Source organism: Talpa europaea (assembly GCF_964194135.1).
Source record: "Talpa europaea genome assembly, chromosome: X".
Taxonomy (NCBI): Eukaryota; Metazoa; Chordata; class Mammalia; order Eulipotyphla; family Talpidae; genus Talpa; species Talpa europaea.
In genome coordinates this window covers 55,023,222-55,167,400 of record NC_140081.1, presented here as the reverse complement: position 1 = coordinate 55,167,400, position 144,179 = coordinate 55,023,222, and the positions used below count along the sequence as shown (strand labels likewise).

General features: G+C 35.9%; 1 protein-coding gene and 1 pseudogene across 2 annotated transcripts; both read left to right on the top strand.

Moving 5' to 3' along the window:
• Nucleotides 1-68,399: 68,399 nt before the first annotated feature.
• Nucleotides 68,400-143,075, top strand: POF1B (POF1B actin binding protein; the record flags this gene model as incomplete). Its single annotated transcript, XM_084258708.1, has 15 exons — nucleotides 68,400-68,678; nucleotides 88,467-88,541; nucleotides 92,229-92,309; nucleotides 101,939-102,040; nucleotides 109,102-109,284; nucleotides 123,258-123,388; nucleotides 128,765-128,792; nucleotides 129,918-129,992; nucleotides 137,411-137,503; nucleotides 138,705-138,818; nucleotides 139,633-139,785; nucleotides 140,133-140,252; nucleotides 140,923-141,051; nucleotides 142,181-142,263; nucleotides 142,937-143,075. 15 exons carry the CDS (start codon nucleotides 68,400-68,402, stop codon nucleotides 143,073-143,075), a joined length of 1,785 nt encoding a protein of 594 aa, XP_084114834.1.
• LOC311186946 (large ribosomal subunit protein eL20-like) lies at nucleotides 85,893-86,612 on the top strand (annotated as a pseudogene). The gene is made up of 2 exons: nucleotides 85,893-85,941; nucleotides 86,065-86,612. The product of its transcript is annotated as a large ribosomal subunit protein eL20-like (transcript).
• Nucleotides 143,076-144,179: the final 1,104 nt, after the last annotated feature.

Sequence of the window (144,179 nt, the reverse complement as noted above, 5' to 3'; positions counted from 1 at the left end):
CAAACAAAAAAAAAAACAGTTGGTCAGAGAAGGTCTTTCTGAACAGGTGAGCAGAAACCTGAAAGAAGAGGGAGGCAAGTTAAGCAAAAGTCTGAGGTGGGAGTCTTCACAACATAAAGAGAACTTAAAATATTTGAGTCAGTGAATGAGTTTTTGTGTTCTTGGAACAATAAGAACACCAGTGTGGTTGAAGAGAAGAGAAAAATGACAGAAATGGGTCAGAAAATTTAGAGTCTTGTAAGCCATGCTAAAGGAGTTTTGAATTTATTCTCAGTGCAGTGGGAAGCCTTTGTAAGAAGACTAGTAACATGATCAGTTACATGTTTTTAAAAGATCAATCTAATTATTGTGTGGTATATAGAATGTAGGGGGTCAAGAGTAGAAGTAGGGAGACTAGCTGTCGATCACTGCAAGCACATTGGCAAGTCTAGGCAAGAGTTGATAGTAATTTGGAATAAGGCTATAGTGTTGGTGTTGATAAATGATTTTGGATAAAAATTGAAGGTATAATGTGCATGTTTTGCTGAATTGGATTAAGAGTGTTAAGAGAAAAAGAGGGTCAAACATGACTCCTAGATGTTTGACTCTAGCACTTTGGTAAATGGTAGTGACATCAAATTAGATGGGAAATATTGAGGGAGGATTCTGTTTGGGATGGGGTGAATCAAAAGTTCTATTTTGGTCATATTGTTTGAATCGCCTCTAAGCAGAGTTTTTATCGGCACAGGGGGTGAGGCCAGGGATGGAGAAGCATTAATTAAGCAACTACTTTGTGATAAACACTAGATTTAAAACCATGAGATAAATGCTAACAAATGTAAAAATAAAAGACATGTCAATCAGGAATCCTACAATGGAATTCATGATTTACAATTTATGTCTGTAGGACAAACTTAAGGATGTTTGCAAATGGAAAAGTTTGTACAGGTGATTATAAATTAACATATTGCCAAAATCCCCAAGGAGTTACCTCCAGATAAAGCAATGAATCTTTATCTGAGGGCAAGGTGGGACTGAAAGAGAGGTCACTGAATGTTATGGAAAGTACAAATTCATGAAAGGGCAAGATTCATTTTCCTCTTGGTAAAAACCTTATAACTGGATTGTATTGTGTAGACTTAATTTAAATATTTACCAATTCATATTCTTAAAGAAAGGAAGTGAGTGGTACCTTTAGCATTGTGTTGTTATTTAATGTACTTGCCATTCTGGTTTCACTGCCTTTGTTAAAGGGAAAAACAATTAGAAAACAGATAACTCATACACTCCTATTGCAATTATCCATATTCACCATAAGCTAGCCAGGAAATTGGAACAATAGAACCCGTCACTCATTCAGTCAAATGCATGAGAACATGGAACCAAAAGAGTAACACAACTTTATCAAGGGGTTAGGGATAATACCAATTAGCTAGAACAGGCTTTATTTGAAGTACTGTTTCATAGTATTGATTCAAAGTGGATTAAGCTGCAACTTAAATGTTTCTTAACATATAAGAAACTTGGTACTTTAACATTTATTTAACTTGGTCCTTTAACTTTGCTTCCAATTATGTCATGGTTCAGAGACATATGGACATACACAAAGATATTTATAGCACACATAACAAAAATTAATATTTATTATATTAGAAAGTACTTTATAATGTATTGAAACAAAAATATACTACCACAAAAGGTGGTCTGAGAAGGCTGTGTAGAAGATCCTGAACACTGCCTCTCATGGACACACCTAATGTACAGGTACATAAGAAACAATTTTCTGAAGAAAAAAAAAAACACAGCTTAAAACCAGTTAAAGGGCTTCTCCACAACAAAGGATTAGGGGATCACACCAAAACAGGTAGGTGAGGCAGAGACACATTCCTGATAAAAGCCCCACCCCCAGTGTATCAATTCAATATAGGGAGGGATTTCACAAGTCTTGAACTTCTTCCCAAGAAGTATAAGAACTTGTGTCCCCACATGAGGCACCCCAGTACTTAGGAGCTTCATCAGAGAAACCTTTCCACAAAATGTCTGGCTTTGAAAATCAATGGGACTTATGTCCAGGGGACCCAAAGGGCTATAGGGAGCTGAGGAACTTTTTAAAAGGCTCACACGCAATGTTCCTCACTCCAAGACTCAGTGAAGAGGCAGTAGTATAAAAAGTGACTGAATTGTGTGTGGAGATTATTTTGCTGATCTTGGGGTATCTGCTTACAGGGACTGTGGGCAGTTGAAACTCTGAGGTCACAGGCACTGGTAGGAGTCATTTTTGCATTCTTATGTGGCACTACTGGTGGAGGATAATGAGAGAAAAATAGAAAGAAGGAGCCACAAGACCAGAAACCTGACTCACACAATGCCAAGAGCTGGATGTGGGGGTAGAAGGGATTAACATAGCCAGCTATAGGACATTAACATTAAACCAGCTATAGGAGCTAAGATCCTTAAGGTCAATGCCTAGATCACAAAGCACAAAACCCAAGCAGATATCAGATGCTGTAGGGGGTGTCAGGAGCACAGACTGAAGGTGAATGTATGAAGATTGAAGGCCATTGAAGAATCTCTAGCTCCTTTAAAATTCTACATAGTTACTCCAAATCAACAAACAAACCACTCCAGGAAGGAAAGAGCCCCACCCAAAGAGAAGAAAACTATAGCCACGCAATCTCTGCACTGGCATGGGGCAGCAGGCCTTCTGCCCACCTGTGCCTATGCAGGTGCCCCTTTTCACCAACTCTCTGTCCCTCTGCAGGGCAGCACCCTTCCTGCCTGCCTGTGACCTGTACCTTGCTGGGACTTCTCTTCACTCACATTCCTCAGCAGAGGTAGTGCTCCTCAAGGCCGCCTGCCTGGGACCATGCAGGCCTCTTTCTTAGCAAACCTGTCCCTTTGGGGGCAGCCCTTTCTTCTCATTTGTGTCTATGCAAGTGTCCTTTATTCTTCTCTCCTTTTTATAATAAACCTGCCCTTTTGGATACAACTAACATCTCTGTGTCATGGAGAAACTTGCCTGGGAAACTTGTCACGGGCTGCCTAACGGGGAGCTCTGGTGAAACCTTTCCCAGAGTGAACCCAAGGACCCCACTCTCCAAACCCAGCAGCTCCAAAAACAACATCACTATCATGATGCCCTGCTGAAATCCACAAGAGTGAGAAGTTGTGAAGCAAGCAAATGTGAGGATCCAAAACTGGAAAGGAGGTGCAGGTGCGCCACAAGACCAGAAACCTGGCTCACACAAGGAGATGGGGGTAGAAGAGATTAGCATAGCCGTTGACCCAGTTATGGAAACTAAGATCCTTAGGCACAGACACAGTTGCGGAAACTAGGAAACTAGTATCCTTAGGCGCAGACTAGTATCCTTAGGCGCTGATGCCTAGATTACAAAACATAACATCCAAGCAGGTATCCGAGGGCACATCCAAAGGTAAAGATATGGAGATTGAGCCCATTGTAGAATCTCTGGTCCCTCTCAAATTATACATAGTTATCCAAAATTGGCAACCAACTGACAGCTCAGAAGGAGTGAGCCCCTCCCAAATAGAAGAAGACTGGGTTCAGTCTCTGCACAGGCGCAGGGCACCACTCCATCAGTCCACCTGTGACTATGCAGTTGCTTCTTTTCACCAGCTCTCTCCTGCAGGGCAGCAGCTTCCTGCCTGCCCATGCCCTGTACCATGCCGAGACTTCTCTTTACTGACCTCCCTCATTGGAAGCCGCTCTCCTCAAGGCTGCCCGCCTGTAACCATGCAGGCCTCTCTTAGCAAACCTGTTCCTTCGGGGAAGCTCTTCTGCCCGCTTGTGTCTATGCAAGTGTCCTTTATTCTTCTGTCCCTTTCCCTAATAAGCCTGTTATTTAAATATAACTAACGTCTCTGTCTTGTGGAGAAACTCGCCGGGGAAACTCGCCTCGTGTCGCTGAAATGGGAGCCCTGGTGAATCCTTTCCCACAGTGAACCCAAGGACCCGGCACTCCAAACCCAGACTCCAAAACTACAACACTTATCATGGATCTTTAGCCTGAGGCACAGGCTTCAGGTTAGCCTAAAGTGCTTTCAGGAAATGTAGGCAGGAATACACCAACTTTGTACTTTTCAATGGCCTCACCTTAGCTTGCTGCTACCTCCCAGAATATATTTTATATACTTATTAGGAGCCCCGATTTTTTCAACTGATAACCCAGGAGATACCACCAGATCTCCTGATCTGGGTACTAGCAGGATGTACCATTGCAACTTCACGAGACTATATATTGGCACACTTTAAAAACTTGCCTGAGAGTATAATTTTCAACTAAGCCTGAAACTAGATGCTGACTGAGATGTCTTCCTTTGGAACACTGAAGGGTCTAGGAACACTTAACAACTGGGATCTAGCAAGAACAAATCAGGCTGCTCAAATAATCACTAAAGTTTAAGAAACAACCAAGAGCAAGGACAAGGTTGAACAATATGGTTCATTTACTGCTCAAGGCCACTTCTTCAAAACAGAGAGGTAATTGGCTTTACCTAATACATAAAACAAATACATAGTCAAGCAAAAGGAAGAAGTAGAGGAATGTGTTCCAAATGAAAAACATTAAAAAGACTGTAATAGAGCAAAGATAAGTTAATATAATTGATAAAGAGTTCAAAGTAATAGTCAAAAGATGTTCATTGAACTTGGGAGAATGAAGATAGAACTTCAGCAAGGAGATAAAAAAATATATAAGAAAATACAAAAATTAAGTCACAGAACTGAAGATTATGATAACTGGAAAAAAAAAAACAAACAACTCACAGGTGTTCAATAGCAAGCTAGATGAGGCAGAAAAGCAGATTAGCAGGTTAGAAAATGGGCAGTAGAACTCACCCAAACAGAAATGCAAAAAGAAAAAAAAAATTTAAAAAGTGAAGATAGCTTCACAGACCTATAAAACATCAGGTGAAACAACATCTACAGTAGAGGGGCCCCAAAAGGAAAAGAGAGAGAGAAAGAAATGGGAAGAAAAATTAGTTGAAGAAATAATAGTTGAAACTTACCTAACTTGGGGAAGGAAACATATATCCAGATCCAGGTAGCACAGAGTGTTCCAAATAAGATGAACACACCGAGATCCATACCAAGATGCATTATAATTAACATGTCAATCATTAAAGATAAATAGAAAATCTTAAAAACAAGTTATTTGTACAAGAGAACTTCCATGAAACTATCAGCATATTTTTCAACAGAAATCTTATATACCAGAAACAAGGATATTCAATGCACTGAAAGGAAAATTGAAATTTACAATCAAAACCTCTATACAGCAAGGTTAACATTCAGAATTGATGGAAAGACAGTTTACCAGGTAGGCAAAAGCTAAAGGAGTTAATGATACCAAACCAGCTTTACAAGAAATGTTAAAGGAAATTATTTAAGTTAAAAGAAAAGACACTAATATGTTTTAAGAAAATATATGAAATAAGAAATCTCTCTGGTTAAAGGTAAATGGTAAAGGTAGTGTCATGGGGGGAGAATCAGGGGTAGTAAATCAAGGGCACCGAGGTGAATGAATTCTCCAGAGACAGAGTAGAAGACAGAACAGGCAGACTTATTGAAATAGACCTCAAGAGAAATAGCAAGCAAGACAGGAAAGGTCTGCTGAGCATAGAGTGAGGGTCCTGACGTTCTATTTATACTCCAGGCATCATTGACTAGTTAGGGTGACTAGTCTTGAGTGTGTTCCTGACTGATTATCTCAATTAGCATAGAGGATCATCAGCTTTTGGGATCATCAGCTTAATGTGCAGGTTCCCATGGCAGCCCATCCACTCCCTTTATCCATTCAAGCCTCCCAAACTTGCCGGCTGGGTAAGGAATGGGGCTCACTTTTAAATTTACTAATGATACCATAACGGGTAGTGAGCAATCACTTATAAATTTCTGAGGTTTAAAAGACAAAAGAGTAGAATTGTAACTGCACTAATTAATTAGGGGATACACAAAATAAAAAAAGATGTTATATGTGACAAAAACATAAAACATGAGGTACGGTAGAAAAGATGTAGTTTTAGAATGTGTTGAGACATAAGTTAATAAGCTACTACCAATTTAAAATAGAGTTGCACACATAAATATATAGGATGCACACACGTATATATAAGATATATAAGAACTATATATATAGGGCCGCCCCGGTGGCGCAGCATTTGAGCACTGGATTGCGAAGCTGCGGGCAACCACTGGCACGCAGACCTCTCCTGCCGTCCGCTGCTCCCCTCAGCAGTGTACTTCGGTCCTTCTGCCTGCTCTGCTCCCCGCTCTGGCTCTGGTGAATTCTCTCACACTCCCGTGCTTATGACTGTACCCAGTGCTTGTATAAATAAATAAATAAATAAATCTTAAAAAAACAAAAACCAAAAAACTATATATATAGCTATTTTATGCCTCATAGTAACCATAAGGCAAAAACATAGTAACATGTAGAGATATGCAAGGAATATATTTTCCCATCCCTTCCTTTCCATCTGTCTGTTTCCTTATATCTATGATGAGTCTCTTGTAGGTAGCATATAGAAATAATGTCATTTTTAAAAATCTACTTATCCCCTCTAGGTCTTTTGATAATACAGTTTAGTACATTTACATTCAAAGTAATTATTGCTAGGTATGTACTTATTGTTGTTTTGTTAATTATTTTTGGTTGTGTTTTTAGTTCCTTTCTCCCCCTTGCCCTCCTTCTCTCTCTCTCTCTCTCTCTCTCTCTCTCTCTCTGTCTCTCTCTCTTGTTCCTTGTGCAAGAAGATTGAAACCGTACCAAGCAAGCATCTTTTGCAACCACAGTGGTATGAAACTAGAAATATATTATGAGAAAAAATTGGAAAAATTCCAAAATATATGCACATTAGACAACATGCTACCAAACAACCACTTGGTCAACAAAGAAATCAAAGGGAGAAAAGACTGCAAAACCAAGCCAATGCTATGAGGGTTCTCACCCACACTGGAGATTTTGGAACCCAGGGACCAAATTCAGGGAGGTGGAATACTATTAGTGTGCATGAAGAACTATAGGAGTAGGAACATAGAGACCCACAGTACTATGACAGAGAAGTAGACCAACACCTACAAATGCAGCTGCTATACTGTCAAGTAGCAACTATGAATCCAGGACCAGAGAGTGAAAAACTCTAAACCCCTATATAGGGTACTTGAGTACAGAGGATAGCCCTAGCAACTGCCAGCATGGAGTCTGTACAGCCAGTACAGTCTATACAGTCTATACAGTCTGTATAGAGTTTCCTCAAAGAATTAAAAATAGAATTATCATATGCTCCAACCATTCCTTTCATGGGTACCTATGCAAAGAAAAGGAAAGCACTAATTCAAAATGATATATGAACCCTTATGTTCATTGCAGCATTATTTATAATAGCTCAGATATGGACACTATCTAAGTGTCCATGGATGGATGATTGGATAAGAATACACACACACGCACACACACACAATGTAACTACTATTCAGGCACAAAATAGAATGAAATATTGTCATCATGTTAAGTGAAATAAATCAGAGAGGGGAAGACAAATAATATATGATATACCTTATACATGGAATCTAAAACAAAACAGAACTCATAGATGCAGAGAACAAAAGGGCAGTTGCCAGATGGGGAGGGATAAGTGGGTGGGCAAAAGGGAAAAAGATGGTCAAAAGGTACATTGTTCCAGATACATAGTTAATATGTAATGTGCATGAAGTGTAAGGTGTGGCAATGATGATAATCAACAATATTGTACTGAATATTTGAAAAAGGTGTAAAGAGAGTAAATCTTAAATGTTTGTCATCAGAAAAAATCCATAACTTTATATTTATATATATAGCAATGGATGGGAATTAGAATTATTGTGGTGATCCGACTCAACAAAAACAAAATAAACAATCCAGTCAAGAAATGGGCAGAAGAACTTAAAAGACATTTCTCCAAAGAGGAAATGCAAATGACCAACAGGCATATGAAAAAATGTTCAACATCCCTGATAATCAGGGAAATGCAAATTAAAACCACATTGAGATACTACCTTACACCAGTAAGAATGGCACATATCAAAAAAAAAAAAAACAAAAACAAGCAACAACAAATGTTGATGAGGATGTGATGAAAAAGTAACTGTCCTACACTGCTGGTGGAAATGTAAACTGGTCCAAACACTATGGAAAGCTGTCTGGAGTTTCCGCAGTCTACTAAAAATGGAGCTACCATATGACCCAGCAATTCCACTCCTAGGGATCACCCAAAGGACACAAAAACATTGATTCAAAAGAATACCTGTACACCTATGTTTATTGTAGCACTGTTTATAATAGGTAAAACCTGGAAACAACCCAAATGCCCAAAAATAGATGACTGGATCAAGAAGATGTGGCATATATACACAATGGAATATTATTCAGCAATCAAAAAGATAAACTCATGACATTTGCAGCAATGTGGATGGAACTAGAAGGAATTATGCTCAGTGAAATAAGCCATAAGGAAAAAGAAAACTATCGGATTGTTTCACTTATAGCAGGAATATAGGGGAACCCAATAAGATATAAGTGTTAAAAAAGTAATAACAGTACAAAACACAACAAAACAAAATGGACAATTATAAATCAGAGAAATACTGCAGGGGAGGAGGAGGAAGAGGGATCAAAGGGAGGAAGGGAGGAGCACAGGGGACTGAGGTGATGGTGCATGGGTACATTGGTGAAGGAAACTATGGGAACTACAGCTGAGGGGGTGGGGGGAAGCAAATATTGTTTAAAAATGATCAATGATATAAAAAAATTAATACAAAAATTTGATAGAGTTAACTTACCCTAGAGCTGGATATTATGAACTGAAATGATATTTTACATCCTAAAACAAGATATTTTAAAAACTTCAAAATATATATATGTAGAGATTATAATCACCTACATTAATGTGTTATACATGCTACAATTTTATGTTTTAAAAAAAGAATTATTGTGGTGATCACTTTGCAGTGTTTATAAATACCAAACTATTATATTGTATACCTGAATTTAGTATAATGTTGTATGTTACCTTAATTCATTTTTTAGAAAGTATTCAACCTCTTGAACTTTACAGATTAACAGATACCTTAAATTAACAGATACATTTCAAGCACTCAACTTTGAGAAAGATGTTGCAATACTTTTTTGCACCAGGGGCTTATTTTTCTTTGGGGGGGGGTTATAAAAGACAGAACTGGAACTAAGAAAAAAAAACTCTGTAGAATAAAAAAGATTTAATGAAAATAAGAAATATTTTCCATAACTGCAAACACCTGCAATGAATTCCAGGCATTTTTTAAAGATTTATTTTCCTATCTTATTGCTCTGGCTCTGACTTTCAGTATTATGTTGAGGAGCAGTGGTTAGAGTTGACATCATTGTCTTGTTCCTGATCTTAAAGGGAAAGTTTTCAGCTTTTCACTATCAAGCATAATATTGACTGTGGGTTTGTCATATATGGCTTTTATCATCTTAAGGTATGTTCCTTCTATCCCGAGAATTTCAAGGGCCTTCATCATAAATGGATGCTGAACTTTGTCGAATGCCTTCTCAACATCTGTTGATATGATCATATGGTTTTTATTTTTCTTTTTGTTGATTTGTTGGATTACATTAATTGATTTTCAGATGTTGAACCATGCTGTGCCCCTGGAATAAATCCCACTTGATAGTGATGTATTATCCTTTTGATGCATTGTTGTATTCTGTTGGCAAGGATTTTAAGCTAGAAGGGATTATGCTCAGTGAAATAAGTCAGAAGGAAAAAGAAAAAAAAATATCTCATGTTTTCACTTATAGGAAGGAGGAATATAGGGGAGCCAAATAGGGATTAGAAAAAATAATAACAATGAAAAACACAACAAAAATAATCAGACAGCTATAAATCAGAGACATACTGCGGGGGGGGGGGGATAGGGATCAAAACGAGGGCACAAGGGACTAAGGTGATGGTGCATGGGAGAATTGCATGGAAATTCTATCGGGACTACACCTGATGTAAAATATATATTAGTAAATAAATTGAAAAAAAATAAAGATTTATTTTTATTTATTTGTGCATACAAGAAATGAGGTATAGGCTAGAGGTGTGTGGTAGGGGGTGCGAAGATTCACCTGAGACAGAGTGGGGAGGAGCAGAACAGGTGGATCTACTGAAATACACTGCTGAGGGGAGCAGTGGGCAAGACAGGAGAGGTTTGCTGTGCCCAGTGTGTTATCTCCCTGGCATGGATCGAACTCATGTTGCAGTGGCTGGTGACAGCTTGTTAGCACTGAGATTTTAACCCCTGTGCCACCAGGGAGGCCTAGGCATCTTTTTTAAACATTGAAAATCAGTGCTGATAAAAAAAAAAGAAAACAAACACTAAGAATGTGGGTATAATCTTTGGGGCAAAGATCTCAGAGAGGTTAAATGATTCTGTTAGTAACATTAAAGAAATCCTGTGCAAGGCATAATTCATTTGTTTGAAGAATATTTTTTTCAGCTTTAACTCCTTGAGGAAAGGTGATGTTTAAATAAAGTAGAAACTCATAAGCACTTCTTGTGATTATTTTCTGTATTTTTGAAATACTCCTGTCATCTGATTTTCCATACTGTTTTTCATTGTCTGTTGGTATTATTGAATACTAAGTTAACAGCCTAATCCATGGCCCAGTAGAAACCAGGATGTCAGATTTTATACCATTTTTGAGGGCAGAAAATGAGGCAAAAGGAAGACTTAAGAGTTAAAACTCCAATGTTTCTTTCCTTTTCTGCCATTCTCCAGGTGGTGTGCTAGGTTCTGTTCTCCTCTTGGTTCCTCAGTCTGGTGGTTGCTGCTGCTTATAAGGATGACAACCTATTTATCTTTTTTAGTTTTAGCACTTAGAACAGAACTTTGTCTTGAGCAAGTATTCTAGTGCTAGTCGAGTGATACTTTGTACAAAGAATTTTTCTGTGTGCTATTAGATAAAGCAGAGTATAAAAAATAAAATCATTACCCCCACAGAACATAAATTTCATTTGGAGGGTGAGACAGGAGGGAATAATCAGACTAATAAATATAAAATATCTCAGTGACATGTCATAAGAAAAATAATAGAGTATTGGGATATAAGCTTATGTTCTTTTTTTTTTAAGATTTATTTTATTTATACAAGAGCCGGGGGACAGGCCAGATGTGCGAGAGGGTAAGAGGATTCATCACCAGAGACAGAGCGGGGAACAGGCAGACAGACTGAAATACACTGCTGAGGGGAGCAGCAGGCTAGACAGGAGAGGTCTGCTCGCCATGTGGGTTGCTCTGAGGCCGATGGGGATCGAACTGGCACTGCAGAGGCTGCGGACGGCTTCACAGTGCTGTGCTCAACTGCCTGCGCCACCAGGGAGGCCCAGAAGCTTATGTTCTTGAGATGCTTAAGGAAAACTCTCTCTAAGGAGAAATTTGAGCACAGACTTGAAGTAAGGGGAGTAGACATGAAGAGACATGCAGATGTTGGGGAGTTAGCATTAGAGGAAGAGGGAATAACTCCAAGCGTCCAAAGGACCTATAAGACCATAAGACATGCTTACTGTGCTCTGAGAACTGCAAAGGGGAGCCCAGTATAACTGAATCACCATGAAGACAGGAAAAGTGATAGGTAGCAAGGTTGAAAAGTTTGGGGTTATATCATGTAAGGACTTATAGATAAGTGTAATGGGAAGCTAATGGAATATTAGACTTTGAGCAAAGGAGAGAGTGAGCATGATCTCATCTAATTTATATTCTGGCTATTGTCTAAGGAACTGTCTGGGGTGGAGGGTAGGAAGTGGGCATGAGGGGGAATCTTGAGATGGAGTTGCTGTGTCCAGAAAGCCCCTACCATAAATTTCTTTGACCCATTGTTTATCTCAATAACCTTACTCACAATGTATGCATTCTTGAACTAACTTTACAGTTGATCAAGTTCCTGGGCAGTTAGAAGAAAGAAACTGCAAACCCTAGACCCATACTGGCCAGAGCCAGATTATAAGGCATGAGCAGAAGCATTACATCAAAGGAGTATGTGCACCTTTACGTTCATTACAACATTATTTACAATGACTAAGCTGTGGAAACAATACATGTTCCATTGGATAAAGAAAATGTGGTATATATACTTCTCAGCTGTGAAGAAAATGACAAATTCCTTCCATTTGTGACAACATGGGTGGACGTGGAGAGGGTTATGTTAAGACAAATAAGTCAGGAGGAGAAAGATAAATACCAATGATTTCACTCAAGTGGAATATAAAAGCATAGCAAAGATCACAAACAAAAAACAAACAAACATGAGATCTGAGTGTACAACTGAGCATACCAGAGGGGTATGGTGGTGGTGGGGGGGTTAGAACAAATGGAGGAGGAGGGGACCCAATGGATTATGGTGTGTTGGAGACCTCTAAGGCATGAGGTGCTGAGACAAGGAGAATGTCAGGGTCGTGACTGGAAGACTGGTCAATATGGGCTGGAAGAGTGGCTGTGTCAAGGCCACGATATCCTCTCTTGCATCAGCAAAGCTAAGCCTGAGAAACAGGCAAGATTAGAAAGGGAGTAGAGTATACCTGATAACGCAGAGCCTTGACCATGAATGTGTGCCCAGACAAGGATGAATACTAAAAGAATAGTTCATTGTCTAGTAAGTAACAAGGAGGGGAGGGGGCCAGTTTGTATCAATATAAATGAGTTGCACTGGGAACTCGGGACCCTTGAGCTCGGACTGAGAAGCCTTGTGTCCCCTGGGCCCCGCTTCTCTTAATCTCTATTTTGTGTCTGTCATTTCTTTATTCCTTGGTTCTTTTGGACACCTCTCTCAACCCTGTTCACCGGAGCTGGACTCTGGCAATGATGGAGGATTATTGATGCTTTAGTGGTGAACATGATGTAATAGCATACATTTGTAGAGGTGTCAACCTGTACCCCTAAAATATACATAGCATTCTAAACCAATGTTATGTCAATAAACATAATTTTAAAAACAATACTTGAGGGGATAAATCCCATGCTTCTAAAACACAAACAACAATGTAAATCAATATTACCTCCATCAAAAAGAAGATAAATGTGTTTTTTTAAAAATATGATTAACATGTATTGATTGTCCATATGAATGATATGAATGATACAGAGATAAAATCCCTACACTCAGGAAATTTGCAATCTAGTTGGGAATATGAGACAGAATACATAAAGGAATAGAGTAAATACCCAAACTTTTGCATTCAGAGACCATGGGGGAAAAGGTTACAATATAGTCTTAAATTTAAAAGATACTTATCTAAAAAAAATAATTTTTTTAAAATAGCTTTTTGCTAATAGCATATTTTGTGAAATTATAAAATATGTTTACTATAGCACATTTGGGAAATACAGAAAATATAAAGAAGAAAAGAGAATCACTTATGATTCCACTATCTAGAGAAACCACTTAATATGTTGGTATGTTCACTTTCAGTTTTCTGTCCAGATAGTGCTTATCTCAACAATATTGTAGAGTGTCCATTTAACTACACTAACACCAATACAAGGTATTGTCATTCTTTTTCAGTTTTATTCACTTGATAGCTAAAAAGCAATATTGTGTTTTTGGTTTAATTTTCACCCCAGTTTCTAGTGGAATGAATTTTTTTCTGATATTCATTATCTACTTGTATTTTTGCAATTTGTTCAAGTATTTTAACTATTCAAAAAAAATTTTGAAGACGCTTTTAATTCTTTAAATGACTAGAATTAACCATTTTAATGAGTATTATCATATTCTTTGATGCTTTAAATCAAGACTCAATTAAAAAACTTTATGACAACTTTTCAAAATTCATAATCTATTACTGCAGTCTCTATGGATGGAGACACAGGAGACTGATCATCATACCATGTACAATTTTATAATCTTTTGCCCATTAACATTTCTTATCTCTTTTGGCCATGAAGCCGTGACTTATTATACTTCCTTGTTTGTTTGCCATTCACTAAAGGAGGCAAAGTTATTTCAGTTGTGCCACTCTAAAACAGGGCCTTCACAGTCCCTGAACAAGCTGTGGGGCATGGCGGCTTGCCTGGGGCACTGCCAGCTCAGGGCTCCATCTGTGAGCAGCACCCTCAGAACAGGCTGGTGAACCCTAATGGTGGAGGCGGAGGTGGTTTCCTTGCCCCACCCCAGAGTGAGCTAGCCCAGGCTCTGGGAGAGAGGCCCAAGAGCTGTGTGCAGGGTCACCGTGGCATGTTCTGAGTGGCAGCCTGTGATCTAACCAAGCAAACCACTCTCTCACCTCTATTATGGAGCACCCTGCATTACTACACCTGGCCCTGCTGAAGCATGCTGGGTGAAGCAAGCATATTGCTCTGCTGAAGTTGGCTTCTGTGGCAGGTCCCCTGAACTTACCGCCTGCCCTGACCTCAGTGTAGGTAGGGTCTGGATAGGCAGCCAGGGTTTCACTTTTGAATGTGGTACCAGGATTGGAAAGAGACCGATCAGGTTTGAGCTCTCAATGGACAAATCACCTTTAAATTCATATCCCATGCCATTCATTTTTGATACAATTGAAACTTAAAAGTAGAGTAATCTTACTTGTGTCCAGCACCAATCAAATAGCAGGGATTGGAAATAGTCCAGTCAGGCTTGAAAGGCAGGGACCCTGAAGAGGGAAAAAGGCAGCTTGAATTGATGGCTTCAGAAAAGCATTGAGAAGATGCCTACAGACCCTTTGAAGATAGATTCATTGAGACTTTGAAACCTCTGCAGACTTCCAGAACTCTGTATACCTTCACAGAGATTGGGCTGTTGCACCTGACTCCAGCCCTGCCTCTGGCACCAGCTGCAAAGAGCACTGCTGGCTTGGAACTGGCATCTCTAAATGAGCTGCTTGTTTTTGGCATATGCCAACAACTCACAAAATGCTGTAACACTGGTGCTGTAACACTGGCACAACCTCCCAGTGACTAGTGCTGACCAGCCCTGCTGACTAGTGCTGACCAGCATGATCCAGCCACCTCTGAGAGGTAGCCTCTGCTTCTAATGCTCCAGTATTGCCTCCTGGTGCTTTTGATTTGGCAACATCCAGTCTGGCATCCAGTGCTGTCCAGCCCAACCTTCAGACTATTGCTGTTGGCCGCTGTTGTATCCCCTTAGTAACCCCACCTGTGATCACCTGTGGCTGCCACCATGAGCTGGATCCTGGTGTACTGCTTACTGGTGTTCTGCCAGCTCCAGATTCTCATCAAAGGGACAGTGCCATCTTGGCACAAGAAGTTTTTGTTTTGAACTACTGGACACTATGGACAATATCTGGCATAGGATAGCTGATCATTTGTAGCCTTAGAAACACTTTCTTTTTCCCCAATAGCCTCTTTGTTAATAAACCCAGTTGTTGCTACACCCTGAGCATTCATATGGAATGACAAAAAACCCTGAATAGTCAAAACACTCCTAACTGAATGTATTGCAATTATGCACACATGGGTGAGAACCCACAGTGAACTGTTCCCCAGCTTGGCACTCTTTTAACATCACCAAAGATGGCTTTATTATATCATCCTAATAGTCCTCCTGAAACAGAATGATGGCATCAGTGGGTTCTTCATACAAAGGACAAAATGAGGGATGGTGTTAAGCTACCTAATTTTCTTTCATACTAGAAATTTGATTTCTTGAGTTATTGAAATACTTCTAAACTAATGACCTTTACACAGTGTCTCTTCTTCTAGAAATGTTGACATTACAGATGTTGCTAAATGGATATGAATGTATACATATTTTAAATATTTATAATTTTTATTTACTTGTTTTTTAAAATATCCTTATTTATTTTTTCACAATATAGGATTTCTCCCTGCAGGTGCAGTCACCATAGTTTTCCCACTGCAATGCAATCCCAATAAAAATCCCACTGGCATTCTTCAAAGAAATAGAACAAAGATTGGGGCCTCCCTGGTGGCTCAGGTGGTTAAGAGCCGCACTGTGAGGCTGTCCGCAGCCTCTGCAGCACGGGTTCAATCCTGGCTGGCTGGCGAGAATCCCACATGGCGCGGCAGACCTCTCCTGTCACGCCTGCTGCTCCCCTCAGCAGTATATTTCGCCAGTCTGCCTGTTCTGTTCCCTGCTCTGTGTCTGGTGAATCCTCTCACACTCCCGCACATCTGGTCTGTACCCCGGTTCTTGTATAAATAAATAAATCTTAAAAAAAAGAAATAGAGCAAAGATTACTGAAATTCATATGAAATGACAAAAAAATGGGGAAAATGAAGAGATCACACTTCTGGACCTCAAACTATACTGTAAAGCCTTAATAATTCAAACTGCATGTACAACACAAAAACAGCCATACAGACTGATGGGATAGAATTGAGAGCCCAGAAATAAACCACATATTTTTTTGGCCACTAATATATGAAAACAGCGAAGTATGTATTTGAAACAAGGAAAGCCTCTTAAATAAATGGTGCTGGGGAAATTGGACTGCTATGTGCAAAAGAATGAAACTAGACTACAATCTCATACATGAAAATCAACTCAAAATAGATAAAAGACTTGGATATAAGAACTGAAACCATAAGATACATAGAAGGAAACAGTCAAGACACTCCATAACACTGGTTTCAGTGTTGCTTTTGGGGACTCATCTCCAGCAGCAAGGAAAGCAAAGGATAAAATAAACAACTGGGACTATGTCAAACTAAAAATCTTCTGTATGCACAGTTTAAAAAAAAATTACAATAGTTTTACAAGTAGTCATCAGCTATGGTGAGGGATAACTTATTCCAGGCAAGTAGAGAAAAATAAGAATTGCTATTATTTTACTTATGTGTTTGTGCTGCATAGAAAAGAGTCTTGGGATGTGGTGGTAAGGGAAGGTGTGAGTTGTTGACAGTATTTTATATTGTTTTTAAAAATATTTTACACATTAAATTCTTGTTAAATTTATTACTTGCCTCCTTCTCAAAAAGAGTATGCAGCAACATTTTAACTGTTCTCAAGTCTCCCTTCTTCTTGGCAATAAGAAGTGTGTCCAGCTGTGTCTTACCCTTCCATTTCACTGACTAATTTTGTTAGTCTTCTCAGCTCTGTTCTATCCAGTTGCTACTAAGACATTTTTGTAGTTGATTGTAAGATGGTTTTACAGATCACCCAATGTCTTGTTCTCTCGTGTATTTGGGGCTTTGAGGGGGTTTATTTTGTTACTGTTGTTTGTTATGTTGGCTAGGACATCTTGGACAAGTGACTTGTTAATTCAAGTACTTTGCTGTTCTAGTCTTTTTTTTTTTATATCATTATGAAAGAGGCATGCTTTTTTTTTAACTACCAGAGGCTTGTTAAATGTGGAATGGAAGATTATATGGTTTATTCACTGAAGGTCAGGCTGAAACAGTTAGTGGATTTGGCAGCAAGTGTTGCTGATAGCAGCAGGGAGAGTACCTCATCTGAAACAGAGTGTGCGTATTGTTTATATGATTTCCTAGCTAGTTCTTCCTTTACAGAGAGTGAACTTCTTTGTTCTAACATTGTTTCAGAAAAAAGATTTCACCCAGCAGGCTAGGCATAGCTATTCTGGTACATTTGTTACACTAGAAATCTCACAAAATTTCTAAAAATGTTTACATTGAAAATAAAATGTCATTTATACATGAAGCATCACACAGCAGCAGCAAAATCTCAACTGGAAAGTAGGTATGACCCCTTTGGGTCAACTGGATTGGAAACAAATAGTCACACTGCTAAAGTGGCTAAGCCTTCAACATGATGTGATTTGTGAGGCATTGGTGTCTAGTTCAGACCACAGAATAGTTTGGCAGGTATTTACTCTGGCGTTAAGTGATGTTAGGGGCTGTTGGAGATGGAAAACAGAGGTAGTTATAACAAAAACAGACCCTACATGAAGTGTCCCTCTGTGAAAACTTAAGATATCCTGTTTCTTCAAAATCATATAATCATTGACTTAAAAGAAGCTTAGATCACCACAAGAACCTATCAGAGTACTATAACATAGTAGGAACTCCTTCACTATTTGTCCTTTGATGGATTTAATAGATGAACAAATGTAGATACACCATATGCAAGAATTCCTTCTACAGTGTTTCCAGCTGGTCATCATCCAGTCTCTGTCTGAATACCTCAAGTGATATAAAACTTACCACCACACAAGTAATTCATTCCAACTTTTAATAGCTCTGATTATTAGAAAGTTTGTCCTAATACAACTAAAAGAGTCTCCTTCAGGCTTCCTCTTGTTTTGCTTTTCTCTTGTGGGTAATGCTCAGAGTTATGAAGAGTAAATCTAATTATTCATTAGTAACCCGTAACATTTTGGAACACAACCATCATCTCATCTTTCCCACTCCAAGTTTTCATATTTATTACAATATTTCTATCATTCTAATCCTCTTTCACATAGCCACATAGCCATACTTTCCAAGAAGTGGTTTGACACACAAATTGGGACTATATTTCTTGTCAAGATTAATAAGTAATATATTGAATAATAGCTAGTGTTAACTGTTTTACATGGATTTTATCATTTAAATATTTGCAAAAGCCTTATGAGTAAGGAATTTTTATCATTACCATGATAATACAGATTTGTATGATGGGTTCTCCTCAGTGACAACTAAGATTGTTTTGGTATTTTTATTTTGTTTTATTTCGTTGTTCAAAAGATGTGTATGGTCAGTAAAATTTTAGAACTTTTCTCCAGAAATTGTTTCCAAGTTTCTCACTCAGTGTTCTGATTTTCTAAAATAAGTACATAACTTTACATGTGTACCTATTAAATTTCTTCTTAGCTGTTTCATAATATTTTCCTTTCTTTTTTTTCTACATGAGTGCACTTTTATATCACTTTTATAACATTTTATTTTGATATAAATAAACCTTAAACATCTTTTATAGTAGTGAGTTTGTCATTCAGAATGTTAACTACCCTTACAAATTTTGCTTCTTTTACATTCATGCAAAATTGCCCACATATTTACCCAAATAATAATTGAAGTACTAAAGAGAATCCAATCATGAACAGAGTTTTATAACACAAAATACAATTAATTATCTCAAGAATAACACAATCCACCAATGTATGGGTTTAGTTGCTCAATCCACCTAACTATTCAGCTTTGATTTTCGCATCTTTTTGAATACGGGTCATTATGAGACACTTTATCAATAACTTGTTCAGAATAAGATATACTATATCTGTGAAATTCTAATTTTTAACCTATATTACACCTCATCAATAAAGGAAATGAGCAATCCATAGGAAAGTTTCTTTGGAATTTTTCAAAGAAATAGAGCAAACTCTACTGAAATTTATATGGAACCACAAATGACCCTGAATAGCCAAAGCAATCTTGACAAAAATAAAGGAGGAAAGAGGAATAGAGGCATTACACTCCCAGACTGGCAACAATAGTACAAGACTATCCTAATCAGGGGCCTCCCTGGTGGCAGAGGCGGTTGAACACAGCGCTGTGAAGTTGTCTGTAGCCTCTGCAGTGCGGGTTTGAACCTGGCCGGCGGGTGAGAATACCACATGGCACGGCAGACCTCTCCTCTCTTGTAAGTCTGCCTGTTCTGTTCCCCACTCTGTCTCTGGTGAATCCTCTCACCCTCCTGCACATCTGGCCTGTACCCCAGTTCTTGTATAAATAAAATAAATCTTTTTTTAAAAAAGACTATCCTAATCAAAATGCATGGCATTGTAATAAAATAGACACACAGACCAACAGAATAGAATTTAGAATCCAAAAATAAACCTGCATTTATATGGATAGTTAATCTATGATAAAGGAGCCAAGAGTATACATTTGAGAAAGGAAAGTCTCTTCAACAAATGGTGTTGAGAAAACTGGAGACTCACATGAAGAAAAATGACACTAGACTCTCACACCACACAGAAAAGTTAATTCAAAATGACCTAAAGACTTGGATGTAAGATTAGAAGCCATAAAATACATAGAAGAAAACAAGCAAAACACTCCATGACATTGGCTTCAGTGTTGCCTTTGGGGACTCAACTCCAAGGGGAACAAAAGCAAATATAAACAAATGGGACTATATCAAACTAAAATGCTTCTTTACAGTGAAAGAAACTATCACTAAAGTGAAAAGACATCCTACCTAATGGGAGAAAATATTTGCACATCATGCATCTGCCAATGGACTGATGTCTGAGATCTGTGAGGAGCTTATATAGCTCAACAAAAGGAGGTCAGGGAACACAATAAAAAATCAACAGAAGAAGAGGGCCTCCCCTGGTGGTGCAGGCAGTTGAGTGCAGCCCTGCGAAGCTGTCCACAGCCTCTGCAGCGCCGGTTCGATCCCGGACGGCCGGGGAGGGTTCCACATGGCGCAGCAGACCTCTCCTGTCACGCCCACTGCTCCCCTCAGCAGTGTATTTCATCAGTCTGCCTGCTCTGTCTCTGGTGAATCCTCTCACCCTCTCGTGCATCTGGCCTGTACCCCAGTTCTTGTATAATAAAAATCTTTAGAAAAAAATCAACAGATGAGCAGAATAAACACCCCCCCCAAGAAAATATGCAGATGGACAACAGGCACATGAAAAAATATTCAATATCACTTATCATTAGGGAAATACAAATCAAACCACAATGAGATACCACTTCACTCCTGTGAAAATGATACACATCAAAAAAACAAACCCAGAAATGCTAGATATTTGGTGGGGAGAAAAGGAAACCCTCCTATAGTGTTGGTGGGAATGTAGAACAGTGCAGTCCTTATGGAAAAGAATGTGGAGCTTCTTCAAATTTTAAAAACAGATATACCATATGACCCACCTATTTCACTTCTGGGTGGGTATCCACTGAAGAATGCAGAAACACTAATTCAACAGGATATATGTACTCCTGTCTTCATTGCCATACTGAAACTGTGCAAATTGGGGGTGACAAAAATATTGTGGTTGGTGGGTTCTCACCCATAGGCTTACAACTGCAATTGCAGGACATGATTCAAGTTCAGGGTTCAACAACAATATGGTTTAGTTACAAAGGGGAAAGAGAGATAGAAAAGTTGGGAGAGAAGATACATCTAGAGGCAAGGCCAGAAGCAGTATCAACGGTCAGGTGGTGGTTTGAAACAGAAATCACAGTCTCAAAGGTTGACGGTCTCTGTAAAGGTCTCTGTGAATGTGTCTCCAGAGGTGGCACCACAGCAGTCAGCAAAACCAATCTGAAGGCAAGGCTGGGCAGCACTGAACACCAAAGCACCAATGGCAACAGGCACCAGGGGTTGGTGCTGAACATGTCAGAGGCAGGGACCAGTGCTATACCGCATAGAGATGCTGGGTATAAAATCAGTGGCAAACAGGTCTCTTAGAGACATCTAGCACAGGACTGATGGTGTCATTCAGTAGGTGATGTTGAAGGCAGAGTCAGAGGTAAGGTCTTCAAAGAATGGTACCAGAGGACAGGGATCAATGGTACAGTTCTATGAAAATCTTCCCAAGAGAGAAGATCTCTTGGGAATGATTCTGACTGGCTCGTTCACTTGAAGTGAGCTGGATTTATCAACTCTTCAATGTGTCCACCTTTCAAATCTGATTTGTCCATTTTCATTGATTTGCATCTGTTAGAGCTCCAATCAGATTGGTACATTTACAATTCCAGTTATTTGATTGGTGCCAGTTGAATTGCACCAGTGTGTCCAACCTGACCTATACTGTGGTTGGGCTTCAAAACTGAACACCAGGAGCAGTGAAGTGGGGGGTCATCAATTCCAGTCAAACTAGTCAATACCAAGCTGGTCCATTTTTAATCTCACACTGGTTTGTTTCAAAACTGAAACTATACCTGTGTGTACAACCTGAACTATTCTGAGGTTGGGCTTCAATACTGAACACCAGGAGTCCTTTTGGCACCAGTGCAAGCTCAGACTTTATGTTACACATAGGCCCTCCTATCAAATTGGTCCATTTTCAGCCTATTTTCAGTCCCATGCTGATTTCATGGGTTCCTCTGACAGTACTATTTACAATAGTGAAGTTATGAAAGCAACTTAAGTGCCCAACAACAGAGGAATAGATTAAGCACATGTAGTACATATACATGATGAAATATTACTGAGCTACATAAATTAACTCCCAGCATTTTCAACATGTACATAACTAAAGGGATTACATTGTGTGAGGAGAAAGACAAATATCAGATGATTTCATTCACATGTAGAACACAGAGAAACAAAACTAAACCAAAAAAACCTCTACAAATATAACTGCAGAATTGAGGCTACAAAAGGGAAAGTGGAGAAGGGCTGGAAGGGGAGAGGGGACCCAACGGTCAAAGGTGTAGGACTACGTGTGCTTTGGTAGTGGCCATAGTGACATACATCTAAGGAAGTGTGAATCTGTCCCCCTCAATCATATACAATATTGTAAGTTAAACAATCAATCAATTCAATTATAAAAAGTATACACACAAATCCATTTATGCCATGAAATTGAGAAAAGCCTGTAAAATCTAAATCTTCACATGTAGTTGGTGGGTGTATGGGACAAGGAAGTGGACAGTTGCTAAAACTAAAAAGATTGGTCTGTATAAGAATTTGGCACAGCCCTGGATTTCAATGCCACTCCTCATGGCCAGGAAATTTTTCTCCACTCTTCACTCCAAAAGGATCCACGTGTTTTATTATTTGGAGAAGTTGAAACAAAGGAGCTCATACTAAGGGAAGACAGGCTCGGATGGAGAGGGTGACTTACTGAGTGATGAAATAAGTGGATGTCTATATGATGAAAAGCAAGGTCTCCATTCTTTTTTCTCTATTGGGTTCTAAGATCGCTTGGTAACCTGGTCTGTGTTTCCTAGGCAATCAGTCCTAGTCATGAATGTGGAACATCAATTAGCTTTTTCAAGTCACCTTCTTCTCAAAGTTGAAAGGTTATTCAGGGATCACTAGAAATTGAGACAAACATCTAAACATAGAATAAACCAGAAACTGATCTTTTATATATTTTTTGTTGTATTTGCCACCTGTGTGGCCTCTTTGGTGAGGAATCTGTTCAGATGATTTGCCATTTTATGATAGGGTTGTTTCATTTGTAATTGCTGAATTTTATGAGTTCTTTGCACATTTTGGATACCAGTACTTTAACAAATATATGATTTTCAAAAATTTTATCTCAATTCATGGCTTGTATTTCATTCTCTTGTCTAGTCTTTCAGAGGGTAGATGTTTTCAATTTCAGTAAAGTCTGACATTAATTATTCCTTTCCTGGATTGTGCTTTGGCCTTAGCAGTGTTGATTTTACCTATCCATGAACATAAAATATATCTCCATATGTTTATTTTAGATTTTTCTTCATTTCTTTCATTTGAGTTTTATAGTTTTTTGCATAGCAACAGCATGCATACTTTGTGAGATGAATGCCTAAGTATTCCATTTGTTTTTTGGTGTTAATATATATAATATTGAATTTCTAACTTCAAATTCCAATTATTCTCTGCAGGTATATAAGAAAACAATTGGCTTTTGTGTATTATTCATGTATCCTGCAACACTGCATTGCACATATACAGTAATTGTTTTTTAGTTTCAGGAATTTTTTCTCAAAAGTTTTTGATTTTTTACATTGATAATCGTGTCTCTCTATAAAGAAATATGGTTTTATTTCTTCTTTCCAAAAAGGAAAAAAAAAGGAAATGAGAATTTTTTATATGATTTGTTACCAAAAGACCTTTGTCGTCAAATAGATTTCTTCCAAGTATGCATAAATTATCCACAACATTCTGTTCTTGCACTTTTTCCCCAAGAATTAAGGTTAAATCTATCTGTTGATAATTTAGAGAATGCAATTCCAGTCTTTGGAAATCTTTAAAGATTTTCATTATTTGCTCAAGATTACTGGCAGTGGTTCAGTAGCTCGATCAATAAATTCTTTCCATTAATTTTTTCTGAGTTGGAGAGTTGAATCTACAAATCAGTGAACTCTTACTATTGTTTCCCCTGACATAAGCTACTTTTTTCTTTATTTACTTCAAAAATATAGTCTGGTATTTGTTATTGTCCCCCATGCCCTTTAGTTCCTTTTCTGTCCTGTCTTATTTCTTACTGGAAAAGACAACAAATATGTCATTGGCAATTCTCTGAACAAAAGGATTCTAAAATGATAATGTTCTCAAGATAAGAACTATTTTGTTTAAACAGTTTCATAATCTCTCACTTTAATTTATAATCGAGGTAGAATAAAATAAATGTTACCAATTACTTAAATACATTAAACAAATTTGCTTCTATGACCATTGTAAATCAAAATCTCCTATGCTTACAATAGAGGAAAACATTGGAAAGGAATAAAGTCACCAATATAAAAAGTGAGCAATCAAAACTATATGACATAGTAAGTAATAGAAGAAGTCTCAAAGGTAAGCAAGAAAAAAAAGTGAGACAAAAAGGAGAAAAAAAATCTCTTACAGTTGATGAAATAACACTAGAAGGAATAACTGTCTAATTGAGTAAAATATAAAAATAAATTAAGAGTCAAGAACAATTGTGGTATTAGTTGAGAATTAAAATGATATATTTGAGGACAGTGGAGATAAAAGTTTATAGGAATTGAGGGAAAACCAGAAGTTACTTCTTGGACATGCAATTTCCCATAGTAGTAACACTAACAGTGCCTGTTCTTCTAACCCTTTCTCCAAATTCTAAAGTGATGAATGATGTTCTTTACTTGCAAATGATTTTATTTATCCTGTACTTAATATACCTGCAGGGCCTCCCCGGTGGCGCAGCGGTCGAGCACTGGTTTGTGAAGCTGCCCGCAGCCTCTGCAGCACCGGTTCGATCCCCGGCTGCTCCCCGGCCACCAAAGGAGAGTCCCACATGGCGCGCAGACCTCTCCTGCCTCCCGCTGCTCCCCTCAACAGTGTACTTCGGTCCTTCTGCCTGCTCTGCTCCCTGCTCTGGCTCTGGTGAATTCTCTCGCCCTCCCGTGCTTCTGACTGTACCCAGTGCTTGCATAAATAAATAAATAAATCTTAAAATAAATAAATAAATAAATTAAAAATATATACCTGCAAAAGAATCCAAATAGAGGATTAATGAGCATACCTAAGAATTAATACAGTGAGGAAAATTGCTAGGTAACAGAGAGTTCTATTCCATTTGACGTCAAACTACCAGTGAAATTTCAAACCATGGTGTCTTTTTTTTTTCCTAAATAATAACATATTTATTTAGCACTTCATAAATGCTTACATATAAAAATATTCAACAGTACCCAGGGTAAAGACACCAAAATATAGGGTGCAAAACCAGCTGTGTATTTTAAATTGAAGTTGTATTTTTTGTATTGTTTATAGTATTTTAAAAAACCCAGCTATGAATTGTAAATCATTTTAGAATTTTTTTTAATCTGAGGTAAAGATCTCCCAGTTTATTACTAGACAAAAACAGGAAGTGGCTAATACTTCTACAGAGAAGGCATCAACATGTTTTCTTTATATTGACAAGCTAAATTTTTGGAAGACTCTGTGCTCTCCAGTTTGACACCCCAAAACATCATCCTGAATTAAAGAGCATTCTATTCCTAATTTTGCTTATATCAGAGAGTAACTCTTGTCTTATCCTTTGGAAAATGTAGCTAATAATCCGACACTGTCTATAGTGTACACTGGTTCCTCACATGAGAAAAGAGTAAGTTTTGCCTGAGGGAGGTTGCTGCATTGAATATACCATCTTCACAAATGAACGTACTTCCAAAAGTTTAAAATCACACTTTGAGTTTTGGATCACTTCAAATTACACACTTCTGGGTTTAAAAGTCATTAAGTTTCCAGGGTAAATTTTATTCATGAGGCTGTTGTTGTAGTTGTTGTTCATTAGTTTTCATTTAGATTCCAATTAGCATTGTCACCTGAGTATACATATCTGTTTTTACTACATTATTTATTATCAACCAAACATCTATATATGTTTTTTTTTTCCCAAGGAGAAATTAACTTTAATTTCTTTCAATCCATATACCTCTATCTATTCACATTTCTTTTTTTTCTTTTTTTCTTTAAATTTTATTTTTATATTCCCCTTACAATTACAACCCCCTTATTTTGACCCCAAGCACTCCTTTCCCCGCCCCACAGCCCCCATAGAGTGTCTCTGGTTCATAGTTGTTTTTTGATTTTGATATTTTCTTTCATATAGTTATTCTTTTTCCTGGTCCCTTATTTAGGTTTTCTAGATTCCTGCTATGAGTGAGACCGTCCGGTATTTTTCTTTTTCTTTCTGGCTTATTTCGTTGAGCATGATTGCTTCCAGCTCCATCCATGTTGCTGCAAATTGCATATGTTTATCTTTTTTGAATGCTGAGTAATATTCCATGGTGTATATGCACCACATCTTCTTGATCCAGTCATCTATTTTTGGGCATTTGGGTTGTTTCCAAAGCTTAGCTATTGTAAATAGTGCTGCTATAAATATAGGGGTGCAGGTGCTCTTTGGAATTGATGTTTTTGTGTCCTTTGGGTAGATCCCTAGGAGTGGAATTGCTGGATCATATGGAAGCTCTATGTTTAGTAGGTCAAGAAATCTCCACACAGCTCTCCATAGTGGTTGGACCAGTTTGCACTCCCACCAAGAGTGCAGGAGAGCTCCTTTTTCTCCACAACCTCACCAACATTTGTTTTTGCTAGTTTTTTTTTAATATGTGCCATTCTCACTGGTGTGAGATAGTATCTCATGGTAGTTTTGATTTGCATTTCCCTGATTACAAGTGATGTTGGACATTTTTTTCATATGCCTGTTGGCCATTTGCATTTCCTCTTCTGCCCATTTTTTGACTGGATTATTTTCTTTGTTTTTGTTGAGTCTCATCAGCTCTTTGTAGATTTTTGTGATCAGTCCTTTATCATTAGTGTTGTGTGCAAAAATGTTCTCCCAGTCGGAGGGGTTTCTCTTTGTTTTGGTTATTGTCTCTTTTGCTGTGCAGAAGCTCTTTAATTTGATGTAGTCCCAGCTGTTTATCTTTGCCTTCACTATCACTGCTTTGGGTGATGTGTCTGTAAAGATGTCTTTGAGGTGCATGTCATGTAGTGTTTCGCCTATATTTTCTTCTATGTATTTTATGGTTTCAGGTCTTATGTCTAGTTCTTTAATCCATTTTGAGTTGGTTTTTGTGCATGGTGTGAGGTAGTGGTCAAGCTTCATTCTTTTGCATGTAGCGACCCAGTTTTCCCAGCACCATTTATTGAAAAAACTTTCTTTGCTCCAGTGCACATTCTTTGCTCCTTTGTCAAAGATTAGTTGACCATAAATCTGTGGGTTTATTTCTGGATTTTCTATTCAATTCCATTAGTCTGTGTGTCTGTTCTTGTTCCAATACCATGCAGTTTTGATGATTATGGCTTTCTAGTTTGGTTTGAAGTCTGGGAGTGTGATGCCTCCATTCCCTTCTTTTTTTTTTTTTCCAGGAGAGCTTGGCTATTTGGGGTCAAACCATGGTGTCTTAATCCTCCTAACACAGGAGTGCACATATACATACACACTAATTGTTCCCTGACTTCCAGGAACCCTATCACCCTTTGTTCTCAGATACAGGACCGCACATCCATTTGACCAAGTTTTACCCTCCTCATCCGTTTCTTAAGAGTCTTACACTAAGTTATTCACACTAATGGGTGAAATATATGATATTCTTCTATTATTTGAATATGTATCATTTTGCTTTATTAGATGTGAATATTTGAGAGCTGTCTGCACTTTTAAATACTAGCCCAGCTTTGTCTCCTCTTTCCACTATGCTTTCACAAGACCTCTTTGATGAGCCCTGAGACCTGATAATCTTTAAAAAGAGAAACTTCCATGATCTTTCATAAAATGCTTGACTGTGGTTGTACCTGTAAGATAAATATCAAATGTGTGATTGTTTGTAAGAACCTAGAAAAACAGTTGAGAACTTGTGTGGGTGTAGCATAACATCAGCTAATTACTAAATTTTGTCTGCAAATCTCCCTTAATGTTGTGGAACACACCATTTGAATACAAAATTTCAAATGAAGTGTTTATCAGGACAAAGCCAGTTCTTACATTTAGAAACTCACCCTAAAGAAGACTGCCCTGAATAATTTTTTACTAAAAGATTTATTTGCTATTTCATATGTAAGTTATGTGTTAGTCTTTTGACCAGTAAAATAATATGCCAATTTCTTTCAGTTTGATGAGCTATACTCCAGGAACTATTCTAAATATTAAAGAAACATTATGTCTAAGTTCAAAATTTGAGGAAATGAGAAAATACCTAAGCATATAGAAGACATTGAATAACCTTTGGTGTTAACTTCAAGAGTATCTAAATCAAAGATAATTTCTCAATGTTCAATTTTCAATATCCCTTTTGGAAAATCATGTCCTCAATCCATGTCATTGTAAAGGACAAGAATCATTCCAAAATCATCTCCCATCAGCTTATTTTTTCAAACCAAGTATAAGCATTAATTAAAATAAAACATCCTTCATCCATCTGTGAAGTTGAATTTTATTTTTTAGACTAGATTTCTTTCAAACCCTTTCGGCAAAAGCAAAACTTTTGATTACATTTGTGCCTATAATCTGTGTCAGTACTGAAAGAATGGAATAAACATTTGACCTCCTCAAAATAAATGTCTTTGCAGTGATTTTGAGAAGCTAATAAAACTATGCCAGAGATATGGCACTAAGACAATAAGGAATCTAGATAAATTACACTTTTAGAATTGAGTTATTTCGATGTTACTAAAAACAACAACTGCCATGATGAAGACAAAAATAAGTCACTTATTCCCTTTCTCATTAAGTGAAGTCCATGAAGCACTTATTGAAACAGCATGTGCCTCATGCGTACTTAGGTTAAAATGATGATAATAATGACTGCTACTTATGCGAGAAGCTGTACAGCAGTAACATTCTAAAACATCTTTCATCTTGGGCCATTTCTCCTAGTAAACTCATGTAAGTCACAAAAATTAATGTTTTTTTTTTACACATATTTTTGTATTACAATCTCATTGATTTATCTTCTGTACTTTAAGATTATAAAAATGAGAGACAAGAAATATGCTTTATATAAAACACACTCAATAGATGATAGCTATTATTAGTAGTATTTATATTTGATGGAGTAGCATCCAATTCAATCAATCTGTATGTTCTACTCAAGGAAAAAAATTCATGCTTCATTTCCTTTTGAAGATATAGTGACGTGAACACATCATAAACTGGTGGAAGGTATACAATTTTGTAATTAAAATAAGTAATTAAAGCTATTTCTAATGGAGAAGTAACAAGATGGAAGCAGAGTGAAGGTGTATGCTCTCCTCTTCCATGTACTCACAGCAAAACTGCAGCAGAACAAAGCCAATAACCCCTGAAGGAAAAACAGACAATGACAGTGAACTCAAGGAACAGTGTCCAGAGACAAAGAGGCTCAATGAGCAGCAAAACAGGCCCAGGCAAACAGCCCACAATGGCTGACCTTGGCAGTCCATAGGCAAGCAGCAGAGCAGGCCCCAGCCAGGGGCTCAGTATAGTAGGTCCTGCCAGACTGCAGCGACCAATGGAGCAGGCCTCAGCAAGCAGCACAAATATTGTAGTCCCTGGAAAGTGGTGAAGTAGGGCATGGGCAAGCAGTGTAAATGAGGCAGGCCCTGGAAACAGCACAGCCAGGTCCCTATTGACTGTAATGCTTAGAGTAGTACAGAATTCAAAACTGTCATAATATAATAAAAGCTTAAAGATAAGAAGGAATACAGAGAAAAAATCAGAATAAAATGAATTTCATGAGAAATAAAAGATAAGAAGGAATACAGAGAAAAAATCAGAATAAAATGAATTTCATGAGAAATAAAATCAGTGAAGAAAAGATCAAAATTGAAGCTCTAAATAAGAAAAATATGGAGATTCAAGATATTAAAAAAAGAATAGAGGAGATAAGTAATACAGGAGAAAGCTATGGAAATAGGAAAAAGCAAATGGAAGAACAAATAAGTACTTGAAGATGTGAAGTGAACAAAGAATCTGGGTAGAAAAGGAAAGATAAAAACAAAGTTAAAAAAATGAAGAAACACCCCCAAAATTATGAAAGCAACCTAACTATCCAATGAAAGGTGAGTGGATGTGGTGTATACATATTAAATGAATGAGAAGATGTATACACTACTACACACACACACACACACACACACACAGGGAAACACTACTCCACTATAAAGGAAATGAACTCTTGCCATTTGCGACAACATGGATAGAAGTGGAGGGGTTTATGTTAAGTGAAATAAGTCAGAAGGAGAAAGACAAATACCAGATTATTTAATTTATATGTGGGATATAGAAAGAGAAAACAAAGGAACAGACAAAACTAAACCAAAACAGACCTCAAATCTGACAGCAGAATTGAGTTTACTAGAGGGGAGGTTCAGGGTGGGGAATAAAGGGGAGAGGACCCAATTATCTATGTAATGGGTTATGGGTGAATTGGTGTAAACTTACTCTCTAAGTCACATATAGTGTTGTGAGCCAATGTTACCACAAGAAAAATAAATTTAAAAAAATGATATATTTGTGTAGGATCAACAAGTACTTTTAACAAAATAATATATGCCACTTGACCCAATGCAATTAATATATCTTAAGGGCAAATTATGTAAAGCATAGCACTTCTTTACAGGAATATTTCTCAGAGTTGTTTATAATATCAAACTAAATGTTTAACAATTCATCCATTGACTAAAGTATGATATAATTTTGTTATATAGCTATTGCTATCTTGAAATATTAAATGTAAAAATAAAAAATATTAAATGTATTGACATTGAAATATTTATGAAATACTTCTATTTGATGAAGCAGTAATAAGACAGTATGTTCAAATAACATTATTTGTTTTACAATTTCTTTTTTTTTTTGAAGATTTTTTTTTAAATTTATACAAGAGCTGGGGTTCAGGCCAGAGGCATGGGAGGGTGAGAGGATTCACCAGAGACAGAGTGGGGAGCAGAACAGACAGAAGTTACAAAGTACACTGCTGAGGGGAACAGTGGGCATGACAGGAGAGGTCTGCTGCGCCATGTGGTTGTCTCCCTAGCCGGCCAGGATTCCAACCCGTGCTGCAGAGGCTGGGAACAGCTTCATAGCGCTGCGCTCAACCCACTGCGCCACAGGGAGGTCCCTGTTTTACAATTTCTGTGTAAATGACAAAAAAGTCTTTTCAGATGAGATCATCAGATGGACAATTTATGCTATCTTTTTTCCTTCCTGTGTTTTCCCAGTTTTCTGCAATAAGCATGCATTATTTCAGAAATGTATGGGAAATAGTGTAATTTTACTACTGAAAGCATGAGCATGGAAGATGCTTGGAAGAGCTATCGTTCTAGTACTATGATTCTCTGGCTTCCCTTCTTTTTTACTAAAGTGTACCTGGATGGAATGGGAAAAGAAGGTGGTAGAATCTATTTCCCTTCTCGTATGCCTAACAGATTCTCTGGTTTCTGCCTTCAAGCCAAGTTCCGAAGAAATACCTCATTAGCTACACTCATGCCAAATGCAAATATCTATTCCTAAAAAGGGATACTGGTCCAAAACCCTGCCTGTTTTCCTGCCTTGGTTAACTGGACTGGTCAATAAAATTTCTTTTTGCTCTTTCTAAAATCTCTAGAGCTTAAGGAATACACTTGCAATAAAACCTTGCTTTCTTTCCTTTTGGATCTTCTCTCACCACTCTGGAGAGTTACAGGCATTCACTGGACAGAATAAGTCCCAATCTACCAAATTAGCCTCTTCTGTATTATCATTATGAGAATCAAGAAAGTAGAAGGGGAAGAAAGCTTTAAAATAATTCTTTTTACTGCTCTTACCATGAGCACCAGATGGCGAGGTCATCACGTGCCACATCATGACCTCCAAATGTGCTATATTAACTTGGGGACGAAATTGCAACAAAAATCAGTGTATGTCCATTACCTCTATGATCCCCCAAGTGGTATTTTTCCACGTCATATTACTCTTTTCATTACTATGATGGCCCTTTAAAGCTGCCTGTTTTTTAAGTCCTTGATGTATGTGCCAGAGCCCCTAAGGGAATTGGAATAAGGACAGGGAATATGGGGGCAAGAAATAATTGATTCAACATGTTAAATCTCTGGTTAAGAAAAGGAGTCCTAAAGCTACATCTTTCAAGTTCCTAGTTCTAAAAGAGCATGTTGACCTAAGTCATAAACATAAGGTTTAATAAATATTTATCTTATAGCTGCCTACTCTGTATGTTCCTATGGTAGAAAGTATTTTCATAGAGATCTTTACTCCTTAGATAACTATTTTATCTTTCCTGGAACATTTCCTGAGCTTTTGATTCGGTTTTTCTTGACATAGACTGACTAAACTTAGAGTATGCCAGGTATGTACATTATGATATTGTATTAAACAATGGTAATGCTTTGTAGTTTTCCCCAAATACATTTATTTTTTTTTAAAAAATCCATTCTCATTTTTAAGATTGAGATATAATTAACATATAACCTCATATTAGTTTCTTACTTGCAAACATGATTCAATATTTATATATCTGCAAAAGTATCACAATATCTAGTCAATATCTATTACCATATATAGTTATAATTTTTTCTTATGATGAAAACGTTTATTATCTATTCTCCTAGCAACTTTCAAATACACAGCATAGTGTTATTAACTATAATCACCAGACTGTACACAATATCTCCATGCCTTGTTTATTTTATGATTGAAAGTTTGTATCTTTCGACCTCATTAACCCACCTCTAGCATCCCCACGTCTGGCAACCACCAATCTATCTTCTGAACCTATGAATTAGTTTTTTTTTCAATTTCTACATAGAAGTGAGATATAAAAGGTATTTGTATTTTTATATCTGACATATTTCGCTTAATTTAATGTCCTCAAGTTCCATACATATTGTCACAAATTGCCACATTTTCTTCTTTATGACTGAATGATATTCCACTATATATATATGGCCATGTGTTTATTAGCAGTGGGGGTACAATCTGAGAAAGGAATCCTTAGATAAATTTGTTATTGTATTAACATCACAGTGTTATTAAACAAACCTAGGTAGTATATAGCTAGGCTTTTTGTTGTTGTCTACTGGGATCACCTTGGTATATGTAGTCTGTCCTTGACCAATAGCATCATTAAGCAATACATGACTGTATAGATACTGCATTTTCTTTATCCATACATCCATTAATAGGCACTTAGGATGCTTCTAACTAACACATTGATTAATGATATTTATGCCTCTATAATGAGTTCTAAATCTTTCACCACAGTTCTAGCTAATATTGATTTGGGTAATTTTCTTGCAAAGTAATTTGTTCTTACTTGCCCATGATCAAATACATTCATACTTTTATAGCTGGTCAACGTTGGGTGAGTTTTCTGAAGTTTTCACAATAGGATTGGCAATGTGCCAATGAGCTAGAAGTGTCTCTCACAAATATTGAGGAATAAAGACAATGCACTATGGAAAAAAAAAAAAAACCTTAATTAAAGGTCAAGATGACACAGTTCCTAGCACTGCCTCTGCTACTAAATAGCTATTTAACACAGAGGAAATCAGCAGGGATCTGTTTTCTTCTGTTAAGTAATTTCATCAAGAACTTCCATTTTTATTAAATTCTCCAGTGGTAGGAACATTGTCCCTATTTCTTAGAGAGTCTCAAGTTGTCAGTCTCCTAATGAGTAAAAATTAAGTCTCCTTGAAAGTGGGATGTCTTTGACTGCAAAATAATGTAAGAGTAAGCAAAGAATTCAGAAAGTGAATTACAATCAAACATATGCTATTATTCAAGGAAGAATTTAAACTGTTGCTTTAATTAATATATTTACAATATTTTCTGTAAAGAGAAAATGAATACAAGATGAACTAATTAAACCCATCTAAACCTAACAGTACTATATGTACTCACTTTAAATATTTTATAAACCAAAGTAGGCAGATTTTTACCTTATGGAGTACAATTAGATACAGAATGAAAATCTCATCATTTGAAAGGTTTTTTTTTTGTGGGACCCTCGCCAGCAGCCGCGGAACAAACCAGCGCTGCAGAGGCAGCGGGCAGCCTCGCAGCCCAGCGTTCAACCACTGTGCCACCAAGGGAGGCCCTGAAAAGTTTTTTTTTTATATTTGAAAAATGTTGTTTCTGAGTGTGCTTTTCCTTGGACACACACATAGTCCTCAGCAAGATTTACATCTGACTTATTTATATTATTGGCTTTTATATTTTTCATACTGGAAAATCTCAACCTAGAATAATATTGGCATAAATATTCCATTAGAATATTTTTAGAATTAGCAGTGCATAACCCCTAGGAATGACATAAATGGTGAGTATATTTCCTGGTTAACATGCAAAAAACAGCGTAATTCTTTTTTTTTTTTTTGTATAGAGGCATGTTTTATTTATTTATTTGTTTGTTTGTTTGTTTGTTTTGTTTATACATGCACTGGGTACAGTCAGAAGTGCGGGAGGGTGAGAGAATTCACCAGAGTCAGAGCAGGGAACAGAACAGGCAGAAGGACCGAGGTACACTGCTGAGGGGAGCAGCGGGAGGCAGGAGAGGTCTGCGCGCCATGTGGGAAACAGCGTAATTCTTTATGTGGCTGAAGTATAGTATCAATATTGTTTAAAATCGTAATAGAGAACACTTGTGGGGAAAGTTTCAGAAAGGGTCAGTCAAAAATGAGAAAATATATTTAATCAAAGCCAGTGTTGGGAGAAGCATGAAATTACTTTGGGCTGGGAATTACCTTACAGTTACCAGAGTGATAAAGTCCATCAGTCAAATACACTTTTAAATTTAACTCGGGATAAATTTAAAAGAGGAAGAACTTTTTTTAATTTATTTTTTTATTTTTATATTCCCCATACAATTGCAACCCCCTGATTTTAACCCCCATATCTCCTCCCGACCCCCCCAAAGTGTGTCTCTGGTTCATAGTAGTTTGTTGATTTTGATTTTTTTTCTTTCTTACAGTTATTCTTTTTCCTGGTCCCTTATTTACATTTTCTAGATTCCTGCTGAGTGAGACCATCTGGTATTTTTCTTTTTCTTTCTGGCTTATTTTGCTGAGCATGATCCCTTCCAGTGCCATCCATGTTGCAGCAAATTGCATGTGTTTATCTTTTTTGAATGCTGAGTAATGTTCCATGGTATATATGTACCACATCTTCTTGATCCAGTCATCTATTTTTGGGTATTTGGGTTGTTTCCAAAGCTTAGCTATTGTAAATAGTGCTGCTATAAACATAGGGGTGCAGGTGCCCTTTGGAATTAATGTTTCTGTGTCTTTTGGGGAAATACCTAGGAGTGGAATTGCTGGATCATATGGAAGGTCTATCTTTAGTAGATTGAGGAATCTCCACACAGCTCTCCATAGTGGTTGGACCAGTTTGCACTCCCACCAGCAGTGCAGGAGAGTTCCTTTCTCTCCACATCCTCACCAACATCTGTTGTTGCTAGTTTTTTTAATATGTGCCATTCTCACTGGTGTGAGATGGTATCTCATTGTAGTTTTTTTTTTTTAATCTTTTTTTTTTTTATATAGAGGCATGTTTTCTTTCTTTCTTTATTTTGTTTTTGTTTTTGTTTATACATGCACTGGGTACAGTCAGAAGCGCGGGAGGGTGAGAGAATTCACCAGAGCCAGAGCGGAGAGCAGAGCAGGCAGAAGGACCGAAGTACACTGCTGAGGGGAGCAGCGGGCGGCAGGAGAGGTCTGCGCGCCATGTGGGACCCTCCTCCGGTGGCCGGGGAGCAGCCGGGGATCGAACCGGCGCCGCAGAGGCCGCGGGCAGCTTCGCAACCCAGCGCTCAACCGCTGCGCCACCGGGGAGGCCCTCATTGTAGTTTTGATTTGCATTTCCCTGATTGCAAGTGATGCTGAACATTTCTTCATATGTCTGGTGGCCATTTGTATTAAAAGAGGAAGAACTTTTAAGGAACATAAGGAAGGAAGGAGGAAGAAGCAAAGAGAAGGAACATAGGTCTCAATGATTAATAGACTATATGTTACGCTATATTCCTTGCCTGAGGAAACTGAAGTACGATAGCCTAAACATTATTCATATGGTGTGAACATGGTAGTAAGATAAGATCATTCTGACAGTCCCTCTGGATCGTTCATTAAATACTAACCTTAAAGTATCTTCTGTCTGTTTTAAGGGAAACTTTGAGGTGTTTACATGCATTCATCAGTGCCCACTTCAACATGTAATTCTCACCACTCTCTGCCATTCTTACCTCAGCTTCTTAGTTACTTAAAACTTCTGTAATACTGAATGAAACCACCTTCATGGCTACTGATAGCTTTCCACATTCCTAATGTGACATAGATAGCCAAGATTTTATAAAACAATACTGATACTGAAGTGGAGGAGAAAATTTCCTCCTTCATCTCCTACCTAGTATCTGCTCTATTTATTACAAAATCACAAAGGAAAAATACTTCATGATTTCTTTTCTTTCTATAGTCTGAGAACTTGGACATAGCACTTTCATTTTATTCTCTCCTTGGTTCAGTTATAGTCCATTTTTGTCCCAGGTATCTGTGAGTTTCCCTGGGCAGAAACACAAGTTATCACCAAGACATGGCCCTCACAAGCACCAACAATGTCATTATTATCATTATTATTTTTGGAACATTATTATTTTAATTTGCACCAGGCCTTTAAAGCAAGTTTAAATAACTTAATGCCTATTATCATCAAAGTCAGTTTCTTTATTGTTAACACCTTCATTCTTATGCCTCACAATATGTATGACCTTAGTCTGAGAAGGTATCTGTTAATCTGAACTTAACCAGGTATTTTCACACATGAGGACATGCAATGAGGATCATAGAACCTGATCCAAATAGACTACAGTTGGCAGACACAGTAGCTCACAGTACTTTTTCTCAAATTCTGGACCCACATATTTTAAATAAAAAAATTATTGATTTCTGACTACAAAGACAGATTGAGGGCACTTTAAAAAAATATGAGAAAAGATGCTCAACAGTATTAGTAAAAAGTTGCAAATTAAAACAAATAAATGGCAAGAGTTGACTGGGATATTAAGAAATCTGAAGTTTCATACACTGCTGGTAGAAATTAAAATGGTGTAGCCACTTTGGAAAGCAGCTTGATGAAGTCTCAAAAATTTAAACACAAAATTAATATATAGCCCAGCAACTTTACCCCCAAGGCATTACCCAAGAAAAATTAAAATGAAAATATTCATACAAAAATGCATACCCAAAAGTTCATACTAGCTTTATTCATGATATTCCAAAGTGAAAACAACCCAATTGTTCATCAACTGATGAAAAGGTAGACAAAATATCTCATATTCATTCAATGCAATATTATTCAATTAATAAAATGAATGAATTACTAATACATGCTACAATGTGGATGAACCTCGAAAACATTATGCTAAGTGAAAAAAATGAGAGAAAAGGGCCTTATAATAACACATTGATAGGTAATTTCCAAAAGAGACAAATCTATTAGTATAGAAAATAGATTCATCATTGCTAGGGACTTTGGGGATAATGAGCAATACTACTAATAATTATGAGATTCTTTTGGGAGGTGATGAATGTGTTCTGGAATTGGACACTGGTGATGCTTGCACAATTCCAAGAATATACTAAGATCGATTTGTGTGTTTTAAAAGGATGAGGTGTATAGTATGTGAATTATACCTCAATATAAAGAAAACCTAGAGACACAGTAGATTGGTTGTTGCCTGGGATTGGTCTGCAAATGGATGGTAGATTTGGGGGATTTGATTGCAATATTCTAAAATTAAATTGTGACAATAGCTGCACAACTGTAAATTTATTAAAACCTTCTAAAATGTACATTTCAGCTGAGTGAATCTTATGGTATGGAAATTATACCTCAATAAAACTGGTTTTATAAAAGATATGAAAGTTTGTTCTCCTAGACTGATTAAATAAGAACCTTTGTGGGTAAGTTCTGGTCATCATTAATTTTTAATTATGGTGATTATAACATGCTGCCAGAATTGAATACCTTTCTTTTTTTTAAGATATATTTATTTATGCATACAAGAGCTGGGGTACAGGCCAGAGGTGTATGGCAGGGGGAAGGGGTGAGAGGATTCACCAGAGACAGAGTGGGGAACAGAACAGTCAGATTGACTGAAGTACACTGCTGAAGGGAGCAGCAGGCGAGTCAGGAGAGGTCGGCTGCGTCATATGGGCTGTTCCCTGGCTGGCTGGGAACTGAACTCGTGCTGCAGTGGCTGTGGATTGCAGCAGTGGCTGCGGATTGTTTCATAGGTTGCGTCTTAACCCTTGCGCCTCTAGGAGGCCCTTGAATACCTTTCTCTGAAATCATGATTTCTGTTTAAATAATTGATTCATTTTTTTAAAGATTTATTTATTTGTACAAGCACTGGGGTACAAGCCAGAGGTGCGGGAGGGTGAGAGAATTCACCAGAGACAGAGCAGGGAGCAGAACAGGCACAACGACCAAAGTACACTGCTGAGGGGAGCAGTGGGCACGACAGGAGAGGTCTGCCTCGCCATGTGGGAATCTCCATGGCCGACCAGGAATCAAACTGATGCTACAAACAGCTTTATAGTGCTGCGCTCAACCCGCTGCGGCACCGGGGAGGCCCTGATTCATTTCTAAATGGCAATTCTTATCGCTTTTAACTACATCCTCATCTCACTCCCACGTGGCTACTTACATAGTATTCATTCATGCATTCACAAATATATTCATGCATTATATTGTGGCCAAATGCTGATATGGTCACCAAAGACACAGATCACATTCTAGTAGTATAGAGACATGTAAACAACAAGTTTTCATATAATGTGATAAGGGATAAGTGAGATATATATTAAGTCCAAAAGTCCAGAGAAGGTATGACTAACATGTCCAGACACTCTGTTAAAAGCTTACAGTAAAATGATGAAGTGTACAAATGAATAATTACAATACAGTATTATAAGAATATTGGGGGCCTCCCCTGGTGGCACAGCGGTTGAGCGCTGGGTTGCGAGGCTGCCCACAGCCTCTGCAGCGCCAGTTTGATCCCCGGCCACCGGCAAGGGTCCAACAACAACAAAAAAAAAATTGGTAAGCTCAAACATTCACAAAAGGCAATGTGAGCAACCTGTCTACCTGATAGTCTCAGGGAAAGATTTACAAATACTATATTTCAAGTCGATCTTAGAAGAAGGAATTTGCCAAGAAAAAAGGATGAGGAATAGGGAGGAATGAGTAGCATTCACTCAGGGTTTACTATGAACCAATTATTTTTATGCATGTTCTTAGCAAGCTTTAGAACCTTTTGCAACATTACAAAATTAAGAGACTATAAGGGCAAATGTTGAACACATGTAGTCAAAATATAGATGCCCAAATTGTAATAAATACACTACTATATTCTGGGGTTCTGGCAGCTAACAAACAGCCAATATGGAAAAGCAGCTAAAGTATGAACCAATGTAGCTACTTAAGAGTAACTATATCTTAAATTGAATGTTGAATGATCTAGTAATTTATCAGTGGGTGAAATTTCTAGTTTTGTATAATTCAGGTAATCACTGCATTCTTGTATTCCTGTATAGATCCAAGATAATTAAAAAAAAAGCTAAAAAATTTTAGGATATAGAATTGAGTTTTAGAAAAGAATCTCTACATTAACTCTTAGCAGAATATATTCTCCTTTGAATACCTTACTTGAATACATTATTTATTTATTTTTTGTATAGAAGTACTGTGGTATAGGCCAGGGGGCAGGGGCAGGAGGGAGGTGAGAGGATTCACCAGAGACAGAGTGGGGTGCAGAACAGATCATCAACTTAAATACACTGCAAAGGGGAGCAGGGGATAAGACAGGAGAGGTCTGCTGCACCATATGTAGGTTAGCTCCCTGCCCAGGGATCGAACTCAGGTCATAGAAGTGATCGCACTGAGACTTAACCCCTAGGCCACCAGGGATACCCTTTACTTAAATACTTTAAATATTTAAAGTATTAGCTTTAAAGTTTGAGACTAGGCCACAAGCTGTAAATTGTGGCTAAAGAAGGAAAATCATCAATGTTTATAGAAGAAAATATCAACAATAACTCATTCAAATATTGGCATTAGTCCCTGGGATAATTCATTTTTAGGACTTGGCTACCTCTTTCATCTACTATAATTTTGTTAACTTTTTTTTTGGGGGGGGGTTTATGATATTGTTGCTTAAATTACTTTCAGATCATAAACCTTAAAATCTTACTGAGTGTACTTTATTATAAGACAGTGAATTTAGGTGAAAATCCTTTTTTTTTGATATATAAAAGTATAACTGAGTCTTAGTGATATAATTTAAAAATATAGTTGGGCCTCCCTGGTGGCACAGGTGGTTGAGCGCTGCACTGTGAAGCTGTCCACAGCCTCTGCAACGTGGGTTCAATCCTGACCGGGCAGGGAGAAACCCACATGGCACAGCAGACCTCTCCTGCCTCGCCCCGCTGCTCCCCTCATCAGTGTATTTCATCAGTCTGCCTGTTCTACTCCCCACTCTATCTCTGGTGAATCCTCTCACCCTCCCGCACCTCTGGCCTGTACCCCGGTTCTTATATAAATAAATCTTTAAAAAAATAAAAATATCATTAAAAAGAATTCTGTATGAGCAGTCCATATAAAAGTTACAACTATACTCAACCTGATAAAAAGAAATATTGTGGTTCACTCTCTTTGGAAACCTGAATCTGCTTTTGTATATATACTTACTGAAACTCACTGGAAGGATTCATCTTTTTCTCCTGACTGGAGCAACTTCACATGGTAGGCCCAATTCTGTGCCTAGCCTCCTTTTCTGCTGTCTGAATAAGTTCTACTCTTTTGAAGTAGTTAGGAGTTAAAATTCCTTACTTCCTTTTGGACTAGGTGAAAGTAAAGATTGCTTTTATTTTGCTAATATGGTAGTATTTTATGTTATCTGTATAAATGTAGGTTTCTGTTTTACTGGATCATAGTGTTGAGGTACCAGGTGTTAGCATAACCTCCCTCTGCTCCCCACAGAAGTGTTCTGTATCTTATAGATCTCTTCCTGATTAGACTTACTAGCCCCCATGATGGGGTTTCCTCTTTGGCAGGAATATCTCTCTGTATCTTCTATCCATCCAGGCACCACTTTTATAATCCTTTGTCATAGGAGCTTTATTTATCCAGGATTCTGTTTTGTTGTTGTGGGTTTTTTTTTTCCATAGAGTAATCCATACTTAGGTATAGATTTGTTGTGATCATGGGAGGAGGAAATTACAACTAGTCTCTATTCTGCCATCTTGGACTATGCCTCTCAAAACATTTAAATGTCTATGGCAAAATAATTTAGTAAGTTAAGTTGTTTTGTGTTTTTTTTAATATGCCAAAAGAATGCAAGATAGAGATACTCATTCTTAATTCCTCACTCATTTATTGTTTGTAAGTTTGATTTTTACATACACTGTATTTCAGTATGTGTGTTTGTGTTGTATGTTTTGCAGAAGATGATAAGAGAAAGGGAGACAAAAACAGACAAAGAGAGTGAGTGCCAGAGTAAAAGATGGAGAGATGAAAATATAAATAGAAAAATACAAAAGAAACCCACCAATTCTCATTTAAGAGGAAGAAAGGACAACTGAGATAGTGGGAAAAAGTCTTCCAGGCTTTTTTTTTCTTCATTCACATGACTTAACTAGATCAAGTACTGACTAAAGCAAAAACATAATTACTATCAATAAGATAGGCAAGAGCCAGCATTTCAATATGTTATTCAAGATTCCCAAACTACAAATTAAAATCAGTCAGCATACAAATAATTACAAAATCAACATCTCACATGAGGAAAACCAGATGCCAATGACAACACAGATCTTGGAATTATCTGACAAGGCATTATAATGCTCAAACAAGCAGTCATAACCACTATTGAACAATATAGAACAGAATCAGCAAAGAAACAAAACATAAAGAAAATTTACAGGAAAAATTTTGGAACAAAAAAGCAAAATGAGCAAATCACTGTATAGAGTAAAAGACTACAAGGAGTTAGTAATTTTGAAGACGGATCAATTGAAATTATCCAATCTGATCAGACTAAAGAAAAAAAGATTGGAAAAATTTAAAAGAACCTCAGGTACCTGTTCAAAAAGAGGAGACAATGTTTATGTCTTAGAAGTGCTGAAAATAGAGAAGAAAGAATGTGGTGTGGAAAAATAGTTGAAGAAATAAAAACTGATAACTTACCAAGCTTGATGGAATCTATTAAGTCATTGATTCAAGAAATTCAGAAAACTTCAAACAAGTTAAAACCAAAGAAATCTATGCCCAGAAACATAATCAAACTGCTTAGAATTAAAAAAACAGCCAGAAAAGAATTACACATTGTCTACAAGGGGAAAACATTCAAATGAGTACAAATTTCTCATTAGAAACTATGAAGGCCAGGGCCTCCCCTGGTGGTGCAGCGGTTGAGCTCTGGGCTGCGAAGCTGCCTGCAGCCTTTGCAGCGCAGGTTGGATCACTGGCCACCGGCGAGGATCCCACATGGTGCACAGACCTCTCCTGCCGCCCGCTGCTCCCCTCAGCAATGTATTTCGTCAATCTGCCTGTTCTGCTCTCAGCTCTGGCTCTGGTGAATTCTCTCACCCTCCTGTGCTTCTGACTGTACCCAGTGCTTGTATAAATAAATAAATAAATCTTAAAAAAAAAAAAAAAGAAACCATGAAGGCCAGAAAGAAGTGGTCCAATTCTTTTTTTCAAATGCTGAAAGAAAAGTATTATTAAATATTTTTATTATTAAATACTGCTATTTATTATTTCTTATTAAATACTGGTATTCTATAACCAGCTAAGATATATTCAGAAATGCAAGTGAAATAAAGACAAATGAAGGAACACTAAAGGAATTCATAGCCAGAAGGGCTCTAAAAGAATAGCTAAAGAAATTTCTTAAACCAGAAAGAAATAGTACAAGAAAACTTAGAACTTCAAGAAGAAAAAACAAAACTGTCCAAATAACAATGGACAGTTCTCTTGAGTTCTTTAACTTATCTTTAACATATCTTTTAACATACATTTGATATTGAAAGCAAAATTTGTAACATTGTCTGTAGGGTTGTTAATGTAGGTAGAGATAATAAATATGAGAACTACAACATAAAGGAGTAAAAAGAACATTTGAAATGGTAAGGTACATTCCACTTTCAGTAGTAAAATATTGATTGTAGATATATTATAAAATAAGTGAATGTGTATTTTCCAATTCCTAAAGCAACTACAGGTCTTCCTCAACTTACACTGGGATTATGTCCTGCTAAACCCATCATAAATTGAAAATATCATAAGTTGAAGATGTACTTAATACACCTCACCTACCGAACATTGTAGCTTAGCCTACTCTACCTTAAACATGCTCAGAACTTACATTGGCCAAGTTGAGCAAATCTAACACAAAATTATTTTATATTGAAGTGTTGAATATCTCATGCAATTTATTGAATATTGAAAATGAAAAACAACCTGTAAAATATTAGTTGTTAACTTTTGTCATCACATGGTTGACAGAGAGCTATGACTTGCCACTAAACAACATCACAAGAGTATGACACTGCGCATAACAAACCTGGAAAATAGCAAAATTCAAAATTCAAAGTACAGTTTCTATTGAATGCATATAGTTTTCACACTATAAGTCAAAAAATGTAAGTTGAACCGCCATAAATGTTGCCATGTGTACGAAGTTTTATAAAGAGATATAGCCAGAATCACAATATATAAAATGGAAAACTAAGAAATATTCAAATTATCCAGAAGAAGGAAAAAATGGGAAACAAACAAACAAAAAAAGATGAACAGAACAAACAGAAAATGAATATAAAATGCAGACCTGAATAAAATACTTCTGGGTATTCTAACTGAATGAAAGTTATGGTCACACAAATACGTAAACAAGGATATTAATAGCAGTTCTATTCATAATTGCCATTACCCATTGTACTGAAATAGGTAAGTGAATCTACAAACAGTTCCATTCATATAATGAAATTTTACTCAGAAATAAATCAGAATAACTTAGATAAATCTGGAAGACATTATGCCCAGTGAAAGAATATAATCTCAACATATCACATCCTATATAGTTCTATTTATATGATGCTGTTGAAAAGATAAAACTTTAGAAACAGAAAATGGATCAGTTGCCAGCAATTGGCAATTGAAGGAAGGTATGACTACAAAGTGGTAACACAGTGGAGTTTTGGGGAATGATGGAATAGTTTTGTTGTGGGGTTTGCACAAATATCTAAAGTATTGAAATTTAAACAACTATACAGTAAAAGAAAATATTGGCTTTACTCCATGATATTAAAAAAAAAGCAGGAGATCAAGTTGCTTCTTGTATGGGCTTCATACTTATTGCTGTTAGTGACCCTGAATATGCTTAAAAAATACCCAATCCGTGGCAGTCTCAAACTAACAGAAGGGTTTTTTTAAATAATAGAACTACAGTCAAAGCTATGATATCTGTAATTATTATTTCCTGTCTCTGCTATTAGATTTTGTTCAGTATTGTGGGAGAAGTTGTCTTAAGATTTCAGTACAACATTGCAACTCTTTGGTATATTTTCAGTAAGTAAGAAATTGTATTACTTCTCTAAAGGAGAAGTATGTATTTCAGTCCATGATTACAAGTGCTACCTAGAATTTAATGTTTTTCCAGCCATTCAGATGGATAGTTGTTAAAATGGAATAGTTGTTAAAGTAAACTGGTTGAATGGAAACCCATGTTTGTGGGCAGGAGAGAAACTCAGCTTATCGTTTTCAGTTAGCAGTTTTTGACCTTTAGCCAAGTGCAGAACTGTTCTGCTTTGCTCATTTCCTGAAAACATGAGGATGGCAAAAATCGTGATTGCTACTGATTTTCCTCAGAAGGTGATGTTGGCAATAGTTTCTAATAATTAACATTGATTCTAGTACCACAATATTACCAGCACATACCAGTGGACTCTTGAGTGCCCCATTCAAGAAAGTAAAGAACTGGAAACAGCAAGTGACAGTGGGAAAACTGTAGCTTATTGAAAGAGAAAGAGCAAGAGACAGAGCTCCATGATCACATCAAAGAGAAGAGGCTACTCATCTGGGCCCCAACAGGGGTTTTAAGGGTGAGTGTCTCAGTTGTCTCTACCTTAACTTCCATGGTTTCCCTTCCTGTTTTCCTCATTTTTTTCTTTCCTTTAGCTGGTCAGATTCAATGGTCACACTATCCAATGAATTCTCATTTACTAGGCTTGTACTCTTGTCAAGATCTGTCATATAGTTTGAATATACTCAAATATACCAGAAGCCCTCTAATACCTCTGTTGTCATTTTTTTGGAGTTAGGAATGTGGGGTCCTTGGGTTCACTCTGGGAAAGGTTTCACCAGAGCTCCCATTTCAGCGAGTTTCTCCATGAGACAGAGACATTAGTTATATTTAAAGGGCAGGTTTATTAGGGAAAGGGACAGAATAATAAAGGACACTTGCATAGACACAAGCGGGCAGGAAGAGCTGCCCCAAAAGGGACAGGTTTGCTGAGAGAGGTATGCATGGTTGCAGGCGGGTGGCCTTGAGAAGAGCTGCCTCCCTTTGAGGGAGGTCAGTGAAGAGGTCTCGGCATGGTACAGGCCACAGGCAGGCAGGAAGCTGCTGCACTTCAAGAGAGAGTTGGTGAAAAGAAGCACCTGCATAGTCACAGGTGGGCAGGCAGAGTGCTGCCCCACTGTGGGGGCAGCATTAGGTTTTATCATCTTCAGGGAGGAGCTCATCTTTGTGGGTGGATGGTTTGTGTCCCTGACACTCCTTATAGCAGTCTGATAGTTTCTGGGTGTTGCGCCTCCTGATCTGGGCATTGATGTCTGAAGGTCTTGGTTTCTATAACTGGGTTAATGGATTATGCTGAGTTAGGTTCTTGACCTTGTATCTCCTTTCCTCCACCACCCCCAGTGGGGTTCATGATAAGGACACTATAAGCAGTTTTGTACAAACATAAGGAGTGGGGGGTCTAGTGTGGTCCTGCAACTTACCTAGCTTGTGCTTTCAGCAGGATGTTCTGCTCTGGCCTTATCTGCCACTGTCATGCACAATTATGCTCTTAACCAAAAAAAGGGCATCATTGTTTGTTCTAGTTAAAATTGGTGGTTTCTCTACCCCTGTTGTGCCAGCAACACCACACTGACGTAGAAAAGAAACAGGAGTTGTAGAGCAGGCTGTGCAATGCAGGATGCTCCCCAAAGAACAAGATCCTTGCCTTTTTATTGATAGTAGAACAAAGAGAAAAGGGTAGGTCAAACTAGAAATATGATTATGTTATTTGGGACTTTAGGGAGGGTGAGTCCGCTGATCAGGTAAAACATAATCCTGACCCCCCCCACCCATGGTTCCAATCTTATTAACAAGGCGTTCCACTGATCAGTCTCTGGGACAAAATGGCCCCCTGGGCATTCTTGGTCATAGCTCATGATGTAAACACATTACCCCAGAGCAGTCAAGCTTCCTGCTCTTGTTTAACTTGAAAGGAGCCTTGTAGGGTCTAGCATGCTACATTTAGTTGACCCACATACCCCTGTGACAACAATATTCTCACTGATTATATTTCTTAAAAAACAGCCATGATTTTCTTAGGTGTAAATCCTTTATTAAGAGAGGAATTCATATAACTGAAAATCTATAAATTTACAAAACCATGTATTTAGCACCACAATAAAATAGTCCCTTCATTGTATCTTCTATTTGAGAACAGAAATTTCTGCCAGGTTTCATATACATGGTTCTGATAATAAGTGCATTATTAACTTGAGTTCACTGCAGTCATAGACCAAAACACATAAAAAGCTTATTGAAACTCAGCCCTGATCATTAAGCCATCAGGAGTTCTCAGTGGTGAGTAGGAGAGGTATTAAGACTGATGGAAGCTGATACTGGTTCAAGGTGGAGACTAAAGAAAGAACCAGGGGAAATGACTAGTTGCCTTTGGGGAAGGGCACAGTGCAAATCAAATTCCAGGAATGTGAGGGAGTACATTTCAATCCAGATCATCATTCACTTGTTTGTTCAGTCAATAATTATTTGTTGAGTGACTACTTCATGCCATGCATTTTTCCCAGTACTGGGGATACTTGGGGATCCAAAAGATCGAAGTGCTTCTTGTGGAACTTTTAAGTTTGTGGGAGGAGAAATATAAAAACAAGTAAATGAGATAATTTCAGATAGTCATATGTACTATCAAAGACACAAAACAGAGTAATGTGATAAAGGATGATTAAGGATGAGGGTGGGGTTGAGGAGTCTACTTTGCATATGAAGATCAAGGAGATATTTGCACTGAGGCCTTAGAAGGAAGCAGCAGTCATGAGACCATGTAGGCTGGAGGAAGAGAAAATGTAAAACCCTAAAATGAGAACAGTTTGGCCAATGTGGCTAGCACATTATAGAAATAGGATGACAGACCACTTAAGGTTTGTGGAATTACAGTAAGTAGTTTGAAAACTGTAGTAAACAGTTTGTTTTTAGTACAGTGGGAAACCATTGGGTAATTTATAGTGAAGGGAAAATGATTTGGCTTCTTTTTTAAAAAAATAGATTTGGCTGTTGTGTGAAGAATTGATTTTAGGAGAGCAAGAGTGGAAACATGGAAACCTGTTAAAATGAAATAATCTACACAAGAGAAGATTGTGATTTGTACCAAGATAGTGGAATCGGAGATAAAACAATATGCGGAATTACATCCAGGATATATTTTGCAATTGTGACTGAAATGACTTGATGATAGATTGATTGTATGTGGCCCACAAAAAAAGAGGAGTCAAGAATTACTTAAGTTTGTAGCCTGAGCAATTATATTGAGGACTGAAACATTTGCATAGATGGGAAGTACACTTGATTTTATTGAGGGACATATAAGACAAGAAAAAGATTTTTTGAATGTTTTTAATTTATGATTCCTATTAGACATCTAAATAGAGATGCCAATTTTGGCAGTTGAATGTATGGTGCTTGAAATTAAAAGAGTTTGGGGCTATAAATATGAATTAAGAGTCACAATATAGAAATAGCAGATGAAAATGTGAAGCCCAGTCTGGGGGATCAGAGTGTCACAATGGATAAGTCTAAAAAAAAAAAAAAAATCCGTCTCAAAGATCAGCAGTCTCCATAATTCAGTAAAAACTCTCCAAGTTGATAGAGTAATCAAAAAAGTTATGCCCAGTCTCTATTTAGGAATAAGGAATGTAAGGGTCATTTTTTTCCCCAGTGCAACATGAAATTTTTAGAGTGTTTTAAGAAAGTGATTATTATATGATTTCCATTTTTATAAAGTTTCTTAAGCTTTTTAGATCTTGCTAAATGAATCACAAGAGTACAAAAGAAAAAAACAGGATAGATGTGCTAGGCAGAATTCTAAGATGACCTCCTCCTCCTACTCCCCCTTCCCTAACCCTCAATTGCCAGCTGCTGGGATAAAACTACTTCTCTCAGTTACTCAGTCACATACGAATCCAGGTAATGTTCTAACGGGTTTTGTTGATATATTAAGTCTCTGTCTCAACTGATTTTAAACTGAAGAGATTATTTGGGTAATCCTGATTTGATTATGCTAGCCCTTTAAAAACAGAATTTTCTATAATTGCTAACAAAAGAGAAAATCAGTATTGAAATTACTTAGAGGGATGGTAATTTATGTATTATTGCTGGTCTTAACATGGAGAAGTCACATGGCAAGACATACAGGTAGCCTCTAGGATCTAAGAGCAGTCCTTGGTTGACATCCAGCAAGGAAATGAGGATGTCAGTTTTCTAATCACAGGGAAATGATTTCTGCCAACAAGAATAAACTTGGAAGTGAATTTTTCCTCAGAGCCTCCAGACTAGGACTGCATCCAATTGAGACTTGGATTGCAGCCTTTCTGATATTCTAAGTAGAGAATCTAGTCATGCCATGCCAAAATGCAGAACTACAGAACTGTGAGCTAACAAATAGGTGTTGTTTTAAATTTGTTGTAATTTGTTACACAGCAACAGAAAACCAACGTATAATGTATTAACTTACTAGTGTTGTCATAATAAAGTACCAGAGTAGGTGATTTAAACAACAGAAATTTATTTTCTCACTGTTCTGGAGATTGAAAGTTTGAGATCAAGGTGTTGGTTGGGGTTATTTCTTCTGAAGTCTCAATCCTTAGTTCATTGATGTCTGCATTCTAATTTCTTCCTATGTGGTTACATGGTGTTATGGCCACTTTAGTCACCTTTTTATAACTTAATAACCTGTCAAAGGACCCTACAGCCAATTACATTCACCTTATGAAACACTGAGTGTTAGGATTTCAACATAAAGATTTGGAGAAAGCTTGATACAATTCTTTCCATAACACAGGAAGACTAGTTAGGAAATTTTATAATAGTCTAGAAGAGAAATTATTGTGATTTGGACTAGGAAAATATAGTTGACAATAAAGACAAATGATGCAAACTAGACTTGTGGTGATCATGATGTAGTGTATAAACATGTCAAATAAAGTTGCACAATTGAAACATTAAAAAAGTGGTTCCTTACAAATCTTAAAATTTGTTCCATTTCTGTGAAGAATGCCTTTGGAATCTGAACAAGGATTGCACTAAATCTGTATATTGCTTTAGGTATAAAGGCCATTTTGACAATATTAATTCTTCTGATTAATGAGCACTGAAAGTCTTCTATTTCTTTGTGTCTTCTTCAATTTCTAATAACAGTGTCTTATAGTTTTCAGTGTACTGATCCTTCACTTTACTTTGTTAAATTTATTCCTAGGCATTTTATTCTTTTTGGTGTGATCGTAGGTTATATTGTTTTCTGCATTTCTCTTTCTGTTAGTTCATTGTTTCCATATAGAAGTTCAACAGAGTTTTGTATAATGGTTTTGTAGCCTGCAACTTTATTGTATTTCTTGTTATTTCTAAGACTTTTTGATGGGGTTCACATATTGTGAAATATAAAGAAACAAAATAAATGAACAACCAACCAAAAATAAACCCTTAGACTCTAACAACAGAATGGTGGTTACCGGAGGAGAGAGGGGTTCTTTGAAGAATGTTAATATCCTCCGCTTTATCCTTGACTGTATCTCCAATTATTGGACCCATGACACACAAAGCAAATACATCTTTTAAGACTGGAGAAAAGATAAGAAAATTTAATCTCTACCAGTTGCTCCCATGTTCCATGGTTTGATATGAGACAAACAATTAACATTCTTGACCTATGTCTTAGTAAATTATAGTTGAGACAATTTTCTTTGTGGACTCTGCACCTACTATAGTAAATGTTTCTTCATAATGTCGTTCTCTTTATTTGATCATCAGACTCATCTATAAATTAACTGAAACTGTAATTTTTATATGTAAAGCTAAATAAGTAAACTAATTTGTAATACAGAAGTTTGAATTTAAGTACCAGTGCTAAGTTTGAAATAGAAATTTGTACTTGGCTTCTAGCTATGTAATTTACTGGTTGGTGGGCTATTTTTTATTTTTACAGTCAAGTTTCTCATTGCCTGATTATTCTTATTAAAATTTAGTAAAAAGTCAAGACTTCACTCAGTGATCCTGCAAATGTGAGGGCAATGTTTCTCTCTACAAAATATCATGAACCTACTAGGTCACTACTATACCTCTAGAGGAGAATCTATTCCTCCCCTAAGTGAATATGATAAGTTTCAATCACCTTGGAAACTCTCAAACTATCAGAACAACTCCACAATTCTTTGCTACAGGTGTCCCATGTGCTTCCTGGAGTGGTAAGGACTATAACCACTAATTAAGCTATAGATTCTCACTTTTTTCCTCCACTGGGATAGAAGTAGATAAGAACATGGAAAGGATTGTGTTAAGTGAAATAAGTCAGAAAGAGAAAGACAAATATCAAATGATTTTATTCATATATAGAAAATAGAGAAACAAAACACAGGAACAGACAAAATTAAAACACAAAGGAAAAAAATGTAGAAATCTGACTGTAGAATTGAGGCTGCTACAAAGGGATGGCTGGAGGTGGGGAGCAAAAGAGGGGAGGGGCCCCAATGATCTATGGTGAAGGACTGTGGGTGTTTTGGTGGTATGTGTGTGTGATAATATACATATGAATAGGTATGAACCTATATACCTAAATCATATACAAGGCTGTAATCCAGCATTATCCCAGTAAAAATTAAAAGAATAATAAAATGTATGTAGAAGGCAGCCATTTAAGATAGCTTTTGATTTACCTGTATCTTGAGTGTCTGTGTGCACCTGGAGAAGCCTCATTTGTCTATCAGAAAAAGAAACCACACTATCCATATTCCTGGAACTAGAAATTCAATTAGAGACAGTTTATACCCTTAAGGAGTTCCCAGACAATCTAGATCAAGTCTGTTGTACATATGTATGTTAAACACTTATATAATGTGGTGGATGTTTTTGAAAAATAGATTTTATGAAAGAATATAACTCTGCAGTGTGATTATAGCTAGTATCTAAATGCACTTTGGAACAATGCTGGAACATTATCATTTGATAAATATCACCTCTTGTTACATAAGTACAAGAACATGGTCAATCTATACTTCTTGGGTGTGTTGGTGATTTTTTTCCTCAGCATTCTTATCTTTTCCTTTATCACATTTATATTACACTGCTTTACTTATCTATCCTAGCTTTCATCAGCCAAATGCATGTCTTTTATTGCTTCTATGAAACTTGATTGCTCTATAGTTGTCATTTTTCATTGTACAGCTTTGCTTTTAGTACTGAGCCATATTCTGCTCAGTAATACCTGTTTCAAATGGTCCTATTTAACTCAGTAATATTTTATTCTTTAACATTTTAAAAGAAAAGTTGTTTATAAGACTTAATAATACACAATATGTTAGGCTTAATAATTTTTATTTATAAGCATCCCTCAGGGGCCTCCCTGGTGGCCTAAGGGTTAGGTCTTAGCACTACCGCTGCAAAGGCCCTGAGCTGAATCCCCAGCCAGGGAGCTACCCACATGGCTCAGCAGACCTCTCCTTTCTTGCCCACTGCTCCCCACAGCAGTGTATTTCAGTAGATGTGCCTGTTCTGCTCCCCATTTACCTCTGGCCTAAACCCTTTTTTCTATGCAAATATAAATAAATATTTTTTTTTAATTTTTTTTATAGAGGCATGTTTTATTTATTTATTTTGTTTGTTTGTTTGTTTTGTTTATACATCCACTGGGTACAGTCAGAAGCGCGGGAGGGTGAGAGAATTCACCAGAGCCAGAGCGGGGAGCAGAGCAGGCAGAAGAACCGAAGTACACTGCTGAGGGGAGCAGCGGGCGGCAGGAGAGGTCTGCGCGCCATGTGGGATCCTCCGCCGGTGGCCGGGGAGCAGCCGGGGATCGAACCGGCGCCGCAGAGGCCGCGGGCAGCTTCGCAACCCAGCGCTCAACCGCTGCGCCACCGGGGAGGCCCAATAAATATTTTTTTTAAAAAAACTCTTAAAACACCCCTCAGATTTTCTTAACTGTTTTCAAGAACTTTCATGCACATAATTTCATTTAAGTTTTATATTTAGTATGATAACAGAGATTTTGTCCATGATAAGTTTTTTGGAGGAGAAAGAACATTGCAGAATATTTGTGTATGTGTCTATAAAGATATATATATATATATATACACATACACATATACATGCATCAGTATATAGCATATTATGTATACATATATACTACATATAAAACATACAAACATATCTACACATACATATATAATTCTGTAGGAAAATATGTACAATACACACAAAACTATTATCATTGCTTACCTCTGAAAAATGAGTTTGTGGGATTATCAGCAGGATTTCAGTTTCTACATCATACATTGCTGTATTGATTGAAGTGTGTATTGATCTTGTAATTTAGTGAGTAAATAATAAAATAGGAACAAAGGAGAAGCAGGGGAGGAGGGAAGCAGTTAGGGAAATGCTGCCGTATCATGTGGGAAGTCTAGAAGTCTAATCACTAGCTTCTCATTTGAGAGATAGTAAATAACTAAAAAAATCAACAACTCATTTAGTGATATTTGTTGAATATCAAACTTTTGAGAACTTTGTTAAACATGGTAGCATAGAATAAAGTTATGTTTGGTTTCCTTTTCAACTCTCAGATTTTAGTATCTTATTTGTGCAAAAGGTCCTCAAATAATGGCATTTCCTTCAACTTAGTTTCATTGCAACATTGTTGAGGAAAAAAATCATTTCCACAAAAACATGGGCTGCTATCTTGTGTGAAGTTTATACATTTTCCCAATGTCTGCATGGGTTTTCTACAGGTACTCTGTTTTCCTCCACATCCCAAAGATGTGCATGTTAGTTTAATGTGTCTAAGTTGTCCCAGTTTGAGTGAGTGTGTGAGTGCATCCCGTGCCAAAATGGTGTCCAGACCAGGGTTAGTTACCTTGTGGCCTGAGCTGCTGGGGACAGATTCTTGCCACCAGTGAGCTTAAACTGCAATAAGTAGATTGGAAAATTAATTAATTAAAATAAGTTTTGTATTATTAGAGTCTTCATGTCTTTACTTAGGTATCAAGGGAGATACAGAAGTAGAACTAAAGTCCTGGCTTCAAGAAACATCAAACACTTATCAAGTATAATCTTTTAATTTTTGCAAAAATATATAGATGTTGAGTTGTACATATGTGATACATTGTTATGAATAAATATAATAAATATTGTTGGTTGATTCACTAGTAACCACTGTCCCCTTTCTCCTTCTTAATAATCTCAACTTTCATTAGGTATCTACATGCCTCAAGGAAAACTTACATTACCTTTAGCCCCAGAGATGGTTCTAATATATTCAGGAGTGAGCTTATGATCCAAGTTGGTCCAATTAGACTGAAGACCTTCTGATGAAATTATTCTTCAGGATTGTGTGAAAAGGATTCTTTTTTTGCTGCTTGATGTTAATGAGGAAACCTGTAACCCTTATCGCCACTGGCAACCCTCAAAAAAATATAAGGAGATAATTGCTTAGGATGAAATGAATACTGTGGAGAAAAGATTAGAGAGACAGCCCCAAAAATCTAATTGTATCTTTGAGCTGCTGAATTAACCATCTTTGAATCTCTTATTACTTCTGAACTTCCTGTTAAGTGAGATAATATATGTACATCCTTATTGTTTATGCTAGTTCAAGTCAGATTTCCCATTACATGTGGATGAAATCATCATAATACACAGTGTGCAAAGCTATCTTCAGGTGGCAGTGGTATTATAAGGGCTTTATTTCTCTTTTATATATTTGCTAGTTTTTTTTCAAATATTTTACAGGTACACATGAAATGCTGCTAAATTTAGGAAAGAACAAGAAATGTTACTTTATTTTTTAAAGGTATTTCTTTCTTTTTTAAAAGACTTATTTTTTTTTAATTTATTTATGCATACAAGAAATAGGGTGCAGGCCAGAGGTACAGGGAGTGAGAGGATTCACCAGAGACAGAGTGGGGAGCAGAACAGGCAGATCTACTGAAATACACTGCTGAAGGGAGCAGCGGCCAAGGGAGGAGAGGTCTGCTGTGCCAGGAGGGTTGGTTCCCTGGCCGGGGATTGAACTCAGGCCATGTTGGTGATAGCGCTGAGCATAAACCCTGAGCCACCAGGGAGGGCCCCAAGAAATGTCACTTTAAAATGATATACAAAATAAACATGCTTGTTTTAGGAACTATAGAAAATAGTAAACATATAAACAGTAAGAAAACAGAAAACAGTAAACAATACAAACACAAGTAAGTAAAAATTCTTGTGAATATGCTGCTTCAAAATAATCACATTTTATGTCCTAAACTTTTTCTGTAAATGCACATTTTTCTTTATAAAAAAATGATATCACACTTTACATAACCTAATTTTCACTTATTAATTGATCATTTTATCAACATTGTTCATGAATTACTATAATATATATAGTATGGATATACAGAAATACATTCTTTGATATTTAGGTTGGGTGTGTAACTATACATTTTACTGAAATATATTTGATGTACAACATGTAAATTTAAGGTATAAGCATGTTGTTTTGATGTATTTATTGCAATATGATTGCCATTTAAGCAATAGTACCTCTATTGCATCACAAAATTATAATTATCATTTTGTTTTGTTTTTATGGTTGAAATAATTAAGTTTGATGATTAATTATAATACAACATTATTGTCTATATTTACTACATTAAACCTCTAGGATTAATTGACTACTAGTTGCAAGTTTCTACCCTTAAACAACATCTCTCCTATTCCCTTACCTTCTAGTTCCATGTAAACACAATTTTACCTTTTTATGCTGTAACATTGTTTACAGCACTGTGTATGATTCAGAAGTGTGTAATCACACCCCTTAAGATATATGTTACCACACCCACCACAAGGCACCCATAGTCTTCCACAGTAGTCAATTGGACACTATCCATACTTTACTGTCCACCTTCCCCTTCCCTCTCTGGTAGCCTCAACTAAACACTTAGATTTCTAGGATTTGCTATTGGTTTGTTCTTATAATTTTGTTTTGATTCTCTATATTCCAAATATAAGTAAAACTATCTGGTATTTGTCTTTTTCCTCTGACTTATTCACTTATCATTATACCCTACAATTCCATCCACATTGTTCCAAGTGGCAAGAGTTTAACTTTTTTTAAAGCCGAGGAGAATACCATTGTGTATATATACCAAATTTCACTTTTTTTTTTAGAGATTTATTTATTTATACAAGAACTGGGGTATAGGCCAGAGGTGCGGGAGGGTGAGGGGATTCACCAGAGACAGAGTGGGGAACAGAACAGGCAGACTGAAATACCCTGCTGAGTGGAGCAGCAGGCGAGACAGGAGAGGTCTGCCGCACCATGTGTGTATCTCCCTGGCCAGCCGGGCTCAAACCCACACTGCAGAGGCTGTGGGACAGCTTCATATCACTGGAGAGGCCCCAAATTTCACTTTTTGTATTATACATATGAATGCCATCATACAGTGGTTATCTTTCTGTATCTAATTTAACTCACTTTACCTAATATCCTCAAGTTCTATCCATGTATTAAAAATGGCAGGATTTGCTTCATTGTCATGTCTAATAATATTCCTTTACACTCACTCACACACACATGTACACACACACCTACATATATATATATATATATAATCAATCTACCTATCTACCTATATGTATATATCTCACATCGTTATCCCTTCTTCTTTTAAGAGGCACTAAGTTTGTTTCCAATTCTTGACTATTGTGAATAATAGTGCAATAAACATTGAAGTAAATATAGCTCTTTCATGTTCTTTGAATATATACCCAAAAGAGGAATTGCTGGATCCTATGGTATATCTGTATGAAAATTTTGGAGACACCTTCATACCATTTTCCATGTTGACTGAACCAATTTACATTCCCACTAACAGTTTACAAGGGTTGCATTATCTCCACATTCTCACCAACACTTAATATCTCTTATCTTCTTGATAATAAGTATTCTAACAGGTGTGAGGTGATACTAATAGTGTTTTTGGTTTGTAGTACCCTGATGATTAGTGTTGCTGAGCACCTTTTCATTTACCTCTTAGCCATTTGGATATCTTCTTTAGAAAAATGTTTGTCTTAGTCTTCTCTACATTTTTAAATTAGATTGTTATTTTGTTGTATGAATTCTTCATATATTTTGCATATTAACCCCTTACCCATTACGTGATTTGCAAAAATTTTCTGCCAGTTTTAGGTTGCTTTTTCATTTTTTAAAAAAGATTTATTTATTCATGCGTACAAGAACCAGGGTACAGTCCAGATGTGGAGGAGGGTGAGAGGATTCACCAGAGATAGAGTGGGGGAACGGAACAGGCAGACTGACTGAAATACACTGATGAGGGGAGCAGCTGGCAAGACAGGGGAGGTCTGCCGCACCAGCTGCACACAGCTTCACAGTGCTGTGCTCAACAGCCTGTGCCACCAGGGAGGCCCTGCTTTTTCATTTTTTATTGCTTCCTTTGTCATCGAAGCTTGTTGCATTCCTATTTGTTGATTTTGTTGTTGTTCTTTGTCTTTTTTGGTGTCATATCATGGAAAACATTGTCAAAATCACTGCCATTCTGTTGATCTAGCAAGTGTTTTGTCTTTTTTCCTTACTTTAAATTTCCCTCTCTTTTAGGTTTTTTCCACTTCTACTCTGATGTGTTTCAGTATTTGTTTTTTATTTTCCTGTATGGGCCTCATTGGGTGTTTTTCTTAAAAGATTGATTTATTTATGCATGCAAGAGCTGGGGTACAGGTCAGAGGTGCGGGGCGTGAGAGGATTCACCAGGGACAAAGTGGGAAACAGAGCAGGGGGATTGACTGAAATACACTGTTGAAGGGAGCCTCAGGAGAGACAGAAGAGGTCTGCTGCACCATGTGGGTTAGCTCCCTGGCTGGCTGGGGATTATACTGGTGCTACAGAGGCTTGGGTAGCTTCATAGTGCTGAGACTTAACCCCTTGTGCCACCAGGGAGACCCTCATTGGGTGTTTTGACTCATAAGATTCATGCTATATATCAGTTTTGGGAAATTCTAAGTCATAATCATTTCCAAATTACTTTAATATTACCCTGCTTACATCATGTATCCTCTTTTCTCCATCTGGAACTTAGAGTAACTTTGATTAGGTCTTCTTACATTGTCCACCACATTCCTTAATCTTTTATCCATATTTTCCACATTTGTGTCTCTTATGATCCATTCTGGGAAATTTCTTCTTGTATAGTCTGGTTCATTAATCTTTACTTGAGCTGTGATAAATGTGCTGTTAAATGAAACGTTGAACCTTATACTTTATCGATTTTTTTATTTCTAAAGTTCTGTTTGGATCTCTTTCAAGTTTTCTATAACATTTTTATGTAGTTCCTTTTCCTTTATCACTTATTTCTTAGAACATAATTAGCTTAAGTTTCTTATATTGCATCTGATGATTCTGATATCTCAGGATTTGGAGAGCCTTATTCTGTTGTCTATTGCTTTTACTTATGGTGTATTGTTCTCATGTGGTTGATTGTCATTGACTGTGGGGCTCATTGACCCTAACAAGTTTATCTGAGAAGAATATCCCAGCTTTGATATCTTCCACCAGAGAGGCCATGGTTTACTTCTTTCAGGTGCTTGGAACTTCTACCAGTCTAGACCTATTTTTAACTCACATATAGCTTGTGGTTCTCTCTATCTTACCGTTGTTACAAATTTGGGCTGAAACTCCAACTTTAGGAATTGTTTTTCTTTTTTGTTGCTCTACTCATCATGAAAATATATCCTCTAACAACATTGTGGGGGTGGGGAAAGTTAAGATTTATCTTTAGCTAATCCTTATACAAAAAAAGTAATTCTTTGGTGATCCTACTTCCATATTGGAAAGGTTTTAGATTTATGCCTTCTTTATCTTGCGAGGTCATTTTTACAACTGGAAGAAAATAAATATCTCTAAAAAAGGGGTAAATATTTAGGAAATATAACTCAATGAAGTATCATTGATTTTAACCTCTTTATATTTGCAATGTGTAAAAACTCCTTAAAGTAATCGTCAATCTGTAATTTTTCAAAGTGAAAAGAGACATATAGCAACTCAAAGAAAACTCATAATCATCTGTAGCAAAAGTTTGCAAACTATTACATACATCGTTTTTATAAATAAATTTTTATAGAACATGTTCCTTTACACCTTATTTATGGTTGTTCTTGCAGTACAAGGTAAAATTTAGTAGTTGAGAAAGAGACTTCTCGCCTGCAAATTCTTAATTGTTTACCATATATAAGAAATTTTAGAGAAAAATTTCCTTTGAGGAAAAAATGTCCTAAGGAAGTCACTTTAAACTTCACCTAAGTTACCTACAAGTAGGCATAGCTGATAGAAAATTTTGAAGTTGCAAATACCATACTTAAAAAGTAAAATATTGGCCAATAAGGAATATCCATCTGACTAAAGGATTTTAATAGCCATAATAAAATAAAATAAATTCATAGGAACCTTCAGAACCTAATTAGTCTCCTTTAACACTGCCAGAAAATGTCTGTGACTAATTACCATATTTTTATAGTTTAAAGAGTAAAAATGAATAAGGTATTCTATGGATGAACTGTAACACCTCTGATTCATGTGTTTATTGATAATCATGTATAATCTGTTTTAGAATTACCTATAGCAGGGCCTCCCCTGGTGGTGCAAGCAGTTGAGCGCATCGCTGTGAAGCTGTCCGCACTAGCCTCTGCAGCGCTGGTTTGATCCCAGCTGGCCGGCGCGGCGGACCTCTCCTGTCTCCCTCGCCTCTCCTGTCTCGCTCACCTCAGTAGTGTATTTCCCACTCTGTCTCTGGTGAATCCTCTCACCTTCCTGCGCATCTGGTCTGTACCCCGGTTCTTATATAAATAAATAAATAAATCTTAAAAAAATAAAAAAAAATAAATTCTTGAAAAAAAAGTTACCTATAGCAGCATATGAGAGTTTTTACATTTTGTTTACATAAAGCAATATAGTGATTCAATGTTATCCCTATAAAATTCTAGCATTCTTCACAGGAATAGAAGAAAAATTCGTAAAATTTGTTTGGAATAACAAAAGACCCTGAATAGCAAAAGTACTCCTGAGGAAAAATAAGGAACAAAAATGGAGGTACCATGCTCCTTAACTTTGAACTGTACATAGTAATTTGAAAAACTTGGTATTGGAATAGAAAGAAACGTTTGTCATTGGAACAGAATCGATAGCCTAGAAATAAACTACACACTTATGAATAACTAATTTATAACAAAAGAACCAAGACCCTATAGGCACATGAAAAAAAAAAATGCTTGGGGAATGCAAATAAAAACTACAATGAAATATCACCTCACCCCTGTAAGAATGGCCTGTATCAAAAAGAATCAAAACAACAAATGTCGACAAGGATGTGGACAAAGAGTAATATCCATCCACTCTTGGAGGAACGCAATTTGGTACAGTCTCTATGGAAAATAGTATAAATATTCCTCAAAAGCTAAAAATGAAAATACCATATTATCCAGCAATATCACTGTTAAGTATTTGCCCAAAAATTATGACACACTAATACAAAAAATTCTGTGTTCCTATGTTCAAAGCAGCATTATTCGTAATAGCTGAGTTATGTAATCAACTTAAATACCCATAGACAGATGACTGGTTAAGAAATTGTGAAATACTATGGAAAGCTGTGTGGAGATTTCTTGAACTACTAAACATAGAGCCTCCATATGATCCAGCAATTCCATTCCTAGGTATTTACCCAAAGGACACAGAAACATCAATTCCAAAGAGCACCTACACCCCTATTTACAATAGCTAAGCTTTGGAAACAACCCAAATGCCCAAAAATAGATGGCTGGATCAAGAAGATGTGGTACATATACACCATGGAGTATTACTCAGAATTCAAAAAAGATAAACACATGCAATTTGCAGCAACATGGATGGAGCTAGAAGCGATCATGCTCAACGAAATAAGCCAGAAAGAAAAAGAAAAATACCGGATGGTCTCACTCATAGCAGGAATCTAGAAAACGTAAATAAGGGACCAGGAAAAAGAATAACTATAAGAAAGAAAATATCAAAATCAACAAACAACTATGAACCAGAGACACTCTATGGGGGGTGGGGGAGGCAGGGAAAGGAGGGCTTGGGGTCAAAATAAGGGGGTTGTAATTGTATGGGGAATATAAAAATAAAATTTAAATAAATAAACAAATAAATAAATCTTAAAAAAAAAGAGAGAGAGAAATTGTGAAATATATTCTCAATGGAATACTACTCAGCCATTAGAAAAGTACCTCTTAGGACAAAATGGTTGGACCTTGAGGTGATTATACCAACTGAAATAAGCCAGAAAATGAAAGTCAGTTACCTGATAGTTGCATTCATTTACAGAAAATAAATAACCAAGGAAAATAAACTGGCAAATCATAGTAAAAATAATTCTTTCATTCCATGAAAAATATACTGGCTAACAAATGGGGGAGAGAAAAAGGGTTAGGGGATAAAAGGTGATAAGATATTGGTACCGGAGCTTTAGTGGAAAGTGAGTGATGTATGTGCACATTTAGAAGTATGACGTTTACTCCCAAAATTTTATAGTTATGTAAATGACAAATCAATACTTTTTTCATGTATTTTTGGATTTGATTTGTTCATATTTTGCTGATGATTTTTGCATCTATATTCATAAAGTTATTTTTTTTGTGGGTTCTTTCCTTTGTATTGTCTTTGCTTTTAATATCAGGGTAATTTTGGCCTCATAAAATATTTTAGGAAGTTTTCCGTCCTCTTCTATTTTCTGGAGGAGATTGCACAGAAAATATGTTAATTTCCCTTAAATGTTTGATGGAATTCAGCATTTTTCTTTGGAAAGAATTACTATTATGTATTCTTTTTACGATTATGTTTTAAATATAGGGCTAACCAGTTTATCTGTTTCATCTTGGGTGATTGTGGTAGTTTGTAGTTTTCCAGGAATTGGGCAATTTCATCTAAGTGGGAGAATATATGCACATGGAGTTGTTTATATATTAATTATTCTTTTAATGTCCATGGAGGCAGCAGTGATATTTTTCTTTCATTCTTGATTTTGATTATTCTATTTTCTTTCTTTGTATTCTTAGAGGATTATCAATTTTATAAATTTCTCCCCCAAAGAACTGTCTTTTAGTTGTTTGATTTTCTCCATTCTTTTTCTGTTCTCAGTCTCACTGATTTTGGTTTTTATATTTATTATTTAATTTCCTCTGTTTTATTTGGCTACTTTTGTGCCTATCTTTGTATAATTTGACTACCTTAATATCACGCCTATAAATGACTAATTGACACTTCAGCTTTATTGTACCTTCCCCTTCTTGTTAGGTTGATTGAACCTTTTGTGTGACCATCATCTGGTACTTCCTTGCTTCTGTTATTTTCCTCTTTCACAAATCAGGCCTGCCCTTTATGAAAATTTTTACTAGAGGCAGATTTATATCTGCAAAGCCCTGGCAAGTCCTTTCTTCTTTCATTCTGAGCAAAATCAAAAGCAAAATGTTAAGAAATGCTGTTTCTTGTGTCACTACTAGCTACTAGAATCCATGTTAAACACATTACATGCATTTTATCTAACTTATAAAACAAGCTCTTTGTTAGGGATAATTGCCAATTTCACTGAGTATAACAGAAACTCAGGGACGTAACAGGATTTGCCAGACTATAGAGGTGAAATGTGATGGAGAATGTTATTCACATTTAAATCTATGTCTGTCTGACTACAAAGTTACATGAATCAATATTACATTATATAGCTCTCTGGTATACTCCAATTTTTCCATTTACTAAAATAAAATATTTTAATTTTAATATTACTTTTTTTTACAATTTTGATTGTTGAGGTAAAGTTGGTTCACATGGTTGTATCTGCTTTGGGGTTTATAGCTTTAAACCTCTATAAATGTATCTTTTTACACCATGCTTACCACTAGTGCTCCAGTAATCCTCCACCATGTTCCATTGGGCCCTCTCCCCTGCTTCCATGCTTCCACTCTCAACTAATGGATGCCTCATTTTTGCGGTCAGATATCAACAATTTATTATTGATTTGGTTTTGTCTGATCCTTAATTTTGTTTTTCAATATTTGGCATATAAATGAGACCATCTTGTATTTTTCTTTCTCCTTCTGACTTATTTTCCTTAGAATTATCCTCTCCAGTTCCATCCATATTATCACAAATGGCAAATTGTGATAACTAAGTAGATTCCATTGATTGTGTGTGCGTGTGTGTGTGTGTGTGTGTGTGTATTTTGGATTCATTCTTCTATCCTTGGGCACTTAGACTGTTTCCTTATCTTAACTATTGTAAAAAGATTGCATGAACATAGGAGTCCATATATACCTTCAAATTAGTGTTTTTGTATTCTTTGGGTAGATACCTAGGAGTAGAATTGCTGTGTCTACTGTAGGTCTATTTTTAATATCTTGAAAAAACTCCATACTGTTTTCCATAGCGGCTGGACCAGTCTACATTCCCACCAACAGTGTACATGGGCTTGTTGTTTCTGGCCTTTTCACTATTGGTCATTCTCACAGGTGTGCGATGGTATCTCATTGTGGTTTTGATTTGCATTTCCCTGATGAAAAGTGATGATGAGGATTTTTTTCATGTGCCTATTAGACAATGTATAATGAAGAAAATCTGAAAACACAAGCCACTGGGCATGATTCACACAAAATTTATTCCATTGCTAACAAAACTTGTAAAACTCTATACACCATTAACTCATTTAGAAGATTACAGTGTGCATTAGTTTATGAAAAGCTTGTAAAAGTAAGAATTATGTCAATAAATTAAACTATAATTCTTAAAAGCATCTGGCCACAAAACTTTTCTAGATATCATACACTATAAACTAATGTTATTCAGGACATACTTTAAGAAGTGTTTCTCTAAGCTATCTTTTGTACAGGAAAGGTCAGGTCTTGCTGGGTATCCACCAGAAAAGTAGAAGCTTGACACCTGCTCAACTGCATTCAAATCATACTGAGGGGTCATTTATTTTGTTTAGAATCCAGGCCTTATTTATTCTAGTGTGCCCCTGAAGCATTCAAATTAGTTAGTTCTATGCAAAAACATGCTGCAATTAAAATTTACTCAAGGACAGAGATTCAAAAATCATTATGAGGATACCACGGGACTTTCAAGGACCACCTATCTCTATTTCAATTATGTGTACCATTAGATAACTGATAATCTGATACAGACTTTTGACTTGAATTGATGTCGGGATAAAACTGTTTAACATGTAACCTTTACCATCCATTTTTATTTTAAATCATGACAATGTTTTTTTTTTCTATATCCAATAGTCTGAAACATTGGCCTGTCCAAAGTTTCCCAACAGTAGTTAAGCAAGTTCAACTTTAAATTCTGTCAGAAGACTGGAATGGAGTTCTGCTGGATCAAGTGACCTGGGCTCATTTAGTAATGTACAGTTTCTTGTGATAGATTTGCACATAACCCTCATAAAACTCTACTGGTGTGGTGATAAAATTCATTTGGTGCTGAAGTTTTAATTATTCATGCTGTTTAATATTTTAAGATAGTTATTTACATCAATTTTGATCAACTAGTGATCTGTTTTACCTTAATGACTTTTGGTAGTGAAGGTTTTTAAAAAACAGGCCTATAGCTTCCTAGGAGATTCATATTTGCTTTTCAAAGGCTACAATTTCATAAAAATCATACCACACCAATCTGTGAATAATATATTAAAATATTATATCTAGCTAGTATATTACATTTAATATGTATTTTCGCATTTGATCCTAATAACAATTTTATGAGGTTGAAAAAATCAAGACATCATCAGAGAGCCCACAAAACAGCTCAGTCAAAGTGTAAATCATTGTTTGCTCTTTTTTATTATTACCTACAATGTGTATAGCTGGCATTCCTGCCCCTTAGTCCATCCCTTACCTCCACCATCACTATGGAGAGTTTTGTTTTCTACGTTATTTATGTCTTTAGTTACTTGAATTTTTAAAGAATTAATTATTTTTATAATCAGAGTCAATACTTTTTTTAAGTTTGTTAGAACCAAGCTGATATTCTTAGGGAATATTAGTTCTAAGGGCATATCAGATCCATTATCAAAAACTTCCTTTTCAGCACTAAACATAAAATATCTATATTACTGGGTGAAACAAAATAACTTTCAGAAACACAGTTAAGGATTTTATGAACAAGTCTGGGGCTGAGAACAAGGACTCAACTCTTATTCCATCCACAAATGTTAGAAGGGTAGCATAATCATGAAGCTTGCAGAATGCAGTTGGTTTCTGCTTGGATTTTCAAGAAGAAAACAGGGCAAGTACCATCATTAAGTAGAAAATATATTTATACATAATTATCAAAATAGGTGAGTATTAACATCATTCGCATTAAGAAGAAAGAAAACAAATGGAGACGCAGATCATTAAAGACACAAATGAATTCTCACAGAAGGAAGAGAAACTTGGGTGAGAATGATCAATGAACTTCTGAGATGAACAAAGATGTCAACATCTGCATCACAGTTAATTTGTCTGCCACACAGTGCCTAATCTCTTTTCTTTTTTTAAAGATTTATTTATTTATGCATACCAGAACTGGGGTGTAGGCCAGAGGTGCAGAGAGTGAGAGGATTCACCAGAGACAGAGTGGGGAACAGAACAGAACAGAACAGAACAGACTGACTGAAATACACAGCTGAGGGGAGCAGCGGGCAAGACAGGAGAGGTCTGCTGAGCCATATGGGTAGCTCCCTGACTGGAGATCAAACTCGTGCTGCAGTGGCTATGGACAGCTTCATCGGTTGCATCTTAACCCCTTGTGTCACTGGGGAGGCCCTCTCTTTTCTTATATGCTATTTCGAAGTTTGAAGCTCTCTCTCTCACTCGTATATAGGGATGGGCAACAGTGATGGATATGGCTCAGGCATTGGATGATTGTGTTAGTTTCACATATTAATTTTTGTGCAACTGCACCAAGGTGACTGCTTCAAATAATAATTTCCAACAAATGTGAAGGGCAAATATGGTCACCATCTACAGATGAAATAATTTTTATTCTTCATCTCAGTCTCACACTTGATTTGCTAGGTCACCTTTTGGCTTCAGATATTAAAAGCACTGTGTATTTATGTTTGTGTGTGCTTTAAATTCACATTTCAGTGATCAGAGCTGACTGAATGATCCCACTCAACAACCATTCTCTGTTCACACATAAAGCTTATTCAAAATTATATCGCTAATGATATGAACAGGTTGATCGAATATTGATCTGATATTTTGACAGTCTTTTTGTAAGGTCACATGTTTCTAATTAAATTTTCATTGATTCTTGGGCCTCCCTGGTGGCTCAAGGGGTTAAGACGCAACCTATGAAGAAATTGGCAGCCACTGCAGCAAGAATACAATCACTGGCCGGCCAGGGAGCAACCTACATGGCAAAGCAGACATCTCCTGTCTTAACCTGCCACTCCCCTCAGCAGTGTACTTCAGTCAGTCTGCCTGTTCTGTTCCCTACTCTGTCTCTGGTGAATCCTCTCACCCCCCAGACCTCTGGCCTGTACCCAGTTCTTGTTTGATAAATAAATAAATCTTTAAAAAAATTTTCATTGATTCTTGAGGAATAGCTTTAAAATGAACATGGATTAGATTTGAAAGCTTTGCACAGAGCACAAAAAATACAAGTGTAAATATATGATAAATTATTTTAAAGTGTTTTTAAGGTTGATTTTCAGCATTTTGCAGACATCTTTCCCATAAAATAACCAAAGATTACTTTTAAAGTTACTTAGCAAAGTAGTGGTTCAAAACTGCTTTTTGACTTTTCCACTTAAAAGATTTATTAGATGGTCAAATGAAGAACATAATTTTAAAACTTATCCAGCAATATAATATAGTAGATAAGAGCTTAGACTAAAAAAAAAATGAGCTGCCCCATGTTCAAATCCTAGATCAACAATTTACTAGTTTACTAGTTGGAAAAATTTTCAACCTTTTTATGTTTATACCTCAGTTCTTTACCAATAACCCTCAAAGTTGTGAACATAATAGCTAAAATATTTAAAGCTCCTCTCATGGTACTTGGCATATAGTAAGTAACAGTATACCTTTTGTATACTCAGCAGATAAAAAGCTATAGTAATAAACACATTAATTGAGTTATTCCTAAAGACCTACATGTATCTCCCTTAACACCTAGATATTTAAAAGACAACCAGATCAGTGTTTCTTTTTTTCTTAAGATTTATTTATTTATTTATTCATACAAGCGCTGGGTACAGTCAGAAGCACAGGAGGGTGAGAGAATTCACCAGAGCCAGAGAGGAGAACAGAACAGGCAGACCAATGAAATACACTGCTGAGGGGAGCAGTGGGCTCTGCAGGAGAGGTCTGTCGCAACATGTGGGACCCTCGCTGGCAGTCGGGGATCGAACCGGTGCTGCAGAGGTTGCGGGCAGCTTCACAGCCCAGCGCTTAACCGCTGCGCCACCAGCGGAGGCCCCAGACTCAGTGTTTCTTAAGGTACAAATAAAGCCAGGGTAAATTCCTTTGTAAAAATGCAAAACGATAAATATAAAGTTCAAAATGCTTAGTATTTGTGGAATGGTTAGGTTTCCTCCCATTGCCCATATATAGACAACAATTCAATCACCTAGATAAATCTACTTCCATGTGTGTTAGAAAATCAGGTAGGCCTGAAGTAAGATAGAAGTTAGGACCCCATGACAATCTCCCTTAACTTCAATCAGCAGCTAGGCTTTACAAAGAATGCAAATTTATCTGTGAAAATCCCTAAGCTACTACCCAATATTTTGGTCTGGGATTCTGGAAGGTTATTGCTAAACTTAAGAACCATGGGACAAAATAAGGGGGTTGCAATTGTATGGGGAATATAAAAATAAAATTTATTAAAAAAAAAAAGAAAAAAAGAAAAATACAATTTCAGTACTTGATAATATATAATAAATACTAGCTTCAGGTTGTTTCCCCCATGAATTAAAAAAAAAAAAAAGAACCATGGGAAAGGCCTCCCTGGTGGTGCAGCAGGTTGAGCACCACATTGTGAAGCTGTCCACAGGCTCTAGAGTGCGGGTTAGATGCCCAGACTGGCAGGGAGATACCCACATGACGCGGCAGACCTCTCCTGTCCCTCTTGCTGCTCCCCTCAGCAGTGTCTTTGGTCCATCAGCCTTTTCTGCTCCCCACTCTGTCTGGTACATTCTCTCACCCTCCCGTGCCTCTGGCCTGTGACCCAGTTCTTGTATAAACAAATAAATCTTAAAAAACAAAAAAAGAACCATGAGAAAACTTTCTTGTTTGTGACTTTTCTCTCTAGTAAGTTTTGCGTTGGTCATGTGTTCTGACTTCAGCCCTGAAATTCCTCATTTTTTCTCTAGAATCTTTACTTACTAGAGAGCCTTGTAGCTATGTCCATGGCAAAGCAGGACCTCCCCTAGCAGGTAAAACTGCCTGGTGAATCCACCCCTCAGAGGCGTGTCAGTACCATTTCCTGGAGCAATCTCACAGGGTGGTTCCACTTTCCATTTGCACTCAAATACTTTGCTGCCTCCTCTGCAGTTGCCAGACCTGCTTCTGCTGCTGCTCAGGTAACTTATTTCTCCCTGTCAACACGATAGGCAGAAGTGGTTGATAAATGCTTTTACATGTACCTGCTTGTCTACCTTCCTACCCCTTTCTTTTATGATCTCTCTCGCGCTTTGTTCCTTAGGGAGAACATCTGTGGAGTACCTTGCTGATCACTGAGAAGATGAGCTCAGGCTATTGGAGTGAGATGAGCCACAGCAGCTGTGGGACCCAGCAGCCCCAAGAGATACTGCAGTGCCAACCCCAGCATTATCCCTGCTACCAGTCAAGCCTCGGCCAGCAGGCTCCAGAAAAAAATGTAGTATATGAACGAGTAAGGACCTACAGTGGGCCCATGAACAAAGTGGTTCAGGCCTTGGACCCCATCGGCACACGGGAAACACTCTCCCCCCTCAAAACTGCCTCCTCCTGCCAAAATTTGGTTTGGAGCGACCAATCCCAGGTACCACAGACAGCTATGCCAGCTAGTGGACAGGGGAAATCTTGAACCTTATTTCTTTTCTTTCTCCTCTGCCTCTGTTCTACAAGATGTTATCTCTTGGTGGATTGCAACTACATATGCAATGAATAGTCATCTCCTGGTTGTTCCTTCATTTTTTAATGCCTGTGTTGTTTGTTCATCAGTTCCAATGATTTTCATAATCTAATTAGGGCATCCAATAATTCATTTTTTGTGTTGGATTGATTGGAATATGTGATTTGAGGTTTTATTTTTGCCCCTATTGCAAAGCAATTCTCACCTTGAATACAATACTTATTTTGGAATAGGTTTCCACTTCTTCACTTCATATTAGAAGTAAACGGGTGTTATTGGGGTTTTTTTTGTATCAAATATGATGGTGCACTGACAATGGCATGAATGGTGCGACAAGCAGTTATTTGTGTTCAGCAAACAGTATGCTGCTCCAGGACAGGCAAAAAAGTCTGTTTAAATGGTCAAATATGTTTCAGCTTCTGAAAATGACACAATGGTTCTTGTGAAGTCAAGATGAAAATTTATGAATATTGGTAGGAGGAATATTGAAAGAGTTGATATATAAGTCCACTAGACGATACAGACTTCCACATAGAAGGCAAGATGTAAGCAATTGTTATGTAAAAGATAAAAAGGTGAAACTCTAAGACACCCTTTAAAACGAAATGTTTGTTTTAAAAGTGGATATCTTAGCATCGGTATTGTGCTAATAATCTTGCCAATGAATGTAAAAGAACATTGCAAGACTATGCTAAATTAAGACTCAATGTCTATTTTCATTCTTTGTTTCTCTTTACATTAAAATTTGCATGTTTTTAAGCTTTCTGAAACTTCTGTCAAAACTGAAATCTTATTTGCAAGGTAGAATTTGTATTATAAATAACTCAAAAAGCAACCATTAGATATTATTCTATGCTGCATTATTATACCAATATGGAAAAATATGAATTAATTTTCAAAAATCACAAGATAAAGTAAGGTATGAAAAAATATTTCTAGTGTATATAATCAAACCTTTAAAAAACATAGATACGTAATAACTACAAAAGCTACAATTTTGCTATTGTATTTAAGTACTACTTAAATTGTAGGGAAAATATGAAAAATTAATATGGAATTTTCTGTCAGTAATTTCCTAGTTGAGAAAAACTCCACTTGTATTGAAATCAAAGGGAAAAATATGATGGCTAAAATATACTAATTTGTGTAAGTGGCAATAATAATGTAAGATATACACCCCATAGTCAGGATGTTAATGAACAACAAAATGGGTGTCATCTATGTTCCATAGTAGCCCAAAACAATTTGAAAGTCAAAAACAGCAATAATCATGGGCTAAAATCATCCAATTTGTCATAACCATTTAAACTTATTAATCTGTTTTCTTTTCAAATTTTTAGTAAAAGAAAGATAGATATAAATTTAAAAGCTGAAATTTGGCAAATTATAAATATTGACTACAAAACAATTTGTAGAATCACACATTATTGTATGTTCCTTATATTCCTGGGGCTAAGCTGGTCAAGCTGTTTACAAGGCTTTCGGTCTTTCTTCCTGATAATTGCTAAAGTGATCCTTGCAAGTCTATTTCCACCCTAGAGAAGTGTATAAAGAATAAACACCATAGAGGAGTGCTTAAAGAATCCTAGGGACAGAAAGTATGGCCACAGAAACTGGGATAAGAGATTGAAACGGAGGGTGTTGTGAAGCCTGGAGTTTTTTATCATTAAAAAGAAAGAGAAATAAGGCATGTGTGGGGATGCAGGAGGTAATTTTAGACACGTGGTAAAGGGGGAAAAAAGAAGCTTCATTGCCTTAGTAAAATAAGAGAATACAGTTAAGATATCTAAAGGCATTCACAAATCCACTAAAAGATAATTTGGCAAAGAATATGGCTAGGAAACGTCTTTCTTATTTCACTTTCTCCCTGTTTATTGGCAGGTGGCATTGTGCAAAGTAAAACTTAGGTTTGATCCAAAATTACCTTTATGCTAAAAAAATGGGTGAGATGTGGCAACACTTTATTATGTACCATGCCAAGTACAAGCAAGCAGTACATATTACTTAAAAAGTTTTTCTTTGTTTTCATGTTTTAATAGTGTCTCTCCTTAATATGTCATGCTTTGGAGTTGGTATTTAACAATTGTTCTGATTATAAAGTTTGTGATCATGGCAGCTAGAAAAGGGGTATTATAATCAACTGTTAGTCATCATGAAATCATTTAAACCTTTCATTGTTTTTAGAGTTGTGTTGTTTGGATGACATTCAGAGGATTCATAAGATTTTTTTAAAAACATGTATCTGCCAGTTGTAATATATATATGTTCCCTTTGAGAAACAAATATTGATGCTTTTCTACTTTGCTTCTTGAATCTTAACTTTATCTTATGTGGTAGGCATTTAGTTCTAACCAATTTCTTTTTGCAACAATTTAGTATTTTCTGTTTTTGGCTTTTTAGTACCTGTTTTTCCTCTATTGCTTTCTTGTGCACTGAAGTGGTATTTAAACCTAAATATATTTTAAATTTCTCTGGATATAATGTTGCTTTGCTTCCTGTCTATAATTTGTCAGATATATTTTATGATTCTCTTTGTTATTATTCTATCTGGTTGAGAAAAAAATTGAATATAGAAAAGAGCGGCTGATGAAATTGTCTAAATTCATGATAAAATTAAAATTGCTAGTTTTATCCATAGGAACAGGCATAATCAAATAGAGGTGTCATTGAGGTCATAGATATATTTTAAAACTCAATATAAACTTATAAATAAATGGAGCTCTAGAAGCTACATAAAACAAAAGAAATACAAAAACCTTACAGTTACACCTTTCTAAAAGCTTAAATATTAACCTATCATCATTAACTCAAAAAGAAAAACTGCCTTCAGTGAATAGCGTAGATATGAATTACTCATTGCATACATTTTCCCTTCCATTAACTTAACTTTTCATGAAGTTCAAGACACTTTTTAAAAAGATTTATTTATTTATCATACAAGAGCTGGGGTACAGGCCAGAGATGTGGGGGGTGAGACGATTCACCAGAGACAGAGTGGGGAACAGAACAGGCAGACTGACCGAAACACACTGCTGAGAGGAATAGTGGGCGACACAGGAGAGGTCTGCCTCGCCATGTGTGTTGCTCCCTGGCCAGCCGGGGATCGAACTCGTGCTGCAGAGGCTGCGGATTGCTTCATAGTGCAGTGCTTAATCCCTTGTGCCACCAGGGAGGTAAGTTCAAGACATTTTCCACATATACGGAGGAGTTCATTTGTGTGAATGAGCGAGGGCTCACAATAAAAATTTTTTATTACCAGTCATTCATTGAGCTCATATTAATTAAATGTCTGCTATGTAGGAAGTACCAGATAAATAGTATTTGCTTATCCAGAGAGAGTTCACATTGATGATAAACATTCAGTCTAGTCTGTAGATGTCCCATAGGTATATATTTCATTTTTAAATATTGTTTTGTGTTTTGACCATCAATATTTTATTATTAAATAAAAAAAGTTTTGGTGCAAGAAGTTGTTATAAGGGCTACTGTTTCTTTGAATTGAAACTTGCAACCAAATTTAATTCTGGTGTGCAGTCCAGGGGAGGATGTGTATTTATGGACAGTCTGTGCTCTCAATAATTGCTCAGCTTGAGGTTATTTTTGTTTATAAGATTTTTTCCTTATTCTTTAATTACAAAGATTATGGGTAGCTTCTCTAATGCCATGAGTTCTCTGTACTATCAGAAAATTTTCCTGTTCTTGGGAAAGGGTGTGTTGTTTGATAAACTGTACTTCAAGGGTGTGGCCACTAAAGTGAATGATTGTTCACGGAAGTAGGTGGCCTGAAAAAGAAATGAGGTCATTGGATAAAGAGGCCTACATTTGCAGCTTTGTGCTTACAATTAAATGAAGCTGTACAAATCGCAAGGGCAAATTATTGCTGGTTGAAATACCCATACCATTGTTTCTTGTTTAAGGGTGGGAATGTTTGTAAAATTGCTGGGCCAGTATTCAATCAACAGCGTTTATTATGTGTCCTGTGGGGTGGGAGTAGTGGGGATTGTGGCTAAGGGAAGGGAGGTGAACTTGTCCTTTTACCATTGTGACCCAAATTTATTTTCTTGACAATGTTAAAATGAAAGAGGAGATTTGCCTTGGTTTGGTTTTGTCTTACCCTTTGTTTTGTTTTTCTTATTCTACATGAATGACACCATCCGATATTTACCTTTCTCTTAGTAGTTTATTTTGCTTACCATAATCCCCTCCAACCTGACTTAAGAATACTAGAGGGGGTGGAGGAAGGTGGAGAGCAAAGTTGAGAAGGGGGTCCTCAGGGCTATGGTGGAGGACTATGGGTGCCTTGGTGGTGGGTGTGGTGTGATGACACACATCTAAAGAGGTGTGAACCTATAATTCTAAATTATATACAGTTTTGTAAACCAATGTTACCTCAATAAAAATAATACGATTTTTTTAGAAAGCACACATTGTAAATACATTGCATATTTCATTTATCTACATACCCCATTAGTTCAGGAAAGAAGAGAAAGAATCCAGGAATAAGTCTTGTACAAATGAAAGTTTTGGGTTAGATGGAAAGGATGAGGAGAAAAGGACCTCTCTTACTAGTGCATTTTACTGTTTTCCTTACAGGAGAACAGGATCACATAGTTCATCATAAATTAAGGATGTTTTTTGTTTCGTCTAAAGAGAGATTTTTATAATTTCATGCTTATTGTTGTACAAAGTTCAGAACATCACAACAATAACCTAAGGGAAGTATTTAACCATGTTACTTGCTTTGAAATGTGCTAAGAAAAGGATCACCCATACTATTTAGGGAATTTATTCAAGCAGCTGCTTGTCTTTGCAAATTCTGTCAACATAAACGTCAGGTGCTTTTAAAGATTTTGAAATTGGTTGTCCTAGATTGTTTCTAAGTCACTATTATTATTTCAGTGAGTTAACATTGGTTTATAACACTATATATGATTTAGAGGTGTGAGATCATGTCCATCAGATATATGTTACCATTATTAAATTCAAGGATTTTCATAGTCATTAAGCCCAAAGGGAGGAATATCGACAAGGCTCCCATGGTTTTCCTTCTTGACACATTACACTCTAATTACTCTTTTTTTTAAAGATTTATATATCTATATAAGAACTGGGATACAGACCAGAGGTGTGGGGGGTGAGAGGATTCACCAGAGACAGAGGGGGGACAGAAAAGGCAGATCTACTGAAATACACTGCTGAGGGGAGCAGCGGGCGAGTCAGGAGAGGTCTGCTGCGCCCATGTGGTTGGCTCCATGGCCAAGGATCAAACTCTTGCTGCAGTGGCTGCGAATAGCTTCATAGGTTGTGTCTTAACCCCTTGTGCCACAAGGGAGGCCCCTCTAATTATTCTTTTTTTAATTTATTTAAATTTTATTTTTATATTCCCCACCTCTAATTACTCTTAATTCTTTATTTTCAAACTTTCCTCAGATTTTGTTGATTTTCCAGTCATTTATATAAATATAAAATTTGGGGCATACAACTTAACACCTCCAGATGAGCACATGACTTACTCATCCTCCACCAAATCTCCAATGCCAATGCCCTATCACCTTCCCTTCCGTGTCCTGCCTCTCTCCCCCTCAATCTGTCTGCTAACCAGTATATGTTTCACAGTCTTTAAGAATTATTTTGGCTGTGTTTTACCAGTTTAAAACAAACTGGTTTTTGGTTATTTTTATTCTACAATTGAGTGAATCCAGAATGCATGTAGTAATTTTCTTTTACTTTCTGACCTATATAACTCAGCATAATCACCTCAAGATCCATTCATTTTGTCCCAAATGGCACTAATTCATCTTTCTGAGTAGCAGAGTAGTATTTCATTGTGTATGTATTCCACAATTTATTTTTTTTAATTGAAGCAACATTGGTTTACAACACTGTGTGTCATTCAAAGGCATAGGACCGGCAGCTCCCCTACCCAATTGTAATTATGCAGGTGCTTCTTTTCTCAGAACTTTTCCCTTTGCAAAGCAACAGTGGTAACTCTCCTGCCCATCTGTGTCTATGCAGGTGCCTCTCTTTTCCTTTCTTATTTTCTTAATAAACCTGTCCTTTTAAAATGTAGAAAAGGACAAAAACAAACAAACAAAAAACCCACAACAACACAAAGGTACAGGTTTATGTGTCCTCAGATGCATGCCACCACACCATACCCACCATCAAGACAGTCTCTGCCCTCCACTACAGTCTACTGTGCCCTTCCTTTATGGTCCTCACCTCCACCCCACTGTCTGTAACCTCAATTTGTCCACAGTTTCTTAACCAGTCATCTTCAGTTGATGGATATTTAAGTTGGTTCCATAACTTGGCTATTGCGAATTATGGTGCTATGAAATAGTATATATATTTTGTATTATTGTTTTCATATTATTTGAGTAAACATCTACCAGTGTTATTGCTGGATTATATGGCATTTCCATTTTAATTATTTTGAAGAATCTCCATAACTTTTTTTCCACAGAAGCTGCACCAAGTTACATTTTCAACAGTGGATGAATGTTCCATTTTCTCCACATACTAGCCAACATTTGTTGTTTTCATTCCTTTTGCTATAGACCATTCTCAATGTTGTGTTTTGAAATTTCATTGTGGATTTTGTTTGCATTTCCCTTACAATACATTATGTGTAGCATTTCATCATGTGTCTGTCTGAATGTCTTCTCTAGAGAAATGTCTATTTAGGTCTTTTACCCATTTTTCAGACTGAGTTGTTTGGTTTTTATTGTTGAGGTGTGTCAGTACTGTATATATTTTGAAAATGTATTTTGGAGTTAAGTACTGATCTAGTTTCTTTTTTTGTATATGGCTGTATAAATAGGCTTTCCTTTCTCCAATATACAATTTTGACTCTTTTGTCAAAGATTAACTGCACATATTTGTATAAATTTCTTTGAGCTCTCAATTTTATTCTATTGGTCTGTGTTATTATTCTTGTTTCAGTGCTATACTGTTTTGATTATTGTCTCTGTGTTTGTTGTATAGTTTGAAGCCAGAAAAATATTACTTTCTCTTTAATTATTTTTCTCTCAGGATTACTTTGGTTATTAGAGGTCTTTTGTGGTGCCATACAAATTTTAGAATTGTTTGTCCTATTTCCTTGAAAAATAGCATTGTAATTATGAAATATAAGCAATAAAGGAATTACATTGAATCCCTGTAAATTACTTTAGGTGATATGACCATTTTAACAATGTTTATTCTTCCCATCCATGATCACAGGATATCTTTCCATTTCTGTCTAGTTTTATTTCCTTTGTCAGTGTCTTAACAGTTTTCAGTGTTTAGGTCCTTAACCTTCTTTGTAAAGTTTGCCCCAAGGTATTTTATCTTTTAAGTGTGATTGTAAATGGGATTGTTTTCTTAATTTTAGTTTCTTCTAATTCATTGATTTGATTGTATATAAAAATACAAAATTTTTGTATTCATTTTGTTTATTTTTAAATATTTTTCAGTAAAATGATATTGGTTTACAATACTATATACAATTCAGAAAGATAGGATCCTATCTCTTCAGATATATGTTATCATCAAACCCACAGTCAAGGCACTCATAGTCCTCTACCATAGTCCATTGTGACCCCACTCCTCTGCTCTTAACCACCCCCTCCCATACTGATTGTTTAATTTTTATAGTCAGATTTGTTTATGACTTTGTCTGACTATTTTGTTTCTCTATATCCCACATGTGAGTGAAACTATCTGGTATTTTTGTCTTTCTCCTTCTCACTTATTTTGCCTAGTGTAATCCTCTCGTTCCAATTATGCTGTCAAAAAAGGTGAGAGTTCATCTATTTTTATAGCTGAGTAGCATTCCATTATGTGTATATACCACATCTTTTTAATTGACTCATCTGCCCATGGGCCTTTGGGTTATTTTCATAACTTGGCAATTGTAAATAGTAGCCGCAATGAACATAGGGATGCATATGTCACTGTGGATTAGTGTTTTTGCATTTTTGGGGTGGATATCTAGGAGTGGACCTGTTGTATCACATGATACGTACATTTTTTAATATTTTGAGAAACCTCCATACTGTTTTCCATCAGGTATGGAACAGTCTATATTGCCACCAAAAGAGTAAGAAGGTTCCTGTTTCCCTATATCATTACCAATACTTATTGTTTTTGGCCTTATTGTTATAAGCCATTCTCACAGGTATCTCATTGTGTTTTGATTTGCATTTTCTTGATGATAAGTGATAAGGAGGATTTTTTTTAAAGATTTATTTATTTATGTATACAAGAACTGGGGTATAAGCCAGAGGTATGGGGGGGGGATGAGAAGATTCACCAGAGACAGAGTGGGGAACAGAACAGGTGGATCTACTGAAATGCACTGCTGAGGGGAACAGCAGGTGAGTCAGTAGAGGTCTACTGCGCCATGTGGGTGGCTTCCTCGCTAGGGATCAAACTCAAACTGCAGTGACTGTGTACAGCTTCATAGGTTGCGTCTTAATCCTTTGTGTCATCAGGGAGGCCCCAATGAGGATGTTTTCATAAGCCTAGTAAGCCATCTGTAGGTCTTCTTTGGGGAAGTCACTATTTTTTCTGTTTATTGATTTAATTGGATTAATTGTTTTCTTTGGTGCATTGTATACCATGTAGATAGAGTTTTTTTATGTAAGTCTTTTGTAAGATGTACTATACGCAAATATTTTCTACCATTCAATGGTGTGTTCTAACATTTTAATGAACTTTCTTTTGCTGGGCAATTTAATGTAGTCCCATATGTTTATTTTTCATTTTGTTCTCCTTGCCATAGATGTCAAATTTTCAAATATATCACTGAGGCCAATGTCATGGAATGTTTTACCTATGTTTTCTTCTATGTGTTTTACAGTTACAGTTCTTACATCTAAATATTTAATCCATTAGAATTGATATTATCATGTACCTGTTGGCCATCTTTATGTCTCCTTTGGAGAAATGTCTATTCTTTGAAAAGCTTTTCTGGTGGGGCTCGAAGAAAGGATGGTGGCTACCTGGACACCCCTTTCTATCTTGAAATGGCCACTGTAGCCTGTCAAGTCTAACACCTCTCAAAGAAATCTATGTAATTAATATTGGGTCCAGTGCGACACAAATCCATGCCAGGGAACATGCCAGAGTAGCCAAAGGCCTCTCAACCTCTCACAAGACCCTACCTGCACCTTTCTACAATGGCTAGAGGCTTTGCAACATTCCACACAAACATACCAGTGCTCATCCAAAATTGTAATATGCCAGTCTGACAACATTGTAGGTGCCATAGTGGCCAGAGGCTTTACAAACTCTGCAGGGACCCGCCAGCACCATCCCAGAGTGGCAGAGGCCACAAGACCTCTCATAAGAGCCAGCCAACTGCTTGCTCAGACAGATGAATGAAACAAAAATTTCAAAAACAGTCCAAAAGATGAATGAAACCAAAAGCTGATTCTTTAAAAAATAATAAACAGAATATACAAACTTCTAAAAAAGGCTTTCCAGAAAAATAAATGAGAAATCTCCAATAAGTAGGATCAAGAATGAAAGAGGAGAAATCACAACAGGTGCTGCAGAAATTCAGAGGACAATTAGAGACTACTATGGGCATCTTCATGCAAACAAATTCAATAAACTGGAACAGATGGACAAATTCTTATAATTACACAATTATCTGAGACTGAATAGGGAAGAAATAGAAAACATGAACAAAACAATTATAAGGAAGGAAACCGAACCAGTAATCAAAACTCTCCCATAAAACAAGAATCCAGGACCAGATGGCTTCACGAGTGAATTCTACCAAAACTTCAAAGATGAACTAATACATATTTTACTCAAACTCTTCAAAATATTGAAAAAGAAGGAAGGACTATTTCAAATCCTGTTTATGAGGCTACATTAATATTTTAATACCAAAACCAATCAAAGACAACAAACAATAAGGAAATTACAGACAAATCTCCCTAATGAACATAGAATATCCTTAGTAAAATCCCAGCAAACTGAATCCAAAAATGCATTAAAAGGATCATACAGCATGACCATGTGAGATTCATATCAGAACACAATGATGATTAAATATCCAAGAATCAATGTAATTCACCACATTAACAAAGAGAAAGATAAAAACCATACGGTCATACCAATAGATGATGAGAAAGTATTTGAAAAGATCCAGCATCAATTTATGATGAAATCCCTTAAAAAACAGGGAATAAACTGGACACACCTTAACATAAAAAAGCTATTTACAATGAACCATGGCTAATATCATTCTCAATGGTGAAGCATTTAAAACTTTTTCATTAAGATCTGGTATAAGACAAGGATGTCCAATCTCACCATTGCTATTCAAAATAGGATCGGAAGTTTTAGGTAGAGCAATTATAAAAGAAAAAGATGTTTTAAAAAATCCAAATCGGGAAAGGAGTAAAGCTAGAATTATTTTCAGATGATGTGATAATACACATAGAGAAACCTCAAGATTCCATGGAAAAACTAATTGAAAAGATTATCAGTTTAGAAAAGTGACAGTGTAAAATAAACACACAAAAATCAGTTGCTTTCTTTTATACAAACAATGACACAGAAGAGGAAAGAATTTGGAAAGTGATTCCATTTACAATTACACCAAAAGGAAATACCTGGGAGTAAACCTAACAAAGGAGGTTAAAGAGCTATACAGAAAAAAAAAAAAAAAAGCTATAAGGCATTATTGAAATAAATAGAAGACAGAAAGAAATGGAAAACTATTCTCTGCTTATGGACTAGAAAACTCAAGACAGTCAAGAGAATCAAGAATCTAGAGAGATTGGGCTTCCCTGGTGGCGCAAGGGGTTAAGCACAGCACTATGAAGCTATCTGCAGCCTCTGCAACACGAGTTTGATCCCCGGCCGACCAGGGAGATACCCACATGGCGCAGCAGACCTCTCCCGCCTCGCCTGCTGCTCCCCTCAGCAATGTATTTCGGTCAGTTGGCCTGTTCTGTTCCCCACTCTGTCTCTGGTGAATTCTCTCAGCCCCCACACCTCTGGCCTGTACCCCAGCTCTTGTAGCATAAATAGATAAAGTCTTTTAAAAAAAAGAATCTAGAGAGACATCCTACCTAAAGCAATATACAGATTGTATGCAATCCCAATGAAAATATCAATGGCATTTTTCAAAGATCTGTAGCAAACACTGCTGAAATTCATATGCAATCACAAAAGACCTCAAATAGCAAAATCAATACTGACAAGAAAGAAGAGAACGAAGTATCACATTTTTAGACCTCAAATTATATTATAAAGTCATAATAATTAGAACAGCCGGATACTGGAACAAAAAAGACACACAAACCAATGGAATAGAACTGAGTCCAGAAATGAGGCCACACCTATATGGAGAGTTTATCTATGAGCATACACTAAAAGAAGGGTAGTCTCTTCAATGAAATCTTGGGAAAACTGGCAGCTGCATATAAAAGAATGAAACTAGACAACTATCTCTCACCATACACAAAAGCAATTCAAAATGGATCAAAAACTTATATATAAAACTCAAATACACAAAATACATGGAACAATTATGAAAACAATTTAAGTGCCCCAGGGGACCTCCCTGGTGTTGCAGGGGTTAAAGTCTCAGCTCTATCAAGCTATCTCCAGCCACTGCCTCATGAGTTCGAACCCTGGCCAGGGATCTAACCCACATGGATCAGCAGACCTCTCCTGTCTTGCCCACTGCTACCCTCATCAGTGTATTTCAGTAGCTCTGCCTGTTCTGCTCCCCACTCCGTCTCTGGTGAATCCTCTCATCCCCCGCACCCCTGGCATACACCCCAGATCTTATATGCATAAATAAATAAAATAAATCTTTAAAAAATGTAAGTGTCGGGCCTCCCCGGTGGCACAGCGGTTGAGCGCTGGGTTGCTAAGCTGCCTGCAGCCTCTGCAGCGCCGGTTCGATCCCAGGCTGCTCCCTGGCCACCGGAGGAGGGTCCCATATGGCGCGCAGACCTCTCCTGCCTCCCGCTGCTCCCCTCGGCAGTGTACTTAGGTCCTTCTGCCTGCTCTGCTCCCCGCTCTGGCTCTGGTGAATTCTCTCACCCTCCCGCACTTCTGACTGTACCCAGTGCTTGTATGAATAAATAAATAAATCTTTAAAATAAAAAAAAAATGTAAGTGTCACAGAACAGATGTGTGAATCAAGAAGATGTGATATATATATACATAATGGAATGTTACTCAGTGATCAAAAAAATGAACACATGCCATTTGTGTCAACATAGATAGAGCTGGAAGGGATAATACTAAGTAAAATAAGCCAGAAGGAGAAAGATAGACACCAGATTGTGTCATTAATATGTGAAATATAAAATAACTAAACTAAGATATAAAGACAATCTTGATAGCTGACGACAGAACAGAAGCACCACAGAAGATGTGGGTGGAGAAAAGGTAAGAACAGAGAAGGAAGCACAATGGACTATGATGGTGGGCTATGAATGAGTTGGTGGTGGGTGCACTATGGTGGTAATATTTGATGGGGGTTATCCAAATATTACCTCAATTAAAATTAATTAGCTAATTAACAAAAACAAAGATTTTTTTTTCCTTAGAGTGTTTTCTTTTTGTTGAATTCTGAGTTCTTTGTAGATCTTAGATATCAGCCCCTAGTCTGATACATAATAAACAACACTTTCTTCCATTCAGTGGGATGTCTTTTCATTTCAATGGTAGTTTTATTCACTGTATTGCAGCTTTTCTTCTGTTTTTCTTCCCATTTGTTTATTTTTGTTTTTAATTTCCTAATCACTCAAGGCAAGTCCCCATAGACATCACTAAAGCCAATGTCCTAGAGTGTTTTGCCTGCTTTTTTTCTATGTATTTTATAGTCCTGTCTTACATGGGTGTCTTTAATCTATTGTGAGATAATTTGTGTAGTGTGAGAAAGTGATCATGCAAAAGGTTATTCAATATTCCCAGCACAATTTGTTGAAGACTTTTTTTCTCCATTGTATACTCTTGGTTCCTTTGCTGTGAATGAACTGTCCATGTAAGTGTAGGTTTATTTCTGGGCCTTCAATAAATTCCATTCATCTATGTGTCTATTTTTATTCCAATACCTTATACTTTTTATTACTATAGATTTGTAGTATATAGTTTGAAGTCTGGGGATGTGATACATCCATTCCTCTTCTCTTTTATCTAACCCTCCCTTGTTTATTCCCAGTCTTTTGTGGCTCCATATAACTTTCAATAATGTTTCCTTAATTTCTTTGAAGAATTCCATAGGAATTTATTAGGGATTGCCTTGAATCTATATCTTGAATCTATATTTTGCTTTGGGTAACATGGGCACTATGTCCATTAATTTTTTCAACCTATGAACATGGAATATCTTTTCAATTTCTTTGTGTCCTCTTCTATTTCTATTAGCAGTGTTTTGAAATTTTCATTTAATAGGTCTTTCACCTCCTTTATTAAGTTTATTCTTAGGTATTTAATGCTTTTTGATGCTACTCTAAAGGTTTTCTTTATTTCTTTCTCTTCTAGTCCATTATTTGCATGTAAGAATTCAACAGACTTTTGTATATTGATTTTGTGGCCTGCCACTTTATTGATTAATTGTTTATAAGTTTTGGTGGTGTTATAATGGATATAGTCTATATATAATTATATAAAATGCATATAGTGATAGTTTTACTTCTTTTTTTTTTAAGATTTATTTATTTATTTATACAAGCACTAGGTATAGTCAGAAGCGTGGGAGGGTGAGAGAATTCACCAGAGCCAGAGCGGAAAGCAGAACAGGCAGACTGACGAAGTACACTGCTGAGGGGAGTAGTGGGCTGCAGGAGAGGTCTGTGTGTCATGTGGGACCCTCACCTAGCGGTGGGGATCCAACTGGCGCTGCAGAGGCTGCAGGCAGCCTCACAACCCAGGGCTCAACCGCTGCACCACCGAGGAGGCCCTAGTATTACCTCTTTTCTAGTGTTTTGGATTCCTTTTATTTCTTTCTCTTGTCTAATTATTGTAAGTAAGACTTCCACTACTATGCTTAATAGTAGTGTTAGCAGTGGACATCTTTCTCATGTACCTGATTTTAGAGGAAAACTTCATGTCACATTGAGTATGATGAGTTTATCATATATGGTCTCTATTTTATTGGGGTATGTTTCTTCTAACCCCAATTTGCCTAGAGTTTTTGTCAAAAATTGGTGATCAATCTTGTCCAATACCTTCTTTGCATCTATTGATACCATATGGTTTATTCCCTTCCTTGTGTTAATGTGGCATATTGATTTATTGATTTGTATATATAAAGCCATCCTTGCATCCCAGGAGTAAATTCTCAGATGGTCATGATGTATGAAACTTTTAATGTATTGTTGAATTCAATTGCTAAGATTTTGTTGAGAATTTTTGCATCTGTATTCATTAGAAATACTGTTTTGTAGTTTTCTTTTTAGTGAGAGAATAACACCTCTCCTGCTTCTGCTTTACCTTCTTTCTCCACTATACTTTTCAAAAACTCTTGCTGAAGCAACTGAGAAATTGTGGCCATTTATATCTCACATGATTTGTTAACTCAGGAAAGCATAGCTATTTTAACAAACAGAAATAAGATTCAGTTTTGTGTATAGTGAGTTCTCCTTAGGGCAACTAGAGTTTCCCAGCTCTCATTTAGGGTATACTAAGGTGTGGGCAATTATCTTAAGTGATGTATTTAAATTATCACCAAACGCAGACTGATCTTAATCTACTCTGCTCTTAAAATTGGTAATGTCATAAGCACTTTGTAAAAGAAGGTGGAGGAGGGCGGTGGTTCAGGAGGAGAGCTGCTACAACTTTCCCAAAGTTGAAAATCATTACTTTAGGCAGTGTGGGAAAAACAGGCCTGGATTAAATACTAAGCCAGAGGCCTAATTATAAACAAAGTTATTTTTCACGAGAAATGTACCTAACAAAAGCTGACTATAAGGGAATATTTACATATTTAGCAAATTTGAGTCATGGCAATAAATAACTCAATACTACACTGAATATTTGATCAAGAAAAGTAGAGTCTTCCTGAAAAACTGAAGGCCTTAGATTATGAGTATTATATAAAAGTGCAATGTTTTTGTTGAGTTTAGAGACCTATGAATATATTATATCCTGCAGTCTACAATTAACCCCCTATTGAATTTGTAGATATTTAGGCAATGTTCTCACAGTCACTTTTTGATGAATCTTTTGTTTTCAGGCACCAAATGTTGTCTTTGACAGTAAATAAAAAGACAAAATCTAGCTTCTGTTAAAAGAAGGAGTAAAATCTACCAATAGAATTATGTTCTTCAATTTGTAAAACAGTAAATATAAAGACATGTTATGGATGCTATAATATGGTGAAGTACAATGAAGTATAGTGATTCAAGTAGCCTTCTCAGAGAGTTATTCTGAGTGTTAGATAACACATGTAACATATTTGACATAAAAAGCTTTTAGTAGAGTGGGGCTGGTAATTATTCCTCAATCGCTTAAAAACAACAGTAGTGTTAGTTGCTATCGTCATCATCAAAGGAAAAATAATAATTTTAAAGGATTTGAAATTGTTTGGTCTCTATGGGAAAACAAGATGAAAATGATCCCATATAGTCACAGAAATTTAGAAAAAACTTAAATATCTTCTAATCCACACTCACCCACACCCACATTCTATTTCTCACACAAAGAAACTGAATCTCAGGGAGATGACATGAGTCATCTGATACACTGGATGGTCATATAGTTGGAAGCAGAACCCAGGTCTTCTGGATCCAAATCCAGGACTCTTGCCATATCATGAGAGTCATCACCATCACTTCCCCAGCCTATAGGAATATGTGGCTAAGGCACAGAAGGCATAAGCACAAAATATAGTAACTATTTTTTGAATTCAGTAATTTTAATATGAATGATTTAATTAAGCTATATACACTTATGTAAGTTAAGAGGGGCATTAGAATTTCTATTCCTGGTGTACCTTTAAACTAATACATCCTTTCCATCCATTCACCACAAACATTATTTTTATCACTTTCTGTGGAATGGGCAATGGCAATTTGTGGGAAAACTTGCTCCTATCCTGCCTAGAGCTAGATGACACTATGTTCATTTTGCACATTTATCTCACCTAATTCTGAGGACTATAAGGGAGAAGGGTTTTGTTTGTTTGTTTGTTTGTTTGCTTGTTTGTGTTGTTTTATATTTAGCATGGATTTCTAGAATTAATAAACCTTATATTCAGAAAATTTTTTTTAACCTTATGATCAATCTAAATTCATACTGCTACAAATTAAATTCATGATGGTAAAATCTCTTTGATCCATACTTACTGCCCAAAGCTATCCATTTGTCTTCTGTTTCCATGAGAGTTTTATGGGAAAAGCCACATGTGCCGAGGTCCAGTCTAATAACAAAGGCTCAAGTAGAGTTTAAAACATTTCAGTAAATTATGTGTTACAGAATAAGTGTACCAGCTTTCCAAGATATGAGTAGATTGGAGAATTTCTTCACTTTAGGTCCAGGCTAGTCTTTATGCAAATATAATAATTTTCCTTTTAAACATCTACTACCTTGACATCTGAACAAATTAACCCTACCCATACTACTGGAAGTCTCCTAAGTTTGGTTTTGTGTGTGTATATATGTCTCTAAGCATTCTTAATTGTGTTAATTGCTACAAGTTTATAAAACTTCTCAGTGAACTTTTTTATTAGCTTAAAAGCTAGTTCACTTAGTTAATAATTTCCATTCTGTTTAATTTGATGATGTCGTTGGATTCAAATTGGTTGAAGTGAGGAGGCGAGAACTACCATTTCTAGAACATCTATCAGGTGACAGGCAGTGTGCACCAACTATCTTCTCAAAATGTTGGTATTAAATTAATTGCAAAATCATAGTGTTATTGCTATGCCTAACTTAACTAGACTAAAAGGCTCCAGAAACCACATGGATGGAACTGGAAGAGATTATGCTAGTGAAATATATCAGGGGAGAAAGATAAATATTGGATGGTGTCACTTATAAGTGGAATATAGAAAAACTAAACAAAGAGCCAAAGACAAATTTTAATACTAACTATCTAAATCTGACCATAGATCTGTGGCTTTCAGAGGACAAGGGGGGTGGTTGGGGGAGAGCTCAATGGACTATGGTGGTGAACTACAGGTGTTTCAGTGGTGGGAATGCTCTGGTAACTATACCTGATGGGGGGAAATCCAATACTGTCAAAGTACTAGCAAGGATATAAAACAGTAGTATTTAAACAATTTAAAAATTTAAAATAATAATAATAAATAAAAAGTTGCAAAAACAGAAACAACACATTTTCCACCTGTTGTGGGTGGCTGCCAGTGCAATAAGAACACCAGGAAGGCCTCCGGAACACTGAGAGAATACAAGGTGGTGGGGCGCTGCCTGCCTACCCATTTCAAATGCCACATGCCACTTCTCTGCCACATGCCACTTCTCTACCACATGCGAATCTTTGTGTCTAATCACGTCGTCACTAAGTCCTGCTTTTGGTACTTTGTGTCTCAGTTGAAGATGAAGAAGTCTTTAGGGGAAATTGTCTACGAGAGAAATCCCCTCTACAAGTGAAGAACTTTGGCATCTGGCTTCACTATGACTTCTGCAGCGGCACCTGCAATATGTACTGGGAGTAACGGGACTTTACTACTGATACATGGGTGCCCGGACCCACTCCATCCACAGCATGAAGTTGGAGTAGAGAGCTGCAAGCAAACATCACCGGCCAGCAGGAAAGCAGTTCCACTACTTGAAGATCAAGTTCCCACTTTCCCACAGGTCCTGGGTCGCCAGCACAAACCATGCTTCACCCCCAAGAGGCCCAACAACTTTTAGATACAAGGCCCTCCCCATCTTGGCTCTGCACAAATAAAGTCCTTGGAAACCTGGAAGAAAAAAGTCAAAACATTCTCCAGACATGAGTACTTTTATACAACACTAGTGGCTAGATACTACACTTGATCTTAGCCAAAAGGCCGAGAAGCGATCACTAGTGGCTAGATAAATGACATAGCCATTTGAAAAATCAATTTAGCAGTATCTGTTAAAATGAATACTATACTTTGTACCTCAGCAATCCCACTTTGTGACATTCTATAGAATGCCCATTTAAGCAAGGATGTTCATTGTAGCATAGTGGTAAAATCTAAATGTTTATCAATGAGAAAATAGATAAACAAGCGGTCAAGCAATCATTGCAGAACACTTTAAATTTAAAATAATGAACTAAGACACATCTAATCTGTAATATAAGAGATGTTGTTAGGTTTATTTTGTAGAATAATAAAAATAGCAAGAATTATTATTTTTAAATTGTATATTTATGTAAAGACACACCTGCATATTGTTTTCTTCTAGATAAGGTATTTAGATGGAGGGAGGATGGCTAAGGAAAAACCTTTTACTTATTTGCATGTTTTTCCGTTACAATGCATTCATGTACTTCTTGCCTAACTAAAAAGCACCTTTTCCTTGTACTGTCTCTCTGAATCCTCTTCTATTAGATATGTGAACCAAACACACTTGCAGTTAGTTATAGTTGTAACCATTTTTCTAAACAGAAGAACATGTACCTGTTTGGTTCACACTTTAATTACCTGCATTTGAGCAATTCTCCTCAGCTACCAGCAGGAGATCTGCAAACATATTCAAAGGTTGCTTTGGAACATAAAACCTGCAGTATTGCTATTGACGTAACAGGGGGCGGAGGCTGAAAATATTACCAGTTGAAACAAAATATAAAACAAAAGGAAAACCACAGCATGCAGAACATTTGGCAGTTTGAATAAACACATAGTCCTGTTTTAAGACTAGCACGTAGCATGTTACACCTACTTTATAGCTATTATTCCCTATGAATCTGTCACTGTTTTCCTTGTAAATTCATGATTCTTATTTGTAATACTGCCTTTATTCTAAAGAAAAATATTTTTATTATTGTGGGACTATATCCTGTAGTTGTGTCAACTGGTTATAAATTACATCAATGTATGAAGAGATTGAATAATGCTATTCACTCTTTGCATACTAATATATCTGTAGTTTGCTGATTTTCAGGAAACAAAAACAAAGAATGCCTCCATAATTGATAGATATACCATTTATTTACTGATTGCTAAAAATCGTACTCTCACTTTTATGGATCATTTTTTAAACAATAGGGCTTACTCATTGAAATTAATCTAAACATAGATAAGACAAAGCATAATTGAGTTACCCCGAAGTAATCTAAAAGTAGTAATTTTATTTGTGTTTTCAAAGATTGTTTACTGGTTTGAGAATTTTTACATTTAATGGCCTTGATAATTTTTGTATCTTATTAATTGCAGACATTATAACAATGTCTGTATATATTTTAGCAAAATTCTCAAAGATAAAAGAAACTATCCTGTCTAAAATTACAAGAGGAATGTATTTAAAGAAACTATGCTATCTAAAAGTACAAGAGGAATGTATTTTTATAAATTCATACTAGAAATTATTTGATCATTAGGTTAGCTTGCATAACAGACAAAGGAATTCAACAATGTGTTCTTTGCAAAGATGGATGTCTTCTAAAAATGCTCTAGGTGATGTTCTTATTTTTGACAATTGGGTTATTATAAAAATAAAGAAAATAATGCCTCAAGAATCTGAGGTTTAAATGACACTGCTTAAAAACAATTTCTGAACTCCCTTTTATTTCAACAGGAACTCCATTCTCCTACTCTGAAAATATCTACTTGTGCACCAAGCAGTCTACATGTAACCCAAAACACTGAACAGGTGAAAAAAGTTTTGAATTAAATTAGATTCTTTTTCTTTTCTTTTGGATTAAAATTTCGCTTTCTCAGTGATTTCATTGGGCATAATTTGACTTCAAGTCCCATCTATGTAGTCACACAAAGCAAAATTTCATCTTTTGAAATAACTGAGTACTATAACTGGATAAAAATGTGACATATATGTATGTGTGTATATATATATATATATATATATATACACACACACATATACATATATCCAGTTGATGGGCATTTAGCTTGCTTCCATGTCTTGGCTATTGTGAATAGTGCTACTATAAACAAAAAAATGCAAATATCTTTTTGCATTATTTTCATATCCTTCAGATAAATACCTAAGTTTTGTTTTGCTGTGTTATATAGTAGTTTTAATTTTTTGAGAAACCTCCATACTCTTCCACAGGGACTGGGCCAGCCTACATACCCACCAATAGTATACAAGAGTTCCTTTTTTTCCATACCCTCTGCAACATTTGTTTCCAGTCTTTTTGATATGGGTAATTTTTTTCTGCAAAGAGGTGATATCTCATTGTGATTTTGATTTATATTTCACTAACAATATTGAGGTTTAACATTTTTTCATATGCATATTGGCATCTGTATGTCTTTTCATATGTAAGCTTTGCTCATAGTTTAAGCAATCTTTAGGCCTCTGTAAGGTTTTACACATTCAGAAAATATCAGGAATATAAAACTAGAAAGGGGAATCTCAGAAATGAAAATCAGCTCGGTCAATTAAAGGAATGTGAAGCAAGTGCTGAAACAAATGAGAACTGAGCTATTTTAGTTTCATTATCTGCTCAATCTGATAACTTTTTTTTAAAGTGCAGTTTATTTATTTTTATTTCTTAAACACCCTTGCTTATTTTTTCATAGTATGGGATTTCTTCCCTCAGGTGCTGACACCATAGTTTTCCTACCACCAAAGTACCACTGTTCTCCACCTGGCTCTTTCCTCCCATCTTCTCTACTCTTCTCCACCCTGCCCCACTCCTCCTGGGTGTCTCAGATCTAAAGGCTGTTTTCAAGGGCTGGTCTTACAGTTTGTTTTTGTTTGATTCTTTGTTTGGTTTCTTTAGTTTCCACTTATAAGTGAAACCATCCGGTATTTGTCTCTCCTTCTGACTCACTTTGCTTAGAATAATCCTTTCCAGTTCCACCCATGTTGCCACAAATGGCATACATTTATCTTTTTTGATCACTGAACAGTGTTCCATTGTGTATATGGAGCACATCTTCTGGATCTGCTCTTGTGTCCTGGGGCATTTAGGTTTTTCCATATCTTTACTGTTGTAAATAGTGCTGCTAAACACATAGGAGTTTAGGTATTCTTTTGAATTAGTGTTTTGACTGTTAATTTAGTTATTTAATATTCTATATATTAGTGACACCAATCATTATTTATCTTTCTCATTCTGAGTTATTTCACTTAACATTATCCTTTCAAGTTCCATCCATGTTGACACAAATAGCACGAGTTTATCTTTTTTTTTTAAAGATTTATTTATTTATGCATACAAGACCTAGGGTACAGACCAGAGATGCGGGGGAGGGGATGAGAGGATTCACCAGAGACAGAGTGGGGAGCAGAACAGGCAGACTGACTGAAATACACTGCTGAGGGGAGCAGCAGGCGAGTCAGGAGAGGTCTGCTGTGCCATGTGGGTATCTCCCTGGTCGGCCGGGGATCAAACTCGTGCTGCAGAGGCTGCGGATAGCTTCATAGTGCTGTGCTTAACCCCTTGCGCCACCAGGGAGGCCCGAGTTTATCTTTCTTTATTGCTGAGTAGTATTATTTTATATGGGACAAATGCTAGTCTGCAACAGCACTATTTACAATAGCTAAGGTGTGGAAACAACCAAAATGCCCCAGCAATAAAAAAAGGTAAACTCATGCCATTTGTGTCAACATGGATGGAACTTGAAAGGATAATGCTGAGTGAAATATCTCAGAATGAGAAAGGTAAATTCTGGATGGTGTCACTAATATGTAGAATATTAAGTAATTAATTAATAATGGAATGAAGACAAGCTCAAAAACTAACCTTGATCAAGCTGTCTACAGAACTGAAGCATCAAGGTGGAGGAGGGTGTAGGGAAGGAGTAAGAACAAAGAGGGAAGGAGGCAGAGTGGTGTCTGGTAGTGGAATATGGGTGAATTGATGGTGGGTGCACTGTGGTGGCAATTCCTGATGAAGGTACCCCCGAATTACCTCAGTTAGCAATAATTAATTATAGAAAAATATAAGAGAGTATGATAAAGGGGGATAAAGGTTATAATTTGGTGTGAATGGACTCTTATGGGACTACCAATGTTAGGATTACCCAAAGAAAAATAATTCCACTTAAATCAAAGCTGGAAGATGCTTTGGACTTGTGGCAGCCTTTGGGGCCTTGCTCTGGGCCAATCCTATTTGGATGGAGTTTTACCCACAAGGAGACGGGTAACTTTGGGTGCTTGATTTAGAAACTAGATTCTTTGCCTTTCCTGTATTGTTTCCTAATTGCATTAAAGTTCCTTTCCATTAAAAAAAATCAAAGCTATTCACTATATTTAAATCCTGTCAAGATATTATATTAACTAAGAGATTTTTCATAATGAGAAGGTTTAAAATTGGATTTACTATATGATTTATTTCTTACAGTAAACACTTTTGTAACTAAAAAAAGAATATAATGAAGAGAAAGCAAAAATCACTCATTCCCTCTTCCACCCAGAGATACTATAGTATTTTGCTGTTTTCTTCTATTTTAATAAAAAAAATTGGTGGCATATGCAGAATAATATCTTCATTTCTCATTTAACATTTCATATCACCGGATTTTTTCATGTACATTTGTATTACACATTATTATTTTAATGGCTGTATATTTTAGCTGATGAATAATTATTCAGTCTTTTCCCTTTCCATAGAAAAGTGCTCCCCATTGCACTTATCATTAGCATTTCTATTTAAAATTTGTTTCCAGTTAAAATGTGGCATTGTTTTGTTATGTTTTTTTTGATTTTTAGGTTGGTTGAATTATTTTTGTTATTATTTTAACCATTTTTCCCATCTTTTATAAATCGTTTATACCACTTTATTAGGGTTAATTTTTTTCTTGTTGATATATAAATCTATATATTAATAATAAAAAATTTTTCCAAGAAAGTTCACATATTAGTTTTTCTAGTGTTTTCTCTCCATACATTTTAATGTTATTTATATGTTTACATCCCAATACTGAATATTTAAATGTTTAAGTGTATATATACACACTTTTCTCTCTGTCTCCTTCCATTTTATAAATTATAGGCTATTATAAATTATAAGATATTCTTTCCAAACAGAAGATTCAATTAATAAATATTAAACTATATTTTCTCCTAATCATGTAAGTACACTTAAATGATGGAACAAATATTTTGAAACTCTCATTGAGTATAGTTTGGAATGTGATGAATTACTATGAAATGAGTATAATTAAAATACTTAGTATAATGCTAAACATATAAATAGATGCTTTCATATATGTTTTTGAGACTGAAATCAACTAAAACATAAATTTATATCATCATTCATGTTAATGACTTTAAAAATTTCACTCTGAAATTGTCCCCTATTATTATTGATGGTTCCAAAGTCATTAAATAACTATGTTATATTTAGCTTTTATCTTTTCTTTATAGGAACTCCATTCTCCACTTGTGAAAGTCACTACATATCCACAGACCACTGTTAGAAGATACATAGTACAAAATCCTGAACAGGTAAGATATGTCACACAAACTCTTGTCTCAACCTATAATTCCTGAGAATTTGATAGTTTATACTAGAATGGTGAGTCAGATATCCTAAAATTAGTTTGTTGGACTTCCTTTCAGTTTTAAAGTGGATTTCTAATCATTAGCATTGAATTTATCTTGAATTCTATAACCAAGGACTCATGCATTCTGAGTCAGAGATGTAACAGTTCCAAACAACATGGAAGTTTTTCTGTTATAAAGTCTTTCTATTTCTATAGCCCCACCCTAGCACTAGAAAGGATTTCTGTGTACTTTGAACCAAAGGAAAAAGGAACAAAGTTCTTTCACAGGTTTCACAAAAACAACAGTTGTTATGTAAGTGGCTGGAGTCTTTAGTGTATTCAGATTTGCTATTGATATATGGACTAAGAAGAAGAAACTTAGAAATCAAAAGTTCAAAAGTGTCTCTATCCCCTTGTTAACTGTGTGTGAATTTTGTAACTGACACTGAGTGCTTTTGAAAGTTACATTATTATATTTTCTTTTTTTTAAAGATTTATTTGTTTTTTATACAAGAACCAGGGTACAGGCCAGATGCATGGGAGGGTGAGAGGATTCACTGGAGACAGAGCAGGGAACAGAACAGGAAGACTGACAAAATACACTGCTGAGGGGAGCAGTGGGTCGAGAAAGGAGAGGTCTGCTGCACTATGTGGGATTCTCTCTGGCCGGCCAGGATCGAACCCGCATTGCAGAGGCTGTGGACAGCTTCACAATGCAGCGCTCAACCACCTGGGCTACCGGGAAGGCCCTATATTTTCTTTTTTAAAAATATTTATTTATTTATGCATATAAGAGCTGGGGTATCAGCCAGAGGTGTGTGTGTGGGGGGCGGTTAGAGGATTCACCAGAGACAGAGCAGGGAACAGAATAGACAGATGGATGGAAGTACACTGCTGAGAGGAGCAGCGGGCAAGTCAGGAGAGGCCTGCTGCGCCTGACTTGCTCCCTGGCTGGTCGGGAATCGAACTCGTGTTGCAGTCGCTGCAGACAGCTTCATAGGCTGTGTCTTAACCCCTTGCGCCACTAGAGAGGCCCCACATTACTCTATTTTCTATTAAGATATATAATCTTATGTTTTGCAAACTAAGACATTGTTCTTTTTCTCAATTTTGAGGAAAATTTAAGAAAATATTTTCCCACAGAAATTAATCTTTTTCAACATATGAACATTCACAGCCCTTCTTTAGCTGTAATAGGGGGTTGAAGAGGTCCTTCTATGGGGCTTTAAGGACAAAAGTTTCACAAAGAAAAACAGTGTGCTTCAAATAGGAATATAACAATTCTTTGGTTTTTATTTTATTTTTCCACTATTGTAGGAAACAATCCTACTCTCTTCTACAAAATAAAATGGATTATATGCTTCCACTGTGGAAAGCAAAGAATAAATGAGGATAATGCACAATACTTTTATAGGGGGGTGGAGAGTCTATACTGTTCTACTTGTGTCTTTCTCACCTCTTTATTTTAAAATAATTTTCTCATGTCTCTTCAGCTGTAGAAGTTGTCAGGGGTGTGTGTGTGTGTGTGTGTGTGTGTGTGTGTGTTTTGGGAGTGATTTTTTTTTTACATTTGCTTGAATTTTCATATATCCATGAAAGAAAATGCTATTACAATAAAGCAGCTATTTGCTCCTTCTTTTTCGGAATCAAATGTTTAAGCAATGAATCTGAAAAGTGTACAGTGGGAGGAGTGACATAAGGAGGGTCTGGGACACAAGAGTGGGCCCCTTTCTGTAACTCAGCCAATCACTTTACACTTTTCCTTTCTTCTTCTCTTTTTCTTTTACATACAAAGTAAGTAACAGGCATATCTTGAGGCATGACATACTTGATATCTCTAGCTTTCAAAGTATTTGTTCTAGATAGTGCTTTTTATAGACAGCACTCTTTTTCATGATGTGAGAATTGCTGTACTTGCCTAAGGTAGATCCACATATATAGCAAATAGCAAATCATTTAGATCCCAAATCACTTTCTCAGTGATTCTTACGTTTTAATTAATGGAAAAATGGAAGAATTAATATTTTTTGGATATATACTTGGTATTATGCAATTTACATGTTTTTTTTCCATTTAATCTTTAAAAAGTAGGAAAGTAGAAGCACAGAGAAGTTAAGTAATTTATTCAATTAATATTTATTGATTACTTATCATATACCAAAAGTCACCCTAAGAACAGTGGATAGACAAAGCAGTAAACAAAACAAGGGTTCAGCTTACTAGAAATGATTATTTTAGATGTGCTAAGAAATATTTTAAAATTAATTTATCAGTCATTACCATGTCTATGTAACTTGGGGTTGTATTTTCATTCCTCCATAAGTATACCTGCTTTACTCACCCTCCACCAAACCTCCTCTGCCTATGCTCTATCATCTCCTTCCCTTACTCCCTCTTCCCTTCCCCCTGTTCCCTCTGGAAACTAGTATACTTTTCACTAAGTCTAAGAATTGCTTTTGCTCTGTTTTGCCAGTGTAAGTTTTTTTTTTTATTTATATTTCACAGATAAGTGAACCTGGAAACGAAATTAATTTTTCCAGTTTAGTCATGGTTATTATCTTTCATATGTTTTCATCTTTAATTTAATTAAAAATATAAATTTAATTTATAAAAAGTTTGTTAAATATGCTGATTTATACTCCTGTACACTTGAAATTTATACAATATAAGCAATGTCAATACATTAATAGATTTATTTATTTATTTTTTAATTTATTTATGCACACAAGAACTGGGTTGTCAGCCAGAGGTGCAGGGGTGAGAGGATTCACCAAAGACAGAGTGGGGAGCAGAATTGGCAGGCAAAACAGGAGAGGTCTGCTGGGCCATGAAGGTTAGCTCCCTGGCTGGGGATTGAACTCAGGCCATAGAGGTGATAGAAACTTAACCACTAGGCCACCAAGGAGGCCCCAATGTCAATACATTTTTAAAGAGATATCAAGAAGAACTTACCTGGACTAATATTAACTTGTAACATAGGCCTCAACATTAAAAATATAAATGAAGATTTTCCATAATTCTGTGCCATGGACCCCAATTAGCTCATAGATAGATGGTCAGATATTTTACCCATTAAATCACACTCTCATGGAGTAAAACCATTCAAAATAAAAAGTTGTCATGGAAAATTTGCCCCATTCATTATTAATCAGTGCTTTTGGAAACTAAATTCTTAACTGACTCCAAATTATTAAGTTACAAAGCTGCAGAGTTGGAACCGAAATTGAACAATGCAGATCTGGGAGAGAAGCATTTACAAACTATGAACAATTGATGGTGTAGGTGAATTAGAATATAGAGACTCACCTACATACTGCCTCCTCCAGCCCCATCCTCCGTAATCACAGAGTAGACACAAAGGCAGAGAAATCATAAGTGTGTATGCAAGTATATAATTTATATAACACTGACCCTGACTTATAAAGGCTTATTATTATGGCTGTGTTAAACCGAAAGAAAACATATAGGTTTTTTTTTTTTTCAGGGGAGAACTCAGCAAAGGATTGAAGAAAAATAATCATTTTAAAGCTTTTAACTTTTGGCTATTGAGGAAGGAAACAAACTTCAAATTTTGCTTTGCAAACAAACATAATCAAAGTGGTTTTGCAAAGCAGCTTGAAAATTCTATCTACATATGTTACCCATTTTATTTAAATAAGAATATACTCTTTTTGTTTCTTCTTTCATATTCTCCCAAGAGAAGATTTTGGTTTAATTATAATTATAATAAGCTGAGTTTCCTAAATGGCCACTTTATCCTCCTTCACCTGCCAACTTGTCTCTTTATTCCTTCCCCTTGTAATTAAATCTATCTCAATCCACATCTCTCCCGTTACCTCTGTTCAACCTTTTTATGTTTGTTTGTTTCTGATCTTCCCTAGTCTCTATTTATTGTCATTTCAGACAAAGGATGTATGTATTCTGGACTATAATGTGACCCAGAAACAAAGATAAAATTTTGGTCCTAAGTAGATGTAATACAATTGATATTAATAAGTTTCATTAATTTTCTAGTTGTGGAGCTCCTGCTGTGGGGAGAGCAATGTGCAGCTTTCAAATAAGCAAGGAGAGGAAATAAAACAAGGCTCCCAAACAAGAGGTGCTTACAGCTCCTCGCAGGAAGGAAAATATGTCTATAAATAGTTATGTAAAATGGTAGACAATAACAGTCATAAATGACTGGCAGAAAGTTAATACTATTCTTGTTTTTTTTTTTTTTAAGAAAAACATGGAGCTTAAATCACCTTTAGGTAATATTAAATCTTTTGTTTTCAATTTCTTGGAAAACAAAAAACACTTGGCATGTGTGACAGATGCAATGAGAGAGAAATGCAGATAAATTCTTATTGAAGTTCAGAGGTTGAAGATAAAAAATTCATTTGGGGGAATCTGAGAGAGAAGGATTTATTGTGATATTTAAGGTATTGAATCAGCTTTGTTATTAGTATTATTTTACTAATGAGGATTCTAAAGCTTAAATAAGTATGCCTTTGTTTGGTCTTGTAACTCAAAACCCATCACTAGGTATTTTTTTCTGACAGTTATTCTGGTAGTAGCTTTGATAAGATTTAGTAACTTATATTGGATATGGTTTAAAAGAAGAAAAGTCAAATGTACCCCTAAAACTTTCAATTTGATACACTGAGGGTATGATAGAACAATTAAAGGGATTAAGAAATGAGGGTAAAGAGAGTTGGTTTGGGAAAGAGGGATATTGTTGAGATCTGTTTGAACTAGCAGTATTTAGGTGCATGAAAGGGAGGATGCCCAACAGGCAGTTTAAAATGACTTGGAGAAAGGTCACATTTAAGATAAAAACATTGGGGTTAAACCTCGTAAAGTTATCATCACAGCTGTGGGATGAGTGAGATCACTGAGACATAATGGTGAAAATTGAGGTCAGAACCTTGTGAATTGCCTTCCTTAAGAGAACAAAAGGAAGGAGTCATTTCCACAGACAGACCAGTTGTCAGAGAAAGATGTAAACACAGAGCAACTGAAGCAAACAGAGAAAGGGAATGGTAGATTGCTTCAAATAACCAAAAGGCTAAGGAGGTTGCGGTTTGAGAACAGGGTTTGATCATTAAGAAAACACGATGATATTTGAGAGAACAGTTTCAGTGTATTTGTGAAGGTAAAATCCAGATGTGAAAAGCTAATGGATAAATAGATCAAGAAGTAAAATAGGGCCTCCCTGGTGGCACAGCGGTTGAGCGCTGGGTTGCGAAGCTGCCCGCAGCCTCTGCAGCGCCGGTTCGATCCCCAGCTGCTCCCCAGCACCGGAGGAGGGTCCCACATGGCGCACATACCCCTTCTGCTGCCCGCTGGCCCCTCAGCAGTGTACTTCAGTCCTTCTGCCTGTTCTGATCCCCGCTCTGGCTCTGGTGAATTCTCTCACCCTCCTGTGCTTCTGACCATACCCAGTGCTTGTATAAATAAATAAATAAATAAATAAATCTTTAAAAAAAAAAGAAGTAAAATAAATAGGAGAGTATCATTCTTTTAAAAAGGATATTGGTTAAAGAAAGGAGAGCAAGGATGCTAACTGAAAGAGAAAACAGAATCTTGGAAATCTGAGAGCGCTATAGAGAGAGGAAAGGGACAACAAATAACGAAAAGTAAAAATGCAACAAAGAAAAGGAACAAATGGGATAAAATTCTGGAAGACACAAGAGGGGATAGGATTCCGGGTACAGCTGAAGAAGTGATTTCAGGACACAAAAGGGAATGTTTCTTTATAACGAGATGAAGCAGAAACTGAAGGAAAAATTTTGAGGTGGGGAGAAAAGTAGAGGGATCTCACTAGATAGATTATCTTGATTTTTCTCAATAAGTACAATAAGGGTACATGAATATAAGGAATTGAGAAAAATGAAGAGACTTGTAGTTATTTGTAATTACAATTATAGACAATTGGAGTAATATAAGTATCACTCTGAAGCTTAGAGGGCAACTTCAAGTTGGATAACTTGAATGTTAGATAACTTGAATTTGTATTGAGCCAAATTCACATATCTGTTTTTTTTTTTCCTCCAACAAAACTTCATGGCCTGGGAATAGTAAAGAAGATGTTGGGGCTTATATACTTTGTTAGTTGTGAGAACTACTGCCAGAGGTTCTAAAAGGCACAATTAAAATTATGAGATTAGCCATCTTTGAAAACACCTGTTAATTTTCAGGGTGGATCTGGCACCAATTCAAATGTACAGACTGAAAAAAGTAAACTGCCAAAACAGTAAAACTGTATAGCACCTCATCTGTTGAGATATCTAAGATTTACGATTAAATTTATTTTGATGACCTGTTTTACTCAAATGAATTATTCATGGTAGTTTTGACTTTCTCACAGATTTTAGGAAAACAATAATTCCCTAAATTTGAAAGCTTTTTTTTTTCAGTAGTCTTTTAAAAACATAAGTCCAACATATATTTTAGATAGAATCAACACTGTTAATATACAGTTTTCCCCCCTAGAAGATACTTATATCCTTAAAAGTTCATATCATCCTTTCTCACTCAATCATGTGTTCATTCATAATGGATAAAATCCCTGCCCTCAATAGGGCTATTTTTGTGTATTTTTACCTTAATATCCGATAAAACTTCTAACAAGAATCTCATAAATTATTTTAAATGCAGTATGGATTCTCAATGTTATATTATTAAATTAAAAGATGTTTTTGCATATTAAAACTGCAGATTAAAAGTACATTAAAATACATTATTTTGCTTGATATAAAATACTTTGCAATACTACCACTATGATAAGGAAAGAGCGTCAGAGAAGGTAAAATGACTAAGTTTCCATAGCAACTAGGTGATGAAGGCAGAAATGAAATACAGATTTTATGACTATGGAAATTTTTACCATTACATCTGCTTCCCCTAATTTTAGTCATCAAACCCAATGTATTTGTAGCATTCCAAATACAATCCATACTGTAATTCTCACCTGTTGATTTCCCTGAAGCTTTCATTTCTTAATGCTTCCTGAAAATTTCTCCTCTTGATTTTATGATATATTTTTCTCTTCTGATTCTCATACTTCTTTTTTTTTTTTTTAAGATTTATTTATTTATTTGTATAAGCACTGGGTATGGTCAGAAGCACAGGAGTGTGAGAGAATTCACCAGAGCCAGAGCGGGGAGCAGAGCAGGCAGAAGGACTGAAGTACACTGCTGAGGGGAGCAGTGGGTGGCAGGAGAGGACTGCGCGCCATGTGGGACCCTCCTCCGGTGGCCGGGGAGCAGCCGGGGATCGAACCTGCACTGCTGAGGCTGCAGGCAGCTTCGCAACCCAGCGCTCAACCGGGGAGGCCCAGATTCTCATACTTTTTAAGGCTTGTTTACTCTTGTCTTTTTTCTTCACTTTCATTTTCACAATTGCATGATTTTAACTAACACTTGTAAGTATATGATTTGAGATCTGGAATGGTAGCCATGAAATCTCACTCAGTTCCAGATATGTATTTTCAGGTGTGTGCTGGAAATCTATACCTGAATGCTCACCTCGACATTTTTTTGAGTCTTTGGTAGATTTTTTGCAACCACATAACACATGTTTAAGGAATTACTATGCACTACATATTTTCATAATTGTTATAAGGAATAAAAAAACATGAACCAGATCTAGAATGTTATCAGGAACACATAATTTAACTTCTATTTTTGATTTGGACACCAATGGTTCAAGATCAGAGTCATCTTTGTAAAATACTGTCCTTGATGATTATAAACTAACTTAATTGGTATCTTCCCTTGTACTCTTTATATTCTCCAATTAGTCTTCTTGATGTAGACTTCTTTTCACTTAGCACATCTGTTAAAAAGCTTTCAAAGATTTCTCAGAATCAAAGTCCATCTGCCAAGCATGTCCTTTACATATAACACTTTTCCAACTTTGGTGTATTACCTTACTTTGTTTTTTCACTTGCAATAACATTTTCTCCCTTCACCTCATATCCAAAAACATCTTAATCTTCTCTCAAATGCCACCTGATTAAAGTAACCTACTTGAACATTGTCAGATGAAACTCATATTTTCCACTTCTCATTTCCATCCAGTTATTTTTCTATACCTCTTATGGGTACTTGTTACTTTCTACCTTGTGTTAATAGATGTTTGTGATTATATAGCAATAAAACAGATGTTCTTTTAAAGGGTTATATAGTAAATATTTTAAGCTTTGCTGTTTTTTTCCCTTCTATTTACAATCCTTTAAAAATCTACATACCATTCTTAGCTTGAGGACATTGCAAAAATAGATAGCTGTCTATGGTCTGAGGAACCCTGATCAAAAGTCAATGCTCCTGGTAATAATTTAAATTTGATTCATGTCTCAACATTTATCATAGTATAATATACATAATAAACTCTTAAACATGTGATTGCAAATAACTATCAAACAGGCTTTTTTACAAAATCAAACACAAAGTAGCTCATCGGGAATCTCTCTAAACAGATCCATCTTTAGATTCAATAATTCATCAGCTAGTAAAATTTAATCACTGATATTTTTAACAAATTTTTAAAATATACTTTATTTAAACTTGAATACCTGAAGAATATAGCTTTGTGATCAAGTGTATCTTGCCTTCTAAACAACCTGTTTTAGTTCAGTTATTCAAAGAGTTTTTAACAACAGGAGACTACAAAAAAATGTCCGCACATTTTGTTCATTTTGAAATGGTCCTAAACACATCAGTGACAGACTTAAACACACTCTTCCTATATTTTATTCTCTTATACACAAAAAAGAATGAATGCAATTTTTGGTTTGTAACAAAAGAATCTCAACTCCTCCTATGCAAGTAAATATTCATATAAAAACCAAAAAGAAGGGAAAGGAATATAGTACATATTATATTTATTTTAGATTCCTGATCTGATTCTTGTTAGTCTTTTCTAGGTTCTTTCAGATATAGGACATGACATTGGCTGACATCTTCTAAGCCCTTGGATAGCCCTACATTAATTTGTTTGATTATATAGAGATATAATGTCTCTTAAAGTCTTTACTCTGTTCTCAGTATTCAAAACACATGCTGTACTGAGAGGTTTAGCTTTTACTATAATCAGAAGTAAAAATCATATACTTGAAAAGCACCCAAATTGAGTTCCAGGAAAAAAAAATCTTTAATATAGTACTGCGTACTTTACAGCTAAGAAGTGCTGAATTATGTTTATTTTACATTTCTCTGATAATACTTTGCATAGAAAGAAAACTGCCAGTGAACCCAATTTAAATGAGACTGATGTCATGCCTGTCTGCCTCAAAGGAAACTCACTTATTTTTTCTTAAGAACAGGAAAGGAAAAGTGCCTTCCCACCCTCTTCCAAATTGCCCAGATTTTGTTAGCCACAGTAAAATGTGGTAGGAAAGATCCAGATTTTTCTGTGTGAGAAAATGTACTCGATTACTATTTCCTTACATTTATCAGAACCTTATTAGGATGTCATTCCACTCTCCTACTAAAGCCTGACTGAGAGTCTATTAGAACCTCAGAACATACTGGAGTGCATAACTGCTTAAGTTACAGTTGCTGTAAAGGTACCTTTCAAAGAAAAACACAGTCTTTACTATCTTTATAGGAACCACTCTCTCCATTCCTAAGAGGAAACCGCTTCTTCCCAGGAAACAATGTTATTTACGAAAAAACAATAAGAAAAGTGGAGAAGTTAAATATGGATCATGTAAGTAAAAACTGTTTTGTTGATAAAATTGTTTATTTTTGTAAGTGCATACTTAGGAATTATGAATATTTCTATAGAGCTAACTAGTATTCAATTGTCAAGTGTAAGGCAAGAACATGGTGAGTCAGTAATAACTTACTATGCCCACAGCCCTTCATGTCATTCTTAACACTTTTATATCTAGTTATTCACATGAAGTATTGTCTCTGTTTTACTGGACAGGAAATGGTCAAGTCACATAGAAAATTAATGGTAGAATCTGAACTTGCTGTAGATAGACCAATGCATTGTATTCTTTCTTTTAAATTGATCTCATAAAAATAATTTATAACTTACTTAGTATCAAATGAAGTTTTATTTAGTATCAAATGAAGTTTTTAATTTTGTTTATTTTTCTTGTGGGATTAAAGGAATTTTTTTTTAAATAATAAATTTTATTTTTATATTCCCCCATACAACTGCACATGCCTCATTCTGACCCCAATCCCTCCCCTCCCGGCCCCCGGCCCCCAAAAAGTGTCTCTGGTTCATAGCTTTTGTTGATTTTGATTTTCACTTTCTTATAGTTATTCATTTTCCTGGTCCCTTATTTAAGTTTTCTAGATTCCTGCTATGAGTGAGACCATCCGGTATTTTTCTTTTTCTTTTTGGCTTATTTCGCTGAGCATGAGCCCTTCCAGCGCCATCCATGTTGCTGCAAATTGCATGTGTTTATCTTTTTTGAATGCTGAGTAATATTCCATGGTATATATGTACCACATCTTCTTGATCCAGTCATCTATTTTTAGGCATTTGGGCTGTTTCCAAAGCTTAGCTATTGTAAATAGTGCTGCTATAAACATAGGGGTGCAGGTGTTCTTTGGAATTGATGTTTCTGTGTCCTTTGGGTAAAGACCTAGGAGTGGAATTGCTGGATCATATGGAAGCTCTATCTTTAGTAGGTCCACAAATCTCCACACAGCTCTCCATAGTGGTTGGACCAGTTTGCACTCCCACCAACAGTGCAGGAGAGTTCCTTTTTCTCCACAACCTCGCCAACATTTGTTGTTGCTAGTTTTTTTAATATGTGCCATTCTCACTGATGTAAGATGGTATCTCATGGTAGTTTTGATTTGCATTTCCCTGATTACAAGTGATGTTGAACATTTTTTCATATGTCTGTTGGCCATTTGCATTTCCTCTTCAGAGAAGTTTCTTTTTAGCTCTTCTGCCCATTTTTTGACTGGGTTATTTTCTTTGTTGTTGTTGAGTCTCATCAACTCTTTGCAGATTTTTGTGATCAGTCCTTTATCATTAGTATTGGGTGCAAAAATGTTCTCCCAGTTGGTGGGGTTTCTCTTTGTTTTTGTTATTGTCTCTTTTGCTGTGCAGAAGCTCTTTAATTTGATATAGTCCCAGCTGTTTATCTTTGCCTTCACTATCACTGCTTTGGGTGATGTGTCTGTAAAGATGTCTTTGATATAAAAAGGAAAACTACAGGCCAATCTCCCTAATGAACACTGATGCAAAAATCCTCAATAAAATTTTAGCTATCAGAATCCAACAATGTATCCATAAGATAATTCACCACGACCAAGTAGGATTCATTTCAGGGACACAAGGATGGTTTAACATCAGAAAATCAATCAACGTTATCCAACACATCAACAAAAAGAAATATAAAAACCATATGATAATATCAATAGATGCTGAGAAAGCTTTCGACAAAGTGCAACACCCATTCATGATAAAAGCCCTTGAAATTCTTGGGATACAAGGAACATACCTCAACATCATAAAGGCCATCTATGACAAGCCAACAGCCAGTATCATCCTCAATGGTGAAAAGCTGAAAGCAATTCCATTAGATCTGGAACAAGACAAGGATGTCCACTCTCACCACTGCTTTTCAATATAATACTGGAAGTCCTAGCCAGAGCAATAAGACAAGAGAAAGACATCCAAGGAATCCAAATAGGAAAAGAAGAAGTCAAACTATCACTATTTGCAGATGATATGATAATATACATAGAGAACCCCAAAAACTCCACAGAAAAACTAATTCAACTTATCAATCAATTCAGTAAAGTGGCAGGATACAAAATCAACACGCAAAAGTCAGTAGCCTTCCTATACACAAACAATAAATCTGAAGAAGAAATAAAAAAAAAACATCCCTTTTATTATCGAAACAAAAAAAAATCAAATATTTGGGAATAAATCTAACAAAAGAGGTAAAGGACCTATACAAAGAAAATTATAAAACACTGTTAAAAGAAATAGAAGAAGACACAAAGAAATGGAAAGACATCCCTTGCTCATGGATTGGAAGGATAAACATTATCAAAATGGCCATCCTACCAAAAGCAATATACCGATTCAATGCTATTCCAATCAAAATTTCAATGTCATTCTTCAAAGAAATAGAACAATTATTGATGAAATTCATATGGAATCACCAAAAACCCCGAATAGCCAAAGCTCTACTGAAAAAAAAAAGAAGGAAATGGAGGCATCACACTCCCAGACTTCAAACTATTCTACAAAGCCATAATCATCAAAACTGCATGGTATTGGAACAAGAACAGACATACAGACCAATGGAATCGAATAGAAAATTCAGAAATAAACCCACAGGTTTATGGTCAACTAATCTTTGACAAAGGAGCAAAGACTATGCATTGGAGCAAAGAAAGTTTGTTCAATAAATGGTGCTGGGAAAACTGGGTCGCTACATGCAAAAGAATGAAGCTTGACCACTACCTCACACCATACACAAAAATCAACTCAAAATGGATTAAAGAACTAGATTAAAGGAATTTTTAAGGAAAGAATTGTATGAACTGGTATGTAAAGTATACTCCGAAGATCTGGAAAATTATTCTTCCAATCAGGTTTTTAAATTCCATTAAATTTATTTGGGAGATCAAGTACAAATTTCAATACTGCAGAACTACAATAGTCATTCCATGACCTCTGGAGTTGCAAGTCCTTCAAGCAGGATTGTCATGGTAATTAACAGAAGTTTCACCTTTATCTGCTCAGTGGATACAGCATGTCTAGTCTAGTCTGGGACTTGTCTCTTGGACAATTTTCTTTTTTTAATGTGAATGAAATATTTTATTATTTCCTTTTTTTAAATTTTATTTTTATATTCCCCATACAATTGCTTGAATGAGGATATTATTCGTTTCTTAGTACTGCTGTAACAAAGTACCCTAATATGGGTGACTTAAAATAATTGTCTCACAGTTATGGAGATCAGAGTTATGAAATCACTGTTGGCAAGGCCACATTCCTCTGAAGCCTCTAAGGAAGAAACTCTTCTATGCCTATCTCACTTTGGGATAATCTCAGGCATTATCTCAAGTTCTGTCCACATTCTCTCTAAAGGCACTATTTCATCATTTAAAATAGTTGAGTAGTATTCCATTGAGTCTATATACCACAACTTCTTTATTCAGTCATCCTTTGATGAATATTTAAGTTTATTCCCTGTCTTAGCTATTGTGAATAATGCTACTATGAACATAGGGTGCATATATTGTTTCATATTAGTATTTTTATGATCTTCTGATAAATACCTAAGAGTGGTGTCACTGGACCATATGGTATTTTTTAGTTTTTGTTTTTTTAAGGTATCGCCATACTATTTCCATTCTGTTCCAACCAACAGAAAATGAGAGTTCCTTTTTTTACTACACCCTTGCCAACACTTGTTTCCAGTCTTTTTGATGTAGTCCATTCTTAATGGTCTGAGGTAATATCTAATTTTGATTTTGATTTGCATTTTCTTTATGATAAGTATGGTTAAGCATTTTTTAATGCTCATGTGAGCCATCTGTATTTCTTCTCTGGAAAAGTATCTATTTAGGTCTTTAGCCCATTTTTAATTGGGTTGTTTGTTTTGTCGTTGAGTTGTATAAGTTATTTATATATTTTAGAAATTAACCCTTTGTTGATTAAGTATTGCGTAAATACCTTCTAGTCCATAAGTTGCCTTTTTGTCTTTGTGGTGGTTTCTTTCACTATACAAATACCTTGTAGTTTGATGTAGTCCCATTTGTTTATATCTGCTTTTGTTTCCCTTGACAATGCAGTTGAGTTCCCAAATAATTATCTAAGGTTGATGTCTAGGAATGTATCATCTATATATTCCATGATGTATTTTATGGGCTTATCAATTTTGTTTATTCTTTCAAAAAAAAGTTATAGTTCTCATTTTCATTGTTCTTTTGTACCATATTTTTGGTTTCTACTTCATTTATTTCTAATTTTTAGTATTTTCTTCCTTCTGACTTTTGGTTTCATTTTCAATCGTTCAGATCTAAGGTCAGATTGTTTGAGACTTCTTGTTTGTGGATATGGGGCTGTATTGCTATGAATTTCCCTCATAAGACTGCTTTTAGTGCATCACACAGGAAATGATAGTTCACCCCTTCATTTTTTTTCATAGCAAGATTTTTTTTTTCTCTTTTGATTCTTAGTTCACCCAAGAATTTTTCAGAAAATTCTGTTTAGTCTCCACATGTTTGGATTTTTCCAGTTTTCCTTTTGAGGATGATTTCTAGTTCCATACCATTGTGATAAGAAAATATACTTGATTTGACTTTAATCTTCACATATTTATTGAGATTTGTTTTATATTCCAACATATGATATGTTGAGAATGTTCTGTGTGCATTTGAGACTAATGGTATTCATTTCTTTTGGGATGGAAAGTTCTGTAAATAACTGTTAAGTCCTTCTGATCAATTACTTCATTGTTTACTTTCTAACTGGATAATCCATCTATTTATATAAGTGGTGAGTTGAGATGTAGTATTATGTTGGTCTCTGCGTTTTGTTCTAGGTCAGTTAGTAATTATTTTATATATTTAGTGTGTCTCTGTTGGATGTGTAAATATTAATGACAGTTATGTCTTCTTGTTGGATTGTCCCACTGATCATTATATAGTATATTCATATTTGTCACTTATTATCATTTTTAACTAAAAGTATAATTGGACATAAGAGCAGGTCCTGTATTTTTCTCTTTGTGATTGACTTAAAATGCCTTGCTCTAGCCTTTTGCCATAAATTTATGGTAGTCTTTAGATGTGATATGAGATTCCTGTATAATATAGATGGATCTTTTTTTATACATCTTCCCACTCTATGGCTTTTGATTGGTGAGTACAGATTGTTCACTTCAGGATGAGTATTGATATATGAGGCTAAATCATTGCCATTGTATCTTTTGCTTACTAATTGTTTTATCTTTCTATTGTTACTCTTTCCATGTTTTCTATATGCCTTTTTATTTAGATGGCTTTAACTTGTTTCTCTGTTTCTTCAATTTTTCTTTACATGTCTCTTAAGTTGCACGGATTTTAGTGCTACTGTGTTTGTAAAGTGAATCACATTTGAAAGAATCTAGAGTAAATGATTCCATGAGCTATATCTATGATCTTTATTATGTATATGTCTGTCAAGTCAGTTTCTATTTGTAAAATGTATCTATATATTATTCTCTCTTTCAAAATATTTTTATACATGAAACAATACTTTGTTATACATGGTAAAATTTTTCAAGGCATAAAAATATTTAAAATGTTAGAAATAGAATAAAAATGCATGTAGTGAGAAAAAACCCTCTTTATCCTGACTCCTCTGTTCTTCCTCTCAGAGGCACTCACTATTTTTCTGTTCTATGCATTTAAACAGTTTCATAATTTGTATATACATTTTTAAAATGCTATGCAAGAGGAAGCATACTATATTCCTTCTTATGTATGTGGCTTCTTTTGTTTAGTTTGTAAATAGTTCCATATAAAAAATTAAATTTGAAGTGTTTTCTCTATTAATATGTCAGCCATCCAGTTAAAAGGAAAGAAAAATTGAATTTACACAAAGTTAATTTTATATGTATGAATGTAGCATTCTGATTCAAAATTGGGGGTTTTTTCCTTTGAAAGCAGGCTGTCATATACCTATTATCAAAGTAGAATAATAAGATAATAAGAAATTCATGTATATCTGAAATCCTGAAAACTGAAATACCAGATATCTTTTTACATTCTGTTCACTATACTTATTAATTTAAAAACCATCACAAATAAACAATCAGCAAAGATTTAGTTTAAAACCAAGTCTCAGAATATTTTGAGGACAGTACAAATTTAGCTTAATATTCTGACAGAACTCTGAGCTATAAACCATGACTTCCAATCCCAATTTTGACATCTGTTAGATGGCTCATTACAAGTAAATTATTTCATTTCTTTGGATCTCAGGGTATTTTTTCCACCTGCAAAGTTATTGGAAGGGGGTCGATGATGATCATTTTGAAATGACAATGATAATGAAATAATAAAAGGTGCTTATTATCCAACAATTTATGTTAGATACTTCACAAACATTAGTTTATTCATTCCTCACAGGAGTCCAAAGAGACACATATGAACTTCACTTTTATTAGTGAGGGAACTCAGACTTAAAAGGGTTACATATACAGTTTTCCAAGATCACAGAGTAAGTGGTATAATTAGAGTTAGTATCCATGTTTTCTGGATTGGAAGCTTGAGTCACAGTTTTTCAATCATTTTTCTTAATTCATGTTCATTTTCATAAGCTTTAGCACTGTGATTCTAATTGCCCCTCATTGTGATTCTAATATGCTTCCTGACATTGAAAATCACATTATATTATTTTCAAATTTCATATGTCTGCATCTTCAGTATTATAGTATTATTGTGTAATTAGATCCTAAAATGTTTGTTAAATCATCAAAGAAAGACTAATTAATATTAAAATGCATTACTGTCAATGTTAGTTATAATGGACTATTCCTTTAATCAGAACATGCAATTCCTTGGTTAATCTAAGTAAGTAGTTGTATTGTTATATTTACCTGATAAAAAAAAAGAATCCAATAAAATTTCTCCTAATGGAATACTTAACTACAAACAATTAATACTACAAATCCTTGAGTTGAATTAGCTTGTAAAAGAACTTTCATTTTTAAAAATGGATTCAGTTGGGTTTTTCTTGGTAATTATTTGTTTTCTCAGTGACTGTTTTGGCATGTGTATGTGTTTTAGGAATGCTGTCCTCAGGTTCAATGCCATCATTACGTTGTCCAACAACCTCAGATCATCCATACTCCATCCTGCCAACAATCTCAATCTAGCCATCAAATCCAAAGCATCCTGGGAAGTGATTCAATTTCTACAAATATTGGGAATGAACTGTGCCATCATCATTCAAGTCATACACATGATCAGGTAAGATCAATGACTTGATTCCTTATTAACCTGAAATAACACCCTTAAGCTCTTCTTACATCACTAAATAGGTACCCACATTAAATTCCCAACAAAATATTGAGGAGCTATATTTTTGGCACTTGTGTTTTGTTACATTTTTATTTTTTTATTTTTTTTTAAAGATTTTATTTATTTATGCAAGAACCGGGGTACAGGCCAGATGCGCGTGAGGGTGAGAGGATTCACCAGAGACAGAGCGGGGAACAGAACAGGCAGGCTGACTGAAATACACTGCTGAGGGCAGCAGTGGGCAAGACAAGAGAGGTCTGCTGCGCCATGTGGGTATCCGCTCAGCCGGCCAGGATCTAACCCTTACTGCAGAGGCTGTGGATAGCTTCACAGTGCTGCGCCAACCCACTTCACCACCTGGAAGACCCCTTTTATACAGTTAAATAATTTGAAATGATCATTTTTATGCATCAAAGTTGGTGAAATAACAATAATTTTGTATGTTTCAGTCATGAACTTTGCTGAGTTTCCTCATCATGGAGATTCATTTCCATGTTTCTGTTCTGGTACATTTTTTAATTTATTGAGATAGCATTTTACATGTAATTTTAATATTTTGAGGAACCTCCATACTGTTTTTCATAGGTTTAGATGGGTCTACATTTTCATAGACAATATGCAATTGATTATTTTCCTCCACATCTTGGCCAACACTGTTGTTTCTGTTTTTTGTTTGTTTTTTGTTTTATATGGGCCATTCTTATAATTGTAAGGAAATAGCTTATTGTGGTTTTGATATACATTTTCACGTTAGCACATGATGGCGAACATATTTTCATTTGTTTGTTGGCCATATTTATGTCCTCTTTGGAGTAGAGTCTATTTAACTCATCTGCTCACTTTTTGATTAGGTTATTTGTTTTCATTTTGTTGAGTTATATAAGTTCTTTGTAGATCTTGGACATTAGCCCCTTGTCAGATGTATGATATGCAAATATTTTCTCCCATTCAGAAGGGAATCTTTTCATTTTGATGATAGTCTCTTCGCCATTTAGAAGTATTTTAGTTTAATATAGTCCAACTTGCTTATTTTTGCTTTTGGATCCCTTGCCTCATTATACATTTCTCACAGGATTATAGTAAAAGTACAGTATGTCCTATATGTAAAGCACTTACCATTGTTGAGTAACATTGGCAAATACTTAACGGATTGTAATTGTTAGTTTTTAGTAGTAATTAATATTCATAAACATTAAATATTCACATCAGGCACTATGAGAAATAGTAAAGTGAATAATACATTGTCACATTTCTTATATGTACTTATTGTCCAATAGGGGAAAGAGGCAAACACATTAAACATAATATGAAGCAAAGTGTTTTATGTCCATAAAAAGAAAGCAATGTGTTTTGGGATCAAAAGAAGAAAGAAATTAATTTCATCTCTAAGATCAAAGAAATCTTGATTGAGGAAGTGGTGGGAGTTGACTTGCCCTTTGAAGAGTGAGCAGAATTTCCATATGTAATACTATTTGGAGAGCCCATCCTCAGAAGAGAGAATTACATGAACATTGTCACAGATTTGAGAAATTTTGTTTTTTCCTAAACATATTTACTTCCTTTATTTCTTTTAATTGAGGTAACTTTGGTTTATACTATTGTATATGATTTAAAGGTATAAGATTTAAAGGTATATACCCTTCAGGTATATGCCACCATGCCACACCTACCACCGAGGCACCCAGTGTCCTCCTTTGTACTTCTTCCTCACTTTAATGTTTTTTTTTTCCTCCTCTAACTTTGGTAGCCTCAGCTTTACAATTATATTTCTAGGTTTTGTTATTGGTTTGACTTTATTTGACCCCTCATTTTGTTTAGTCTACATTTAAGTGACACAACCCAGTACTTGTCTTTCTGCATCTGACTTATTTCATTCAGAGAATGTACACCTTGGATTTCATGATTAGTTAGTAATTTGCTTTATATAGCATGGAAGACATGGATTTAGATGTACTACAATATAAGGTCAAAAAGATATATTGAGGTCAGAACATGAGGTCATTGAATGATAATTTAAAAATCTGGACTCTATATGATAAAAGATAGCGAGTGCATGAAGTTTATTGAGTAGAAAAATGCTGAGACATATGCTTTAAGAGGTTAATGCTGTAAGTTTTGTGCAAGATAGATTGGCATATTGATTAAATTTTCTTTTCACAATGATCAGATGAAGAATGTGTTATAGATTCCCTTATTGTTAAGATCAGGAAACAATTATGTGGGAAGTCCTTGATCAAAAATGAATTAATAAGTTTGCCACTGGGGACATATTGGTGATATAATAAAAAGTGGACTAGCTTTGAGGTAGAAAGACTTTGATTCAAGTTCCAACTCTTTCCCTTTCAAGCTGTGTATTATTAATAAATATGAAAATTTTGAGAGACATCATCATGCATAAAATTTGGTAGTTTCCCTCATAGGGTAGACCAAATAAAAATATATGTTCAAAGTTCTTCATAAAGTCTATAAATCATACAACATAAAAAATGCCATAGAGAAGGATTTAAAGAGAAGGCTATTAGTGGCTATTTTCAGTAGTCTGAATTATAAAATTTAAGTTAGAATAGTAACAGTATTTTCAATAGTCTAAGATATAAAATTTAAACAAAAATAATCGCAGTTGGAATGGAATTAGGTACAATTATCAGAGATAGAAACAATATCACAATATTAAGAGTCTTGTCCATTGGCAACGGTTATGTTAAGATAGCTTTCACTAACTTAGTACAACAAATATATGTCTGAACCGACTAGATATTCTTTTTTTTTTTTTTTTTAGAAAATAGGGTTGGGTAACTAATATATTACTTTCTATTTTATTACACATATTTCAGTATGCAATTCCTATTTAGCTTTGGTAAAGACTGAAAACATTTTTTTACAGATTATTTTTCTGTTCTTTTTCCAACTTTTTATGAAGATAAAGTTGAAGTACTGCTGAAAATTGAATATGGCCCTGTGAAGCTTAGATTCAGTAATTCCACTTATATGGATTACATTGAATTTGATCCATCTGTAGTCAAAGTGTAGATCCTATAGTGCAGATCCTATAGACAAAGGATGGCAGAGAGAGAGTTCTTTCACTCAACTCTTTAGTATTATTATGTTCCCTGTAATTGTGGTTCATGAATGGATGACTCTTGTTGAAGACTAATGGAACTGAAAAATGTTAGATTTTTTTAGCTTAATACACATTATTCTCATGTGCACATGGCACATTCTCTGACCATATTATTTGGTCATAAGACAAGTATCAGTAAATCATGAAGATTGAATTTATATCAAGCACCTTTACTGACAAAAAAAGTATCAAACTAGAAATAAACTACAAAAATAAAGCAGGGAAAATCTCTAAAATGTGGGGACTGAACAACACACTACTGAAAGACTACTGGATTAATGAGGAAATCAAAAAAGAAATTAAAAAAATACCTTGAAACAAATGACAATGAGAACACAATCTTCCAGAAACTGTGGAACACAACACAAGTAGTACTAAGAAGTATGTATCATTGTAGGCCCATATCAAGAAACAAGAAAGAGCTCAAATAAATAATCTTATGCTTACCTTGAGGAACTAGAAAAAGAAGAACAACAAAACCAAGAATCAGTAAAAAAAGAATATTTGAGCAGAAGTAAATAAAATAAAAAATAGTCTAAATTATTAAAGAAATAAAAAGTTTGTTCTTTGAAAAAAATCAACAGACAAATTTTTAGGTAAGTTCACTGAGAAAATAAGACAGAACACTCAAAAAGAGGATTAGAAATAAAAGAGAAGTTACAACAGACACTGCAGAAATCCATAGGATAAGTAATATAAACAACTGTATGCTAACAATTTCAAAACCTAGAAGCAATGGAAGCCGTCTTAGAATTATGCAATCATCCAAAACTAAATGGGGAAAAATAGAAAATCTGTACAGATAAATTATAAGCAAAGAATTTGCAACAATAATCAAAACCCCCCAAAAAACTGAAAATCCAGGAGCACACAGATTCATAAGTGAATTCTACCAATCTTTCAATGGTGAACTAATACCTATCCTGCCTAAACTCTTCCAAAAAACTGAGAAAGGGGGATTACTCCCAAATACGTTTTATGGGCCAACATTATATTAAGAACAAAATCAAACAAACACTAAGAAAGATATAGAATGATTTCCCAAATGAACACAGATGTAAAAATCCATAACAAAATCTTAGCAAACCAAATCAAACAATGAATTAAAAGGATTATAAACCACCACCAAGTAGAATTTATACAAGTGACACAGTGTTAAGTTACCACATCAACAAAATGAAAGATAAAAACCATATGACTGTATCAGTAGATTCCAAGAAAGCATTTGATAAGATTCAACATCCATTTATGATGAAAACATTTGAAAAACTGGACAAATGGAACATATCATAACACAATAAAAGCCATCATGACAAACCCACAGATAACACCATTCTCAACAGTGAAAAACTGGAAGATTTTCTACTACAATGTAGTACAAGACAAGATTTTCCATTCTCACCATTAATGTTCCACATAGTATTAAGTCTTAGCTAGAGTAATTAGGTAAAAAAAGAATATAAAAGGAATTGAAACTCAGAAAGGAGAAATAAAGATATCATTATTTGTAGACCCTAAAGACCCCACTGAAAAAAAACAATTGAAACAATAAATAAGTCCAGCAAAGTGGCAGGTTATAAAAGTAACAAACAAATATCAGTGACCTTCCTATATATAAACAATGAACTAGAAGAGGAAAAATTAAGAAAATGATCCCATTCACAATTACACCACAAATACAAATACCTAAGAGTAAATGTAAATATGAAAACTATAAGACATTGTTAAGTGAAATAGAAGACACAAAGACATGAAAAGATATTCCCTGATCATGGACTGGAAGAATCAATGTTTTCAAAATGGCCATCTTACTCAAAGCAACATATATATTTAATGCAACCCCTATCAAAATTTTAATGACATTATTCAAAACAAACAAACAAACAAAAACACTACTGAAATTCATGTGGAATGACAAAAGAAACTGAATCCTGAATATCCAAAACAATCCTGACAAAAAATGGAAACAATAATGGCATCACACATCTAAACTTTAAACTATGCTATCAAGCCATAATAATTAAAACAGTATGGTACTGGGACAAAAAGAGAACACAGACCAATGACATATAATTGAGTGTCCAGAAATGAACTCACACCTATATGGACAATTATCTCTGACAAAGAAGCTTAGACTATCCATTGGTGCAAGAAAAGACTTTTCACAAAAATGGTGTTGTGAAAACTGGGAAGCCTCATACACAAAAATCAATTCAAAATGTATGAAAGAGTTAGAAGATGGGACCTCCCTGAAGGCCTACGGGTTAAGTCAGACCTATCACTGTGTCAGCCCTCTGTGGTGGCCTGAATTCAATCCCTGGCCAAGAAGCTAACCCACATGGCACAGCAGACTTCTCCTGTTTCACCTACTGCTGCCCTTAGCTGTGTATTTCAGTATTTCTGCCTGTTCTGTTCCCCACTCTGTCTCAGACGAATCCTCTCAAAATACTTCCCCCTCACACCTCTGGCCTACATCCCAGTTCTTCTATTCAAAAATAAATAAATAAATGAAATTTTTTTTTTTGTTTTAGAGAGCTGAGTTTTTACTTCTGTAAATGTTTTTTATTTTTTAATTTTTTAAAAAGATTTATTTATTTATTTATATAAGCACTGGTTACAGTCAGAGGCGCAGGAGGCTGAGAGAATTCACCAGAGCCAGAGCAGGGAGCAGAACAGACAGACTGACGAAATACACTGCTGAGGGGAGCAGCGGGTGGCAGGAGAGGTCTGCGTGCCATGTGGGACCCTCACCCAGTGGCCGGGGATCGAACTGGCGCTGCACAGGCTGTGGGCAGCTCTGCAAGCCAGCGCTCAACCACTGCGCCACCGGGGAGGCCCCAATAAAATCTTTAAAAAAAAGAGTTAGAATGTATGCCTTATACCATAAAATACATAGATGGTAACATAGGCAAAACACTTCACAACTAAAACATCAATGATGCCTTCATAGATTTGTCTCCAACAACAAGGAAAACAGAAGAAAATAAAAACAATTGAAACAACATCAAACTAAAAACCTTCTCTGTCATGAAATAAACCATAAATAAAAAGGCACCCTACTGAATGGAGGAGAAAACATTTGCACACTACACATCTGATAAGCAGCTGATACCTAAGATCTACAAAGAATTTATACAGCTCAACAAAAGGAAAAGAAATAATCCAATCAGAAAACAGGCAGAAGAGCTAAATAGGCATTTCTCTGATAATACATACAAATTACAAACAGGCACATTTGAAATGTTCATCATCATTTATTGTCAGGAAAATGCAAATCAAAGCCACATTGAGATACCACCTTCCTCCTATGAGAATGGCCCATGTGAAAATGACCAGAAACTAGTCCTGGAGAAGATATGGAGAAAAGGGAATGCTTGTACACCATTGGGTGGGAATGTAGACTGATACAACCCTATGGAAAACGGTGTGCAAGTTTCTCAAAATATTAAATATAGAAATACCATATGATTAAGCAATCCCACTTTTAAGTACTTGTACTCCCATGTTCATAGCAGCACTATTTACAGTAGCCAAATTGTGGAAACAACTTAAGTGCTCAAAATCAGGTGACAGCATCAAGATGTATATACACAATGAAATACTATTCGGCAGCAATAAAGACTAATTCATGCCATTTATGGATGGAATTGGACAGGATTATGCTAAGCGAAATTAGTCAGAAGGAGTAGACAAATACCAGACAACGTCACTTATATGTGGAATATAGAAAAACTAAACAAAGGGTCAGATAAACCCAAACCAGCCCTTGAAAAGTGACTAGAGAACTGAGGCATCCAGGGACATGGACAGGAGGAGGAATGAACACAAAGGTGAGGGGTGGAGCACAATGGACTAAGGTGATAGACTCCGGGTGATTTGGTGGGGTGGAGAAGTATGGTAACAACACCTGAAGGGGCGGGATCCTATACGCCAAAATACAAACAACAATATAAACCAATGTTACCCCATTAAAAAAAAAGTTAGGCTTTTTTATTTGGCAACTTCTGTTTTCAAATTTATTTTTAATATTCATTTAAAAATTGTCTACTCTGATTTTCAGTTTATCCCATATTTTTATTTCATTTTAAACACTGCAAATTACCTAAGTAAAATTAAATTCTTAAAGATGCTTCATTTCTTTTTATTGAAGTAATATTGTATTATACGTTATTTAAATTTTAAGTGTGTACTACTATAAATCAACATGCATGTATGCGACATTATGTTCACCACTAAAAGTTCAATCTTTTAGTGACCTCTTTACCATAGAATTGACCTCTTTTAAAACTAAAGGTTTGACCTATTTTTAATTTGTGTTTAGAGATGAATCGTATGTCAGTAGCATAAGATTGAGAGAACATAGGCTTTGGATTGAATTAAGTGGGTTTATAAATCCTGATTCTGCTGAGTGTATAATCTTATATAATTTACTTAATTGAACTGAACCTCATTCTATAAAAAAGGGAGAATCATACAATAGGATGATCTAACTTAGTGCTAAGCACCTAATAGATGGTCAAATGAATGCTCTAAACTTTAAGTTCTTTCTTCTCCAACCCCAGCTCCCAAATCTTTGAAGGCATATATGTAGGGAATTTGTTTCCATTATAATGCTATTTTTAAATGAAGCCAAATCACCTTTAACGTGTTTTCCACAAAGCATAAAACATCAAAATATTTTTGAAAATCAGGTGTCCAAAAACCTGACATGAAAATATTTTCATAAAACTATGTTATATTTTCCATGGTCTTCCCTAGAAATATCATTTTGGATTTAGATCAAAACATCAATGGCCACATTACCTTCCCTGGGGAAATAAAGAATAACTTGCTGTGATCATTTTCCTGCCATTAACAACGAACAGATAACTTCACATATGTTAGCAATAGGGAAAAGCTCAGTTGCCCTCATTTTACAAGTGGTCATACAGGTGGTATTTGTAAGAAAGACTCAAATAACTATGTGTGTTGTGTGTGTAACTCTTCCTGTTGGCTTGTGAATTTTGGGCAAACTTTCAGAGTCATTAGAAGTGTGAAAATAGTCCTGCTCACTAGAATAAGGTTGTTGTCAATGGAAAGTACTCCAACTTGTAATGCCTTTCTTCCATCATTTAAAAATTCATTTATTGTCAACATCAAGACATTACTGATCTTAGTCATGTGTTTTTTTTCCCCCACAATTATCCAGGAAGTTTGCTAAAAATGTTCCATAACTAATGGTTAGGTCAATAAACTCAGCAGTCCTGCCTGCGCCTTTACTCATTAACATGTAGCTCAATTTCCTCTCTATATTTATTGACTTCATCTTCATTATTGAAAAAGAATGTCTTTTGTGCAAACCTCTATCTCCTGCCATGTCTTCTAAAAATTTAATTCATATCTGTTTTGGACCCATCCTTTCCTATCACAATTTAAACCTCTCCTGCTATCTCCTGTTTTGGTGCACTTTTGAATACCGTTTTGTTGTAAATAAAAAAATTGTTGTTTCTTTGCACATTTTACAGAGTAGCTTTTATTTTTATGAAAGTAATGCACGTATATAGCTTAAAGCTTCAAATGATGTAAAAAAAAAAAGTGCATTTCCCTCTCCCGGCCTTCATCACCACCTATTCCTGATCCCCATTTTCAACTCATAGCTTTTACTGTGGGTATTGACTTCCATAGAACTATATAATATGTATATATTTAAGCTGATATTTCTTGATTATCAACGGTGCACATTTCTTTGTTGTTAAATGTGTTACATAAGGACTTAGTTCTATTTAACCTCCTCCACCTGTTTCCATATTTTCCATTATCCCAATATAGTTAAATCCCCATTTTTTGGTAAGTTTTGTATTCAAGGTTTATATTATTAATGGCATGAAAATATCATTTACTACTGAATTAATTTTATACTATTTTGCTTCTTTTATTAGTGCAACTATTTTTTATTGGTATTAACATTTCCCTATTTTTTTTTTCCATTTGTTTGCTCTTCTGTGTATCTATAGCTAATTTTTTTCTCAATACAGTTTTTTACAGTCAAATTTTCTGGCTTTCGTTGATCAACTCTTTTTTTTTTTAAGATTTATTTATTTATGCATACAAGAGCTGGGGTACAGGCCAGAGGTGTGGGGGATGAGAAGATTCACCAGAGACGGAGTGGGGAAGAGAACAGGCAAATTGACCAAAGTACACTGCTGAGGGGAGCAGCGGGTGAGTCAGGAGAGGTCTGCTGCGCCATGTGGGTTGCTCCCTGGCTGGCCGGGGATTGAATTCGTGCTGCAGAGGCTGCGGACAGCTTCATAAGTTGTGTCTTAACCCCTTGTGCCACCAGGGAGGCCCTCATTGGTCAACTCTTGTCTCTTAAACCTTAAAGCCATATACATAACCCTTCTTGACTCATATCATTTTCTACTGAAATTATGGTCACTGCCCCCATCCCTTGACAGGCAGGCTTACAATTTTCTGTCCACTTACAGCTGATTCCTGCTCTTGAATCATGTATGAGATATTCACCATTCATAAGAGTGATCTTTCTTTGGAGGGGCATAATTGAATTTATTTAAAAAATCTGCATCTTAATATGATAATGCATAAGGTCTTCTGCGACTGTATTATAAAATCTTTTAAATTTTTTTTATTTTATTTTATTTATATATATTTTACATCATACTTCATTTTTGTACAATGTATGCTTTCTCCTTTCAGGTGCAGTCCCCATAAAATTCCCATCAACAATTCACCCCTGCACCATCACCATAGTCCCTTGTGCTCTTGCCTCCCTTGTTTTGATCCTCTCCTTCCTCCTCCCCTGAAGAATGTCTGTGATTTAGTGTTGTCTGTTAATTCTGGTTTTTTATTTATCATTATTATTTTTTCCTGATCCCTTATTAGGTTCCCCTAAATTCCTCCAATAAGTGAAACTATCAGGTATTTTTCCTTTTCCTTTTGGCTTATTTCACTGAGCATAATCCCTTCCAGCTCCATCTGTGTGGCTGCAAATGGCATGAGTTTATCTTTTTTTATTGCTGAGCAATATTTCATTGTGTATATATACCACATCTTCTTGATCCACCCATCTATTTTTAAGCATATGGGTTGTTTCAATATCTTACCTATTGTAAATAGTGCTGCATTAAACATAGGGGTGCAGGTATATTTTTGAATTAATGTTTTTGTGTCCTTTGGGTAGATCCCTAGGGGTGGAATTGCTGGGTCATATGGAAGCTCCATTTTTAGTAGTCTGAGGAACCTCCACGCAGCTTTCCATAGTGGTTGGGCCATTTTGCACTCCCACCAGCAATGCAAGAGAGTTCTTTTTCACCACATCCTCACCAACATTTGTTGTTTCCTGTTTTTTTAATATGTGCCATTCTCAATAGTGACCTTTCATATCAGTGATTTTGTCACACTCTGTCCTCCTAGTTCTTCATCTCCCTCAGTTTCTTCATTTCCACTCTATCATCAGGCCACATAGACTAGATGAATTTCATCATCACCTCAAATTATTTAACTTGGAATTCTGAATGTCTCTTTCTCTTATTATCACATTCATAGTTTGTCTTTTCTTCATTTTTACTGATCTTTGTTATCATGAAGCTCAATATTCTCAGTTCCAAGCCAGGCTGATCTCCACTTTCAACCATTTAAACAGGGTTATTGCTGGAAAACCTTAAATTGTTTCTTGTCTTTTCTGATTACTGCCATCACTGCTGATCCCTTACTTTAGGTAAACTACCATCTACTTTCTGTGCTCCTAGATTTTGACTTCCCTGTGTGCCAGAGAAAGTTCAAAAACAAGATCAATTTTATCTAGAGTAGATTGTCTCTATCTTCCTGGACTCCCTCCATTATTAGACAGTCTCTTAAAGTAATTCTAATTGTCTTGTTGCCGCAGTATTCAATAACTAATCTGATGCTCATCTATCCACCTTCCTCACACTCTGATTCTCACTGCTTCTCTCTCCCTTTCTGCAGATGGCTTTGCTTTCTACTGAGAGTGGGGAGTACACAAGAATCAGTTAGAGAACCCAGAGTCAGTTAAAGAGAGATAACTGGGGGCATCCCTGGTGGCACAGCACGTTGAGTGCAGCGCTGCAAAGCTATTTGCAGCCTCTGTAGCGCCGGTTCGATCCCGGCTGACTGGCCGACGAGGGTCCCACATGGCGAGGCAGACCTCTCCTGTCTTGCCCGCTGCTCCCCTCAAAAGCATATTTTGGTCCTTCTGCCTGTTCTGCTCCCTGCTCTGTCTCGGGTGAATTCTCTCACTCTCCCATGCCTCTGGACTGTACCCAATGCTTTTATAAATAAATAAATCTTTTAAAAAGAGAGAGAGATAGCTGGGATCTGGTAATTTGTATTTCCAAGTTCCCTGGTTATCTTAATGCTACTTGTTCATGGAACACAATTTGCATTAACTATGTAAACTTCTTTAATGTTCCACTTCAATGAATAATTTGAACAAGCTACTGATTCTTTTGATTGTCAAGAATTAAGACTCCAATGTTGTCTGCAAGGTGACTCCCTTCTCAACTCTATGATCCTTTCTGCCTTATGATCTCATCTTTTCAATTCCCTTCACCTGCAAAATTCATGAGCAAGAAGGTATGTTCACTACAGCCATTTCTTTTGAACCCATACATTCCTTTACACTTTGAAAAGCAGATTCTAGATTCATCAAGCTCATAAAATTGCGTTTATTGACCTCCATGTTGCAGATTCCATTTTTTCCCTTTTTATCTTATTCCAGTTATACAACATGCAACACTCTTGGTCCATTTTATTCTGAATATTATTTCTTCCTATTATACTGTATTGATGATTCTAAGTCTTCTCTTGAGGGTCCTCTTCCTTTTTCATCAAGAGATCTCTCCCAGGGAACTATACTTGGCCTTTCTCGCATTTCTCTACTCTGTCCTTTGACTATGTGATATCAAATACTGAGTTCTGCAACATTACATGGACAGCTTTGCATGGATATCTCCAAAACTTTCTTTCTTAACTCAGATCTATCATTTTTTTTGAAGTTACATTGGTTTATGACATTATGTGTGATCCAGACATATATATGATATATGTTATCACACCACACCCACCACCAAGGCACCCACAGTCCTCCATCTCAGCTCATTGGACCTCCTCTATACTTTCTCTTCACCCTCCCCAGGCCTCTCTGGCAGCCTCAATTTTTACAGTCAGATTTCTTTTGTTTTGGTATGGCTCCTTGTTATGTTTCTCTATATTCCACATATGAGTGAAACCATTCATATTTGTCTTCTCCTTCTGGCGTACTTCACTTAGCATAACACTCTCTAGTTCTACCTTTTTTGTTCCAAATGGCAAGTTTATTTTTCACTGATGAATAGTATTCCTCCATGTATATATACCATATCTTCTTTATCCACTCATTGTCCTTGAGCACTTAGGTTGCTTCCATATCTTGGTTATTTTGCATAGTACTTCAATGGACTTAGGAATACATATATCCCTTTGAATTTGTGTTTTTGCATTCTTTGGGTAGATACCTAGGAGTGGAATTGCTGGTTTCTATAATATATCTATTTTTCATCCAGACTTTTTAAAAAGTGAAAAAATTTTATACTCTACTGCATTTTAATCATTTTTCACTTACCTGCATTTTATAAATATCTTAACATAGCATAGATATTATTATGGTAACTCATCTTTGCTTACTTTGCACTAATTTCATGTCAGGCATGCACTATTTTCTTAGAGCCCACATTCAGAGAACAGATTGAAAAGGAAGTGTCATTGGTCATATCTGATGTCCTGTGTGAGAATATTCAGTCCGTTTGAGTTCTACCTAGATTTCTGGTTCTTTGAAGCAGTCAGTTTCTCAGTGACACATCTTTCTCAGGAATGAGGTCAGAATTAGACAATTCTTGGGCCTCTCTGGTGGCGTAGTGGGTTGAGCACCGCTCTGTCTCTGGTGAATTCTCTCACTCTTCCATGCCTCTGACCTGCACCCCAGTTCTTGTATAAATAAATAAATCTTTAAAAAAAAATTAAACATGTCTTTATTCAGACTAATCATGGATAATTTTGACTTCTTTTTTAAAAAAATAGGTATGTACAGATATTATTTTTAAAGTAGTATATATGTGATGGATTTAAATTTTTTTATGGTTTTACATACATTTTTATTGAGGTTCATTGGTTTATAACACTATATATGATTTAAAGGTATAGGATCATACTATCTATAGTATCTAAATATAGTAGATATAGTAATGAATACTTTTGACTTCATTAAAAGAATCTAACCAGAAATACATACAAATGCATTGATTTGAGAAAGTTTATTCTAACTTTAATGTATACTAATGATTTAAGCTGATTTTCACTGAGTAGATACAACTCCAAAGGAAAGTAATTATTCTATAATCAGTATAATTAAAATAATTTACATTTTCTTTTCCCATGTGGGACAGGTGAGTGAGCAATGTGGTGGTAATGGACAATTCAGAGATTTTGATTTACTTGTTTTACTGTTTTATTTAAGCACCTATATTCAACAATTTTTAAATAAATTATTCACATTTTGCCTTCATTAGTTTACATAGGCTTGAGTGAAATAGAAAATGTTATCGCAATATTTATTTTCCTTTAAATTCATCCCATATTGAAAGATATATACACTAGGTACAAAAAAAATTGGGTGACTTGATAATGATAACTTTGTAATGAACTACTCTAGTATTAATAAGGTATTTTATACTTTTCTTTTTGTATCAAAACATTTCTGAACTTACAAACTCTTCATATTGTTTATAATTGTGATTAATGTTTTCTTCAGGTGATAATTCAGGATGATGGCCCTGAAAAATTGGATCCCAAATATTTTGGAGAGTTGCTTGCCGATCTAAGCCGTAAAAATATGGATCTATATCGCTGCTTATTAGAACATTTGCAGAGAATTGGAGGAAGGTATTATAAATATATCATTTGTCTTAATGTTATAACTATCAAATATTTTACAATACCCTGGTTTTTCTCAATATACTTTTCAGAACAGTTTTAGGTTCACAGAAAAACTCTAGTACTTTTAATGGGGAAACAAAGCGACTTTATGAGCAGATCTGAACAAATGCCTTATTTTAAGAGTTAATATACTTTATGAAATTCATCAAAGAGATCACATCAGTTCTCTTAAGATTAGTAATGAAATCTGTGTACCTTCTTTTGTAAAGTAATTTGATGGCAAAAGCAACCTCTTGAGCAAAGAGCTCGAAAAAATACATGGCATACTCTGACTTGTTTTATTTTTTATTTATTTATTTTTTTAAGATTTATCTTTATTTATTTTATTTATTTATACAAGCACTGGGTACAGTCAGAAGTGCAGGAGGGTGAGAGAATTCACCAGAGCCAGAGCGGGGAGCAGAGCAGGCAGAAGGACCGAAGCACACTGCTGAGGGGAGCAGCGGGCAGCAGGAGAGATCTGCGCGCCATGTGGGACCCACCTGTGGTGGCCGGGGAGCAGCCGGGGATCGAACCGGCTCTGCAGAGGCTGTGGGCAGCTTCGCAGCTGCGCCACCGGGGAGGCCCTCTGACTTGTTTTAAAATGTCATACTGACATACAGTCACTGCCAACACAGTATGATTTATGTGTGTTCAACATATAAGGCCATAGTTAAATATACATTTAATGGTATACATTATTATAAATATTACAAGTTATTTTAATATTATATATGTGATATATATCAAATGTAGATTATAAAATATTTAATCAATATAAATGTGCATACCATACAATCATATAGTAAATAATATATAGTAATTTTATATACACATAAACCATCAACTGTTCATATGTAGATGAAAGCATATTATATAATGAAATGAATTCAACAAGCTCTACCCCAAAGGTCACCTTCAACTATATAGTCACTTCACATCGGTGGTCAACTACCAAGCAAAATCTAGGAAAGTACCATGAATTGAATAAAATCTGAAGGGTAAAGAAAGTCAGTATGGGGCCTCCCCTGGTTGCTCAGCAGTTGAACGCTCCGTTGCGAGGCTGCCCGCAGCCTCTGAAGCAGCGCCAGTTCAATCCCCAGCCACCGGCGAGGGTCCCACAAATAAATAAATAATAAATAATGATCTTTAATCTCTTGTCCATCTCTTTTCTCTCCACTTACTACATCTTTCTCTCCATTTATTAATTCCTTCATCTCTGACTTTCCTTGCTTTCATATTAATGATTACAATGATTCTCTTACTACCCTCATCTACTTTGCCTTCTTATCTTACTGACTCTCCCACTTTGCAAATTCACAATTCTAGATTAGTCGATATCTCTGCTTTATTTATTATTTCTTCTTACCACCACCTTTTCCATTTATTACCTAGCACCCACTGCTCCTGGAATTTGGAGGGCTCTATGAGGGTATTTTTACTTCCCCTGATGTCCCTTGGTGCTTAGCATAGTGACTAGTTCAGTGTGGTGTTCATTAATATTTGTTGACTGAGTGACGTGTATTGCTACATCCACACCACTGATACATGTCAGGGAAAAACACAGCCATTTATTTGAATCAGTGTCATTATAAATGCATAATTTCCATGTTCAGCTAGTCCATCATCATTTTATAATAATCAACACCCTTTCTCATTACCCAAACAACTATTTCACACATTCTTCCATTTGTATAAAGTCACTAACTTTAAAACCTTTCCCCTCACTCTGAGTGTACACTATATAACAGACACTGCCTAGAGGTTTTTTTTTTTAATATATTATCTAATTTAAACAGTAACTCTAAAAAGATCCAACTCAAGGTCAAACAACTAAGTGCTTGAAATAGATTCATTTCTGAATACTCTTCTACCTATAAGCTATGTCAGCTTCTCTACAAAGACTTCACTAAAACCTCATTGGTCTTAGTATTCCTCTTTGCATTAATCATGTTCTGTAAATATTTCTATCAAAGTAACACACTATGAAATTAAGAGCACATAGAGACATCATCTTAAATGTCCTGGTTTTAGATCTAGAGTTCATATCATGAGTTCATGTCCCAACTTTTGTTACAAGCTGGCTGTGTAATATCATGCAACTTGTCTCTGTATCTCAGTTTCTTCATCTATAAATTGGGGGTTAGAATATTAATAATTACTATAGATTTGTTATAAGCAATATATGATGAAAGTCATAATTACAAGCAGCATCAACATCATGTGAGAACGTGAAAATAAACCTACAGAATTAGAAACACTGGGAGTAGGACCCAGCAACAACCCTCCAGAGCATTCTGACAGATTCTCAAGTTTGAAAGTTCAAATTTGTCGCAAAAGTGGCAAAATTTGGGACTAGAACCCACTCTGAGAAACTTTTCCCTTAGGCAAATTGTGTAGCCTTTTAATATTAGATATGTATCTCCATATTGAAGAAATTATCAATTTTCCAAATAATCAAATTTTAAAAAGTCTCAGGATTTAGAATGATTTTACATTGCTGAATTATGCCTTGGAACAAGTATATTTGTATGAAATACAGGACAGGATAATATTCATGCTTGGTATTACCCAACAACAGTTCACAGAGCAGAAGGCATAGACAAAGCTGCTACTCTCTAATGTTTATAGAATGAAAGCTCAGTGTATTCCAAATTTATTAGTTTCATACTAATTAATGTAGACAGAGTAATTTTCTAATAATCATCTTGGTAAAAGTTTTAAAATAACTTCTTCTCATTAAGGGGTTAGATAAATATGTATTTCGGTGACCCAAATCTGTAATTAGCAGTGTAATGTCATAAATTTAATTCCTAGAATAACTAAAACTGCCAAAAAGAAAATAGAAAGTTACTGTGGTGTCCACATTAGTAAATACTCCAGAGTGGAAAGGGTCTCATAAAATTTTGGCATTTAAGGGTTTGGCAGAAGGTTGTCAGCTTTTTTCTTTTCATTCCCCCCCCCCCTTCCTTTTTTTTTTTCTTATTACATTCCTTCTTTCCGAGGAGGAGAGATGGAATTTAGTGATTGCCACTCTGTTTCTTTTTTCCAGTGTAATTTTGTTTTTGTTTTTTTTTAAAGATTTATTTATTTATGCATACAAGAACTGGGGTACAGGCCAGAAGTGTGGGGAATGAGAGGGTTCACCAGAGACAGAGTGGGGAACAGAACAGGCAGACTGAATGAAATAAACTCTTGAGGGGAGCAGCGGGCCAGACAGGAGAGGTCTGTACCATGTGGGATTGAACTCATGCTGTGCTGCAGTGGCTGCCCATAGCTTCATAGTGCTGCGACTTAACCCCTTGAGCCACGAAGGAGGCCCCTTCCCAGTGTAATTTTGGCCAACATCCATCAGCACCAAGGGGAGATGCAATCCACACTGACTTTTCCACCTCCTTGCTCTGCTTTCTGTTTCCATTCTCTCCCTCTCTTGCTCCCCTGTTGTCTCCACTTCTCTTTCCAAATTGCAATCCAGCAATGAGTGGACTGCAGTCAGAATGAAGGAAGGATGTTTTAGGAAACACTATCTAGTTATTTTTTAAATTTCATTAACTGCTATTGATTTTTCCTTGTTTTGTTTTCCTATTTGTGGCAAAAAAGGAAGTGATTAAAAACAGATACACTAGGATGCTTTTAGAAATCGAATTGAGGGCCTCCCCGGTGGCGCAGCGGTTGAGCGCTGGGTTGCGAAGCTGCCCACGGCCTCTGCGGCGCCGGTTCGATCCCCGGCTGCTCCCCGGCCACTGGAGGAGGGTCCCACCTGGCGCGCAGACCTCTCCTGCCGCCCGCTGCTCCCCTCAGCAGTGTACTTCGGTCCTTCTGCCTGCTCTGCTCCCCGCTCTGGCTCTGGTGAATTCTCTCACCCTCCCGCGCTTCTGACTGTACCCAGTGCTTGTATAAATAAACAAATACATCTTTAAAAAAAAATAAAGTAAAAAAAAAAACAACAAAGAAAATGTATAAAAAAAAGAAATGGAATTGAACACAAAATTTCTATTAAATGTGATAATGGATAATTGCAGTTAACAGTCATTCAAGGCTACTAACACTACATTGTGATTCATAGTTTTAACTAGCTTTAGCTTCCAATAAATGCATGCAGTTACTTTAGTAAAACATTGAAAATCTAGAAGATATTTCTTTTTTTCTTTCTAGAGCCTCCCCAAAATTTATATTTTGGGTAATGCAGGGAATTCCACATTCATGTGTACAGATTATTGCACATGTACAGTCATGCCTTGGAAATGGAGTCTTCAGTTCCCTTCAAAATTTCCTGTATACTTGTATAAATGCATGCAAGATGTTTTGCATAGTGAATGAACTGGTTATCTTTGTAAGCAATATATTGTTCACAAACACTTAGAAAGTAAAGGTAGAAGCTAAAATGATTTTCTGTTGCACTAAAGATGTGGCAATCACATAGCTTTGATTTTTCTAAGACCATCTTACTTCAAATATTCTGTCTTGCTGTCAGAACATGTGTATTGGTGTTGTGTTTGAGAAGTGTGTTCACCATACAAATTTTGGGCTTAATTCTTCCACTCAGGGTGGAGAGAGCAAGAAGGCGAACATAAAGGCCCAACTTTTGCCAATGGCAACACTAGAACTGTATTCTTCCCATCATTTACTATTCCCCAAAAGCCACAAGTGCTAGACAGGTATAACCTCTAACAATTATCTTGCACAATTTGCCTACCTAATGCAGCTCTCCACAAAGGGACTTCCAAGCCTCCTGTCTAAATCATCATTTTGATGGTGGAAAATCTATTATCACACTAGGCATTTGTTCATGTTGTTTAGGACTTTGTCCCTATGAAACACTGAAATACTTTTTAAGCTTCATCATTGCCATACATGCTGTAGTGTAGATTGATTGAGTTACTCAGCCTTGATTTGCAATTTTTGATTTTGATAAAAACTATATAAAAAAAAACTTAAAGACACTTTAGAGAGAATCTGGTATCAACACTGAAAGGGAGCAATCCAAGGAGAAAAGGGAGGTAGAAACAGAAAGACAACAATAATTATTGCTGTTTAATCATTTAGGTAGCATTTATTGCCACCTAAGCACCAAGAATTTCTACATGTAGATACAAAAGGACTGGTGTTAATCAGTGGTACTAATAAATTCTGCATATATTCTACTGTTTTGTTATTCAGATTTTTGTTCTTCTTTGATGGATTAATTAGTTACAGTATTTTTTTTATTTTTATCAAGTAATATTCCCATTTGAATCAGAGCTATTATGGTATATACAAATTCAGATAAAATATTAGAACACTAGAAAATATATATAATCAAGGTATACATCTTCCTGAGATTTTTATTTTTCATTTTTGCAGCAAGCAGGACTTTGAGTCTACAGATGAGGTAAGTGCAAAAACAGTTGAAAATGAAATATTGTTGATAACACAGATTCTGATATTTGCACTAATAATAATGTCTTAATTTGGCACCTTTATTACACTGTAAACATGCCTGTGAAAGAAATAATGATCATTTTGCTCTTAAAATGATTTAAATATTGTCTTTGTAATGACTGCAAAGTAATAATCATTCACATAAAAAATATTATCAGTTGTCACTTATGATTTAGTTTCTCTTTGTTCATCAGAACATTTAGAATTTTATTAACCATGTACTTCTTGCTTTAGAAAACTAGAGTTTATATTAGCTAAATAAATAACAAATTTAGTTTTAATGTATTTCAAAACTTGATATGCCTCATGCAAAACAGCATGCAGCAACTTGAAGTAAAATTTCATTTTAAGTATTAGTTCTATTATATATGCACATTTTGTTCAGATTACACTTAATAGAATAAATCACCAAGTAGAGAAAGAACTGATTTCAGTGTAATAAAAGACCATGATGGCCTCTTTTTTTAAAATTTTTACCTTTATTTCTAGTGTGTTGATATGCTGCATTCATTACAATAATTCATTGTTTTAATTCAATTTCTCACTTAAAAGTAGGTGAAGCTTTCTAATGTTGCTGTGGCAACATCAAAATATTTCATATCACCATAACTCTGTTAATTCTCAATAAATTCTTAATTCTATTTTCCTCAAAAACATCATTTTTAAAAAATTAGCTTCTGAAAGGTCATGTCAATGACCCAACCAAACTTTCAGTTGTCAAAAGAACACTGAAATAAAGTGTCCAGTGTGATTTAAGATACCACCCTTTTGTGTTTAAATTCCACTTTAAAAAATATTATGTGTGTATGGAACATTTGATTGGTTTTCTAAAGTTTTATCCTAAAATGCTTAGAATTCAAGATTCTCTCCATGGTGTATGGTGTGAAATTGATTTTTTTAATTAAGAACTGATATAGCTATAAATTGAGTTTGTAGTAACTATTACCCAGAAAATAATATAATATGTTGATGTCCCAAAACATATGCCCAGTTACACAAACCTCTGTTCTGCTGAAGTTAAAATTAAAATACTAATGTGTATAAGTTCAATAGATAAGCCTTTCTTTTCTTACAGTCAGAAGACATCGAATCATTGATTCCTAAAGGATTGTCAGAGTTTACAAAACAGCAAATTCGTTACATTCTTCAGGTGAGATGGGTGAGGAGTAGGTGTGAGAACACCTAGCCTAGAATTTTTCCCTTAATAAATAACAGAAAGTTCCAAATATAAATCTTGTTTCATAATAGTTGATTATATTTTCATTAAACAGGGGTTACATTAGGGTTACATTATAGTTTAGTCAGATGATCAAGAACTAGTATTTTTTTAAATAATAAATTTTATTTTTATATTCCCCATACAATTGCAACGACCCCCATTCTGACCCCAATCCCTCCCCTCCCACCCCCCACCACCCAAAAGTGTCTCTGGTTCATAGTTTTTTTGTTGATTCTGATTTTCACTTTCTTATAGTTATTCATTTTCCTGGTCCCTTATTTAAGTTTTCTAGATTCCTGCTATGAGTGAGACCATCCGGTATTTTTCTTTTTCTTTCTGGCTTATTTCGCTGAGCATGATCCCTTCCAGCGCCATCCATGTTGCTGAAAATTGCATGTGTTTATCTTTTTTGAATGCTGAGTAATATTCCATGGTATATATGTACCACATCTTCTTGATCCAGTCATCTATTTTTGGGCATTTGGGCTGTTTCCAAAGCTTAGCTATTGTAAATAGTGCTAGTATTTAACGTTTAGCATTTAGGTTAGCATTCTAGAAATAGTATTTCCTGCTATGGAATGCCTTCATTCTCTCTACAGTGCTGTTGAACAACCTGACTCTGTCTTGTAGCTTTTTCCTTCCTCACCTTAGCCCTGGCAGTGAAAAATGGAAAGGCCACTGCCTTGTTTTTCATGAGTTGTGAAAGGTTAGGAACCAGTGGAGCAGTAAATTTTCCCTAAAATGAAGGGAGAGGTCAAAGATCAAGGTAGGTGCTAAGGAAATATAATTAAAAAGAAGAGTACACATTTGCAACAAAGAATTTGGAAGAAAATATAGTTTTATCGAATGAGGCCAATTTCTAATTGATTTTACTCCTTAAACCTTTGTTGGTCATCAAAATATTGGGCCTGGTGTCATATTTGTGAAACTTAATGAAGTACTATTTTTTGTGACACACAATCTGTACCGTAAAGACATAGTGGTGTGGGAGCCCTTATCGACCTCAGAACCTGAATCTTTAAAACTTCCATCTCTATCAAAGGGGTGACCATTGAAAGTGCATTGAGGGTCTATTTGAAAGACTCTGAGGATGTTTAATCCTAAATTCTAAAGACATTGATCTGTAGCTCTCTTTTCTTGTATTCTCTGTGATTTTGGGTATTTCCTTTTTATACTTCCCATTCACTTTTGTTTTTATCTGTATTATTTTTTTATTACACATAATATTTATTTCTGGATACTATGATTTAAATCAAACTGTAAGATTATTTTACAGATATACAGAAATATACATTTATGTAGAACTATTACAACATAAGAATAAATATCCTGAATGTGTAACATTAGATAAGTTTTATTTTACTTTTATTTTTTTAAAGTGAAAGTGCATAAATTTTACTTTTTTATTTTTTATTTAAATATTTTATTTTATATAATTCTTACATCTTTTTTCATCTTTGCACAATGCATGCCTTTTCATTTTGCTTATATTCCCCATACGATTGCACCTCCCCCTTTATTTTGACTCCAGTCCTTCCTTTCCCCACTGCTCCCTCCCCACTCCTGTAGTGTGTCTCTGGTTTATAGTTGCTTGTTGATTTTGATTTTTACTTTGTATTGATTAGTCTTTTTCCTGGTCTCTTATTTAGGTTTTCTAAATTCCTGCTATGAGTGAGACCATCTGGTATTTTTCTTTTTCTTTCTGACTTATTTCGCTGAGGATGATCCCTTCTAGCTCCATCCATGTTTCTGCAAACTGCATGTGTTTATCTTTTTTGAATGCTGAGTAATATTCCATGGTGTATATGTCATCTTCTTGATCCAGTCATCTATTTTTGGGCATTTGGGTTGCTTCCATAGCTTAGCTATTGTAAATAGTGCTGCTATAAACATAGGGGTGCAGGTGCTCTTTGGAATTGATGTATCTGTGTCCTTTGGGTAAATACCTAGGAGTGGAATTGCTGGATCATATGGAAGCTCTATGTTTAGTAGTTCAAGAAATCTCCACACAGCTTTCCATAGTGGTTGGAACAGTTTGCACTCCCACCAGGAGTGCAGGAGAGTACCTTTTTCTTCACAACCTCCCCAAACTATAGGCGTTGGTGTTTTTTTTTCTGGTCGCTAGGTGGTGGAAGAGATCTTTCCTAGTGTCCTTCAGGAACCGTTTTTTAACCCCGTGGGTCTGGGGGAACAGAGTGGGAGTGGCATGGAGAGCCTCAACGGCGTAGGGGTGCTGTGTCTGCCTTGTGCCCCACCGTCGTGGGGATCCCAAGCCCCGAATTTCGTGCCCTGGGTCTCAGTTCCCAAAGCTCTCAGGTCCAGGATGCAGGCTGTAGCCCAGTTCAGTGTCTGCAGAAATGGCGCATTTTGCACACCGCTCCCGTGTCCGGGAGCCTGGTTTCTAATTACTCAGTGAGGGACATTCACCTCAATGAGGGTCCCCGCGTGTTTCCCCCCAAGCCTAGGTCACAGGCGCGGGGACCTGGGCAGCCCCTATCCTCGTATGCTTTTCAAGCATGCCGCTTTTCCGCACAAGCTTACCAGCTGGCCTTGGGCTGTTTGTATGTCTCCTGGGAGTCTTTATTTTTCTCCAATGGCGCCCCAAGCCATTCGCTCACCTCCGCAGCGAATCCTGCATGGTTCTCTACAGTTCCAGTTCACAGGGTGCTATAGCTAAAATAGTCCTTTCCACTCACCGTCCCGCTTGATGCGTAGTTTGTTCTTGTTGGTTCTTTGAGTTTTTTTTTTCTTTCCTTCCTTTCTGTTGGTCAGAGACTGCCAACTTTGTGGGTGGGGGAGGGTAGCAGGGTTCTGAGCTTTCCTCCCTTCTAGTCCTCATTTATGGCTACTTTCTTCTTCGGGCAGTTTGTCAGAGTCGCCCGTTTATCTTCCTTGTCCCAGTTCTTTCAGGGAACTGCTGCTTTTGCTCCCTATTAACTTTCTTTTATGGGAGGTCTTACTTGCAGCGTTTCCTGGCCACCATGTTGATGACATTCTCTCAACATTAGATCTGTATTATTTTTTTTAAAGATTTTATTTATTCATTTATACAAGCACTGGGTACAGTCAGAAGCGCGGGAGGGTGAGAGGATTCACCAGAGCCAGAGTGGGAAACAGAACAGGCAGACTGACCAAATACACTGCTGAGGGGAGCAGCGGGTGGCAGGAGAGGTCTGCGCACTATGTGGGACCCTTGCCAGCAGCAGGGGATCCAACCGGCACTGCAGAGGCTGCGGGCAGCTTCGCAGCCTAGTGCTCAACCGCTGCGCTACCAGGGGAGGCCCTGTATTATTTTCTTACTTTGCTTTTAGTTTATTTTGCTCTTCTTTGTCTAGTTTCTTGATACAGGAAATTAGTTTACTGATTTGCAACATTTCCAGTTTTCTAATGTAAGCTTTAAGCACAGTAAATACCTTCTCAACATGGTTATAACTATGCCTCATAAATTATGATAAGCATTTTCATTTTCTACCAGTTTTATGTATCTCCTATCTCCCTTTATATTTCTCCTTTGACCTGCAGATTATTTGGACGTGTATTGCTTAGTGTCCAAGTGTGCAGATATTTTCCCATTGTCTTCCTCCTATTGATTTTTAGTTTGATCCCATTGTGGTTAGAGAATATATTCCACTTTCAAAAGATCCATTCTTTTGAAATGGTTAAGTTTTGCATTATGGTCAGGGATATGCTCTGTCTTGGTATGTGTTCCATGGGCACATAAAAAAAAAATATTTTGTTATTTGGTGCAATTTTTTATACATATTGATTAGATCCTTTGGTTGGTTGATGGGTGTTCTCTTCATATTATTTCTTAGTTTCTGAGTAGTAGTTTTATCAGTTGCTGAGAGGGGGGTGTAGAACTCTTCAGTTATAACTGAGGATATATCTTTTTCCCCTTTCAATTCAAGATTGTAAATTTATCTTTAGTTTTAAGTTTGACTGATTTGTCTGGGCATGAATTTCTTTGGGTTTATCTTATTTAGGACTTGCTCAGTTTCTTGAATCTGTATGTTTATGATTTTTGATATATTTTTAAAAAGATTTATTTATACATTCAATAGCTTGGGTTCAGGCCATAGGTGTGGGGGTGAGAGGATTCACCAGAAACAGAGTGGGGAACAGAACAGGCCGATTGAAATACACTGCTAAGGGGAGCAGCAGGAGAGTCAGGAGAGGTCTGCTGCACCATATAGGTCACCTCCCTGGCCAGGGATTGAACTCATGCTGCAGTGGCTTCAGATAGCTTCATGGTGCTGCATCTTAACCCCTTGCACCACCAGAGAGGCCCCTGATTTTTGATAATTTGGCAAAGTTTGCAGCCATTATGTCTTCAAAATATTTTTCAACTCCATTTACCCTCTTCTTTCCCTCTAGGACTCTGATGACATGAATGTTATATATTTGTTTTACTTCCATAGATTTCTGAGAGTATGCTCAAATTTTTTCTGATTTATTTTTTCCGATGTTCAGATTGATTATTTTTCTTTATTCTGTCTTCAAGTTTATGGGTTCTTTGCTCTGTCTTCTATATTCTGATTTTTAGTCCATTCATTGAGATTTTTTGTTTTTTAGTTATTCACCTTTTCGGTTCTACAATTTCCATTTAGTTGTGTTTTATATGTTTTATTTCTGTTCTGAGATTTTCTGTTTTGCTGCTGAGATTTACTTTTTATTTATCCCTTTATAATTTCTTGTAACAGCATTTTTATGATGGCTGCTTTAAAATTCTTGTAATTCTACCATTTTTCTTTTTTTCTTCTTTTTAGATTTTTTTATTGTAGTATTATTGGTTTATGTTGTTAGTATTTTGGGAGCATAGTATGCCCCCTTCAGGTGTAGTTACCAAAGTGCACCTGCTACCAAAAGACCATTGTCCACCACCATAGTCTACTGTGGTTCCTCCCCATTTTGTTCTTGCCTTGACGCACCCTCTTCCCCTTTTGGATGCTTTAGTTCTGTAGTCAGTTTTCAAGGGTTAGTTTTTAAGCTTGGCTTTTTCTGACTTTTTGTTTGGTTTCTCTGTATTTGTCATATAGGTGACACCATCCGATATTTATCTTTCTCCCAACTTATTTCACTTAGCATAATCCCTTTCACTCCATTCATGTTGCCACAAATGGCATCGGTTTATCTTTTTTGATTGATGAGTAATATTGCTTCGTGTATATCTTGATGCTGACATCTCTTATTTCTTTCTTATCAAGTTGAGATTTTTCTCGTTGTTGGAATGAAAGTGAGTAGCATTTTTTTAATTGAAACCTGGACATTTTGAGTATTATATTATAAATCTTTGGACCTTAATTTAATTTCATTTTAGCTTGGCTTTTCTGATAAGTAAGAAGGAAAGTGGAGTCGCTGACTTACTGTCAAGTGGGAGTGGAAATTCAGGTACCCTACTCAGGCTCTGTTGGCAATGATGGGGGAGAAGTTCCTTGTTCCTCCTGGATAGAAGTAGCAATTATGGCTCTCTATTAGGCCTCCACTCACATTACACTGGTTTGAATGGAGAGGAGGTCCAAATTGGAATCACTGACATTGCAAAGTGTGTGGTCACCTTTCTATTGGGCAATGGTGAAAATTTTGAATCATCTAGACAACACTCTAGCCGGGAGATAGAGCAATATTTCTTTACTGCAGTAAGAAAAAAAGTGAAAGCCCAGACTCCATTCTTTGTCTCAGCTGACACACCATGTGCTTGAGATTTGATTTTTGCCCAATTGTGAATGAAAGTCCCATCTTTCCACCTTGCCTTCTTTAACCACAACTTACCATGTGGCTATTGGTGCAAATTTTTAGAACCTGATGAGGGGATTGTGTAAGCTCTCTTGTTGGTCTTTGGTAGTTTAGGTGGGGGTAGAATTGCAGGGTTTTTTTTTTTTTTTCCTATAGTGTTTGGCTGGAGGAGAGTGATTTTTTTTTTTGAGATTTATTTATTCATTTACACAAGATCCGGGGTACAGGCCAGATGCGCGGGAAGGTGAGAGGATTCACCAGAGACAGAGTTGGGAACAGTACAGGCAAACTGACAAAATACACTGCTGAGGGGAGCAGCGGGCGAGACAGGAGAGATCTGCTGCGCCATGTGGGCCCCTTGCCCCCAGGCCTGGATCGAACTGGCGCTGCAGAGGCTGCAGACAGCTTCAAAGCGCGGCTCTCAACCGTCCGCACCACCAGGGGAGGCCCCGGAGGAGAGTTTTATTGAAAAATTTTCTGCTTTGTTAGACTGCCTCTTTTCTCTTCCTTTGACTAGAGAGAGCAAGCTTTTTTAGGGACTTTTACTCTCTGAATCTGTTGGTATTGCCGGGTTATTGGCTTGCCCCCCACACCAGTGTATGATAGGTGATGCAAAAAGAAAATCCAGAGACTGACTCCTGTGTCATTCCTCAGGTCCCAGTTCTCCCAAATAAACTTCTCTCTTCTGCTCAGCTTTCAGACTCTTTTTATGTTTGTTTTATATGTAACATCCAGAGCTTTCAGTTATACTTAGCAGGAGGAATAGAGAAAATCTTTTATTAAATGGAATTTGCCTCTTTTATTTTTTATTTTTTTAAGATTATTTATTTATACATAGAAGAATTGGGGTACAGGTCAGAGTTTGGGGGGTGAGAGGATTCACCAGAGACACAGTGGGGAGCAGAATAGGCAGATCAACTGAAATACACTGCCGAGGGGAGCAGCGGGCGAGTCAGGGGAGGTCTTCTGTGCCAGTGGGTCACCTCCCTGGCCGGGGATCGAGCTTGTGCTGTAGTGGCTGCGGTGAGCTTCACAAGTTGCGTCTTAACCCCTTGCGCCACAGGGAGGCCCCAATTTGCCTCTTTTATAAACATTTTTTCTTTGAAGAAATGAGTTTAATCTATTTAAAACATTTTTTTCCCTTTTCTTTAAAATTTGAGATGATACTTCAGGGTTCAACTTAATGAATGTTAGATTCTTCTCACCTCAGGCAAAGTCTATGCATTGAGCAGCATATTTAGATAGATCCATTTTATTATTTGAAAGTTGAGTGCCTCTTTTTTCTTAATCTTTCAAATAAAGATTAAGAGTAAATTAGGGAATGTGTTGATAGATATTTTTCTTATGCAAAAAATCATTCTTCATAGTGGAGGAAATTATAGACCCTGTCTAATCACATAGCTTTGATCTCCTCAGGAGTATTATTGGGATTTCTTATGCATGTTATTTATAAAATACCATATATCACTATTCTAACATTGTCATATCTAAAATAAAGCTATAAATAAATGTCCTTGAGGGAATAGAAAAATAATATTACTATCATTTATATTGTCTAATTTTAAATATCAGTAAAATTAAGCAGTCAATCCTCACCAAACTATTTCTTCTTCCAGATGAGGGGGATATCTGACAAGTCACTACGTCTAGTGTTATCCACATTCAGCAACATACGGGAGGAGCTTGGACATCTTCAAAATGACTTGACAGTAACATTTACTTTGATTTTTATTTCCAAAGCATCTAGCTTTCTAATATAGAAATCAGGGCATTCAGTTTACCTTTTAAAATTTCAATACAACAACAATATTATGCTCACCCAGACAGACATATTTATTTTCTTGAAACACTTCATTGGGTTGGAGAAAGGAGAAAATAGCTGACTACTGTGAAAATTAAAGACGTTTGAGTATGCACTTGTTTAGTTTGCAACTAAGACAATTTAATGCTTAAAGCCTAGTCTAAGTTCAAAGCCAAGTTTAAAATGCAAAGATAGCTTGCAAATTTTGAATAATCTCATTCATCGAATGGGAATTTCCCCATTCTGTAATAAAAAACCATACACAGAATTTCTTTGAATACTTATAATCATCTTTCTCCAAGAACTTCACCTTTTCTATTTTCTGTTTTGATTTTTATTCTTAGTGCTCTCAGATTATTCAGAATAACTTCCACACAATGAATAACTCCTTGATGGTGTTAGAGCTGGTTTTTTTTTGTTTTTTTTTTTGTTTGTTTGTTTGTTTGTTTCTGAGTACTAATGAATACTTTAATTTGAAAATTCACCACTTTCTGGGACTAACAGGGAGTCTTTGTAGATGGAAACAAAACATTAAAATATTTCAGAAGCTTATGCTTCATTGCACTTAGAATTAGACAATCCATCAAAATGTCTCCTCTAATAGAAGATTTTTTTTTTTTTTATAGAGGCATGCTTTATTTGTTTGCTGGTTTGTTTGTTTGTTTTGTTTATACAAGCACTGGGTACAGTCAGAAGCGCGGGAGGGTGAGAGAATTCACCAGAGCCAGAGCAGGGAGCAGAGCAGACAGAAGGACCGAAGTACACTGCTGAGGGGAGCAGCGGGTGGCAGGAGAGGTCTGCGCACCATGTGGGACCCTCCTCCAGTGGCCTGGGAGCAGCCGGGGATCGAACCGGCGCCACAGAGGCCGCGGGCAGCTTCGCAACCCAGTGCTCAACCGCTGCGCCACCGGGGAGGCCCTAATAGAAGATTTTAAGTGTCAATCTTTTTTATCCCACATGATGCTTAACTTTACATAATTCTGTTTTAGTAAGCAACTACAAGTGAAGCAAGTCCTTTTGTCAACTTGCCAATGTAAACACGTCTTTTATATTATGTGACTGTTGACAAGTTTCTGTCATTTTGAGTCATAACAAATTTATTCTTTTAGTCACTGGAATATGACAAGACAAAACTTGAGAAAGACCTGGCATTCAAAGAAACACAAATAAAAGAGTATGAAGAACTCTTGGCATCAGTGAGAGCAAATAATCGCCAACAGCAAGTAAGTTGATGATTTCATTGATGATAAAATCTATTGATAGCTTTTCATATTCACAAGTACTGGAATGTGTGGTTACGCAATGGCAATACAATCCAGACAGAATTAAAATATGAAGGAACAACTTGCTCATGTGAGAATTGAGTAGCTTTGGGTGTTTCTAATAACTGAAAACCCTTTTAGAAAATCAGATAACTACGTATTTTAGTTATAAGGTATATAAAATCCACAATTATCTGTGTTGTAGGGTGACAAGAATTATATAAATGTTAAAAATTTAAGTTCACTTATTTCATCATTAATATATCAGTGAAAAGGGTTTTTGTAGATATTGGCACATATTTGTGCAATTAAATGAATGGATGAACTCTAGAAGTGTTTTCCAAATGTCTAAGCAAAAATAATTCCTGGGAAATTGTAATGAATCTCTAAGGCACATCATCCCTATTCTGCATTCCTTTAAGTCTTAAAATTTTGCTCAGTTTACAGTTGTCATATAGATAATCAGTAATATGATCATTTTGTTGCCTTTTAGAAGACAGAATGCAGTATTCTCAAAGAGTAGCAAGAGTAAGATTGTGAATTGCTACATTGAACATTCATCAAATCTTGATTCTTTCTCAAGATAAGCCAGTCAAACTACGGGAAGAATCTTACATATTACATACTTGATTTAACTTACCATTTAAGGATAAAAATTTATGAAAACTAAGTATGGAAAAATCATTGTTTTATTTCACCAAATGAATTAACTAAAAGAACATTCCCCCCCAAAAGTAGAATTCATTTGTCTTATTTACTTGTGTCTTCTTTACAGCAAGGACTTCAAACTTCAACTTCAAAATGCCAGGCATTGGAAGAAAACAATCTCTCTCTTCGACATAAATTATCAGATATGGAATACAGAGTAAAAGAACTAGAATACTGTAAACATAATTTGGAACAAGAAAGTAAAAATCTTAGAATACAGGTATTAAAACATTGTTTTAAACATATATTATTGCTCTAGTTATACCATTGTTATCCATCCTAGCATTATCTGTTTGTCTGTCTATCTGGATATTTGAGATAGATAATGAGATACCTATCTACCCTATTCATCTTAGGAAATAACATTGTCTGCTTTCTGATGATCTTACAAGCATTTAGGACTTATCTCACCATCATTGGAGTTATATAATGATATTCCTAAAAATCACTCTCATTATTTCAATGGCTCATTTAATATCATGTGGTTTCTATCTAATGCTATTTCTTGTAACATATATGCATTTCCTTTATAACAATCCAGTCACACAGTTATTTTGTTTCATGTAGATTTCTGAGACTTGCACAGGCCCAATGCTACAAGCTAAAATGGATGAGATTGGCAACCATTATATGGAGATGCTAAAAAACTTAAGAATGGAAAAAGATAGAGAAATATGCAAGCTAAGGGTATGTTGATCTTTTTACATAAAATACAAAGGTGAGCGCAAACTATCATTTTATATATATATGTGTGTGTGTGTGTGTGTGTGGTTTCAATTTTAAAGCTACAAAGAAAAATCAACTGAAGGTACAGTTTTAGAAAAAAACCATAGAAATTCTAGTTTAAATATTTATCACTGTGAATAGAATATTGCTAAATAGTTTCTAACTTGTTTTAATTTTTATAGAAATCCTAAAGAAGACAGTAAGTGCAGTGTTTTTGTTTTTAACTTTTATTTATTTTGATACTGGTGGAGATTTTATGATCTTTTCTAAATCATACTTATGCAGGAAAGAACAACATTTGAGGTTATCCATAGGTCACTATTGATTCATAAAAATCTTCACTTGACTTTGAGGAATGATATATAACAAGAATTTTGTCAAGTACAAGTCTGTTACTTAGGTAATACCAAAACTTAAATAGTGAAGGCACTTTTAAAAACAGTGAAAAATTCCTAATTGGCATTTTAACACATATTTTACATTAGAAAACTATCAAAATTTATAAATTTTGGTATCTTGCTCTTCATTTAATGACTAGCTATATAGCCTTATATCGCTTAACTTCTGTAGAATTTAGTTACTTATTTTATATATGAGAATTATAATAATTCTTACTTTTCTAAATACTTAGACTCAGTTAAACCAGTACCAAAAAGATGTTTCAAGAAGAGAAGGAAGTTGTAGTGACTTCCAATTTAAGGTTCATGAACTTACAAGCTTGTTGGAAGAGAAAGATTCCCTTATAAAGCGTCAGTCAGAGGTAAGAATGGAAAGGGAAAGGGTGGAAAGCAACAATAAAACTCAGTCCAGTAGGATAAATACTTCCCTGAAACTAGAAAAGGACACATTTCCAAAATCACATATTCATGGGGTAGAGTGCAAGTGATTATGAAGAACTTTTAGTATATTTCAGGAGAAATCATTAAAAGGAATGTTAGAATTGAAGCAAAAAATAAGTGCTAGCATGCATTTAATATTTTTCAGACATTGATTTTATATCTCAATACTGAAACTCTCAATAATACTGCAAATTCCTTACTAGATTATTATGTGCTTTTGTAAGGGATTTTGTTGTATTTGTCCCTATATCTTTAGCATGTCTCTCACGATCTACCATACACTAGGTACACTAGATACTGAAGCAACAATACCAAAACAGTGGTTAAAGTTTTATTACTGTTATTGAACAAATGGCATTTTTAGTAAAGTTCAGCGGTAGGCTTTCTGATAGGAAATAATACCTACTTCCATTTTGAAGTTTCAATAATTTTCTGCAATGGTAATAATTTTCAAGCTTTATAGGATGAGAACATTACGTTACCTTGAGAACCATGCTCATTCAATCTTATGTTACCCCTCAAATATAGACTCTCATACCAGTTAGCATATTCCTGTACATACATATATAGTAATTTATTAGGTACCATGAAGAACAAATATATGATATTTAAGAAGTGGGACTAGGACATTCATTTTTTTTTTTTGATTGATTGATTGATTTATACCAGCACTGGTACAGTCAGAAGCACAGGAGGGTGAGAGAATTCTGGTTCTTATAACCAGAGCCAGAGGGGGCAGCAGAATAGGCAGGCTGACAAAATACACTGCTGAGGGGAGCAGCGGGCGCTGCAGGAGAGGTCTGTGTGCCATGTGGGACCCTCGCCAGTGGCTAGGGATCGAACCAGTGCTACAGAGGCTGCGAGTAGCTTCGCAGCCCAGTGCTCAACCGCTGCGCCACCGGGGAGGCCCAGGATTAGGACACTCTTAACTCAAGACTGAAAAAGAATGAACAAGTGATAATTCTTAGTAACCATATTAAGTGATCAAATATACTTCTTACCTCATGTTTTTACCATTTTCAAATTATAATATTATCTTTTATTTACAAGGAACTCTCAAAATTGAGACAAGAAATATATTCATCTCATAGCCAACTCTCCAGTGGTGGAAGGACTACTATTACCACTAAAAAGTAATGTATTTATTAAATGAGATTTGAATGCCTTTGGTTATTACATAATCCAGTTATAGTGTGTTTAACATGACATACACACATTTAGGCAGAACTTAGTATTTTCAAAAGGCTATTGATTCTACCAAAGAATAAATATTTATAAAAAGACATAGCTATTATTGTCAATAAAATTCTTTGTGTAGCATAACTTACCTGCATTCTAGTATATTAAATGACATGGTAGTAAAAAACAAACAATTGTTTAACCAACCACATTAGTCAAGACTCTTTCAGTTGCACATGCCAGAAACCCAACTTAAACTGGGAGCTAATTAACTTAATTGGGATTGCTTGATATCCAGATGGATTTGTGTACTCAAAATAGGTTTTTCTGTATCTCTTGGTTCGAATCTTTGCCATGTAGATATCACTCTTAGTCAAGGTAGTGATATGATAGCAGCCTACATCCCTGCAATTTAGAAAAACTGAATAGAAAGTCATCTCTCTCCTTTCAATAATATTGAAAATATTAGTAGTAAATCACTTTCCATTTAAAGGGGATTTAAAAAAAAAAAAACGTTAAAAGTCATTCAGAGTCAAATTCTTTTAATAAGGTAAATCAAACTGAGAGTGACTAAAAAGGATTAAAAGTTATTATCTTGTGCAGCTTATAAACTTTTTTTCTTTATAGACACAGGACACAATATCCCATCCTAGGCCTTCTGTATGATGACTATGAATATATACCACCAGGTAGTGACATACAGACCATTGTGATTGAGAAAAAAGAAGACAAATGGACTTATGTAAGTTCACTTGGGGTTTTCTAGTAACTAGAAAGTGATATTATATATATATATATACACACACACACACACACACACACATACATATATAAATAATTCAATGCATTGCATATATATATGATATGGCAAATTATCAAAATGAACTAAAATTGTATATAATTTTAAAATTTTCCATATTTCCCTTACTGATATATCCTAGGAATTAAGAAATTTTGGAATGATTCATACATGAAGTAATATAATTGATTATCTAAACTCTAATAAATTAGGTAGGGTTTTCACTCCAATGAGGAAGATGATTAATGTTGACCATATGAAAATTTTATTTTCTTGTGTATCTTAGGAATTATTAAACATATCATTCCAATTAAAAAAAATTTCTAAAGCTGGCAGAAAATGTCATTAGACAATTATGAATAGGAATAGAGGATGAAGAAGAGGATTTTTAAAAATGTATTTTTATTTATTTTTATTTTTTACATCATTGTTCATTTTTAAACAATATTTGCTTCCCCCTCACCCCCTCAGGTGTAGTCCCCATAGAGTTTCCTTCACCAATGCACCTGTGTACCATCACCAAGAAAAGAATGTTTTAAGAGAATTTTTTTACAATCTTGAAAATGGTACTTACTCATCTAGATTATGTAAATTTATGTGGATTCATGTAAATATGATTTTTTTGAAAGAGAGAAGGTATATCCGTCTTTCTTACCAGATTGTAAGATGCTCCAGTTTTATATCCTCCAGTTATTGTGAGGCTGATGAAGAGTACTTTAAAGGTCCTGACTCGGGTGGTTTCCCTAGTGCTGTAGGGGTTAAGTTTCAGTGCTATCAAGCTATCAATGCTGTGGCCTGAGTTCAATCCCCTGCCAGGGAGCTAACCCACCTGGCACAGTAGGCCTCTCCTGTCTTGCCAGCTGCTTCCCTCAGCAGTGTATTTCAATCAATCTGCCTGTTCTACCTAAGGACCAGATGAGCAGCAAGGCAAAATTAGGTGAAATTGAAGACCAGGAAGCAGTTGCTGCTACTAACCAAATATGCCCCAGAAATGGTGGCATCCATGTGAGAACCTATCAAGTAAGGGGTCTATAGAATAGAAATCATTACTCTAATTAGTGATGGGAAATT